Source organism: Glycine soja, chromosome 17, assembly GCF_004193775.1.
Source record: "Glycine soja cultivar W05 chromosome 17, ASM419377v2, whole genome shotgun sequence".
NCBI lineage: Eukaryota > Viridiplantae > Streptophyta > Magnoliopsida > Fabales > Fabaceae > Glycine > Glycine soja.
The window spans coordinates 13,915,756-14,035,973 of record NC_041018.1 but is presented as its reverse complement, the minus strand read 5'-3'; the positions used below and the strand labels follow the sequence as shown (position 1 = coordinate 14,035,973).

General features: G+C 33.5%; 10 protein-coding genes and 1 non-coding gene across 24 annotated transcripts in view; 6 read left to right on the top strand and 5 right to left on the bottom strand.

Annotated features, from left to right (window-relative positions):
* The first annotated feature begins 11,412 nt into the window (after nt 1–11,412).
* Nucleotides 11,413–11,484, top strand: TRNAM-CAU. The gene has a single exon. It is a non-coding gene; the product is annotated as a tRNA-Met (tRNA).
* A 22,279-nt stretch (nt 11,485–33,763) lies between these two features.
* On the top strand, nt 33,764–38,787 carry LOC114391809 (formin-like protein 6). Its single transcript, XM_028352785.1, has 4 exons — nt 33,764–35,584; nt 35,693–35,895; nt 37,191–37,432; nt 37,540–38,787. Exons 1-4 carry the CDS (start codon nt 34,170–34,172, stop codon nt 38,332–38,334), a joined length of 2,655 nt encoding a protein of 884 aa, XP_028208586.1. The 5' UTR covers nt 33,764–34,169; the 3' UTR covers nt 38,335–38,787.
* A 1,424-nt stretch (nt 38,788–40,211) lies between these two features.
* Nucleotides 40,212–45,486, bottom strand: LOC114393311 (calcium-transporting ATPase 2, plasma membrane-type-like). The gene is made up of 8 exons (XM_028354601.1): nt 45,071–45,486; nt 44,502–44,556; nt 43,437–44,242; nt 42,173–43,309; nt 41,907–42,065; nt 41,478–41,649; nt 41,035–41,333; nt 40,212–40,806 (listed from the first exon to the last, which is right to left on the bottom strand). The coding sequence occupies exons 1-8, from the start codon at nt 45,245–45,247 to the stop codon at nt 40,567–40,569; spliced, it is 3,045 nt and encodes a 1,014-aa protein (XP_028210402.1). The 5' UTR covers nt 45,248–45,486; the 3' UTR covers nt 40,212–40,566.
* Nucleotides 45,487–47,179: 1,693 nt separating this feature from the next.
* On the top strand, nt 47,180–50,374 carry LOC114392838 (BTB/POZ domain-containing protein At3g49900-like). The gene is made up of 4 exons (XM_028354069.1): nt 47,180–47,494; nt 47,630–47,699; nt 49,089–49,583; nt 49,664–50,374. Exons 1-4 carry the CDS (start codon nt 47,349–47,351, stop codon nt 50,210–50,212), a joined length of 1,260 nt encoding a protein of 419 aa, XP_028209870.1. The 5' UTR covers nt 47,180–47,348; the 3' UTR covers nt 50,213–50,374.
* Nucleotides 50,375–56,106: 5,732 nt separating this feature from the next.
* LOC114391392 (adenylyl-sulfate kinase, chloroplastic-like) lies at nt 56,107–60,845 on the top strand. 6 transcript variants are annotated; one of them, XM_028352388.1, is made up of 7 exons: nt 56,107–56,670; nt 57,513–57,653; nt 58,981–59,130; nt 59,242–59,360; nt 59,490–59,574; nt 59,776–59,822; nt 60,335–60,845. In XM_028352388.1, exons 1-7 carry the CDS (start codon nt 56,379–56,381, stop codon nt 60,431–60,433), a joined length of 933 nt encoding a protein of 310 aa, XP_028208189.1. In that variant the 5' UTR covers nt 56,107–56,378; the 3' UTR covers nt 60,434–60,845. The 6 variants fall into 6 exon arrangements, with proteins under 6 accessions (XP_028208189.1, XP_028208190.1, XP_028208191.1 ...); XM_028352389.1 differs by having other exon boundaries at nt 56,403–56,670; nt 57,530–57,653; XM_028352390.1 differs by lacking the exon at nt 56,107–56,670 and adding an exon at nt 56,686–57,172.
* A 2,656-nt stretch (nt 60,846–63,501) lies between these two features.
* Nucleotides 63,502–66,166, bottom strand: LOC114392528. 2 transcript variants are annotated; one of them, XM_028353696.1, is made up of 4 exons: nt 65,771–66,166; nt 65,123–65,270; nt 63,995–64,065; nt 63,502–63,887 (listed from the first exon to the last, which is right to left on the bottom strand). In XM_028353696.1, exons 1-4 carry the CDS (start codon nt 65,969–65,971, stop codon nt 63,663–63,665), a joined length of 645 nt encoding a protein of 214 aa, XP_028209497.1. In that variant the 5' UTR covers nt 65,972–66,166; the 3' UTR covers nt 63,502–63,662. The 2 variants fall into 2 exon arrangements, with proteins under 2 accessions (XP_028209497.1, XP_028209498.1); XM_028353697.1 differs by having other exon boundaries at nt 63,502–63,884; nt 65,771–66,161.
* Nucleotides 66,167–71,512: 5,346 nt separating this feature from the next.
* LOC114391465 (uncharacterized mitochondrial protein AtMg00810-like) lies at nt 71,513–71,908 on the bottom strand. The gene has a single exon (XM_028352476.1). The coding sequence runs from the start codon at nt 71,906–71,908 to the stop codon at nt 71,513–71,515; it is 396 nt and encodes a 131-aa protein (XP_028208277.1).
* Nucleotides 71,909–82,859: 10,951 nt separating this feature from the next.
* Nucleotides 82,860–84,782, top strand: LOC114391969 (protein SHORT-ROOT-like). The gene has a single exon (XM_028352992.1). The coding sequence runs from the start codon at nt 83,032–83,034 to the stop codon at nt 84,541–84,543; it is 1,512 nt and encodes a 503-aa protein (XP_028208793.1). The 5' UTR covers nt 82,860–83,031; the 3' UTR covers nt 84,544–84,782.
* A 4,376-nt stretch (nt 84,783–89,158) lies between these two features.
* On the bottom strand, nt 89,159–93,632 carry LOC114393967. Of its 6 annotated transcripts, XM_028355491.1 has the most exons (4): nt 93,272–93,632; nt 92,616–92,787; nt 91,929–92,431; nt 89,159–90,139 (listed from the first exon to the last, which is right to left on the bottom strand). In XM_028355491.1, the coding sequence occupies exons 2-4, from the start codon at nt 92,782–92,784 to the stop codon at nt 89,288–89,290; spliced, it is 1,524 nt and encodes a 507-aa protein (XP_028211292.1). In that variant the 5' UTR covers nt 92,785–92,787; nt 93,272–93,632; the 3' UTR covers nt 89,159–89,287. The 6 variants fall into 6 exon arrangements, with proteins under 6 accessions (XP_028211292.1, XP_028211294.1, XP_028211297.1 ...); XM_028355493.1 differs by lacking the exon at nt 92,616–92,787 and having other exon boundaries at nt 91,929–92,513; nt 93,254–93,631; XM_028355496.1 differs by lacking the exon at nt 92,616–92,787 and having other exon boundaries at nt 93,254–93,630.
* An 11,297-nt stretch (nt 93,633–104,929) lies between these two features.
* Nucleotides 104,930–111,109, top strand: LOC114393829 (pentatricopeptide repeat-containing protein At5g67570, chloroplastic-like). The gene is made up of 9 exons (XM_028355289.1): nt 104,930–105,564; nt 106,415–106,606; nt 107,063–107,144; nt 107,240–107,422; nt 107,515–107,628; nt 108,192–108,285; nt 108,369–108,526; nt 109,098–109,535; nt 110,025–111,109. Exons 1-9 carry the CDS (start codon nt 105,035–105,037, stop codon nt 110,829–110,831), a joined length of 2,598 nt encoding a protein of 865 aa, XP_028211090.1. The 5' UTR covers nt 104,930–105,034; the 3' UTR covers nt 110,832–111,109.
* Nucleotides 111,110–111,557: 448 nt separating this feature from the next.
* Nucleotides 111,558–120,218, bottom strand: part of LOC114394004 (telomere repeat-binding factor 2-like) — a 9,530-nt gene continuing 869 nt past the window's right edge. For 2 of the 3 annotated variants that reach the window (XM_028355539.1, XM_028355540.1), the window contains exons 2-7: nt 120,005–120,218; nt 119,576–119,802; nt 116,751–116,838; nt 115,941–116,024; nt 114,848–115,200; nt 111,558–111,956 (exon numbers count right to left, since the gene is read on the bottom strand). The exon at nt 120,005–120,218 is cut by the window's right edge and continues 58 nt beyond it. In XM_028355539.1, coding sequence (XP_028211340.1) covers nt 111,956; nt 114,848–115,200; nt 115,941–116,024; nt 116,751–116,838; nt 119,576–119,802; nt 120,005–120,154 — 903 coding nt within the window. In that variant the 5' untranslated portion in view covers nt 120,155–120,218 and the 3' untranslated portion in view covers nt 111,558–111,955. The remainder of the gene's footprint in view (nt 111,957–114,847; nt 115,201–115,940; nt 116,025–116,750; nt 116,839–119,575; nt 119,803–120,004) is intronic. The other variant, XM_028355542.1, reaches the window with a different exon arrangement.

Below are 120,218 nucleotides of genomic sequence, written 5' to 3'. Positions count from 1 at the left end.
TATTGTTATAATATGTGTGTAAATTACTTAGGAAAAATGTTGTACTCATCATCACTATCAAGAAAGAACTATAACATGTAATTCTAATGCTCAATGTATGGTTGGAAATTTCAAATGCTGCTACCTTGATATATGATGATGTTCTATTGCTTAAATTTTGGTTAACACTTAAATTGCTCCAAAATTTATGCAAAACAAGACAAAGAAACATTGACATAAAACTAAAAAACAATTTGTTTCTCTATTTAAAATAATTTAACTTTATAAAAAAATAAAGAAGATTAAAATTGACAATATAAAGCTAGTGGCCAGTGTTTCTTTGTTTCTCTTTAGATGCATGAAGATACATTTGATTTCTTATGAATTTAAAATAATCTAGTGGATATACCTTGCTATCTTAATTTTATATTCAGAAAACATTTTCCTTTACTCTATGATTGGACCTTTTTTTTTAATCCAAATATCTTCACATTACTTTTTAGAGTATTTTTTTTATACTATAGGTTATCTTATTTTCATATTTGTTCTAAGCGCCTCCGCAAATCAAATTTTGCCATATTGTTAGATTGACGATTGCAAATCAAATTTTTTTGTGTTGTTAGATTGATGATAACAACTCTGCAATGACTCAATATCTTTTATAAAAAGAGGTATAACATAAATGCACAATGAAAGAAGTGTGATATTATTCACTTCTTATTTAATTGTTTTTAATCGCACACACTTTTTAGTTTTATAAAAATGAAGTTGAGAAAAAGAGTTACATAAATGAACATGACAAAAAAAATGAATTTGGGAAAAATCTTTTACCTTTGAGACAAAGCTTGGGGATTACAAAGCTAAACGAAAGATCGAATTTTCCAGTTTCCAGCACCATAACTACCTTTCAAATACCAAAACCTTCACACTTAACAACGAAAACAAAATAAAAAAAGAAACACCTAGTGGGAAGAACAATTTAACTGAAGAAGAATCTCACATTAAAAGACGTTTCGAATGCTCAAGGAAAGAGACATGGACTTACAAGACTAACTGAGACCGAGAGAAAGGAGGATGACGAATGATGAATGAGCCTAAGACTCAATCTTAGATGAATTGAGACCAAGAGAGACTGAGAGAGAGAGATGAGAGTAGTGTAGTCGTAATGTGCTTTAGGTTAGGGTTTTCATTTTGAATGTTTAAGAAATGAAGCAAAGCGTAAGTGTTTTAGGTTACTCAGTCGCGTATCGTTGTTGGATTTGGATATGGGTTGTGTTATAGACTTGTAGTGACTAAGAGGAAGCATTGCAGTGGGCTTGGTTTTGGGCCTCTATTACTAACTATAACTAATAATTATAATTATATTTAAATACAAGCAGGCTATGTCAGGTGGGTTGGGTTTCAACAATTCCACATTTTGATATCCGAACCAACTTGAACTAACCCATCTCAATCCAAATTTTGGACCCGAATGAACCCACTTACCTGCCCAAAACCACCCAAAGACAACTTTTTTGTTTGGGTGCAATGGGTTTGGGTTGGGTCAGAAAATCTGCACTTCCTTACATATAATCTATCAACCACAACAATGTGATTATCAGTCAAATCTCACTCGCATCGTAAAACATTTAGGTTTCTATCTTAACATATATTTCTTATTGGTTAGCTGCCACTAGAAATCCCAGAACTCAATGGTCTTACATGTTTTGGTTTTCGATGACTGTTGGGAGTATACCTTTTACCATGGTACAATGGCAGACTCTCACGAACTAAAAATTGGTCGTAGTCAATCAGGGTTGAAAAAGATGATGGAACTCACAAACCAAGAAGGGGTGAATTGATTTCTAAATCAAAACAGACTTTTAAAAACCATAGTAAAAAAAACTTCTTTTCCAAGGATCGCATCACAAAGTTTTGATAAACCAATATTTAATCAATCACCCTTTACACAAAATCTTTTGATAAAGTTCTTTCCTCAAGAATACATTTTCTTTAACCTTCAGTAAATTGATCAAGACTAGAATAAGAAAGAAAGGTAAGGTTAAGAGAAGATGTACACCAATTTTATACTGGTTCACTCTCTATCTTAAGAGAAGCTAATCTAGTTATCTAATCCAACCCGAATTAGATTTTCATTATACATATAGAATTATCACAAGCAAACTCAGTTCCTACCCAAGAAAAAGAGACTAACGTACCTAACTCTAGGGTTCTTTGTGAATAAGAGCCTAAGAGAAACTTACCCTTAGCCCAAACTAGAAAAGCCTATTCTAGCATGCCTTCAGAAATTCATGCATATACTAACAATGTACACGAAAAATAGAGTCAAAGAAAGACACAACCTAATCAATCACACGCAAGATCCTTGTTTGAATGAATGAGTGCCATCTTGAACTCAAGAGAAATTCAAACTTGTTTTTCACAATTAGATCTTTATAAACACAATTTAGAAGTTGTGAGTCACACTGTATCTAAGCACTTTATCTTTTCTCTCTTTATCACTTACTTCAGTTCGCACTTTTTCATATTATTTTCGGACTTTAAAGTGAGAACACAAGGTGGTTATTTGTAGAGAAAATAGTTATGATCATCTGTAATCGATTAAATATATAATGTAATCGATTATTTTGAAGAAGTAATCGATTATATTACTATTTCAATCGATTAAAGTGTTCTTTCCAAAAAATAGAAAACTTTCAAAAACAATGTAATCAATTAAATTCTTGATATAATCGATTAAAGTGTTATTGATCACTTCTGAAACACTTTTAAGAGAAAAGTAATCGATTACAATCACCTGGTAATCGATTAAAGCAGAGACTCCTGAAAAACCATTCATCGTCTAAAAAAGAATTGTGTAATCAATTACGATTACCTTGTAATCGATTAAACCAATACGAGAAACTTCTCTGCAAACTACAAACACTTGTGTAATCGATTATGATCATGCTTGTAATCTATTAAAACAAAGATTTTTACAAATTGAAGAAATTAGAGACTTTCTTTTTACTCCTACATGATGATGCATGATGGACATATGAAAAAGTAGAGACTAAGATGCTACACACAATGCAACAATCAATTCAAATTCCACTCAAGAGAGTTGGACATGTAAAAGACAAAACTTCTTCAAGCTTCAAGGCTTAGTCTTCATGTTGCTCTCTTATCTCTAACAAAGGTTTCCAAGCTGGCTCGGTGACATCAGTCACAACTAGGCACCTCACCCCCAAGGACAATACATGTCCTACTATCATTTCCCAGATACCAACTATGGTCATCCAACAACAGTGAGGATGGTCTCCTCAATGAACCTCTGTACTCATAGCATTATTTTCTTGTCCCAGTGGGGTTCCTCTACTTTTGGTACCACACGACGATGAATTGGCACATGAGTTTGATCCTTAATCATATATTTTTAAGGACTCATATCCCCTTCATCACTTTAGGTGACATTGGCATTTGACCTCCACTTCATCAATCATTGACACGGTCAAAACGTCTTATGCGACTTTCTTTAACTTGCATGTTTTACATTCCACTGTGTATTCACATTCACTTGCACGTCTCTTAAGTGCATTACTCTCTCAAAAAGAATCCTATTCACACGAGTACTCATGTCCAAATCCTTGTGAACTATACACAACATTGCACATCGTTCGAGACATACAATGCACATGACAATAATAATTGCCCGAAATTCACACTTCCTGAGTTTTCATAGAATTCAACATAGAACACAAGACATATATGAACAAGCAAATTCAACGTGTTAATACTTAGTCAAAAATAGGAAATTTAACACAACAATTGTAATAAGCATTAGAAACCCTAACCCTAAAAAACCAGAGCAAATTTAAGGCTCAATGAAACTTAGCAAATAATTTTATTCAGAGAAACTTTTCATAGAGCCTTGAAGACAATTATCTAAGATTTCTAACATTGTAAGCCAATTTATTAGCAAAAATATACAAAAAAAATCCTACAAATTCGACAAGGCAACACGATAGAGTGTTTCCTAGTTTTTTCATAGTTCAAAGATTTGTAAATTTCTTCATCTTCCCAAAACCAATTTGAGTTATACTTTTTACAGTTTAAATTTAACAGAGACATCTGTCCAAAAAGGTAAATATTATTCAATAATTAATTTTGTGTCGTTCCTAATAAATTTTTTCATTCAAGCCTTCCTAGACTTCTCGAAAGGTCCTTCCAACCACCACTCTGTTTTTCATTGCCCTTTAAAATTTGAAGATAACCTCTATAATTTTTCTAATATACATGGTTAAAAATTATTTTCTCTCTAGTTTAATAAACTATAAACAAAATTTTAATTTGAAAACCACAAAGACTCAAAATTAAGGAAAATCACACAATGTTAGACCCAACTTGCAAAATAGTACAACCACCTTGCATGTCACAAATAGACCTTAATTTGACCTCATCTCTCAAGGGCTCTAACAAAGAAGTTGTTGCAAATTCATCTACTATAAAACAAGACCAATTTCATGAAAAAATGGGTTGATTTTAAGATAAACTCAAATTACTAAGATTGGTCCAGATAACTCAAATTTCCATCTAGTCTCACCATTTTGTTGGCTCAAATTTTCGAATTTCACACTTCTGCAAAAAATTTGGGAAAAATTGGGAAAAGTATCCTTTGTATTTAGAGCTCTCCTAAAAAACAAACAAAACAAAAATAAGAAGAAAAACATGCATGCATTTAGTTTTCAAAACAAATTTCTCAAAAACCTTTTCATTTCTCTTCACAAAACCAAAAGTTGTGCAATGCATGATTATGGAGGATAAATACACCAAGGTTGCCTCCTCCCAAAAGCAATCAGTTAAGGTTGAGTTGAAAAAGAAGAACTACCCACTTACCAAGGGCAAGCTGAACACAAAATTAGAAGAGAAAAGGGTGAAGGTTGCAAGCTTATTTTGAGCTCCTAGCAATGGCAACACAAGAAAGCAAGGTGCAAAATTTATGCTTCTTCTTCTCCTCCTTGTCTCTTGACCAGACCACCAAGGAAGAAGGAAATTGTTTTGTTTTCTCTCTTTAGGTGTGGGTGTAGCTGAATGTGTGTGAGAGAAGAGAGAATTGGAGTGTAAGTCACCAAATGGGATTCAAAATGTGAAGTTGTGTGGTGGTGGCTGTGGGACTCAAGGAAGAGGGAAGGTAGTGGATTCCACATGTCCACTTGTGGGCATGTGGAGTGACATTTGTATTGTGAGGTGTCACCGAGCGAGGGTTTAATTGTGCAATGTAATTTTACACTATGTAATTGTACCACAACATGGTTAAATTAAAAAAAACACTATATTAGTATTTTGTATTAAACTTCCATTGCACTTGTGAGAGATGTGTATGTGTTGTATTGTAGCAATTTGTAATATACATGTGTGTGTATGTGATTTGGTACAAAATTATTAGCAAAAAATGGTTTGGTCATGTTGTTGCAAGAGAAAAGCTCACAAGGTGCTACTTAAGTTGGCGTCTTCCTTGGTGGCAAAAATTGAACTTGTAGCAAACATTTAAGTGGCGTTTCCCAACCTGACAAGGACATTGCATGATTGACAAATTGCAGAAGTTGGTGACACCAAGTAGGGTGACGCTTCTTGTGTACAAACAAATGAAAAACACAAGGCGCCACTTACTGTGACACCTCCTAAATCCTAGTTGGAAAAATATCCCTACAGGTAAATAGTTTTCTAAAACTTCCATATTGGTAAATAGTTTTGCGAAATTACCTAGGTAAAAAAGTCTAACAATGGATGCCTCTCACTCCCCTCAATTTTTCTTAGTCATTATTGAATCTAACCTTACTTTAACTATTTTGTCCTTATTCATTGTTGTTTTCAATTTTGGGTTGAGCTAAAATATAAAATTACTTTCTACAATGATTTACTTACCTAAATGTTTTGACCAAAAATACAAGATTTGATGGGTTTCTTAGAAACATTCATTCACTTGAATTCGATGTGTAACTGAAAGATTGCTTTCACTTCATAACACTACGGTCTTATGGTACACATGTGACATGGTCAAACTTCAAAGTTTTCTTTCCCACTAGTGTTCAAACTTCTAAGTTAAACTCCCTAAATTGACCAATTCATTTTAATTTGATCATATATTTATCTTCATGTCAATCAAATGTTATAAATGAGAGTTGGTTTTATTTTGAGAAATTTTACATTTACAATGATTTATACAATAATATATTTTGTGTTTATTTTTTCTTTCATGTCATTTATTATATATCATAATGATAGAAAAGGATAGAAAAATGATATTATATAAATTACTGTATATGTATCAAATTTCTTATATTTTTTTTATAACTTTTCAATTTGAACCACATTAGAGCATATGGTTTGTGGAATGTTATTCTATTTTCAGGAGTATTTGCATGAAAATGTTTTTCAATATCGAATACAAAACTCAAGAAACCATTCTCATCCAAAAATTGATTTTTTATGTGAAATATTTGAGCATGTTATATCTAGCTTATTTTTTTAATTAAAAGTTATTTTTGACTTAAATGAAAATAAGATCTTAAAAAAGTATAAATTGTTTGTCAATTTTTATTTTTATTTTACTGAAAAGATCCCTGTAAACTTTTTTTTTGTTCCGAGAAGAAAATGAAAGAAGTGAAAGAGAAATGAAAGAAAGAAAAAAAGAGTATAAAAATAGATGAATTTTTGGGTTGTTTGGTTGGGATAGAACCTGTGATACTAACTTTAAACTAGGTCTCGTTGCCAGAAAAAACTTCAACCTAGGTCTAATAGCTATATATATTTCAAATGTCATTGCTACACGCATGTGCATTTTTTACAATATATATGATCTTTGTCTAGATACCTCCATCTTTGTTCATGGATTTCATATCAAGCCCATCTCTCTTTGAGAGTATATATTGTTGTAACTTTCGCAGGTCATTTGAGTTCATACCACTATCTTCCACATTTCGAAAAGAACAATTTGTCACATATAAAGTAATTTTTGAGTGGTCAATAGTTTTTTTTTACATGAATAAAGTGTTACAATTAAATTAAATTTATTATTTTATATTCTAACAAGGGAATTAGGCTAGGTCCTTGGGTAGCTTCTAGCTAGTTCCATAATGATTTCTTCTTCTTCTTCTTCTTCTTTTCCAGCAACCAATCGATTTCTTAGCATAAAAAATACTAAATTAAAAAAAGGCCTTGCAATAATTAAGAGACAACTGTTTGGGGCACCCAACATTTTTGTTGGGACACCCAACAGTTTCTGAAAATGCCGAAAATACTCTTATGGGTATTTTTGGTTACAAATAGGAGGTTTGATTTTTCATTTATGTAGCTTTTTTTTTCAGCAAAATGTCACACCCTTAGTGTAAGTTGTTTTCATTAGCTTTTGTTAGTCTCCTTTTCTGAGCATTTTTTGTCTCCGATGGTGTACATGCGTTGTTCAAAATGATACAGTGAAGTTGAGCGATTATTCGTCGTCAGAGAAGAAGAAGTACGTAAAAAAAATTTAGAAACATACGGATTGTCAATCCGAATGACTCATGTAGATCATCAATTCGTATGGCCATATGGATTGAATTCATATGGTTCATATGGATCAACAATCTGTATGGCCATACAAATTGATGATCCACATGAGTCGTATGTTTCTGAATTTTTTTAAAAATTTTAAATCCGCATGGATTAATAATTAAATTTTAAATCTTAAATTTTGGTTTCAATATTTTTTTATAACTAACAAAATTAATATATTTTAAAATTTTATTTCAATCATTATCTGAAACTAACAATCTTATCATATTTTAAATTTTGGTTTCAATATTTTTTATAACTACCAAATCAAATATATTTTTAAATTTGATTTCAATAATTATCTTAAACTAAAAATCTTATCATATTTTAAATTTTAAATTTTGGTTTCATAATTTTTATAACAAATTTATTGTACAATTAAAAATTATGTTTCAATATTTTTATAACAAATTTTAATTATTAAAAATTTTCGTTTAAATATTTTTTGTAACTAGCAAATTTAAATTATTTTTAATTATGATTTCAATATTTTTCATAAGTAACAAATTCAATATCTTTTAAATATTTGTTTCGATTTTTTTTAAAAGTTAGACAAATATAATATAACAATATTAAAAATTAATTGTTTTACCAATCTAATCTTAATTTTAGCAATCTAATCTTAATTTTAGCAATCTAATCTAGTCTTAGTAATAACTAATATATTTTTTTATAAATAAAATCAATACTTAACATTTAAATAAAAAAATTATAAAATTTTACTAACATTATAAAACAACATTACACTACGAAACAATTTAAATAATAATTGAAAAATAAAAAATTAAAAAAAATAAATTTAGAAGAAGAAAAATAAAAAAAAATATTCAACAAAAAAAATCATATGGATCAGTAATCCGTATGACACATACGGAATCCGTATGGTTGCTGATCCTTATGGTTCATACGAATTGACAATCCATATGAACCATATTGATTGATGATTTGTATGAGGTTTTTGCAGAAAAATGTCATTTTTTTTGTTAGAGAGGAAGAATAAGAACCACAACGGCACAAGAAGAGGAGGAAGAAGAAGAAAAGAAGAAAAACCACAGCCGCACGAAAAGTGGAGGAAGAATCGCAACGAGGAAGAACCACGAACCACCAAGAGAATGAAGGAGATCACGAGGGGAATGAAGAAGATCACAACGTGCGTGAAGGAGAACGAAGAAGCAGAAGGAGAATGAAGGAGACCACCATGAGAAGGAAGAAGCACTGCGGCGGAATCGTACGGACGCACACTGTAGTCATATTTATATTAATAGGATGAAGGGCATTTTAGCCCTTTCACCTAGGGTGCTGGGTGTCCGAACAAAACTGCTGGGTGCCCAAAGTAACACCCTAATTAAGAAGTAAGGAGTGAAAGGTATGAAAATGGTGGTGAGGTTCCCATTTTTTTCCTCTGTTTCAACCGTTAGCCCAGAATTATAGCTTGTGGATGATCTTAAATAATGAGCCAGGTTGAAGAAAGCTAGGCCCATCTAAACGCACATATTCAAACAGTAATATTTGTGGAGCCCAGTACCTGGAAGTGGAAGCCCATGCTATATTTCTTTCATTTGTCTTGTTACTTGGGCAGCATTTGGCAAATCATGTTAGAATACAACGAATAGCTTTTGTTTTATATTTTAAAAATAAAATAAAACATGAAAAAAAATCAAAGTAGAACAAAATAAAAGAATAAAATGGATTAGTTCATTTCATTCTATTTATATTATTATATACCGAATACTTTCTTAGTTTTTGCTTTAATAATATAGTTTATTGTAATAAAAAAAGAACAATAAAACTTAAACAAAAGCAATCTAAAAGGAAAAAAGAAATTGTTGTACATGAATTTTAACTTTTAATAGAAATGGACAAATGGTGATATAAATATTTTTGTTTCGTCTGTTTAGATTTTTTTAAAGGGTGAAGAGGAACATAAGTGGGGGGCCTAGGAATGGTAACAGGTGAGAAAAGAACTATTTGCCCACCTGATCCCCACATTCATCAAAGATCAGGATAAGTTTGGGATTAGGTTTGATGAAGTGAACAAATTAAACATAACTTTAATCTTCATCGGAGATGAATAGACTTGCGAAGAATTTGTCTTGCGTATTTTTGTCCTTAATTTAATACTACATTTATATATGTTATTAAATAAGTTGTACATATCGTAAAAAAAAAGTTGTACATGAAATGTGTTCTAATTCAAATTACATATGAAAAAAAATTAAAAATCTTAAAAAGTGAAAATATTAAGAATTAAAGTTAATTTTTTGATAAATTGAGTGATTTTAATCTTATTATTTAACTATTATTATTAGGTGAATTATATAAATATTGTAATATTGTTATAGTGGAGCCAATAGAGAGAAAGCGGATAGGAAACAAGTGATAATAAGTCCCGCCTTTAATCATATGTATACCCCCAAAATAGTCAACGTAATATTAAATAAATAGAAAAATAAAATTAAAAACAATTTAGATTAGATCTATAAAGAAATTAAAGTTGACACTTGCAAATGTGATTGGGAATTTGAAACAGAAAAAGCCATGCTTTACATTAGATCTCAACAAATATCTTTGCTACATTAAATCTAATAACAGCTACATATTATAAATATTTGGAAACCTCAACTTACAAGTCACAACCAATCATATTTATATTCCTTTTAAAAAAATCAATCATATTTATATCAACTCATGATATTTATGTAATTTGGTTCTATAATCAAAATGTGAGAAGACAAATTAACACTCGGACAAAAGTCACATATCATATTCACATCGCATGATTGAATAATCAATTTTGGAGCACCTTATTGGTAAAACCAGCCACGTGGAGTGGGGCGAAAACATTTGTCATCTGATTGAAATGTGGTGTGGCAAGATGCCTTTCACAAGGCATAATGTTCTTGTCCAGAACCAAAGAAGTGAAGGAGAAACCCCTTATGGTATATAGTCCAAAGCATCTCCACATGCTTCAGAACGTTCAAGGAGATAATGATGCCAAAAAATAACATAACAATTATGTGGAATCCAATCAGCCAATAATGTCATAACAATTATATTCTTTATGCGATAAACTGTAATTTATAAAAAATTATCTTGATGTTATTTTTTATTTAATGATTATCTCTTCTCATTTAAATATAAAATTCATCAAAACTAATTATTTTTAATAAATTTTAACCAACTACAAATAAAAATGTCTTCAACATTCCTCATAAAACATTATTGTAATTGTATCAAGATGAACCCTACAAGCTCAATGTCACCTTCACTGTCAGCTAGGTAGGGTGTGCAAATTTTATATAGGGAAAAGGAAAAAATAATGCGTGAGGAATATTTCCCCCAAAGTTCAGCACAGAAAATAATGAAATATATAGATTAAGCACCAATGAACAAGTAGCTAGCCGAAAAGTAAGTAAAAATAAAAAATAAAAAAATCCAGCAAAGTAATAAAAGAGAACAATCACAAGCTGGAATGCTATATTCAAGGGGAAGAGACGTTGTCCAGTTAAGTAAAGCATCAAACTTTTGATCACGGCTCATTAGGGTTATGATGAGTGCACAGTGTTAACACTGTTACTTCTTTTTTAAGTTTTTATCTTTTGTCTCTCATCCCCTCAACTATGAAGTGCTCACCCACAACCCTTTATCTCAACCGTTGGCATGTTCATCTTGTAAATTGTTGCACTTCTTTTTATTCTCTATCCTGATCAACACTCACCTTTTAGAGAAAAAAGAGATATTAGTATACTATGAAAGGAAGAAAAGACTTAGGTGGACCACTTTATCAAAGGTTAGAAGATGAATAAATCGTAGCATCGTGTTTTATACTATATATATCTTATTGCAACCATGTTTCAACAAATCAGAGTGGCGCAGCGGAAGCGTGGTGGGCCCATAACCCACAGGTCCCAGGATCGAAACCTGGCTCTGATATAATAGAGTGGCTTCCGATTGCTATGAAACTTTTTGGCCAGTGACAACGAATCAATTGAAATTTTAATGAACAAAAAATACCGGCATTAATTATAAATTTTGTTGTATTATTCATATTTTTTTTACTGCATCGTAAATTATTTTTATACGTAAAACATTTCAAAAAAATAAATAAATAGAAGCGTAAAACATATCTCTACGCAATGACATTTGAGTATAATAAAAAATAGTTCTGCAGGGCCTAGCATTTCAGTGTGTTATATTAGGTTCCTTACCACCTTACCAAAAATAATATTAGTTTACTTACCAGTTAAATGTTATTAATGTGAGTGGAATTTTTCAACGTATATTCATATTTTCTATTTGTTTATCATTTAATTTTAATTTTTTAAGTAATTTCTAAGTGAACCACATCTGAAAAATTATACTTGAACAAAAAGATATGTTTTACTATGTTCATATTTTAATATTAAATTTTCTAAAATCCATCTTTTTAAGGGATAAAATCCATCCTTCTTATGTGTAAAATTGTGCTTTTTCAGATACTTGTGATCGCACTTTAATTATTATTATTGCATGCGTCTTTATAATTACATATTCAAGCTAAAAAATTCTTTATATTTACATATTTGGCAATTGCACATCAAATATTTTTTTTAGATATGAATATATTAAAATATTACATTTAGTTGCACACATGACACATTTAATTTATACATATACTCCACTTCATATTTATAAATATATTTTTACAATATTTAATTATAATTATTCCATTTTTCTATTTAGATAAACTCAAGATTTTGTCCATACCTCATATATAAGGGTGGTATTCCATTTAACATTTCAAAATGATGGGTTAATTAACAGTTATTAGACTGATCAATATTACTATTTTTTAAAGGTAATATTACTAAATTTTGATAAATGTTAATATAGACTAATTTCTAATAACATTTACTATTTTTATGGCAATTGACCAATTAAAATAGTATTGACCAAGTTTTATGAATAATGAAAAATTATGTAATTAAATAATTAATAATAGAACAAATTGACTAATTTTTGTGAACCATTAAGTGTAATGAAAGTCTATGATTTGTTCCTCGGAAAAAAACCATGATTTGAATGGAGATAATGTTAGTTGTAAAGGATAAAAAATAGTGTGCATGTGTACACAGTAAAATTATAAAATAAGGGATAAGATAAAAGAGGCATGCAATAATGACTAATAAGAATTTGGGGAGGGAAAGTTAAAATACAAATAGCCACTTTTTTATGCAATGTGATTTGTGATAAAGGACCTTTGGACAACATTAACAATATCTTTCTTACATTGATCCAATCGTGCTTTTCAGCTTTCACTTAATTTCATATATTTATTTTTGAGAATTCACGATCTAGCTCCAACTTTCCAATCGCCGGTGGGATTTGGGCTGCTATACATATACTTTTAGATATTAAATATATTTGCTTTTTATTCAATACTTTTTCTATATAATATTAAGAACATCAATAGGTTATGCCATAAAAACTTATTCCATATAAAATAAATATAATTAAACTATAGTAAATTGTTCGATTAAAAATTGAAATAAAAACTTATGAAATTTGACTTCTTTTAAGAAAGTAGTTCAATTTATAAAAAAATAGACATCTCTGTTAGAATTGGTAGTCAGGATTGAAGAGAACGGAATAAGTGTTAATTTATTATTTAATCTGAAAACTGGTCCCCTCAAACGGACCTCTCACCTGTGTTTTTTTAACATGTTATGAAATCGGCTAACATCATTTTTTTTAAATCACCTTATGAAATTAGTTCCTGGTGTTTTTCTTTTTTTTTAAAAAAAAAAAATCTCAGTTCAGAAAGTTTTTTTTTTGTTAAATTGTTTTTGTATTTTTTTTATTAATCTTTTTAGAAGAATCTTAACTGTTTTAAAAAGAATTTAAACCTTTTTTTAAAAAATGTATATTTAAATACTCAATATAAATAAAATTTAGTTAAATATTTATAAAAAATACATATATTTAAGTGATTTAATTCTTTTACCTAAAAAAATTAAATAAATAAATTATGTTCAATTTTAATAGTATGCGTTGATATAAAACTATGAATACTTGAATATAATTTATTTAGAATAGTATTTTAAGAAAAAATAATTAATCTTTAAATGAAACCAAACAATTTTACTATTGTGTTATCCCTCTCAATTTTTAACTTGAATTAGTTTAGAAAGGCTTTAAAATCATGTCCAGAGTTTGTAAAAATTAGACTTTAGACTTAATAAACTCCTTTTATAATATAATTAGCTAATTATGAGTTAATATATTATATTAAATAATAAAACTTAATGTAAATTGGAAATACTACTATTATTAAAAAGACATTGTAATTGCACTTAAATGATAATCCATAAAATAAAAGAAGATTACACATAACATTCCTAAAACATACATAATCAAAACCATAAAAAACAAACATAAACGATAAAGTCATTGCTCAAACATACTTCATGACATGTTACACGCACAAAATTCTCTTTCGGAATACTTGTATCAAATATTAACAACATATGGGCATACAATGCAAAATTGTGAATACCAAAATTATTGGTAACCTAAAATGCAAAAACATTACCTTGACAATATTTTGCAGTGTAATATTCAAATAACATTTTGAGTGAAGAGGAAAGGGACAAAACACAACTGCCGGTAGAATATACCATTCAGTTCAATACAAAAACAAACTTTATACGACACATAAAGTAAGAAATTAGCAACAAGAGTAAGAAACTTACCTCTCATAGAACTAAGACAAAACCAATAGCTATATATTGGCCAAAACCTTTATCTTGTATGATTGTCTATCGCAAAGTGGAATCAATAGTCCTTGTAGGATCCTGAAATTAAAATTCTCACAAACCAATATTCCAAAAATAGAAATGTAATTGTTAGAGACCAAATTAAACTTGACTACCTTGAGTGTAACTCTCATGTTGTCAAAATCGTTGGGATATAAGTTTTGACAATAAAAAATGTTAAAGGTACATGATCAAAAGTATAATCAATGGATCCTAACAGTGTCTCGTGAGGTGTGTCATCAAAATTTACCAATCCTATAATTATATGAATTCAACAATCAATTGAAAGTTTATGTGTATCAAATACAATAAATGTTTTAAGGTAACTGATTTTGTGATCGAACGAAATCTAAAGCACATAACCATGGATTCCTATTAAATTCATGTTGAGTTTCCTGGTGGGCACACATTATGAATTCTTGAGTTAGGAGTTCCCTAGATATTTGATTCATTATAACAACTTGTATGAACCCCGTGGGACCAAAAATAAGTGTTGTTGAACTGGAGGATGACAAATTTGGGTTAGAAGGACGAACAAAGGATGGGAGGTCTAAGTCATCAATGTTGAGAAACTCCCATGGATTATTGTCCGTGATGAATGAGACTTTGTGAAAAATAAATGGTTTTAAGATGATGAGATATTAAAGTTTACATCTATACACTATCCATATTTATACAAATAAATGAGTTGAGCTTTGAACGGAAGAGATAACACAATAATGGTTTGTTGATTGTCATCGATGTTATCTTGACCACTCCTTTTCTGGCACAAAGGATGAAACTCTGCAGGATTCCTGATGGATGAACAGTAACCTCGTTTACATCAATGCATTATGAGTCATTGATTGTCGTCGATGCTATCTTGGTTACTCCTTTTTTGGCATAAAGGACAAAGCTATGCAGGATTCCTGACGGGTGAACAGTAACCTCATTTACATCAATGCATTATGGGTCGTTGATTATCGTCGGTGTTATCTTAACCACTTCTTTTTTGGCACAAAAGAAGAAGCTCTGTAGGATTCCTGGCGGGTGAATAATAATCTCGTTTATGTCAATGCGTTATAGATCATAAATTGTCATCGGTGCTATCTCGATCACCCTTTTCTAGCACAAAAGATGAAGTTATATGTGATTTCTGACAAGTGAACAATAACTTCATTTACGTTAATATGTTATGGGTCATGACTCGTACCAACGCCTAAGATTTCACCGACAATATAAATGGTTTAGATTGAATCTTAACTAATTACATTTGATTTGTCCTATTAAAAAAACAATGTTTAGTCAAATCATCTTGTAGAAAGCATTGGGTAGTCACATCGTCTCGAAACAAGCAATGTGAGGTCAAATCGTATGAGGAAAAGCAATGTGGGATCAAATTGTCTAGAAAAAATAAATGTTCAGTCAATTTGTATTAGAAAAATGCAGTGCTCAATCAATTAATACATTGTTCAATGTTGATTCAATTAATAAGGGAAAATTGACAATCAATCTAATAGGACATAATTAATAAGGGCAAGTAATTAATGTTGTCTGTGTCAACTAGTTCCTCATCTGGGAGGTTGCCTGTTTCTTGCCGGCTGTCGATGTATTCGTCTATGTTCTTGTGGTTGAAGTTGTTCATCAGGAACAAAAAATTGTTCTTCCTGGACGAAGTCATTAGTTGAAGAACTATCGACAATACTTTGGTGAAAGGATGCAAACAAAGGTATGAACATACTTTGCATGTACGCATAAGCAGACTCTGGTGTTCAAAGATTTGTACCCATGAGATTGCTCATAAAGTCTTCTCCGCTAACACTGAAGAACTACGGATTGTACCCATAATCTTTTTAATGATGATGAGGATGTGACATGAATTCATATGATTAAGCATGTGGTTGTAGTCCTTCATCATGTATGCTGGCAACGACTGGTGGACTTTATTATGGAGGACATTGTCCAATTTTTATGTATGGAGCTGAACAAGATGTGGCAGCAACGTTTAGATAAGTTGTAAACCTTGTTAGAAAATTTTTGAATTTGTTCGGTAACAATTCATGTAGTGACTTATGTTCAATCTTTCTTAGAATTGGTTGGTCGATCAACACATATTTGCGTCTTTCCTTCTAAATTGCAATCCACCATTGGTGTTCCTCTGCCTAATTTGTGTCACGATGTCCTCTCATGTCAGTATGATGGACTTTGTCAAGATTATGCGGTGGATTTGGTATGTCTTGAAAAAGTCCAAATTGGAGCATGACCTTGTCAGTTTGATGCCATACTACAATTGGAAAACAAATTAAAGCCACACAAGCACTCCATATTTAGGAATCCTTGTATGCATTTTCTAGTAGAAAAGACTTAAAACCTTCGTAAGGCATCCAATGGAATTGAAAAATAAGTTATGTTAGTAATTTTAAAAACAATGTAATTAATGTTTGAATAAATAAAACAAAAACCAAATGGTTCAACAACCTCTTTCCTATGCATGTTGTTGAATCTTGACTTGTAGCCTATCACATCACCGCGTGGGATTCCAGAAAACCATAGCCCTCTGTCGCTCCATCTTGTGAAATGTAATATGCTAGTGTAAAATACATTACTAAAAATGGATTTTGTTTGAGTGATAAATTTTTGTTTACCTAGTTACAAGTGGATATAACGGCTGGTGCTTGACCCTCGGTTGAATGAATGCCATACGATACGATGCCCAAGACTTTAACCATATTGTACATCCTCCCATTTTTTTGGATGTGAAATAAATAGCCTTACACATTTCTCTATACAAATGTGCTAAACATGTCAAACCCCAGCTGTACTAGCCAGCCCGATCAAGATATGCTAATAGGGGTAGATACATCAGGTGAACTCTGTCCCCTGACTTGTTTGACATCAACACCCCACCAATCAATTCTAAAATGTATGTCCTACAATGGACCGCTAGTTGTTGTGGTATGGGTTCTACTGGGAGAGTCAACATGTTTTCTTTTAACAATTTTAATTTAAGTGTTGATCCCACAGTGCATTCTCTAGGGGAACATCACCTATATATTATGTGCACATTTCTTCCCAATCATAATATGTTGGGCCAGTAATTGGTCTTCCATCAACGCGTAAGATGATTGTGCATTCACGAACAGGAAGATTAAACGTGTGACACATGTCTCCACCTTTCAAGCAAAGCAGTCACTAATGCATTGTCAATTTTAACTTGTTCGAGCTTTGAAATATATGAAAACCCAGCTTGAACCAACAAAAGTTCAATTTTAGGATCAGGAGAAGGCATAGCCTAAGCATATGACTGGATTACATCGTCTGCTACCTGCAGAAATCAAAATAATAACAACAACATTATTTGTTAATCATAACATAATTAACATTTAATTAAGCAGAATGTATTACATAATTCTCCAGATCTATGAATGTGTTGTTTCCAAAGAAGAGGAGCAGTTGTAAATGCCATTGTTTAGGCTTTGATACTAACGTCAAGAAGAAGTTAAAAAGGGATATATATGAATGAGAGAAAGTGAGTCTGTGAGTTAGTGTATATGATGACAGTACATGCATTGTTCTAACAGTAACATAATTCATTCGGTGGGATCTTGGTCATTCAACGTGCATTGCTCTAATCGGTTATATCTTAGCCGTTCATTTAGTTGGTGGGATCTTGGTCGTTCAACGTGTGTTGCTCCAATTAGTGATATCTAGGCCGTTCATTTTATTTGTGGGATCTTGACCATTCTTTTTGAAGTGTATATGATAAGCCATTAAATGTTATAAATATGGTCCGCACTAAGGCAATCTGATCCATCACCTTAATCAGAAACCTTTTTGCTACCCTAAACCCTAAACCATGACTTCATCATCAGTCAATGTGATTGTGTATTATGATAACACCATCATAAAAACTAAATATGGTTTGATGTTTGTAAGCAGTTCACCAAAGATCGTTCAACTTGACAAAAAATGTCATTTGATGCCTTGAAGCAAGCTATTGGAAACATGATTAGTCTACCAAATGGTAAGGTGACCAAGGATATACATTTTCGATTACTTGCATCATTTGTTGGTGATTGTGGCCAGTACAGGGGATGCATGTTGCATGATGATGAGGACATAATGATTATGTTTTTTATGTTCGCATGAATCTCCAAGCTCACATGCCTGGAGTTATGTATTGCCACCCCAGACACACCCACACAAACATGTGCACACCCACCATCAATTTATGTCAGCTCTTTGAACTTAGAAGATTTGGATGAATACCTCGATGAAACAATGAACCTTGAATCGAGTTTTAAAGAAATCCCTCCCCCAACCCCCAATTTATTTGATCGTTATTTTAGTATTTAATGATTTGTATTTGTCATATGTGTTTTTCATTGTTGTATTTCCGAGTTTTCGTCATGTGTGTTTTAATGCCAAAAGATTGAAGTATCGATTGAAATCTTCAAGTGTTAGTAATTTTTTCTTGTTTTGGCCACTTCGTTAATGCAATTGTGGGTCGAATTAAGACTCGAAATTTGTCTTAATGGCTAAATTAACATGAAAACTACAGGAATGAAACATTATTTTAATCAAAATAGTTGATACTAATAACAATCTAAGTGCCAAAAGTTGTCCTCATAGATTGATATCTTCAAGTCTTAGTAATTTTTTCTTGTTTTTGACCACTTCGTTAATCCATTTTAGGGTTGAATCGAGACTTGAAAGTTATTTTAATGGCTTCATCGACATGAGAGCTATGAGAACGAGACATTATTTTAACCAAAACAACTGATGCAAATAATAATCTAAGTGCCAAAAGTTGTCATCATGGACTGAAATCTTCAAGTCTTAGTAATTTTTTCTTATTTTTGCCCTAATTCTCAACCCCGATCCATATGTTTGTCGCAAAACCCCTAACCATAGTATATTAACTGATCCATGGACACTAAATCCTATAATCTAGCCCTAACCCTAGGTTGTAAGTCCTTAACTCTGACCTTAGACCCCACACTTAAGAGGAGAAAAAACTTCTTTTCTCTGATGTTTTTTTCTTTTCATCTTTTTCTCTCACTCACAGGTTCACAACTTCATCCTCATTTATTCACATAAGGAAATTCAATTCTTCAAACCCTAAATCTTAGCCCTAACCCTAGGTCGTAGACCCTTTACTTTGACCCTAGACCCTACACTTAAGAGGAGAAATAACTTTTTTCTCTAATGTTTCTTCTTTTCTTCTTTTTCTCTCACTCATGGGTTCATAACTTCATCCTCATTTATTCATGTTAGAAAATCCAATGCTTCAAACCCTAAATCTTAGCCCTAACCCTAGGTCGTAGACCCTTTACTTTGACCCTAGACCCTACACTTAAGAGGAGAAATAACTTTTTTCTCTAATGTTTCTTCTTTTCTTCTTTTTCTCTCACTCATGGGTTCATAACTTCATCCTCATTTATTCATGTTAGAAAATCCAATGCTTCAAACCCTAAACCTTAGCCCTAACCCTAGGTCGTACACCCTTTACTTTAACCCTGTACCCTACACTTAAGAGGAAAGTGAACTTCTTTTCTTTAATCTTTCTTCTTTTTTTCTTTTTCTCTCACTCATGGGTTCACACATTCATCATCATTTATTCACGTTAGGAAATCCAATGCTTCAAACCCTAACCATAGGTTGTATACCTTTAACCCTGACCCTTATATATAGAAGTCATATTCACCTTTGTTTAACACATCCGCACAACACCCTTTGCCACATTTCTTTCTCTATTACACAACATGTCTTCCTCATATGTCAAATGGTTAGTGCACTACAATGGTCAAATAATCAAAATAGATGAAGGAAATATGTTTCAATGTCCCCACCATTGTTTTTTCAAACAAAGTGAATCCTCACACTTCAAGCCTTGAAAAGAAAAATCCATGAAAGGCTCCATTTTCAACCATTGGACCAAGTATACGGTATTTCATGACCATACCCACACGTAGTGGGGTGTGGAATGCTCAAGTTTATCGCAATGCAACTTGTTAACGACGAAGAAGTCAAAGGTATGATTTCTAGTGTTCGCCAAAGTCAGATTCTTCAATGCTCTGAATTGTATGCAAACATTAAGCTACATACACTTCCCACCCCAAACCCTTAACCAGTACCTCATCAACCACAATATTATCCTTAATCCCATTATTCACACACATCCGATGCAACCCAAGACACTTTTGCTTTAACCCAACCACAATAAAATTTATTTGAACTAAACTCATATTCTTTTACCCAACTTCTTTCTGCACCATTTTCCACCAATTTTTTAGACTCAAGCATTTGATGCTACTGAGGATCAACCTCACCCATACTTGAGTACCCCTATAGTAGAGCCTACCTCACAGTAGATCCTACCTCATCAACCCAAACAAACGAGCCCGAGTTTACAATAGAGCTTGGCTTACCTAACGAAGAACTCTGTCCCTTTATTGAGGATGAAGACAAAGTTCTACAAAATCAACCACAAGAGGATGATGATGAGGAAGAAGTTGAACATGTTCTACCAATAATAACCATACCACCATACTACATACCACCACACATGCAAAATTTTGAAGAATCAAATTTTCAAGATTCTGAATACAACCATAGCTTGGATCACAAAGAAGTCCAACGTGCTTTGCAGTAGTATCATGTGAGCAAAAGAGCTAACTACAAGACACAACTATTGAACCCAACAAAACTAATTATCATTTGTAATGACGATAATTATGCTTGGAGGTGCAGGGCATCAACATCCTGGCAAGTAAGTGGTGGGGAATAAGAAAGCTCCGTGAACCCCATACATGTTCGAATCCATCAATCTCACAAGATCTTACAAAAATGTCATTTGTTCATCAGTAAAAGCATTCACAGCTTGATTGAAAATAATCCATCAACTTCAGTGCGAGTATTGATAGCACACATCAAAAGCATTGAAGGATACACCACCACGTACCACAAAGCATGGTTGGCAATGCAAAAGGCTATTGAAAACATCTACAACAACTAGTGCAACAATTTCTTCTTGGTATGGTTGTGGAAAAGGAAACACTGCCAATGCCACCAAAAAAAGGTCAAGCAGTAGAGGGTTTCGTGATGTTTCATTGTCTTTTTTGGAGTTTCATACTATGTATCAATGAGTTTCAATATTGCAAGCCCATGGTTTAGATTGATGGAACATGGTTGTACGGTAAGTACAAGGGGACCCTTCTTGTAGCAGTTGCACAAGATGGCAACAATAAAATCCTTCTAATAGCCTTGGTTGTTGTCGAGAGTGAATTAGCGAGAGCATGACTTTTCATCCTCCAAATTTTAAAAGGCTTGTCACCCCATAACATGGTATGTGGTTTGATTTCAGATAGACACGCGTCAATAAAAAATATCTACTCAAGACGTGATAGTGGATGAACAACACAAAATTCTACGCATGTGTTCTGCATTCGACAAATTGCACAGAATTACATGAGGAGTTATAAGAACAATGTCATCAAAAAACTAATTATCAATATGGGTGAGTGACAAACTTTTTTCTCTTCATATTAAATATCACTTCATTTTGTATTATTCACAATATTGAAATTGTATGTTTATCACTACTCAGCATATGCAAGGATAGAGCCTACGTTCAATCACTACTACAACATTATGAGGGAGGAAGCAGATGCTAATCGAGCAATTAATTGGCTCAGCAAGATTTCGCGAGAAAAATGGACTCTCGCAAGGATGGTGATCGGCGATGGAGGCACATGACCACCAATCTTGCTGAGTCGATTAATTCGATACTCAAGAAATCAAGAAATCTTCCAATAGGTGCGCTAGTAAAATTAACATATCTAAGGTGTAATGCATTGTTCAACAAAGGAGGAAGAGAAGTCGAAGTAATGCTTGCATGTGGCCAAGTTTATACTCAAGTACTAAAAAAAGCCATCGATGACACACAAAGAAAGACAAACACTCACATTGTTCTTGAGTTCAATCAATGCGACACACGGTTCTTGGTCTAAGAGACAATAAACCTGAGAGAGGTTCGGTCCGCTGGAGATTTCACAGTTAGGCTGAATAAAAGGTGGTGTGACCGTGACAAATTCCGGGAATTGCCACACAGTTCTTGGTCTAAGATTCCTTTGTTGTTTTGTTTCAAATTTAAATATTTTGTTTTGTTGTTGGTGATTTTAAAATATTTTGTATTTTAAATATTTTAGTCCAATTCAACCTGTTGGTTACATATGTTTTTTTTTTTAAATTTCAAATATGTATTTTAATCATCGAATAAAATGAAAACACAAAGGAATAAAAACACTCATGTGGTCAGTGTATGTGTTGTTGAGGGAGAAATTTGCACGTGATCCCTATTTGGCTTGTAGTTGCAATTGTAGGAGCTATTTTTACTTGCTTTATGGGCAAAACAAGTCAAGCTATTATTACCAACCTTTAATTCCAATGAAACTAGCTAATGCTTATGGACTCATGGGAATAACAAAATACAGAAACACTACACATGTCGAGTCCCATCTAGTGAACCTACTAGTGTCCTCTGCATTGATTGAACACACTTCCAACCTTTGCAAAGCGATGGATTCTCGGACAAACTAAGCCAAAAATCTTTTGAAAAAGTTCACTTCAACTTTTATTGAAAGACGTAACTTGTACTATAATTAGTTGAATAAGGTTAATTGTAAAAGGAAAAATGCTGCTAACATTGTCAATACATGAACTATATTATTTTATTCAATACTAATAATGAGCAGTTGAGCACACTAATTTAAACCATTTCTTATATTTTTTTTATCATCTTTTGCTCATTTGCTAGTTTCTCTTTTTCTTTTTGTTACCATTTCTATTTTTCTCCACTTATTTTTAATAAGCTAAATGTTTTTATTTAATTGAAAACAATAATAAATAAATATTTTTAATAATTCATAATAAACAAACATATATTTAAATAAATAAATTATATTTTAATTTTATAATGAATAACTAAAATTGTGATAAAAATTTATTTTTAACTATAAAAATATTAAAATTTAATTTAAAGATGAAAATAAAAATAAATAAGTGATTTAAAAGAGAGAGACATACAATAAAATTATGAATATGCAAGAAATTACTTTAAAAATTTCTATTATCTGTTATAGATTTTATTTTTAAGTTTCATTTAATCTATTTAAAAGTTTAGTTTGGTTTATTAATCTATTTATAGATCTATTTTATATTAATTTTATTATTTAAATCTGATTTTTTTTATATTGGATAATAAACTCATAAATCATTGGAAAAAAAATCTATGTAAAATAAACTATAATCTATAAAAATTAAAATTATTATTACTCAAAACATGATCAAGATGAAAATACATAAGAATAAAAAATAAATAATATAGTAGAAGTATTATCTTAAAATTGTTTTTAACAACATTTTCTTTTAAATTAACTTTATTTCATTTTAAACTACAAATAAAATTAAAAGAAATAACAAAAATAATATAAAATCTTCTCAAACTACAAATTATTTTCAGTTTAACCAATTTAAACAAAAATATAGATAATTAAAAAGGAAAAATTTTAAAAAACAAAAATATTAAAAATAAATAACAAAAAAATAAAAAGAAAAATCATGTTATGAAATCGGTTCCTAGAAAACTGATTTTCTAACATTGATTAAAAAATATTAAAAACACATTATAACGTGTGTTGTAAAAAAACCTTAGTTCAAAAATCGATTTCTAAGAACCGATTTTTAAACTAAGGCAGACAAAAAAATTATTCACGTTAAGAAATCGGTTTTTGAGAAATCGATTTCTCAACGTGAACAATAATTTGTATCATCCACGTAAATAATTTTTTAATCATATTACTTGTGTAAATAATTAATTTTTTTTGAATTATTTGTGTGAAAAACTTTTAGATCTAATCTTAACTATATTATTTCACTATTCACAGTGTTGATCACAATCTCAATTATAAATTCAAAAATATATTGTAGCAAATTTATAGCATATTAATGTTTTTTATTCGACAAATATTTATTCTTAGGTTATCTATTTTTATGTTGGGATCCCTCCTTAATTGGAGTGGTTATAGAAAATTCTAGAACTTTCTAGAAAAGTGTAGAATTTTCTAGAACGTCCTAGAAAACTCTAGAGTAGTGTAGAACTCGCTAGAAGCTTGTGGAAGAAGATGGAAACCTCTGAAATATTCTGGAGATGTGTGAAACCTTATGGAAGAGTATGGAAGGATATGGAAGGGAGTAGAAGAGTGTAGAGACTCCTAGAATGTGTGAAGCATTCTAGAGAATTAATCTCTACCTTAGGATACAAGTAATCTCCACCATTCATTGTGGAGGTGGAGTAGTATAAATAAAGGTAGGAGCCTTCATTCCTAACCATCCAAGACAAGAGTGAATCCAATTTTTAGAGTGAGAAAGCTAGAAAGTTAGAGAGCCTCTTTGAGAGAGAAGATAAATAGCTTGGAAAGTCTCTATCCTCAAGCTTGAGTGAGCCATCGTAGAGTGAGTCAATTTAGTAAACACATCCTTGTAACCCTACTATTTTTTTTGTATAGTGGAAGAATCTTCATATTGGAGAATTATAATCATGTGCTCCCATTACTACCTTTAATTACTAAGTGCCTATCTTAACTTCATGAAACGGGAAAGTTCGAGTTTTCCCAATAGTGGTATCAGAGCTAGGTTCATCCAAAGTCGTCATTAGCTCGTGCAGTTCAAGATGGAGGATAACGTCGCTCATGATGAAGACATGTTCAAGCTCATGACTAACAACTACTCATATTGGAAGCCGATGGTGGAGGATCATCTATACTGCAAGGATTTGCATGAGACCATCATCTACATAGACAAGGTAGAAGGTAAGAGTGATGCTCAGTGGGAGTTACTAAATCAGAAGGTCGTTGCTATGATTCGTAAGTACATTGACAAAACTCTCTTTGAGCATTTTTCTACTTACACAAATGCTTATGAATTATGGATAAAGCTTGAGTCCATGATTCAAAAGAAAACACCTCGTAATAAAGCCAATTTAGTTCGACGGTTGGTGAAGTTGGAGTATAAGGATGGTCATAGTATGATTGAGCACTTAAATAATTTTAAAGAGCTCGTAAATTAATTAACCAAAATTGAGATGAAGATTGATGATGAGTTGCAAGCCTTTCTACTCCTTAGTTCCTTGCTGGAAAATTGAGACACACTTGTGGTTACACTTATTAACTCAGCTCCGAAAGGAAAGCTCACCATGGATAAGTCAGTGACAACCTTCTTGGTGAAGAAGCAAAGAGGTGAGTCTATCCATCCCGAGGCTAATGTTATTGAGAATCGGGGTAGGAATGAGACTCGTGGATGTAATAAGAGTCGAGATCCACATCAATCTCGAGGTAGATCCAAATCACGCTAAAAAATTACATGCTACTACTGTGGAAGGATAGGCCACAGAAAAATAGAATGTTGATCCTTCAAGAGAGATCAAAAGGCCGGTAACGTTAAGTCAGACCAAGTCAGCCCAACAAAGAAGCAAGAAGAGAAGAATACTACTGTCGTAGTTTCAAAAGAAGATTTGTTATATCTCGTTGGTGAAGGTAATATCCTAAACATTGCTTGTGATGATAGTTCTTGGGTTGTTGATTCTGGTGCCTCTTTCCATGTTACTCTACATGGAAATTTATTCTCATCCTACCAAAGCAGTGACTTTGGCACGGTGAAAATGGGAAATCAAGATAGGAGCAAGATCGTCGGGATAGGAAACATCACCCTAACAACAAGCACCAGATGCAAGCTTGTCCTAAAAGATGTGAGGCATGTCCCGGCTATGCATCTCAATCTTATCTCCGCTGGGAAGCTAGACGATGCTGGTCTGATGAACTACTTTGGTGAAGGAAAGTGGAAGCTCACCAAAGGAAGTATAGTCATGGCTCGAGGAAAGAAGGAAGGATCATTATAGTGATGCAAGCTAAGCTCTGCAAAGGAGAGGTAAACATAACCACTAATGATATGGAAGTATGGCATAAATGACTTGGGCATATCAGTGAGAAGGGTCTTCGCATGCTAGCTCGAAAAAATCTCATCCCTAACGTGAAAGGTAAGCCACTTGATCCTTGTGCTCACTGTTTAGCTGGAAAACAACACAGAGTTGTTTTCAAAAGATCTTCTCCGCCCACAAGGAGAAAGAACATTCTTGACCTTGTACACACCGATGTGTGTTCAATGACCGAGAGATCCATTGGTGGTGCATTGTACTTTGTCACCTTCATTGATGACCATTCAAGGAAGGTGTGGTTGCACCTGTTAAAATCAAAGGATCAAGTGCTTGATGCCTTCAAAGAATTCCATGCTCTAGTGGAGCGTGAGATTGGAAGAAAGATCAAGAACATACGATCTGACAATGGAGGTGAGTATAGAGGTCCCTTTGAAGCCTATTGCAAGAAATATGGCATTAGGCTAGAGAAGATTCCACCCAAGACACGAAGTTGAATGGGCTAGCTGAGAGAATGAATTGAACAATTGAAGAAAGAATTTGATGCATGTTTTCTCATGCTAAATTACCTAAATCATTTCGGGGAGAAGCTATAATGGCCGTGGTTGACATTGTCAACCTTACACCATCAATTCCTTTGGAAGGGGCTATTCCAGAGGAAGTTTGGACGGACAAGAAAGCTTTATACAATCATCTCAAGCTGTTTGGGTGTAGGGAATTTGTTCACATCCCTCAAGATGAACGAGCTAAGCTTGATGCAAAGACGAAGGAATGTATCTACCTTCGCTCACCCATTGGCTATCGGCTTTGGGATCCAATCAATAAGAAGGTTGTCCTTAGCAGAGATGTTGTATTCTTCAAAGACCAAACGATCGAAGACATTAAAAATTCAGAGAAGCTAAGATTGAGAAGCAGCAAGAACACTGAACTAACTCCAGTTCGATGTGAGGATAATGACACGACAGAAAATAGTGATGCTGAAGATCATGAGCCTGTGTTAGAGTAAAACAATCAGGAGACTCATGATGAACCAGCTCAAGAAGATCCTCAATCTAGCTCTCTGTCAGTGCTAGAGTCAAGACAATCCTCTAGGGAAAGAAGGCCATCCACTCGATATAACACAGAGGAGTACGTGATGCTCACTGATGAGGGGGAGCCTCAAAGCTATAAAGAAGAAATCAATGATATTCATAAAGAAGAGTGGAGAAGAGCCATGCAAGAAGAGATGCAATCCTTGCATGAGAATAACACCTATGAATTGGTGGAGCTTCCAAAAGGGAGAAGAGCCTTGAATAATAAGTGAGTGTATCAAATCAAGACCGAAGGTAGTAAATCAAAGCCTCTCTATAAAGCTCGGTTGGCCATCAAAGGATTCGGTCAAGAAAAAGGCATTGACTTTGAAGAAATATTCTCTCTCGTGGTATGTTGAGAAGGTGTTGGAAAGATTCAACATGCACAAATCAAAGTCAGTTAACACACCACTTGCTGGACACTTCAACCTGAGTTCGAAGCAAAGTACCACAAGTGAGAAAGAAATGGAGGAAATGAAGAAGATTCTATATTCATATGTAGTAGGCAGTCTCATGTATGCAATGATATGCACAAGACCAGATATCGCCTATGCAGTTAAAGTCCTCAGTCGCTTCTTGGCCAACCCGGGGAATGAGCATTGGGTTGCTGTCAAATGGATCCTTCGATATCTACGTGGAACTTCCAAAAGATGTCTATGCTTTGGAAAAGGAAAACCTGTGTTAGAAGGATACACAGATGCAGACTTGGCCGGTGATATTGATTTAAGGAAATCAACATCGGGATACCTAACTACTTTTGCAAGGGGAGCTATTTCCTGGCAATCAAAGCTGCAAAAGTGTGTTGCATTATCCACCACTGAGGCGGAGTATATCGCATCCACTGAAGCTTGCAAGGAGATGTTGTGGATGAAGAACATGTTGCAGGAGCTGGGAATAGATCAAGATAGGTATGTTTTGAAGTGCAATAATCAAAGTGCAATTTACTTGGCAAAGAAATCAACATTTCATTCCCGCACAAAGCACATTGACATAAGGTATTATTGGATCCGAGATGTCCTCGAGGAAAAGAAAGTACATCTTGACAAGGTTCACACAGACGAGAACTGGTTAGACATGATGACCAAAGTACTACCGACAAAGAAGTTTGAAGATTGCTGTCAAGGTGTCAGTTTGCTACTACCCCCCCAATTAAGTCGGGAGGGGGAGATTTGTTGGGATCCTTCCTTAATTGGAGAGGTTCTAGAAAATTCTAGAGCTTTCTAGAAAAGTGTAGAATTTTCTAGAACGTCCTAGAGAACTCTAGAGTAGTGTAGAACTCGCTAGAAGCTTGTGGAAGAATGTGGAAACCTCTGGAATATTCTGGAGATGTGTGGAACTTTATGGAAGAGTATGGAAGGATATGGAAGGAAGTAGAAGAGTGTAGAGACTCCTAGAATGTGTGGAGCATTCTAGAGAATTAATCTTCACCCAAGGATACAAGTAATCTCCACCATTCATTGTGGAGGTGGAGTAGTATAAATAAGCTAGAGTAGGAGCCTTCATTCCTAATTATCCAAGACAAGAGTAAATCCATTTTTTAGAGTGAGAAAGCTAGAAAGTTAGAGAGTCTCTTTGAGAGAGAAAATAAATAGCTTGAAAAATCTCTATTCTCAAGCTTGAGTGAGCCACCGTAGAGTGAGTCAATTTAGTAAACACATTCTTGTAACCCTACTATTCTTTTGTATAATGGAAAAATCTTCATATTGGAGAACCGTGTGTTCCCATTATAATCTTTAATTACTAAGTGTTTATCTTAACTTCGCGAAGTAAAAAAATTCGAGTTTTTTCAACATTTTATTAATAAGGAATTAAACCCATATGATTTCTTTTTTCTTTTCTTCTTTAATTGGGTATCTAATGGTGAATCTTATATGTCCTAATTTATTGTGTATGTATACGTTATGTTAAGCGTTGATCTTTTTAATGGCCGTCTTTCTTTTGCTCTCTAGGAGAGCTGGAAATTCAGATCCAATGTTATGATTGTAAATTGTTTTTTATATTGTTACGTAGTGAAATTATGGAATATGCCTGCTTAATCTGTCCTAATGTGCCCTCAGTAAGCACATGTATGTGTAAGTTGAGCTGGAATTTACTAGACAAGTATCCAAATTGGCAGGAAAAATCTGCCACTAAAGTCTACCGCCAGCATATTCCTACTAAAATACTCATTTAATTAAGGGCTAGCCGTTTCTTTTGAACTAACAACTGCAGTTAAAATAATTAATCAACGTGTTTTAGAGTAAGTCTTCTTAATTATATTATATCTTTTAAATAGTTCGTGGCAATTTCAGATTCTGGTAATTTTAGTTATCGAAAAAAAAAAAAAGATTCTGGTCAATTTAATTAAGTATCATTCTTCTTAATATATGTACCAGTACGTTGTCTGATTCTACCGACGGTTTCAACGGGAATGAAGGGTTCGATCGGTTGTTAGCATCCTCAAGGTATTGTTGCACTGTCCAAATCCATATAGTAGTAAATAATAGTAATAGAGAAACTAAATTCTGATCTGAGTACAATCCTGAGTACTATGAGTTGTAGTAATATAATGGCTGCTTTGTTACATATATATATAAAAGTTGACGTTAAATAATTTAGTGATTATTTTAATTAAGAGATTTTAAGAAAAACATAAATTAATTTATGTTTATTTATATTATAAAGATCATTTCTTCTTTTTTAAAAGAATTGAAATAACTTAATATCAACCATCAACTTTTCTACTAATTATCTTCAAATCACTTTTTAGCATACTTACTCAAACAAAAACTAATTCTAATTATAATTGATTATTGAAATAATCTAATTTTTGTGGTTATAATCCCAAACACAACTTAAAACATATAGGGTTATAGGAATACCTATTCCTCTCTCTGTACAAGAATGATTTAAACACTTGTCTAGCTCTCCAAACAAAATCCAATGCTTTTTTTCACTTCCCTCTTCCAAAACTTAACCCGACCTTTCTTTTAAGAGAAATGTTATTGATACATTGTCTAACAAATTCTTTCTTATTTACTAAAATTTCTCAAAAATAACAAATTTATGTGGGTCCCACTATTTATTGATAAGTCTCTTCAAGCTCTAAACAAAACAAAAGAAAAATGTAATGTTGTATTCCCAAAAATATTATGCTCATGAATATTCTTTTCCATGAACTTTTTTGATGGACACTTATAATGTTAGAAAAAAATATTTAATAAAATAAAAAAACAAAAGTGGAAGAAAAAAATCCAAAAGAGTGGAGGGAAGATAAGTAGCTAGTTAAATAGGAAATAACTTAGATATTCCCATGAGAATATAATAAATCCACCTTTTACAATGAGAAAAAAAGGTAAGGAAAACACAATACTTTATATTCATTTGAAATGACAATTTCTAAGAATATTTACTTAAAACTTGTAAAAAAAAACATGAGAATGTATTTTTTTTTTCATTTTTCCTGGGATCTTCTTTGATACTTGAAACAAACACAACCAAATGGCTGAACTAAGTAATTTTTATTTAATTTTTGTTTTAAACAACAATCACTCATCATTTTCAATGCCTAACACTTTTAATTCCCATAATAAATTCTCATATATCCTACGAGACTATTGAGTGTTGATTATGCTATTAGGAAATGAAACTTTTTCATTCCCCTTGGATCCTTAGAAGATAAAAATTTTGTTTTTAAGACGTAAAGAAGATATATTACTTGAACATTTTTTTTTTCATACTCCAAAAATGTATATGCTTTGGGACATAAGGAAAGAAAAGAAGGAAAGAGAGGAAAAAAAATAACAATTTGATAAGTGATGTGATAAAAATGTATGAAGAGGTGCAAAGTAATGTAGAAATAAAAATATAGAAAAATCAGCTATATAATTTTCTAATTAAGAAGTGTTAAGGGTTTATTAGTAATTAATTATCTCCCCTTAATTTTCCTCCTCTCATTTCTGAAAAATTAGTGTATTGAGAAGACAGTTTAAGCAGCAATGCATTCTTTCTTTTATGTGATAAAAATGTATAAAAACATGTAAAATAATGTAGAAATGAAAATATAGAAAATTAGAGTTAAACAAATTTCTAATTAAGAAGTGGATTCTTTGATTAACTATGTTCTCACAAAGATTGATCACACATCCACTTAAGCATTTACGTCAATATATAGATAGATGATGGATTGTGAACCGTATGATCTTCTTTGTCCTCACAAGGACTGACTCACACTTAAGATAAAAAAGACTTAATAGCTAGTGATCCATAAACCACCCAATTCACCCTAATATCTAAAAATTAGTCCATGTTAAACCCATCTGGTTCATGAGTCATCTCATCGATTCAAGGACTAATAGACTCTATCAATCATTTACCATATTAGAAAATTGACTATATTGGACAAGTATTATATATAAGTATCATGAAACATTTTCTTGTACTATCAAGTACGTACTGTACCCAATATCGTATGGATGTAGTGACAAGGTTAGACAACACATCACGTCTTTGACATGTTAGGGACGGACAATAACACATCCATCCTATACAAAGTTGACAAGGCTACACACATTAAACACATGACTTAGAAGACCTAATGTAAGAGGAACACATGTACAAGGTTGTCAGAGGACACCGCATATAAGTAGGAGGAAGGATTACATGATTCTCCTTAGGTTCATGGTTGGACAAAGTTAGAAGGAGACATTAGTAGAGACTTTAGTTTGGTGTTCTCTAACATGAACAAAACATGTTTAGAATTAATTAGTAATTAATAATCTCCCTCTTTCTTTCCTTCTCCTTATGTAATGCTTTATTTTTTTCCAACTTTCTAGAGAATAAATAATAAATAAGTCTCACTTATTTAATGTCTATTAAAAAAAGATAAATATAAACATTAACGTGATTTTATCATATTTAAATTTGAAATGAAAACATTTATTTTGAAACATAAGAGTTAGCATATTCAAATCACCAATCTCATGAGTGTGTCTCACTTCATGCACCACCAATAAAAACATACCATGTCATTTAAAATATCGAACTAGACTTTTCCGTTTTTCCCACATTGCCCTTAACAATTCCCTACATTGTTATCCCTCTTTTTCCATCAATTATTATCGTTTCAACACCATTATCCCTTTTCTTTCTTCATCATCATCACATCACAAAATCTGATAAAAAAAATAAAATCATCTCATTACAAAGTTGTCTTCCATTCCCAATTACTAATAAAACAAAGCACTTAATTGTTTCAAAGCTCGAAAATTTCAACACAAAATTTCTTTTCTATTCCCGACTACACCAATTCAAAGCATTGAAACCCATTGAGATTTTCTCAATCAAGATCAAAATAGAAGAAGTAATTGTTTAAACGCAAACAGAGCAAGATTTTGGTTTCTGGAATTCAAAAAATTGCAACATTCTTTTATGCATCTGAAGTTGCTGAAGAAAGTGAACGGAAGAGGAGTGAGGTTGGAAAGCGTAATTGAACTTGAGGCCTCGATCGAAGAAGCAAATGAGGCCATCGTCAAAAATCGGATGACAACGAGGTGGATATTTATTTCATGTACATTGGATGGGTCTTCGATGGTTGTTGTAGGAGCCACAAGGTGCAAATTAATTTTGGAGAAAGGGAAAGATTGATTTGTGTTGAGGAAATAGATAACGATTCATTTTCTTCCTTCTTCACATCTTTGTTGCGACTCTCTTCCTTCCCTAGTTTCCGAATCTGAAACTTGTTGTGGTTGGATCCGAAATGGCTTCGGAGACTGAACAACAAGTAGGGCCCGCTTGGAATGGAAAAAGAAGGTATAATAGTGTAGGGAATTGTAAAGGTAGAGAAGTCTAGTGAATATTTTAAATGACATGACATGTGTTTTTATTGATAGGACATGAAGTGAGACACACTCTATCACTGATAATTTAAATCCAGAGTTAGCTGGTGCGGTATGTAATCATAGACCAACAACAAAGGATAAACAAAGCATTTTTTTTTTTTTTTGCTTTCTATAAGCATGCTTGTTTTTCCCACAAAATAGGGTTAAGGACAAGTCTCAACACAACAGCTTTTTAAAAGAGACTTGTTTCTAAATTATAGTTCTATTATTCAGGGATAAACGAGAGGGGTGCTTGAAAAATTATGTAATTCACTGTTGGAGGGTAATATTAACATATGGTAACATTTTATTTTTTGCCATACCCTACATCAAGTAGGTAACGTGTTATAGTCGCGATTAAGGATTCCCTTCCATTAACACGCCATCCGCTACCCTAACCTAATACCATGTCCTTTCCTTTCCTTGTAGCACATAGCAGGCAAGCTTATATAATGCCTCATTCCGACACGATCTTTGTATTTTTTTTTTCCCTCTAAAACAATTTATTATTTATATATTTAACTGAAAAGTGTAAAAGCAACTACTTAGCCGTAGAAAAGATAAAGTGGCGAGTGGCCACAGAATTTCACGGCATCTCCCATAGAGTTTATGCTTTGCCCTCGTTTACCAACGGAACACAACAACATGAAACAGACGATAAAGGTCGTCGTCGTTCGTTGTTATGCCATAATGTAGACACCCATGTTGTTTCATTGCCACGTCACATTAATTCCTCATTGATTACAGTGATTAGGATTTACTCTTACTTACGTAGTTAACGTTACAACCCAAAGAAGTTTCCTCTCTCTTTATTTTCTTTTTTGTTTGTCTTTCCGGCTAAGGAATTTGCGGAAACAAAAACCAGCGATGTATTATTGGGTGGATGATCATAAGGAGATAATAAGCAGAGAAGTCCACAAAATTCACCATGAAAGCTCATCATCATTTGAGCTTCTTTTTTATAATATCATCGTTCTCTCTATTCTTCTCCACTTCCAAAGCTACTATTACCAACACAACTCAATTATCCTCTTACAATGAAACAAGAACAAGAAGGATTCTCCACCAGCCATTGTTCCCGGCGGTGTCGGCTCCACCGCCGGTTACTCCACCGCCGCCACCACCACCGGACATTCCGTCCTCTCCCGACATTCCTTTCTTCAACGAGTATCCCGCCGGGCAGCCGCCTCCCGTGCAGAACCTGCCGCCGGCGAAGACCTCCGGCGGCGTGATTGCGAACCCGACGGCGACGCAGCCAACGAAACCGGGGAAGAAGGTGGCGATTGCGATCTCCGTGGGCATTGTTACACTTGGAATGTTCTCCGCATTGGGCTTCTTCTTATACAGACACAGAGTAAGACACCCGGCGGAGACACAGAAACTTGTTTCTCGCAGGGTTCTAGAAGATTCTCCGCGGGCCCCACCGCTGCCACCACCCTCGAGTTTTCTCTACATTGGCACGGTGGAGCCCGCCAGAACTTCGCTGAGCGAACCCAACAGAATGACCGTTAACACTTCCCCTTACCGGAAACTTGATTCCATTAAGCTTAGCTCCGATCACCGTTACCGCCCCAGCCCAGAGCTGCAGCCGCTTCCGCCGCCGCACAAGCCCCCGGACGAGAGCCACTCGCCGCCGGCGGAATTCTCTGACTCGTCATCGTCCTCCGAGGAGGAAAGCTGCGAGACGGCGTTCCACTCGCCGCGCGGCTCGTCGCTCGGCCGCGAAGAGAATTTCTTCACGCCGGTCTCGCGCCACAGCTGTCTCTCCGCCGCCGCGTCGGTGGTTCCTTACTCGAAGAGAACTTCGCCGAAATCCCGGTTTTCGGCCCCGTCGCCGGATATCAGAAACATGGTCGTCCCGTCCGTTAGGCCTTCTCCGGCAGAATTACCGGCGCCGGCAGATTCAACAACATTTCATCCCGTGAAAAAAGAAATGACTTTGGGTCCATCTAGAAGACCCAAATTCTCATCGCATCCCCCAGCACCGAATTTGACTCATCTTCATTCAAACGAGTCCACTACTTCACTTAAACCTCCTCCTCCTCCTCCGCCACCGCCGCCGCCACCACTTCCGTCGCGAAAGGGTTGGTCTCCGTCAATTAGTTCATCTTCTTCCTCTGTGTCGAGGAAGAACCGAGAGTCATGGTCCCCATATGAAGGAGAATCTTCTGGTAACAGTGTTAGTGTAAGGAAAGGTCCTTCTTCTGAGGAAGTTTACAAAAGGCGTGAAGGTGATGACGTGGATGGAGCAAAACCCAAGTTGAAGGCTCTGCATTGGGATAAAGTGTCTGCTACTTCGGACCGTGCCACTGTGTGGGACCAGTTAAAATCCAGCTCCTTTCAGTAAGTAAACCGATTTGTGATATGATTATAATGATAACTTGAGTTAGTTAGTTAATGTGAGTTTGTGGAATGTGAACTAATGTTGTTGGTTTTGTGGAATGCATATAGGTTAAATGAGGACATGATGGAGACACTGTTTGGCTGCAAATCCACAGGTTCTGCTTTTAAAGAGAGTGTTACTAGAAGATCAGTTCTTCCTCCTGTTGAACCGGAGAATAGGGTGTTGGATCCCAAGAAATCTCAAAACATAGCTATACTTCTCAGGGCACTCAACGTGACAAGAGATGAGGTGTGCGAAGCTCTTTTAGATGGTAAGTTTATTCATTTGTTCTTTTTTCTTTTCTTGCCTATTTCTGGACATAGATAGTAATCAGGCTTTAACTGCAACACAAACACACAATGTCCTTGGTCATCTATTTTTTTTTTTTTATCATTAATTTGTTAGTTTTGTTATAAATATCAGTTGGGAAGATTTAAACCCACTATCTCTCTCCCCTTCCTTCACTCTTTTTCAACGGCTGACTCAAGCTTATATCTCCTTGGTCTTTGTTGATAAATCAATTTTGTTAGATTATTTATTATGAGTTATTTTAGGGAGATTAAAAGAAAATGTCACATAAGATTCAGATCTAGCTCATTAAACATATAGCATGGTCTTGTCTTAACAGCCTTACAAGTATTGAGCAATGGCCAAACATCCACCAGTGTCATCATGCTGGTTCTTTCTATAAAGTTCCATCCGAGAAAGATCTTAAATTCATTATCAAACTTTTTTTTCCCTTCTTTTTTCTGAGGAATTAATGTTATTGAACTTCATATTGCCCTTTCCATCTTAATGGACCAGCCTATTATTGTAACAATCCTTATCAACCACCTAGCTTTGCCTTTTTTTAGCTGTAATGGTCAAACTTACCCTAAAAGCAGTGCCATCCTTGTTTCATGATGAGCCATGATTGTGTCATCATAAAGACAGATGATTTTACCGTTTTTACTCCATTCTTGTAACCCAAATATATTTCTGTCTTTTATTCCTTAAGTGTATCATTTTTTTATTTTTTTTAACCTTTCTCTTGCTTCTGTGGCAGTGTTCCTTTATCCTTTCTGTTTCCGCAAATTGGGTCATCTAAGTACTAATTTACATGATATCATTATCAACTGAAGATAAACCAGCAACTCTCCCTTATAGCTTCCTTACAGTCCACGTGCCATAATTCCAAGAAATACTTATAAACTTAAATATAAATATATTGATGATGAATTAATGGCATGGATATTTATGATCTACTCATTCATATTCTATTAGAGGAGGAACTACAACTTTTGTGGCTCCACCTCAAATGACATATATAAGTGTAACTCAGAAGCAAAATCAGAAGAGACAATAATATCTGAAAGGATCTGCCCATAATGTAGTTTTTCATAATATACTTTCACTGTTCCAGTTGATAATACTACTTCATATAAGTAATAAAGCTGTAAAATATATTTCTTTGGTTGTTTCCTTGGCATAGACATTGTTTTTACCTTTAACTAATTGCTTATCTAGAACCAGTATTTCCACCTGGCAAAACTCATCTTTGGTGGTAACGCTTTTTGAATAACACAGGGAATCCTGAAGGTTTGGGAACTGAGCTATTGGAGACTCTAGTGAAGATGGCTCTAACAAAGGAGGAAGAAATAAAACTTAAAAATTATGATGGTGACCTCTCAAGACTTGGATCTGCAGAAAGATTTCTTAAAGCAGTGCTTGATATCCCTTTAGCTTTTAAGAGAATTGAAGCCATGCTGTACAGAGCTAATTTTGAAACTGAAGTTAACTACCTTAGGAAGTCCTTTCAGACCCTGGAGGTATGGCTGGCTTATATTCATCCCTTGATATCTTCAATGTCTTGCTTTTGATTGCATTTTGTTCTGCCTCCTTATAAACTAATCAATCGGCTGTTGATATCTGTCAGGCAGCAAGTGAGGAATTAAAGAACAGTCGGTTATTCCTCAAACTTCTTGAAGCTGTTCTAAGGACAGGAAACAGAATGAATGTTGGCACAAATCGCGGTGGCGCTAAATCTTTCAAACTGGACACACTTCTAAAACTTGTAGACATAAAGGGCACAGATGGCAAGACAACACTGCTCCACTTTGTGGTTCAAGAGATCATTAGATCCGAAGGAACAGGCGGAGAATCTGCAGACGAGAATGTTCAAAACCAATCAAATTCCCAATTCAACGAGGATGAGTTCAGAAAGAAAGGATTGCAGGTTGTGGCTGGACTGAGTAGAGACCTTGGTAATGTCAAAAAGGCAGCAGGAATGGATTCGGATGTTTTAAGCAGCTATGTCTCAAAGCTTGAAATTGGACTTGACAAAGTGAGATTAGTTTTGCAATGTAGAAAGCCAGATATGCACGGGAATTTCTTTAACTCGACCGCACTGTTTCTGAAAGATGCTGAAGAGGAAATTGTTAGGATCAAGGCTGATGAGAGAAAGGCCTTGTTCCTTGTGAAAGAAGTTACAAAATACTTTCACGGGGATGCAGCAAAGGAAGAAGCGCACCCTTTCCGAATTTTTATGGTTGTAAGAGACTTTCTAAATAGTTTGGATCAAGTCTGCAAAGAAGTGGGGAGGATGCAGGATAGGACTGTGATTGGTTCAGCTAGATCCTTCAGGATAGCCGCAAGTGCATCCTTACCTGTTCTCAACAAGTACCATGCAAGACAAGATAGAAGTTCAGATGAGGAAGGCTTATCCCCCTAGTGTTGTGAATATGAAAGGAATAACAGTGTCTTAGGATAACAGTGAAAGTAAAATGAATGTTTTCCCAAATTTAGTGCCAAAGGTATAAACTTCAACAGGATTTCTACCATTACCAAGAGAATCTCATCCACAAGCAATAGTGAAGGAAGCTTTTCTTGAGATTGAACATCAAAAACTTGCAGGCATGGTGGGGGAGAGAATAAACTGTTGGCAGAATCTGTTGCTTGTTTACCACTTACACTCAATTTCATCATAACCAGAAATGATTTTTTAATGGGGAGTGCATTAGTGCAAGACATGCATATCTTTTGTTAATTCTAGTCTAATTCACATCCCATAGTTAAGATAGGTTTGATTAGATTAGAGTCCCACACATTTTCATATTATAGAATGTTTCTATTTTATGTATTTTTTGAATCATTTATTAATAATAAATAACAGTTTTTTCAGCAATTCATTTATGTATATGTTGGTTTGGGCGAAGAGAGATAACTTGAATTCTGTTGATTGATTGGTATTTGGAGTAACAGAGTAACGCAGGAAGTTTTATTACACGAAAATTGATGAACACTTTGGTGACATACAAGGCTATGATTTTTGCTTACATCATATGAGAGGTTACAATGCACATTACAAGTTCACCTTCAACTCTTCAAGTAAAATGTTAAAAAAAAATGTTGCAGTGAACCGAAAGAAACGGCCAGGAAGTGAAATCAGAAATGCTACTTGGAAAGTTCCACATTACATCCTATACAGCTATGACAATTAACACATGCAGCATTGAGCAATGAAGCGTACATATATCATATTATCCTGAACCTTTTAGTTAAAAAAAGAAAAAAAAAAAGGTCATTAAACTAATTACCTGCACCGGTTTCCTGTAGAAAAATGAACCAGTTAGCAGAATGCTAGAGGATAAATGAAGCTTACCAAATCCTTGATGAGATAGTTGTAAATCTCCACCATCTAATTGGTTAGTCGTCCTCTTCATTCTCATTGTTTGTTGGTAAGTGCAGAAATAAATATGGATAATAGTTTTCAATTTTATTAAAATTATGCCAACAGTTTTAACCATTAAAGCATTTAGAAGTTCACAAGGTTAAATTACTCATTTGGTCCCTATAGTTTCATGATTCTTATTTTTTTAGTCCTTATAGTTTGAAAGTGGTCTTTTTAGTCCCTATAGTTTACATTTTAATTATCTTTTAGTTCCTGCAATTTTGAAAGTGGTCTTTTTAGTCCATATAATTTCATGATTCTTATTTTTTTAGTCCCTATAATTTTCAAATTACTAGAACTAAAAGAGAATTAAAATATAAACTATAGGGACTAAAAAGAACATTTTTAAACTACATGGACTAAAAGAGAATTAAAATATAAATTATAAGGACTAAAAAGACCATTTTCAAACTATAAGGACTAAAAAGGTAAGAACCATGAAACTATAGGAATCAAATAAGTAATTTAACCCGTTTATAATAATATAACAAAAACAGTTAAAAAGATACAATCAAATACATATATTTTCAAAAAAAGAAATCTTATTTGTTTTACAACAATAATATTGAGGTTACCTCATATGAATTATCTAAGTCTAGACATATGTATTGGTTAGACCAAACTTATAAGTTTATTGATTTTTACTATGATTTTACAATACTTGCAAGACAAGTTATTGATTCTCACATTCAGCAAACGAAAATATCATAGAAAATAACAATTTTATCACTAGTAACTGATAGTGTGTATTTGTTGCTTTAGAAAACCATAGTGAGTTCAATTCATTGTGTTATCGAACATGCATTGAAGTTGCTACATGTCAGCTACAACAAGAAATAAGGTGTAATATTTGAAAGCAACTTGTACAATTATTTTCAGTCTAATCATCAAAAGAGTCAACATTATCCACTCAGCAAAAGCGTCCAGGTTTACATTTTGTTCTCTAGCCTACCTTTCTACTAGCCATGAAAAATAAACAATTTGAACTAAATAAAATGGTTAAGCAGTGATTTGATAGTCACTTATACAAGACTAACTATATATAATGGCTGTGAGACTCCAGATTTCTACTTTATTTTTCATGCTTAACTTGTGATTCTAACCCGAGAAAACCTCAACCAATACACGGCCTATTAGTGAATGTACAAAAGAATATAGGGAACCTCGAAGCAAGGTAACATAACAAATCTGAAACTGTGTTTTAAAAACTCAATATCCCTTCACATGCATGCTTCAGACTGGGATCTGCTTTAAGCGAACTGCAAGTGGCAGACCCACATACCCAGCTCCTAAGCAAAAGATCCATTGTACCAGACTTAGAGGGGTTGTGTTGGCAAAGGTTCCCAAGTACTCAACTATTAGGATTTGAAAGAAAACCGTTGCACCAAGGACACCGATGAACACATGATTATCCCATATGCCTTTAAAAACATCTGTATCCTCCATCTCGCGAGAGTTGACCTCATTGAAAACCTGCATAACCAAACCAATTAATCCGCATACCTAGTAAGGCAAATGTACCCTGTTCCAATTCATTATCTTTTTCAAGCATCTGCCTAAGCAAATTGGTTATATGAACCTTAGGCTACTACAAATCCTGTTAGAAAGTCCCACGTTGCCTGGCTCAATTCTCAGGGTGCACAAAATGTGGGACGTCTTAACTAATCCCTGCTCTCAAGAGGGGTGTTTAAGAAGACTTACCTGACAGAATACAAATGTGTTGAAAATAAGTGTGTTTAAGACCACTTCAGCATTCGGGCCTCGGAGAAAAAAGACCCATTTTCCTACTGACTGAAGGAACCATATCACCACAAACTGATACAATGCTTGTCCTAAGATATTCCTCCACATGACATTGTTGATGAATTCACCCTTCCTCCCCACTGGCATGCGCTTCATTAAATCATCGGTTGGAGGTTCAGTTGCAAGTGCAAGTGCTCCCAGCGTGTCCATTATCATGTTCACCCACAAAAGTTGAACAGCTGTGAGGGGTGCACTGCCTGAAGATCAAAATCAAATACATGTAAAATCGTGAGATAAAAAAGTTTTATTTTTCTTATAAACACATTTTACCACTGCACTTTGAACGGAATGAAAAATGAATGAGAGGATGCATGTAAGCTAATTAGGCAAAATTTTTTAACCTGTCATGCATGCTGATGAGAAGTTTACTAGTAATGCAACCACATTTACAGTAAGCTGGAACTGTACGAATTTTTGAATATTTATGTAAACTGAACGTCCCCATTTGGCCACTGTCACTATTGTGGAGAAATTATCATCCAGAATTATGACATCTGCACTTTCTTTAGCAACCTGCACACAAATTATGAAATTAGCCATTCTCCTTGCTTTAGAACAATAAGATCATTTGATCAAAATTTCCCTTTCTCTTCTTCTGGTTTCAAATAATTGGCCAGGAATGAATCATTTATAGATTTTCACATGATATATTCATATGAAAAGAGAATGAAACAAATATCTTAAATAGGATTCTCTCTTCACATGTGAATATCTCAAATGAGATAGATCCATTCCCTATTTAACCATGCTTATCATTGCATTTCACTCACCTCAGTTCCAGCAATTCCCATTGCAAGTCCAATATCAGCTTCATGAAGGGCCGGAGCATCATTTGTTCCATCACCAGTTACAGCTACGACTTCCCCGAACGTGGTACGTAGGTGTTTCACCAGTGTATGTTTGTCTAGAGGTGAGGATCGAGCCATAACCTTAAAAGAAAATCAAACACATTATATTATTTAAAGCACCAATTATCTCCCTGTTTAAGAATTGAATCAATCAAAGATGTTTTTCATATAGCAGGTATATGAAGTACCTGAATTTTGGGAATCAGTTCAAACAATTCTTCCTGAGTCTTCTCTCTAAAGTCTGGACCCTCAATGGCTATTCCATCATCTGTTAAAATCCCACATTCCCTGGCTATGGCCTTTGCAGTATTAATATTGTCTCCTGTAACCATTCTCACCACGATTCCAGCCGAACGACACACTTCAACCGATTCCTTAACGCCAGGACGAACAGGATCTTTGATGCCAACAATTCCTACACACGTGTAGCCAGAAACAGGAATAGGGTCTTCCGTGGAAAACCCGTTTTCCAATTCCAAATATGCAAGGCAAAGAGTTCTAAGTGCCTCACCAGCAAACTGGTCGATTGTACTATTCAGATAATTACTTGATTCTTCATCGATGGAGACAACATCGCCGTTCGAGTTGATCACCTTGTCACAAGCAGCCAAAATGATTTCCGAAGCACCTTTACTATGAGCCCTTAAACCTCCTCCAGGGATCTCCAAAACCACACCCATTCTTTTCCTCTCAGAGTTGAATGGCTCAACTTTAACAACTTTACATGTTTGTCTCTCTGCATGAAAATCCCCTCCCAGTGATAAGCCAAACTCCAATAGTGCTGACTCTGTTGGAGTCCCCAAGATTTCGCGCTTACCCTTTTTGTTAACCACAACCTCTCCTCCAGTGTTACTAAAGATTGACTGAAGCAACATTTTCAAAGTAGAATCTGGGAGTTCACTGGACAAAGTGGAATCATTACTAGTCACTTCCTTGATATTCATACAGATGCATGTTTTCACCACAGTCATGCGGTTGGTTGTTAGTGTCCCAGTCTTGTCACTGCATATAGTTGTGGCTGATCCCATGGTTTCACATGCTGCCAAATGCCTCACCAAGGCCTTGTCATTCATCATCTTCTTCATTGCGAATGCAAGACTCAATGTCACAGCTAAGGGTAACCCCTCCGGAACAGCAACAACAACAATGGTAACTGCAATGGCGAAGAATTCTAACATCTCCAGTGCATCGTCCGCGGACCACCACCAGAATCTTCCTTCTTGGAGTTTGCGGCCCATTAGTCCTTTCACCAAAACTGCAAAGGTAATTACGGCAAAGACAAGTCCTATCTTCCCAATGATGGTTGCTACTCCATTCAGTTTCACCTGCAATGGGAGATATAAGGTTGGTCTGGTGGTGAAGGAAGAGGTTGCGTGTTCGAATCCTCCTACCAACAAAAACTAATAATACTAATAACTAACATTTGCTGATAAATATTAAAAAAAGATTCACCTGCAATGGGGTTTCATCATCTCCACCTTCACTCAGAGTTGCCATCAACTTGCCCCATTGAGTCCTCATCCCAACAGTGGTAATCAACATGGTGCAAGATCCATCTTGGACCTTGGTTCCAGAGAGAAGAAAAGGATTTTGGGAAGTCACCATCACCGGCTCACTCTCACCGGTTAAACTCGACTCATCAATCAACACAGAAAACCCTGAAACAAATAAACCATCTGCAGGGACTTGGTCTCCAATAGAAAGATGCACAAGGTCACCAGGGAGTAAACTATATATTGACATTTTCTGCCTGTAACCGTTTCTTGTGACCTGAATGGAAATCTTTTTCTTCTCCTTGTCTAAGTCCTTGAATTGCAACGATTGGCGATAATCGCTCATTGCTGTCACGAAGACAACTAGTAAGATACTTGCAACGATTCCAAGTCCATCATGAGCACCTTTAGGCCATCCTTCCGTTGCTATGCCAACTATCAGAGACACAAAAGCACACACTCCTAGGATCATGAGAGTCATGTCTTGAAGGGCTTCATAAACAAAAATCCAGAAACTCCGAACTTCGCTTTCGGTGAATTTATTGACTCCAAAAAGCTCTTGTCTCCTGTGCCGTGATTCAGAATCACCGCTAAGCCCCGTGGTGGTTGATGTTGAAAGCTTTCCTGCAATGCCATCTACTCCACCATGAAACTTAAGCTTCTTTACGTCATGGCCTTCAACAATAGACCCCAGTTCTTCAGCACAGATTTGGAAACCCGCAGCTTTTACTTCGTCAGGTAACACATAATCGCTCGGTTGAACACCTGCGGGTATGATCACAATTCACAGGTAAACAAATTGATTTTTAAATGTAGGAGTTTAATTTCTATACATTGTTAGGATAAAAAGTTTTACATTGTCAACCAATCAGAAACCATGATAATTATGACTTAAATAATTATTGTGGAAATCAACAAACTTTTTCACAAAACAAATTGTGATTAGATGATGACATACAAACTCAAGTACATGGACTATTTACTCTAAATTTTTAGATTTTCCAATGATTCTGAATAAACTTACCTTGGATAAATTGAAATGCAGCTTTGGAAACCAAAACAGCAACCCTTAGCTTCTCCTGCATTAAGGACAGAACAAGCCTTTGAGAATCCGTATCAACCTCACATTCTACGTGGTATTACTTTGAGGAGGGAATAGAGGAATCATATTGTTTGCGACTTACAAATATTATCAAAAGAAAAATAGTTTATTACAGAGTTGCAGAATCATCAGACAAGAATGAATTTGCATTATCAACAAACAGATCAGAAATCCACCCATTTGAAATCTATATTGAAAGATACGTAACCTATATTGAAAGCTATCAGTTTGAGGTTCCAAAATCCAAATATATTGGAAAAAAACATATAGAAATTAATCCAAAGGATTGGCACAGTAGTCTAAGACTCTGCTGCATTCACATATGTGAGAATGATCTATTAAGCGGGACAACCTACGTTCAATTCTCACCATGTATAAAATTTCCTTTGGGGGCCAGCGACAGTCACGCTCCACGAGCGGGATTAATCTCTGACCCAGTGATTTTTCAGTGGTCTCTAACCCTAAACAAAAAAAAAATAGAGATTGATTACCTGATTGGTACGACGCATAGCAGCTGCTTCGGAGCGCTTGGAGATGTTGGCAGTGAAACGAAAGCGTCGTTTCGGGTTCTTTACAACCCCACATACCTTCCTCCATTTCTGAAGAGCCTCTTCAGTAGTGTTTTTGGATTTCACTCCTCCAAAATTCTCATGCAAATAACTCTCCATCACCCTTTTAGTTTTCTTTGATCTCTTCCTTCTTTGATGCCTTCTCTGTTATCAATTCGATTTTTTCGAATCCCGGGCTTACGTTAAGAAAGGCATGCTAATATGAAGTAACGCTGAAACAGCGACCAATGGTAACAATGTAACATTCTTAGGAAAATGAAAGGGAACAGAATGAGTGAGGAGGGAACCTCCCTAAACGCAAAGTTGCTATTTCTTAGTAGTTAGTTAGAGTCGAAAGGAAAATGAATGGAGAGGGGAGAGATGAAGAAGCAGAGGAGGGAAACAAAACGAGTGAGGATCCGAAATTTTGTAGTGTTTGAGAATGAATAACGGTCGGTTTCTTCTGTTGTCTGTTATTTCGGGAAAGTGGGGATGAACGAATTGGGCGGGGTCAACTGAATTTATTTTTTTCATTAAAACAATAAAAAATTGCGAAATATAGAATGCATTATTCATTTATTCGGCTCTTGTACCTCCTGTAAATAGGTAGGTTATTCATGATTGTATAAAGTAATCTTAAGCTTATTAATTAATCCACTAGGGTTGCTTGCTTCCAGTGGTGGGGATTTAGATCATTTGTATAAGGTTTAAGTTTAAATTTTGGAGAATCATTAGAATTGATCTGGTGGTTGTGAAGAATTTGAGTAATAACTAATAATAAACATATAATCACATAGGTTTTAATTTCAATACGATCACTAAAAAAATGATGTCAAAAAATGTGCTTATTTAATTGTAATTGTATGAGAACAAAAAAGATAAAATGACTTGAGTTATTTTATAAATTTAAAGTCAGTTTATATACTTATTTTTTATAAAAAAATTAATGTGTATAAATTAATTTTAACTTATAAAAAACGTTTAATTTATTTTAGTTTTTTATTTTATTTTTTTCACCTATAAAATAGTTGTAGATAAATTTTTCCAAGTCTAATAAAATATTATTTCTGTCAAAGTTTAAATTCGAACAATATTTAAACAATTCAACTTTAAGTTTAATACATTAATTACTTATGCTTAATTTATTGATTTATTAAAGTTGAGTTTTATTCAATATATTTAGTTTTAATGATAAAACTGAAAATCAAACTAGATTACAATTAAAAAAAAGTTTCTATATACAATATCAATTTAATTGATTTTCAGTTTTTTTTAAAATTTAAAATTTTGAAATAATTTGATTCAATTAAAAATACCTTACTTATTACTACTGCATGACTCGATCGAGAGTAAACAAAGAAACAAGAAATTGGTTATGACTCGTAGTATTTATTTTATCAATCGGTTATCTTCATGCTATACTAAAAAAGCAAAACATCAACAAATTTTCTTACATAGAGTTTTCTGTATAAAGTGAGAAACATAATAATATTGAAGAATTATTTGGTTGCAAATGTTATCCTGCTATAGAATTTGGGTATCCGAGGAAGTTGATGGTACAGTATTTTTCACGTAAACATAAAAGAGAGAGAAGGGCGAAATTAAGGTGAGCATTTATGAGTCTCACATGTGCCATTAAGTTTCCTTCCCACCCCCAAACAATATTTATGACCTCCCCGAAACCTTAGTAGGTAGATGTTAAGCGGTGCGTATTGATTAAAGAGTTAAAAATAAAAATATGATAAAAAAAAATTCGATTGTATGATTAATGCTCTTATTATAGTATTTTTTTTATATTTTCAGATTGGTACAAAATAATTCTGAAAAAAATAAGATATAAAATAAATATTTTTCTTTCTTTTAATATAATTTTTTTCATTCTGAAGATCGAAATTTCAATATTGGACCGGGAATACGTGATGTTATTATAATTTTTGTCAACCGTTATTTTTTTAAAGAATCTCATAAAAAATAAAATACAAGGTAAGTGTTTTTCTTTTAATATATATTTTTTCATTCCCAAGGTCAAATTTCTGACTGTTAGACTCGAGGGACACCTGCTATTTCCAGTTTTCTCACCCGTTATTGATCTTATTACAGTGAATAACAATACCTATGAATATGATTATAATAAAAGCATTGAAAAATCTTTTCAGAAGTGTGTCCTGTGCATAGTGCATAAGAGCGATTCAATTCAAAGAAAGAGAAGCGAGAGAAACAGATGAGGGGTTTGAATCAATTAGGGGCAGTAGTTGAGACCATCTACGAGGAAGAATGCGAGTTTTCTTCCTCTAACTCCTCTCCTTCTTCCCCTTCACCATCATTTTCCTCTTCTTCTGCATCTCTCCACTCCAGAGTAAAGGCCTGGTAATAATTCCTTCTTTCCATTATTAGCATTCCATTTTTCTCATACTATATAGTTTTCTTCATATATTAGTTTCCAGCACTGATTTCAGTTATATTTTTTCTCATATATATTAAAAAAAATATTCGATTAATTAGGTCTCTGAAAATCGGCCGCGAAACAGATGTCTTGATACGAGTTCAAGGAATATGTTTTCGTCTACACAAGGTCTCTGTTGATTCACCATTGTGATTTGTTGTTTGATATGCTCTTGAATCCCTGTGTTTCTCTAAATTCTTAATAAGTTTGTGTTTTTTTCATTTTTCACGAGTTGTTGCCTTGCTTGATGTTATAGTGTTTGTTTTGGAGCAAAACAATTTCTGTAACAACTTCATTGTATGGGTGATCATGAGCCTTCTATGCTTAGTTAGACACAATCATACCCGCATCCAGAATTGTATACTTGTAATAACAAATTAATTAACATAATTACAATATTATCTAAGAAAATTGCAAGTAATGTAATCTAGAAAAATTGTTGGCTGAATTTGCAATTTTCTTACTTGGAATTACTGGCGGTTGTTTGAAAGTTAAAACACAACCTAGATTATCGGCAGTGACATTAGAGGAAATTCATGTTTTGTTTCGATTATATAGGATAGGATTTGCATGATTAAGGACCCATTAAAAGGAGAATAACCTATGAACAGGGTATATGAATCTACTCTAGCTAGGCAAAATAACCTACCATTATTTTTCATCATTTCAGCTCTTAATGCTGTTAAAATGCATACATTAATAGTCAATTCAACACACATGCATGTATCAGCCACTTATATATGGTTGAACAGTTCTCATCTCATTAAAAACACAGAGCATTGTCATTTTCCTATACCTAACAACTAGAGGAACCCCAGCAAGTCATTTTCTTTTTGCTTACCACCAAGTTAAAATCTATCCCATCTCCTTTCCTTTTATAAACCCTACTCAAATGAGAATACCGAACAGCTAGTGTTCGCAAGATATTTACACAATCCTCAACCAAACTTCATATGAAAATTGGAGTTATGTCTCAAACCCCATCAACATTGTAAAAAGAATAATTAATAGATTGTAGAAACAAAATATGATTATACATTTATACCAAATAGTACGAGAAAAATATTGTATTGGCACAATATTCTATATATATATATATATATATATATATATATATATATATATATATATATATATATATATATATATATATATATAATATGAAGAGAAGAGAAAAAACAATTGACTTAATAAAGATTAAAGAATAATATAATAAAAAAACTTATAAAAATTTATTGTATGATTAAACAATCATGATATAATTAGTTTAGTGGATAATAATCCATTTCGTGTATGCTGTGCGAAACTTCATTGCTCTCTGTTTTGTCTTTCATGATCCTTTTAGTTATGTATGCTTTTCATGGTGCTGCTTTTAAATCCTAACACGTAGGGACATTCCTTTAATTGAATTAATTAATTAGCAATGATTAACAATTACTTACGAATAAGTGAAGCACTTTTTGCGCTGTTAATGAAACTATATACATGTTCTCGATTTTTACTTTTTCTTATATTCAGGACCGCGTGGTATCACAAAGCTCATACCTAAAACGCCATCTAACGGAAACCTCAGACCTCACTCTCTCTCCGCCGTTAAACATAACGGCCGAGACCTTCGCCGCCGTAGCGGAATTCTGTTACAACGGCGGCAAAGTCCAAATGACGCCAGCAAACGTCGCCGTAATCAGAACGGCGTCGGAGCTACTGGGAATGACGGCAGGAGACGGCCTAAGCCACGTGGCGGAAACGCGCTTCCGCGAAGTCGTTGGCACTAACCAAGAGCACGCGTTAACGGTTCTCCGTTCTTGCATGCTGTTACTTCCGGAGGCCGAAACGACGGCGTGTCTCGTTAGCAGATGCATTGAAGCGCTCGTTTCAGTTCACGGCGTTAGTCGTTTAAACGACGTGAATGAAATGCAGCCAGGAGATTTTCAAATCGTGGCTGAATCCATGGGTAGAAGATTGGAGGAGAGCCACGACGTCCTCTATAAGATGGTTGATCTGTATCTTAAGGTACGACACGTTAAAATGGTTGTTAGATATAGGGTTATTGACTTTATATATGTTTGGTGATTTTATATATATTTGTGAAGGAAAACAAGTTTGAGAAAGTAACCGAGGAAGAGAGGAGTGGAATATGCAACTCCATAGACTGCACCAAGCTTTCAAGTGAGACCTTGGTAGAGTGTGTTCAAAACCCGAGAATGCCGTTGAGATTGGTGGTGCGAGCGGTGATGCTAGAACATCTCAACACTCGCCACTCCATCGCCTTAGCTGGTGCACAACGTCATCAACTCCGATTCGAGAACAACACGCGACGACAACGACAACGACAACGACGTCGTTCCATGACGCTAGGGGACTTCCTCTACCGCGACGCAACTTTGCGCGAAACGGCGAAACTAAAGACAATGATGGATTCCACAGATGCTCGCATTCGAAGCCTTGAAGAAGAGGTTAGGTGCATGAACAGAGTGTTGTTACGAGAGTGCCAAGTGAGTGTGTTGGGGTCAGAGCGTTCGGCGAGTTTCCATTTTGTGACGGATGAGAATGTTGGGAGTGTGAAGAATGGGACTTTTCGGCAGAGGTTGATGATTGGACTCAAGAATGCGTTTCGGGTGCCAAATTCAGTGTCAACTTGATTGAATGCATGCATGAGGGGAGATTATTTTTAATTTCTTATCTTTTATCTTTTTGTTAATTAACTTTCATAAATAATTAAGTAATTCATATATAAACATTTTATTATTATTGTAGTTTTAAGCAACTCACACACTCTTAAATGACAATACAATTTTTTTCAAGCATAAGTTACCGGCCGTTACTTATAGAATTAATAAAACTTAATTTTAAGCAGGTTAATATGATGCTTAATTAAATTTTCTTTTGATGGTAAAGAAAAGCTAAATAATAATATCTCAAAATAAACATCTCATTAAGCATGTCTAAAGATGCTCTAACACAGTTAAAAAGAAATACATTCTTTAAATAAAATGTAGGACTAACGTACTTTGAGAAGCTATCAATATTTTAGACCATATAATTTATATATAAATTTTAAGGGTACTAAGATAAATTTTAAAAGTGTAATTATGCTTGATATAACTAATTTTTTCCCCTAAAAAAATTATTTTTTCAATAAAATAAACACATTTTTAAGAAAATTAAAATAATCATGCACTAAGTTAAAAATAATTTATTAAAATAATTATTGTCACTTTTTTTCATAAATATTATTATGACACTATATATTTTGACAAGAAGCATGTTCATTACTTTTGACAATTAATTTTGTTGTGTTTTTTTATTATTGCTTTATGTTTTTTCTATCTTTCAGCTTAAAAAATAATTAAAATTAAGTTGAAAAGTAGCTTATATTTAACTTAAAGCTAAAAAAACTAGCTAACTGAATCATAGATGTTTATTGAAGTTATACGTTGTGGCAGCTGAAAAAAAAATTGTTTCCAGAGTTAAAGAATTAAACTTCTGATTAATTTGTTAAACTTTTAATGAAAACAAAATTATTTTTTGGAATTAAACCTCTAATTTTTTTCTAGTTTGTTAAATGATGCCATAATAACAAATTATAAAGTGTAATGTAATATTTATGAACAAAATTATCCACTAATTTAAATAAATGTTTTATTATTTTTCTTTTATTGAAAATGATATTTATATATAAATGATAATTGGAAATATATTTATTATTTTCTTTTTCAATGACTTTTGCTGGAATTTTTTTCAGTATATATTACTTTAAGTAATAAAAAAATTATTCATTATACATAATTATTATTATAAATATATTTTATTTCCCTTTTTAATTTGACTTAAAAATTTATGACTGTTTAAATAGATTCGAAGTTACAAATGAACTAAGATAGGTGAATGAATTATAAATCAAAGAAATATTTGAAGATCATAAAAAATAACAATGAACAAAGTCAAAATTTGGAATTTAATTTATAATTATTTTCGTGATATTTTTTTTAAAAAATAAAACAAGAGTACAGATTAAAAAAAAAACTACTTTGATGAAAACAAATCATTTTGAATAGAAAAATAAATTTTGACGCAAATGAAAAAACAGAATAATAGATTATAGTAACAAAATATGATTATACATTTATGCCAAATAGTACGAGAAAAATATTGTATTGGTATAAAATTTTATATGTATAATAAAGAGAAAAATTAGTAAGAGAAGAGAAAAATAATTGACATAATAAAGAATAATATAAGAAAAAACTTTTATAAATTTATTGTACGATTAAACAATCTTATGATATAATTAATTTAGTGGATAATAACTATATAATAATCCATTTCGTGTATGTTGTGCGAAACTTCATTGACTCTCTGTTTTGTCTTTCATGATCCTTTTAGCTATGTAGAATTGCTTTTCATGGCGCTGCTTTTAAATCCTAACAAGTAGGTACATTCCTTTAATTTAATTAATTAACAATTTCGTGAAAGTAGTACTTAGAGAATATTGAGTGTAACCGCATGGGGAGGCTTTAGTAAAGAAAGAGTATCATATTTAGTGTTTGTGTTAGTGAAAATCATATAAGTATAGGAATGGGATGTAATCTAAGATTGTGGGTGAATTAAGTATAAATCATGTGTGTTTTATCTTTTTACTGTTTTTGTATTTTTATTTTGAGAACTTTGGCTTTAAAAAGTTATATATTTATCAAAAAATTATGAGAAGTTTTCTCAAACTACTTTCAAAGTCTAGAAGCAACTCCTACTCACAAAAATTAAAGATAAAAACATATTCTACCTGGCCTGAGTCTAACCGTTCTTGAGTAGCTTTTGAACCAGTATATGAGAATATGTTTGTATGATTTTTACTAGAAAATTATTTTACACAAAATACTATCAAAGAATATTACTACTAACAAAGCTTCTAAAAGTTAATCACTCTGGTATATTTTTAGAACTTAAGAACTTGTGTATTCTTTAGCAAAAAAAGTCATAATCGATTAAGAATTATTATCCAACTCTTCTTAATGACTTACTGATCTACTTCAATCGAAAGTTTGTACCAATTCATATATCATACTCAACTAACTGAACTAATCCTTTGTTAAAAAAAAGAAAATGTTTTAATAAATAGGTGGAGAGAAGATGAAATGAGAAATAGATAAGTAGAGAAAAGTGATTAAAAAAATCAAATAAATGTCAATCTAATGATATTTTCTTCTCAAACACATAAAGTGGTAAGGAGAGAAGATGAAAATTCAAATTCTTCATTATTAAAACTCATTAATTAGACGACAAACACATTGATAAATTAAAATATTTTCTAAAATCTGTATGGATTGAGGTATAGAAGAAGTTATTTCTTGAGACCTTGGCACTTGTCAAAAATAGATTTTTAATTTTTTAAAGAAATATACCCATTAAATTTATTACTTTAATTCTTCCGTAAAAAAAGAAAATTATTATTTTAATTCATTTAAATGCAAAAATCAGAAATATACTACTAATTAAATTATCATTAGTCTTTTATCTTCTTTCAGTTATTTGCATTGATAGACAACTCGACACAAAGTAATTGGTGTGCCATCGCAAATGAGATCCACACTGCGCACACTGATTAGCACACTGATTTGCTGATTGTTTTGGTGGAGGACGCATTGTATCCAACTTCCAAGAGCTCGCTTATTGCATTCTCCAATAGAATTATTTTTTTTAAAATATTAATAAAATTTATTATTTTTTGTTAAAAAAAACTGAATTAAACACTCAAGTTCGTTATCATTCAATCCAGACATTCTTTTATGAATTTTGTTATACGGAAAATTTGTATTCTGTAATTTGTGTGATTTTTGTTTATTCTGGAAAGTATTTGAAAATTCTATTTGACACCTAAATACTATTCTTTTCACAGGATCAATCCATTTTTGTGGTACATTGGTATCTTCAATCATGACTTTATGCGAGGTTTGAAATTGAATCTCGGACTTTGATTAAGATATTCAAGTATAATCGAATCACTTGTGTTAATATTTTTTAATAATAGACAAAATGTACTGAAGTTGTTTTTTTATTTTTATTTCAATTCTTAATAAATAATGAACTAATTTTTAAAATTATGTCCCACTTTTCTGTAAAAAAGTTACGTCCCATTCTATTTTATATTTAAAATAAATTTAATTTGAATGTATTCATGTATTAGATATGTTTTGTCTTTTTTTTTATATCTTATTTATCAAAGTTACATATTAATTATCATGGATATATTAATTTGAGAGAATTCCTTCTGCATAGTTAAACAAAATAATAAATAACAAAAGTATTGTTATTATCATTATTATTTTATATCAAATACAATTCTAATTGCATATATCATTTTAAAAAAATAATATTATGTTAATTAATTATGTGGTTAACAAATAATATAATATATTGGTTGTAATATGTATGATATATTGATGTAATTTACTTTTAAAAAAACTTAAATTATATAATATGAAGCATACTTTAATGAGTTCTTTTTTTTAGTTGTAGTAGTTGCACTACTCTAGCATAGGCTATTCTTTTAGTTGTATATAGTGGGTGGGTAAATAGGTTGACATTATAACCTAACTACTCTTGTATTGGGGTGATGATATTCATGATGTATCGATTTCCTTCATTTAAATATAAAGAATAAATGAATAATTAAATTAAATATTTAATATTTCTTTTATTTAAGAAGGAAAAAAATGTGAAGGTTAGTTAAGTGTAAGAACTAAATAAGTAATTAAATTAAATATTTAATATTTTCTTCACTTAAAAAGATGAAAAAAATGTTGAAATTGAATTTAACACTCAACATGATATATACAAACTTTTTTGTTTTCATACATGTGGTGTATTTAATTTTTAACATCATAAAAATATTTAATATTTTCTTCACTTAAAAAGATGAAAAAATGTTGAAATAGAATTAAGTATCAAAATACTATTAATGTTTATACAATTTTTATGTTTCCTTACGTGTGCATGATAGTTTAATGTATTTAACATCTTAAAAATATTAAATATTTTCTTCATTTAAGTCTGTAGAAGAAAAGTAATGTTGAAGTAGAATTTAATTTGCAAAATACTATTAATGTTTATACAGGCTTTTATTTTTTCAAACATGATGTTCAGTGTATAATGTATTTAACATGTTAATAATATTAAAATTATTTAATATTTTCTTCATTTAAGAAGAAAAAAAACGTTAGAATATAATTTAACTCTCAAAATACTATTAATGTTTATACAAGCTTTTTTTTAAGAAGAAATCTTTTTTTCATACATGTGGTTTAGTGTATTTAACATCTTAAAAATGCTGTAAAAAAGCATCTTAAAAATATGAAAATTATAAAATACTTTTTAAGAAGAAAAAAAATCTAAAATACATTTTAACTCTCACTCTCACAATACTGTTAATGTTTATACAAGCTTTATTTTTTCATCCAGGCGGTTCAGTGTATTTAACATCTTAAAAATATTAAATATTTTCTTCATTTTAAAGGAAAAAAAATGTTGGAATTGAATTTAACTCTCAAAATGCTACTATTTTAACTTAAAGGATTAACTAGTGAGATAAGATTCTGTTTGCATTTACATATATTTAGTAAGAGAATTTGTGTTTAATTCTTACCTTGTGCAAAATTATTTTATGACAGAGACAACTGAGAGTAAAAATAGGTTAAGTTGAACTAGGATTTGTCGGACATACGAGTTAAAAGTATATGGTTATAATCTAACTTGATTATCCTTCAAAATGTTTTTAAATAACATGTGTCTTACCTATATAAAAGTCTGATATGATTTATAAGTTTATTCTAAGGATCTATTTTGTGATAATTTAACAATAAAATAAAGATAAAAATATGTATATAATAATTTATAAAAATCAAATCTAACTTATTTATATGATATACACATAATTTTAAGGTTTGTATATAACATTAATTATCTTATTTTAAAATATATTTTGTAATAAGGTATTTAAATATGACATTCTTTTTTTTATGTAAATGGACATGATTAACATTTAAAAAGATAAATAAATATAAGATTTAATACTAATAATGAATAATTGTTCTTTATAACAAATAATGAATAATTATTTATAACTTTTTTAAATAGGTTAATTTGTTATGAGGCCTAAAAAGTTTTTTGAACATAGACTCTGTTTAAGTAAATAAACTTTAGTAAAAACCTTAAACAAACTTCCTAAAAATACATGACATGATGTGGACTTGATGTAGACTAGATCATAAGTCTTTGTCGAACAGTTTGATCTTTTTCTACCCGTAGTATTAGTCATGCACCACATGCGGCTTAATAAATTAAAATATACTCATAGTGTATGATATTGGACAAAAAGAAAATCCTACCTATTTTAATATTTATACAAGCTATATTTATGCACACACGGTGGCTCACTGTATTTAACATCTTAAAATTATTTAATATTTTCTTCATTAAAGAAGAGAAAAAGAAAATGCTGGAATAGAATTTAACCCTGAATATACTACTATTAACGTTTATACAAGCTTTATTTTTCCATATCGAACCAAACACAAACAAGGGTGGCGAATACCGTCAAGTGTATATTTGTTATTTATCCGACACTGCTTTCAATTTTCATTGCCTTCGCTATTGCTAACGAGTAATGCCAAATCGAATCCGCACTAAGCTTTATACTATAAAGTATAAATATAAATATTACCCATAACAGAAAACGGTTACGGAGAGAGAGACTCACTTTCTCTCATTTTTTGCTTTTTCCGCCGCCTGATTCTTCTTCCTCCGCCGCAGATGACCACCGCGAAGGCTCTGCGACAGCCCTGCTACGCCGGAATCTTTCGCAACATCGAATGCGGCCCGTCGCCGGCGGCGGAGTCGCTAGGGTTTCCGAAGCTCCGCGGAATCAACGTCACTGGATTGCACTGCGGCCGCCGAGGCCTCGTCCTCGTCCTCCGTGCAAAATCAAAGCCGATTAGGGCGAAGGAGAACGCAAGCGTAAGTGCTTCTCTGATCGATGACTGGTTCAAGCCAATTACGGCGAAGGAGGATTCTAACGCAGAGGACCGTACATCTTCGTTTTCTGGTACTGCGATTTTAGTTTTCAATTCACAAACAAGATCTGGAATCTGGAATCTGGAATTGATGTGTTTTCTGAAATGCAAATGTTTAAGTGTCGTTATTATGGGTAATTTTCAACGAGCTTCTTTATACCATAGAAGACCGTGCAGGGAGGAATTTTGATACATTCGGAATCTTTAATCTTAAATCTTTTTTTTATTATATATAAAAATGCGTCTGTTTCATTTGGTCACGCGCAAACAAATTCAACGATATAATAATTATTGGAAAAGACAGCGAAGTAAGAGATTCGTGTTGAACCATTTAAAATTTGTACACCTCAGCTACGTGAGTCATAATCATAATTCAGTGCCGTGTAGATATAGCAAGCAACTTTTTTTTCATTTCTGTTGTGCCGAATCTTCAATTTGAAATCTGATGCATCTGTTTGCCCAAAAGAAAAAACGAACAGATTCTTGTTGAGTGGTTCTTGATAGCTGATAAAGCCTACTAAGGTGACTTTTCTGGTAAGCATCTTCATCGTGCTCTTAAAAAATAGGAAGAAAAATGGTGATTTTTACTTTTTTTATCCTATTCGTCTTTAAAGGCTTGGAATGTTAATTTGAGTCTTCTTGAGGTTAACTGAAACAGAAGATTTCTTTGTGGAATTTTGTGTGAGTGGAACTGGAAGTCTCGTTGATTTTGTTGAATTATTGTGTGAGGATTGAATCTTGATGCATATGTACGAATAGTTGACATTTTTTTGCCTCTTCATTTAATGTCTACCTTTGAAGCGAATGAATATATGATTCTTGAGGGAATTAGGGCTCAAATTGTTCAAAGTTAACCAATCTATTATCTAACTAGGTAAAAATCTCACCCAGATGTCAAATGTTGGGAACTCGACAAACATTATGTGGCATGACTGTCCAATTCAGAAACAAGATAGACAGCAGCTGCTTCAGCAACAAGGCTGTGTTATATGGCTAACTGGCCTCAGCGGATCAGGTTTGTGGCATTTTGGATAGTTATTGTATCTGAATGTCTGATTAGTTCATTTAATCAAGAGCATGGTTGTGAGCAAGAATAGAGTCCACACTTCCTATTCCTCTAGGTTTGTGGCATTTTGGATAGTTATTGTATCTGAATGTCTGATTAGTTCAATTAATCAAGAGCATGGTTGTGAGGAAGAATAGAGTCCACACTTCCTATTCCTCTAGGATTCTAAATTCTATTGGTGATTTGGTTTGTTCCTCTGGTAGGCTTCATGTAATTTTGTTATATGTTGTCTGATATCTTACATTCAATGATTGGCAGAAACAGTGACCATTCTTTTCAGTTTATGCTCCTTTTTTTGTCACTGTTTATGTTGTACAAATTACAGTTCAAATGTTGCAGTGTCTTGTTTCTCCACCTCATTTCTTCAATCTATTTGTAGCTACAATTGATAATTTTTCCCTGACAATTGACATGATGAAAGTCATCAAAGAAACACACTAATTACTCTTCAATTTTTCCAGAATATATATATGATAATGCAGAGGCCGACTTGCAGACCTATTGCTTGTAACTAATCTTGGCATATGCTAATATAGACCCATAATAGGCACTTACAATCACCCACAATCACCCAACACATAGTTCTACTATTTTTCCATCAAATAAATTAGTATATCTCCTATATGGAGTATGTATTGGCATTGAAAAATTACCATAGAAAGTTATGCTGTTGAATCTTCATAGTGCAAATTTTCACCTGCCTACCTTACAACCAAGGTCTACTACTTTTGTGGTTTAAGCTCACTCAGCTTTAGTTTAACACTTGTTCATGTGAAATAAAAGTTGCAGTTGTTTTTGCCCTAGATCAGATACCCAGTCAGAATTAATTTTCTTTGCTTATCTAATACAAGGTATGGAGTGTAATACATGGCAGATCCTTGTCGAATTATGCTTACTATGATTTTCCCTGATTTCTTAACATAATGTATTAGTATCAGCAGCTAGATTGCCTGCAAACATCTGCTTTTATTTTTAATTTATTCTCTTGGTGATTTTATATTTATATATAGATTAAAATCCATACAAGTTAAAATTTTGTAATGATATCTTGAAAATGTGTAACTTGTAGCATGGCATTGGCTGAAGCAATTCATGTTTGTTATCAAATATAATTCTACAGATGAATGAGATGAAAGCTTGTGTGATGAGTTTCTACTTTCTACATATATCAGGATACACCATTACTTTGAATTCTTCTAGAATAGAATCCAGATACCATTACTCCATCCCTCCTGCCCTCCATTCCAGACTCATTAATCATTTATATTGATTGCAGGAAAAAGCACTATTGCATGTGCTCTGAGTCAAAGCTTGCACTCCAAAGGAAAACTGTCTTACATCCTTGATGGTGACAATATTCGGCATGGTCTAAACCAGGATCTTAGTTTTAGAGCAGAAGATCGTTCTGAAAACATTAGAAGGATTGGTGAGTTTATCTATATTTTTCTTATTTTGCTTTAGTAAATTTTTCCCCCAATATCTTCCAATCATATATTGTTTTATTAATAGTCAGGCATCACGATTTAAAAAATTTCAGGTGAGGTGGCAAAACTCTTTGCAGATGCTGGTGTTATTTGCATCACTAGTTTAATATCACCATACCAAAAGGATAGAGATGCATGCAGAGCACTACTTTCAAAAGGAGATTTTATTGAGGTAATATTCTTATTTTGGTGATCCAAATAATACACGTAGTTTGGCATATGCTAATAGGATGTTGTACAATTATAGAACTAGAAGTGGTTCTTCATAAATCATAGCTAACACAATGCTTATACATTGCAGGTTTTCATAGATGTTCCACTACATGTGTGTGAAGCTAGGGACCCAAAGGGACTCTACAAGCTTGCTCGAGCTGGAAAGATCAAAGGTTTTGTGATATAAATTTTCATATTACTGCTTGTAATCTAATTTGGTATCATGTACTGTTGGATTCATTATCCAACTACATTAACATCAATAGTTCAGCTACAGCTACATATATCGTGTTTATTTTTCTCTTTTTCTAATCAACGTCATGGGGGTATCATTTCTCCTGATGGGACTGAATTATTTATTTGGTATTGTGCAGGTTTCACTGGTATAGATGATCCATATGAACCACCGTGTAGTTGTGAGGTGTGTATTTGTTGCTTTGTGCCTGTTGGCATTATTTTCTTACCATTTTTACACATGTTAAATAATGCCTCAATTATTGGTTTATACTTTATATAATTTGGTTAAGGAACAGAAAATCTGTTACTGATATGTAGTAACCCTGTGTGAACCAATAATTGAATCATTATCGACATTAACCATACAATTTGTTAATGAATAACTGAGTCACCATTAACCAGTGTAAAAATGGTGTAAAAGTTGAGGGAAAATTTGTTGTCTTCTGGATGGGGTAGTTTACTCTGTTTCATTTTCTAATTTCTTTTCCTTTTCTTTGGGTTCTCTAATGTTTGATAGATAGATCATAAGCTTACCATATAAACCAGATGTCGTAGTAAACGAGACTCCCAGTTTTCCTTTGAAACTTCTGCTGAATTTTCATTTCTGGGATTCTCAATCATTGTTTTCCTGTTTTCATTGTATTGATTCCACTTTTCATTTTCATTTCATAAGACTGAGCCTTCTTAATCTTGCAGATAGTATTACAACAGAAAGGAAGTGACTGTAAGTCTCCCAGTGATATGGCTGAAGAAGTGATATCCTACTTGGAGGAGAACGGATACCTGCGGGCTTGACTTCATTTTTAAAGCCTTTCTTTGTTAATTGCTTTAAAGGGCCCTTTCTTGTAACCTGTAGTTATGTTGTGTGAAATGTAATTTTTGGCACATAAAAACTTGCTCCCTCCATATTTATCATTCTTTACGTGACACAGTCGAGTTTTTCAATTAAAAAAAAAAAGATAGCACTCGATAATATGTCATGTAGAGATTAGCTGGGACCATGGTAGTCCCAAATCATGTAATAATTTCTCCCTTCCAGCAGTAAGGAAATCATCGTTTCCTGTGCATCTGCTTTAGTCCAAAATAAGAAAAAGGTAGAGCCTTGAAGAAGGACTAAGAAGTTAGCGCAGCTTGGTACAGCACCTAGGAAGAAAGTATTACTATTAGTGAATCAAGATGTTGGGCAAAGCCCTGTGTTCATGGATCATTGAATGTGCGGCATAATTTAACGAATTTAGTCGGCATTTGACTATTTAATTTGGAAAATTGGCAGGGAGTTGCAAGTTGAATGCTTAGTTCACTTCATCCAGAAGAAAGAGAAAATTGTGGGCGCACCGCCCTAGCAAATGCGCAGATGGATTAACAAGAAACCGTACTCTACCACCTTTCCTTATCCGATTGTAGTTACGAATATGCCTTTCATGCATTGTTCATGCCGTGGATGTGTCATGTGTGTGAATCATTAATGATACTACATGACTATAGAACAACGACGTGATATCGATATGGAATTGCAGATCTACATTTGCGCAAAAATAGACTTAATTTAGCTAGGATTCAGGGATTAGCCAAACTAATAATACAATACAATGATGAATAAAACACGGCTAATCCATCTTTATTGATATCATAATTCAGAATTTTTGATGAAAATTGCTGAGCGAATAAGAAGAGAAACATCAGAAAGAGGCAAATAACATATCGCCTCGTCTATGTCTATAACTAGCACGAATAGCCAACAAGCAGAGCACCAATGCCATGGTTACGGACACCGCAGCAGAGGCCACAGCGTCGAAAGTGTAAGACCATCGCCGCTCTTGCAGAGCCCAAAGCGTTTTGACGAAGCCTCCAACACCGTCCACCACCATTGCCAGCACATGCGCCATCTTTGAACAGCGATAATATTGCAATGCTGAGGGTTCTTGTTGTTTGCTTTGGGAACTTGCAGGCAGCAGATAAAAGAGACGTTGGTTGCTTCCGCGATGTTTCCTAAGTTTTATCTTATTCAACGAAACCAGACTTTGGATTTTGGAAATCAGTGACAGGGCGAAGTGGGGACAGGACAAGGGATGGGGCAATGCAAAACGGGAATTTACCAAAGCAGAAGAGTAAAGTTTAGAAAATCTTCAAACCCTCTAATAAACAAATATGTGCTGGTTATGGGCTTCCCTTGATTGGATTTAACGGATTGCATGTTGGGGTGATGATTTGGTTACATTTATTACAATTACAAATAGACTTCATAAACTATAAAAGTTGGGTCATTCAAAATTCAATCCATTCATTTACTTAGGAAACTAGTGGAGTAAAGAGAGGGTATGTGCAATGAACTCTATCTGTTGTCTTGTCTGAACATGTTGTGATAAAATGCTAACAGTTCACGTAACAGGCTAGTATCCCATTAGCTTGACTCAGGATTTATGATGTTCGCAACCCTCATATTCTCCTCTACGAAATTGCTTTCATGTGGTGGAATTTTGCACCCAGGTAAGTTGAGCATTATATCACGTCCATTGTCAACTCTCCAGTATGTGCCTTCGTCAATTATCCATTTGGCATTGAAAATGCTAGACCACATAAAGCTTGGTATGTACCCCTGTGAGGCTTCCAACACTGATTTATTTGGAAAATAACAGGTTGGACAATCAGTCTCCACCACTTCTTAGCAAGCAAGGCTAAATTAAAAGAATGCACAAAAGGAAAGCCCAATCCTTCTTGTTTTTTATTCCTAGACAATTTTTTTCCAATTCATCCAATGGAGTTTCCTTCCATCTGCATCTCCTCCTCAATAAAAGCAGGCTGTCAGACTTGCAATTTCATGGCAAATGGATTGTGGTAGCAAGAAACAATCCATCACATATGTGAGAATAAATTGCACAACTGATTTGATCAATACTATCTCGAAAAAACTTGAAAATTTGGGTTTTTGATCTTCCAATAAGGTGGAAAGACCCAAATATTTATCATGACTCTCCAATATCTTTACTCCAAGAAGCCTAATCAACTCATCAACTTTATAGTAAACACATTTGGACTACCTAAGAGAAGAATTATACATTTGTAAAAAAAATTTATACAGTCGTTCAATTACAATCCATCATATATGATAAGTTCGTTGACTTTTAAAATAATTATCTTAAAATAATTCAAATAGTAATTTATGATTGGATAAAACTGTTTTACATTGTTAATACATAAGTATTAAACTCTTCAGAAATAATTTTCTGAAACACTTTTGTTTTTGTTAATATTTCAAAAAGTATTGCTGAAACGGTGATTATATTGCATTTTGGAAATTACTTTCCAAAACACATTTTTATTTTTAAATGAAATAGTGTTTCAAAAAATAGTTTCCAAAATGATTATATTTGTATAATGAAATTGAATACAGGTCGTACACATTATCAAGATTGAAATAGTGAAGTTGAACATAGGAGTGCAATGCAATGTAAATAAGGTTAAAATTTAAAACCTTGGATAGATGAAAAAGGGAAAGGGGGAAATTATTTAGAGAACAACGGAGATGGGATATAGAGAATAGGGTTTATAACTTTCTATATATAAAGGGTAATTTTGGTATAAAGGTATTTATAATAAGAAAATGCAGTATTTAGTAAATAGGAAGTGTCAATAGAAAAGCCCAAGCATATATACTCTCACTCTGCTTTCAAGAGACTAATTAATGGACCCAAAAACACTCCCGCGGAACAAAAGAAATAAACGTTTCAGGTGTCTTGATCTGAAGACTAGAGAGAGAGAAAAAAGTGCCTCTGTCCTTATAGTACACAGCAACTGATAAACATTTTCTGATATTTCAATATGTGAACTTGTGAACGGTAATGTAACAGAATAGTTAAGTTAAAGAAAAAAGAAGAAAAAAAAATTCATAACCAAGTTATAATTCTATAAAATTATTGTGTACAACAAGCTCAAGTGCTCAACTAACAAATAAAAAAAGCTAATCAGTTATAGAGTTACACATAAAACTAGCATCGAAGTTAAGAGCATGGAAAGACATAACATGTCAGTGTCGAATTTTAACCTGCATCTCCTTGGCCATGGAAGGTAGCCACCTTTCTCCCCTAATCTTTTTCAAATTTTCAATTCTTTCCTCTTCTCTCTTGGCTTTAGCTTTTGCTGCGGCATCTTTAGCTTCTAGTCTAGCTAATGACTTCTTGTATGCATCATTTGCTGCAGCTATTATATCTATCCCGTTAACAGCAACAGATCTAATCTGTTTTCTAAACTGCTGAGGTAGCACATAATCATTAAGAAAATAACCAAATATATATATACAAAAAAGAAACAATATGCACAAAGACATTTTTAGGTTAATTAAGTAATTAACTATTAGACCTTCTTTGATTTCTCATCAATATCTCCTCCAGGAAGTAGTCTAGGCCGTTTCCTTGGTGGTTGGAGTTCATCTGCAGCCATATAATGTAAAAGCCTAAGTCACACATACAAATGCAATTTGGTAACATCACAAAGTTAATAATTTTTTAACCCTTTTGCACAATGTTTTATTTATAATAGACTATTTAGAATTTCAATCATTAAACTCATTTTAATAGATCCTAATGTCAAAAATAAATATAAGTCTTGCTCCAGTCCAGGCCAGACGCCACATCATGGCAAGATGTGTGGGATCAAATTCAACCTTCAAGGGTGTGTTTACAGTTCAGTTCCTCGAACCAATAACTTGCGAGAAGATGTCACAATTCACAACCAGTAAACCATTTTTTTACTACTTTACTCAACTACAATGGTTTATTTATAAATATGTGCTAGTATAACTCTGAATTTCTTCATACTTCATAATTACATGGTCCACTTGATAACCTGGACCAGTAATTCTGGTTAAGTTGGCCAACCAGCTGAGAAAGACCATTACCACAAGTCATGGCAGAGGCCCCAAGCATGCTGCTCTATGGCTAGTGACTAGCGCACAATGGCTGACAAATTCCTCAGTGGTTAACGACCTAGCGAATGGATTATTGCAATTGCAGTATCACACAGCAATATATATCACAAAGCGGTGCTAAAAAAATTCAAATCTTCTGAATTTCTCTGATGTCAACAAAAGATTGCAGAGTGAAAAAAAGAGATGCATGGCATGCTGATCTGGGCTCCACTTTCTTAACAACTGGCGCTGATGGGTGCGTGTGCACTATTCTGAAAAAGTAGTACTTTTTTTGCTTAACACCAAACTACCAGCACCAGAAGCTGCTTTTACCACAATGCAGCTTTTTCATATTTCAGAGTAGTTCTCAAATTTTTCATGTTCAAGTCAAGAACAATGGTGACTAGTGACCTACTGCCACCACCAACAAAATTACCACATAAAGCCAAGTTACCATAGCAAAGTAAAAGCAAACAAAACTACCCCCAAATCTAAAATCAACCCTTTATAGGCATAACAATCAATTGCAACAACAGATATATCTTAACTTAAGCCAAAGATGGTAAGACACACTTACTTACCTACGTGATCAAACACTATTCCTGGCTGAGCATGTTTAAACAAGCGAATGCCGCATTCATTGCTCTCGGGATCCTCATCCACGACAGGGACAGGTTTTCTCACTATCTCTATTGAATTTTCCAATATTTCATTCAGAAGCTTTTGTGCCTGTCAAGAACATCCACAGTATATATATACATATACATACCATCGAAACGAAAGACCAGAAAAAAAAATGGGGACAAAGGTACACCACATAATCAGAGCTTCATAGCAAAAGTCCAAGCTGAGAGTTGTAAAGTTGTAACGAAATGATGAGAAATAATTTGAACCAGAAAAAAAAAAAAAAGTTCTGCAACTGCAACAAAGCAGGCCACATGTTCAGAAATTGAACCACCCCATGAAACTAATTTTAGCCCCATTTGCAAAAAGATGCAAACTTTGTAAACAAATCTACATTTTGTGTTGAGGGCATGGCTAATCAGAGAAAAGGGCAAATTCCCAACTTTTTTATTTTTAAAAATACTAATTGGCAACTTTAACATACCCTCTCTCTCTCTCTCTCTCTCTCTCTCTCTCTCTCTCTCTCTCTCTCTCTCACACACACACACACACACACACACACACACAAACCTATAAACAGAAAAATAAGAAATTGAAAGTGAGACCTTGAGTTGGTAGTGCTTAAGCTGTTGTGTGTTGGGTTTGTGGTCATCATCATCAATATGATGATTTGGGTGATTGTGTTTGGTGGTGGAAGCGACATAGGTGGTGGTTTGAGCAATGGAATCGATTGCTGCTCTCCAAGCGGCGTCACCGTCTTCTTCGCCACTGCTGCAGTAACCATTGGTGGATTCTCGTTCTGGCATGGTTCGCTTTCAGGTTTCGACGTTTCCTTCAACACAGGACAGAACACCATCATCGCTTCAGTTCAGTAAGCAGGGTGTGCACAGCATAATTGGGCTTTCTTCTGGCTATGGATTGTTAGGCCCAGTTTAGAATGAATTTTTGGAAACTCCTTTTTCTGACCCAATTAAAAGCTGAACAGTAAACAATTGTATCATGCACTCTGAATCTCTGATTATTATTTGTTCCTCTTATTATATTTGAGAAAGTTTATTCTGGAATATAAATTTAATGGATTTTCCAAAATGTAATGAGAGGTGTCCGATGCAATAGTGAGAGCACAGGATATAAATGCCTGATATGTTGTTAGTCCAATAATTTTCGATAAAATTTTCTTTTGATAAATTATACAATTTTTTTTTTAGATTTAAAAAAATTACACATAATTCTTCTTAATTTTTAAAACCTATACAAACTCTCCTAATTCTAAATGTGATATAAACATTTGATAGTAAAAAGTCAATGCACATGACATTAAATGAGTATTTTTTGCCAAAAATATCTTTGTCTTTCTCCTTTCAAGCATGAGACAATTGAATAAAAAAAATCAAGTTGCAAAAAACTTAATCAAGTTTCCATACCAATAAACCTATAAGTCAAATGAAAACTACTGAGTAACAAAACCATTGAACCAACCTCATTTCAACAAAACAACAAGCCAAATCAACAATTATAGATTTCAGAAAGCAAATGAAATTACCACAATCAAGTCATCAATGATTCATTACACAAAATCACTTGAACCAACTCCATACCAACAATAATTACATTAAATCTATATACATTTTAAAAATGAGGGGAGTTGTTTGTGATTTTCTTAAATCTCATGAAAAGTTTGTGTAAATTTTTTAAAAATAAAAGATGGGCATGTAATTTCTTTAAACCTAACTTAGGAGAGGTTTGTGTAATTTACTTTCTTTTTTTTAAAAAAAAATATTTCATCTCTCACTAAACAATTTTGGATTAATTGTTGATGTGACTAATGAATTATCACATTATTATCTATCTCATAGCATTTTCATTCCATTTAACTTAGTGGTGTCATATGTGGGAATTAAAATCACATTTTTATATTTTAGAGGGAGTAAAAGTGAAAAAAAATTTACACAAAAATTCAAGACATATTTAGAGAGACTAAAATTTAACTTTTAGATATTTAAAAGGAGCAAAAATATTCTATCAGTAGTAAACATCAACTTAGCTATTAAGTTGCATAGAGTTTTAACTTTTGAAATCAGTAGTCATCTATTGGAGGATTCCCTTTCAACTTTCTGTTGACCCATGGTATACTCCGTACAAAAAAAATGTTATATCTTATCATAGAAGTGGCAATATAAAGATAAACGGTTAAAAAAAAAAAAAAGATAAACTGTTCAAGCTCTTTATCATTTTATTACACAACGCACACCTTATCGGCTAAATAATGCCATAATTGCATACGTGATCTTGAGTAGAATTTTTTTTTTCTTCCAAATAAGCAATCAAAGAATAAACGAATGATGGATGATATACTTATTGTGTCACACTAGATGATATTAATTCACAAGAAGGTTGGAAGACCAAATAATATCATCCCAAGGAACATTATATTAGTTGTCTACAAGATTTAGGAAATATTCATCATCATAAGCCTTTATTCCCTAGCTATCTTAGTTAATGCATATCATCTTTCCTAGCAATAATTCATTGTCTTAACCAAAGACTACAAACTACTACAATTATCTTCCCTTCCTGACAAAAAGAATCTTAAGCCCCTTTATAATCTCAGAACAAATATTCCTTTACCTTTCTTATAGATATTCTTAATCCAAAAGGAAAGTTTTATGCATCTATCTCATCTCTTCTTTGAGATAAATAACAAAAGTAAATAGCAATACACTTTGGTGGAAAAATAATTTTTAAAAAAAATCAAGATCAAGAAGTGGACTAGCAAAGCCCTCTCCTATGTTGGTAGGTTCTAGTTAGTAATTTCTTTCATAGATGAGAATTCTATTTGTTACTACATCATATTAATGAAAAGGATGATGATATAAAATTATGAAATTTCACTGAATGTTTGTGTAAAAAGAATTACATTGAAAGGGTATATAAATTAAGTTCTTAATTTAGTTTTGTTATTTTTTTGTTACCAACAGACTTGTTTTATTTAAAGATCTATTTTGATGTATTGTATTAAGTGATTAAATTGACATTAATTTTTGAAGGCTAGACATTTCTATACATTTATGTACCAAAAAAAAAATTCTATACTCTCTTTAGACTTAAGGCCTTTGGCTCTGTGGCAAGATTTTAAGGTATCTCTACCAAATTTAATTTTTTGGGATCACTATAGAACTATTCTATCGTGTGGACTTTAATTGCATTACTAACTTCACGTGTGTTTTGTAAAAATTGATCTAGATCTTTTCCTCAAACTCAATACATGTTGTCAATTAATCACATCCTTCACACAAATAATCTTAGCTCATACCCAGCAGCACATTATATTTTTAAAGATCAACATAATCTTAGCTCAAATTTGTTGAAGAAATAAATTAAATTAATAGTTTATTATAATAAATGAAAAATAAACATTAGTTCTTACATGAGATATGTGCAAGAGAATTTGAGAGATTTATAGCTTTAAATATATTGTCCATAATGAAAATCAATGGAAGTCCCCAACAGCAAGAAGACCCAAAAAGAAAGGGCTAATGTTGCACATAATGTCATCTTAGCTGTAAAGTGGCGTGATAAATTAAAGGGATACCGAATTCAAATGGTTAGGCCAAAGCCCTCTAAGAATTAAGCATTAATATTTAATAAAGAAGATGCTGCGTCTACTTCGATCAGCACACATGGAAAGGGTGCAGCTGTAGCGTCTCACTGTCTTTTGGACCATGTAATATATATATTGAGAAATCTTTAAACATCGATTATTTTTGACTTTTTTTAATCAAAACTCTCCAACCAATCTATTAAATTTCACTAAAAGTAAAATTAAAAAAATCAAATGTTTTTCTTAAACCCTAATATCACATTCTACAAAATTATTCAAAATTTCACTAAATTTCTGTTTTTTAATCATTTAAAATTATGTTATGTCTTAAATCAACCATAAATATCAAATATTTGAATATAAAATGATAGTTAGAAGATTATAAATAGAAGAAAATTGATAGAGGGACCAACTTTGCTTGGTATTATAAATAAGACTTAAAAATGGCTAAAAAATATTAAGGAAACCAAATATCACGCACACATAATTCAAACTATAAAATTAATGTGTAAATAATTAAAGTCCTATCAAATTCTATTAGAAATCCTCTAATTCAGGAAATTAAAAATGGGCATTTTCAAATTCTATCAAATTTTGTTTTAATTAGTCCTACCAAATAATTAAACATTGTTTGATAATATTAAAAGTTGAATTCGAATGTGAGTGTTGTTGCATTAAACACATGGTGATGTGAACATTCATCTGTAATGTGATGCAGGGACACGTCACAGGATAGAACTTTATCACATTTTGTGACACAATAATGGAGTTTCTTTTCGTGGAACATCAGTATGATGGCAACCTTGGCTACAGGGTGTGGATCATAACCTTGCTCCTTCATTATATTCTCCCTAGAATAATTCTAGACTCATTTATAGATACCTGATCATCAATTTTATGCAGGAACTTTATAATACAAGGTGGTGATATTGTTGGTACAAGTAAAGGGAAGTGATCAAAATGAGGAAAGCCCTTTCAAGGCCAACTATATATAAATTAATTCACTTTGGAAAGGGATGTTGCTACTTGCTAGCTAGCCTGGGCCACACATTAATGATTTCCATTTTTTCACTTTATACAAGTCTGCAGGTCATTTAAACTTCAAAGATATATGCATGCAGTGATTCACTAGTGGAAAGGATTCCCATCTTGCAGTGCAATTGATGATCGAGAATGATCAACATATTTATTCAGTACAAGAAAATGTCATTTACTAATTAATAGATAAAAAAATGTTAAGCATTAGGTTTGTTTGTGTCGGTATAGTCTATCTAATAGAAATTAAATTATTATTACAAATATTATGAGTTTACATTAATAATATAATATATCATACACTAATATTTACCGTAAAAAATTATGCAATATTTAAAATATTTATAATATATATAAAAAAATCATTAATTAATATGATGTACTATACTAAGAATTAATACCTGCAATATTAATGCCTACAATAGTTAATTTTTTTCTTAGACAAATTATATACTCTAATAACAAACTATAAGTATATGTCCTTTTTATGATAATTAGTTAAGTCTTTTTTTTCATTATTGATAGTGAGATTTGTCGTTGGCTCATTGCTTTATTTAATTTTGTTATCCTCAAAATTTGTTAATTTGCAGCCTGAGTGACAATTTTTTTTTTTTTTTTGTTATTGGAATGACAAATATATATTAGATAACAAAATTTAGATTTGTTTAGACAAGTATTTTTTTAATACTGACTTTTTTTTACATAAATATCTACAACACTTTTTTCACACCCATTAGAGTATTATAAGACAATTAATCATCCTCTTAAATATGTAGTAAAAAATTGGATCTCTAAATCTATATATATGAAGGAATATATGTAAAAAAATGTTAAAGTATTTCGAAAAATTATTCTCTATGATTAGAAGATACTCCAAGTTCACCAAAGACTTGAACTATTTTTAAATAAGTTAATTATAAGCTATAATCAATTTTTAAAAATTTATTGAACTAAGTTAAAAATAATTTATAAACATATCGTTAGTTATTTTTATAAATTTTCTCGAACACTTGCTATTTATATGATAAGATAAATTTAAATATATTGTAAGTAAATTTTCCCAATCAAACTTAATCAAAGTAACAATGCTTGCTGGAACAATTAATGGCTTAATGGCTTTCGAGTCATCCATTACCAATTGTGTCATGCTTGATGCTCCCACTTCATAAACCTCATGTCTGTCATTGTTGAAGGCAGAGCTAAACAAGAAAGCTTGCAAGAAAAGTTAGGAAGAAAAAAAAAATAGGAAATGATGAATGGAATTCTGTATGTTGAATCAATGCTGAAAGTTGTACAGATGGTTATATATATAATCATTTACAATAACAACTAACTTTCAACAAACTAAACTAACTACTACTAGTTCCAACCAACTAAACTAACTTCTAATTAACTAGCTAACTAACACTAAGAGCCCCTCCAACTAGGAATGGATATCAAATATTCCTAATTTGGAATGCAGAAATTTAAAAGCAATAGGCATTGGGGCTTTAGTGTAAACATCAGCTAATTGATTTGCAGAAGGAATAGGAAGCAACTTCACAAGATCACTTAACACTTTTTCTCGAACTATGTGGTAGTCAATCTCGATATGTTTTGTTCTTTCATGAAACATTGGATTCACAGCTATGTGAAAGGCAGATTTGTTGTCACAATACAAAGTAGCAGGTTGCTCAAAGTCTACTTTAAATTCTTCCAGCAGATAGGTAAGTCATTGTAGCTCACAAATGGTACAGGCTAGTGCTCTGTATTCGACTTCTGATGAGCTTCTGGATACAGTGGCTTGCTTCTTGGATTTCCATGAAATCAATGAGTCACCAATGTACATAGCATAACCAGTGATAGTTCTTTTGGTGTCAATGCAACTAGCCCAGTCAAAATCACTAATCCCCTTTAAATGAATTTTACTTACAGCAGAAAGGAAAATCCCTACTCCTGGGGATCCCTTAATATATTTGAGAATTTGAACAACAACCTGTTGATGAGCTGAGGTGAGAGCAACAACAAATTGGCTTAGATGTTGCACAACATAAGTGATATTTGGTCTTGTATTAGTCAAGTAGATCAGCCTTCCAATTAACCTTCTAAAAGAGGAAGCATCTTCCATTGAAAGAGGAGTTCCTAATTGTTGATGCAACTTAGTAGAGCATAATCTGATGGAGTAGATGCTGGCTTAGATCCAAGCATACCAGCATCACTGAGAATGTCTAAGGCATACTTCCTTTGACACAAATTGATACCAACATGTTTTCTGGCTACTTCAAAACCTAAGAAGCATCTCAACTCACCTAAATCCTTTATCTTAAAAGCATTGTCCAGCAACTCTGTAATACCTTGTATTTCAATCAAATCATTGCCTAACAAAACATTATCATCCACATAAACAAACAGAGTAGTGATAGTGTTGAATCTATGTTTGAGAAACAAAGAATGATTTGAAGCACACTGCTTGTGCCTATGTGAAATCAGAAAGGAAGATGGCCTAGTATACCACTGCTTGCTAGCTTGTTTTAGTCCATATAAGGACCTTTGCAGCTTGTAAACTTGCCCAGGCTTGGCTACCTACATACCTTGAGGAAGCATCATGTACACCTCTTCATTCAAATCACCATGTAAGAAAGCATTATTTACATCTAATTGCTTAAGGTACCATTAATTGATAGCAACTAAGGCCAATAGAAGTCTCACTGTGGTTAGCTTGGTCACTAGAGAAAAGGTGTCTAGGTAATCTTGCCCTTCCACTTGAGTGTATGCCTTGGCCACTAACTTGGCTTTATGTATTGGTAATTTTGATGAGAAACCAATCAAATTGATCAATGGAATGAGAAGAAGAAATAGAAAGGACATGAACAGGATCATGTTTGTATTGGCCAATGAATGGAAAACAATCCTCATAGAAGATCACATTCCTAGAGACAAATATGGCCTTGGTTTTAAGATAAAAAATAATGAATCCTTTGGGGTGTTTGGCTTAAAACCCAAAAATATAGAAGTGACAACCCTAGGATCTAGTTTCATTATGTTAGCTACTAGAGTACTAGAAAAACATAAACACCCAAACACTCTTAAAGACTTAATATCATAGATGCTTCCATGTAATTTTTCATAGGGAGTATGATAATTAAGAAAGGGAGAATGCATGCAATTGATAAGAACAATAGAGTGAACCAATGCATAGGTGATAACTGCTAATTATAAGTATATTTTGGGGTTAAATTATAGAGGAATTTGTAATTTTTCTTCTAATTTTTCCTTTTTGAGAAAATAATTGTTAGATTAACATGATTTAAGTTTTTGTGCAGAGAATATTAAAAGTGATGATTTATGAAGCTTAGTGAGTAAAATAAAGCCCAGAAATGCAAGAATAATTAAGGAAAACAAACTAATTAAGGAAAGAATGGTTAATTAAGGAAAAAAGACTAATTAAGGAAATTAGGAAAGCATAATAATTAAGGAAAGAAAGACTAATAAAGAAAATCAAGCTAATTCAGAAGTCCGCTAATCTGCATCTATAAAAGAAGAAGAGAGAAGAAGGAGAAGACACATAGAAATTCCAACAGAATATAATTCCTCATAGAAGGCAAAGGCTAGAAGAAGGAGAAGCAAGCAATAAGAGTCATTCTTCCCCTTCATTCCCTTTCTTATCTTTTCCCCCTTTACTAAATATTCCACTTTTGCAATTGTAAAGTCTCCATGAAAATGAGAGGCTAAACCCCATTTGTTAGGAACTTGACAGTCAACTACTTTTGATGTAATTTCTCTTCCTATCTATTTATAATATTACATTTGCATTATCCTTTTTTGTGCTTAATATTATTGTTTGTGACTTGATCACCCATTTGCATGATAAGTTTTAGGGATAGTGTTGGAAAACGTTATTTTCTAATAGAGTTAGGAAAGAGTATCTAAATAAAGTCATCACTAGGGATAGGTTGATATTTGTTTAGTCTGTTATACATCTTTGTTCTTAATGCAATTTACTATTTTAGCTCTGCAAAGGAATTTGGGAGAGAAAATAGATAAACTAGGTTCTTTTGTGCGGGAGACCAAAGTTAGAGTATACTAGTAGATGCAAGTGTAAATTAGAATTATAAATAGAAAAAAATCATTAACATTATATCAAAGAGTAACTCTGGTAGGCTAAATTCTCAATATTCTTATCTTCTGAATTCATCTTTTTATCATCATTTTTATCTTTTATTTTTTCTTATCTTTTACATTAAAATTTCTTATCTATTTTATCTTCTACTTTTTTATCTTTATCATCTTTTAATTTAAATCTTTATCTTATCTTTTATCTTTCTTTGTCATCTTTTAATTTAAATCTTTATCTTATCTTTAATCTTTATTTATCTTCTTTTTTAAATTCCTTATATATTACTTGTAAATTAAATATTCATCTACCTAAATACAAACAAAGTCCCTATGAATATAGTACTCGGACTTCCATTTTAACTTTACTACTTGAGAGAAATTGGTACACTTGCCAATTCATCAACAATAGGACCAGAAGACAGTTGGAAGATTTGGTTGAAATAACAAAGATCGAGTCACATTGAGCAAATGTTGATGTTTTCTTTCAGCAATGCCCTTCTGTTGGGGTGTTTCGATACAAGTAGTTTGATGCACAATGTTAGTATCATCATAAAATTGTTTCATGATAAACTTTTATCCATTATTTGATCTTAATCACTTTCACTTTTGACTCAAACTACCTTTCAACATTGGCAACAAAATTCTTTAAATAAGACTATGTCTCAGCCTTTGAATGCATGAGAAAAACCTAAACAAACCTTGGGTAATGATATATTATAGTAAGGAAATACTTGTAACCATTTAATGAAGTTACATTGCAAGGACCCCAGATATCAACATGTATAAGAGCAAAAACACAAGAAGAATGTGATTCACTACTAGGAAATAATAATCTTTTCTGTTTTGAATGATGACAGGTTTCACACACAAATTGTTTATCTGATGTAAGTATAGGATAATTTTTTTTAACAACAACAATCTTTCTAAAGATGGATGACCAAGTCTATAGTGTCATAGATCTATAGGTATTCTATTACATGAAAAGGCAAAAACATTGGAAATGCTAGAATTAACAAAATCAAACTTGTACTTAGACTTGAATGGAATCTTCTTGAGTCTATAAAGTCTTTCTGCCATCTCAACTATACCAATCTTTTGTTGGTTCATATCCTAGATAAAACATTTATCATTAATAAATGTTAGTTTGCAAGGCAAGGAGGAAACCGGTTTAGATACTAAAATCAAGTTATATTGAAAGCTAGGAGTGTATAAAACTTCTTCCAGATGCAAAAATTAAGTAATTTGGATTCTGCCTACAAGGGTTACAATAACCGTATGGCCATTTGGAAGCTTAACTATTATAAGTTTTATTTTCTTACACAAAGAAAATAAATATGGGAAGCCTGTGACATGATCTGTGGCTCCAGAATCAAGAATCCACTAATCTTGCTAACACTACAAGTAACAAATAGTATACTATCTCTGTTAGTAACTGTACAAATCTAATTTATTTGTGAATTGTTTTGGACTGGAGCTTGTTGTTGCAGTAATGACATCAATACTTTATATTGCTGAGTAGTTAATATCACATCTTCATTTTGTGTCTCTTGATTTCGATCTAAGGGTGAACCATCACCTTCTTCTCTTACAACACTGTCATTATTGATGTTTGGATTTTGAACCTTATAAAGTTTGTGTCCAGGTGAGTACTCATGCTTCTTGTAACAATCATCAACAGTATGGTTAGAAAAACCACAATATTTGCACACCTTGTTTCCTTTTGCTCCTGAATTTCCTCTGCCAGGATTGCTTTGAGTTCCCTTTCCTTCTTTGGAAGCATAATTTTGAGGAAAACCATTCTTCCTATAGCATCTATCAATAGTGTGATTATGTTTCCCATAATAAGTGCATGAATGCCCAGAATTCAATGGATTGTTGCCTACTACATTGATCAGACTCATGCTTCCTATTAATTTATTGCCATTGATCTATTTTTCCTACTGAACAACATATGAGAAAACCTTGACTATGTTTGACAATGGATCTATCATCAATACATTGGATCTCATAGTACTAAATTGATCATTTAAACCTCTAAGGAACTGTATTACATGATCTCGTTGCTTTCTTTCCATGACACTAGTAAGAGCATCACATACACACTTTGGATCACATGAACATGTGGGATCAGGCCTGTAACTTTCCAATTCATCCCAAATAACTCTCAATTTTGTGAAGTAATCGGTAATGCTTTGATTACCTTATCTGATAGAAGTCATTTCTTGATGCAACTCTGAAATTCTCAACAGATCTCCTTGTGAGTATCTTGACTTTAAGTCCTTCCAAATGTTTCTAGCATTATCCATCCATAAGATACTCGCCCTTATCGAGGGCGAAACCGAGTGGTCAAGCCAAGAAATGTTGCATCTCCTCCAAGCTGCATGAAGATGATTCGATGTACATTTCTGGATTGATCCATCTACGAATTTGACTTTATTTTTCGTGCTTAATGCAGTAAGCATTAAACGACTCCATCAGTTGTAGTTTGTCAGATTAAGAACTAGAGAAACAATTGCAATTGAAGGATTTTCTCCTGGATGAAGGTAGTATGGGCTATGAACATTCAGGGATTGGTCTTTTGAAGAAATCTCGTTTGTCATGATGAAGGAATCGAAAGAAAAAAGAACTTGGGTTCAATATCAGGGAGTTGCGCAGCAAAGCATGCCTGCCATTGTTGAATGCAGAGCTTGTCGAGAAAGCTTGCAAGAAAAGCTAGAGAGAAAAGAATATAGGAAACAATGAATGAAATTATGTATGTCGAATCAATGCTGAAAGTTGTATAGATGGTTATATATATAATCAGTTACAACAATAATTAACTTCCAACCAACTAAACTAACTTTCAACTAACTAACTAACTACCACTAGTTCTAACCAACTAAACTAACTAGTTAACTAACACCAAGACCACTTGAAACAATGCCTTGTGCTCTCTACATATATATCCCTCTATCATGCACGAGGAGGAGGCTAGATAACTTTATCACGAGGGTAGAGAAGAAAGAACAATGCAAGACAGAGGAATGCTGATGAGGAACTTTGAGATATGTCTCAGCTGTTCTTTTATAATATTTTTTTTATTGGTACCATGAACTTCTATTAATTGGTTTATATACCATTGATTGATGATAGGGTTGGTTCACAGTATTGAAACGTTTGAATCTGTGTGCATGGGTGGTGGGGTGGTGGCAAGTACTTGAAAACTAGGAATGCCCAAAGCGGAATATGCTAATGTTGACTCGAGTACACTGCTGGTAGGGATGAAATAATTAAAAGGGAGAATCATCAATTTTAAGATTATCTTCAATGGTAGGAACCCAATCAATCTTGTACCATTTCTAAAGAAAAGGGTTCTAGGTTTCTTCTATAATATTATTATCTTTACATTGGAAAATATGACAAACAGTAAACAAAATTTGTGCCTCTTCTTTTTATGTCAAGAACTGTACAATATTTAATATAGAAAGAACTAAGTGTATTTAATTAAGGCAAGTATTATAGTGTCTTTAAAAGTTTCTAGTGAATTTTTTTATGAAAAACACTTCCCATATTAAAAATTAAAGTCTAATACATATGTATTATCAATATAAAAGTTTTTAAAGATCATTCTTGGTATTATTTTTAAAAAAATTATTATAAAAATATATATTAATCTAATTTGTGATTTAGACATGGTATAAAACACAACGTATTTATTTTTTAAAAAAAAATAAACGAGAATGTTTTGGTTTTACGTGAATCATGTTGTCCAAGGTGTGTTCTCCATCCCTCTGACCCTCCCCACAGGAAATCGCAGGTTGCAATCATGTTATGTTGCTGGCTTGTCAGAAATTCATAATTTGCTTCTGAAGTTATAATTGATGGAATGGCTTCTCACAAATAGTATTAGAAACCCTTTCAACTTTATTGGTTTGAATAGCAGAGATTAAAGTTTACCAGTATGCAAATATATCTATCTTTTAACCGCAGTGTGCTGCTCCTCGCTTTCTGGGGCGTTACCAATCCAATCGATTTATGCCTTCAAGAGAATTTTCTTCCCCCTTCCATTCCTGCTCACTTGTCTGGCGTGGATACTAGATTCCGGCAAGCTTGTCTTAAACTCAGCTACCCTAGTTAGCTTTATTTTTTTAGTGGTAATAATTACACCCCAAAATGGAATTATATAATGGTTTTCTACATAGATTTATCATGCCCATATTTGGCATGCTCTTAATTTGAGAGTTTTAGAACTTCTAGTGCTTTTAATATGATGACCAAGGGGTGTTCAATTTGAATTCAATTGGATTGAAATGTGGTCAATTGAATTCATCGGTTTGAATTAAATTATTCTTTGAATTGTACTGAATTGTTTAGAATTATTTTAAAATATTTAGTCTCTTTTTTTAAGTGTCTTTTTTCCTCTCCTTAAATTTTTTAATATTCGTTATTTCTTATTTCTATAAATAATTACATAAATATTATCTATTTTTATTTTTATATTTTCTGTTTTAAAAAATAATTCAAGTTAAGGATTTTCTTTTTGACATATGTCAACTATAAATTTTTTTATCAACATCAAATGATATTTTTGGATCATCATTATTTTTTGATCGACATTGGTCAGTAACTATTTCTTAGTTAAAGTCAGTTGAAGTAGATTATTTTCTTTTTTACAACATTAGTTACATTTTTTTTCAATATCAATGGATGATGATGTTTTACTGATGATTTCGATAAATGATGTTTTATTTTATTGCCAACATCAGTCAAGACTATTCTTTTGTCATCAAGATTATTTTTGGCATTGTCGACAAAAACAACATCAATTTGAATGTGGTCCATTTTTTTTTAAATTGAACTGAATAATAGTTTAGTTTAATTCTTAATAAAAGAGTTCAATTTTTTTTAAGCAATTTACTCCAATTCAACGTTAGTTTCATTCAATTCAATTTATTTGTCCACTCTTATGATGAGTTTTAGCATAATATAGAGAAAAATAAGAAATAAATCAAACCATAATAAAATGAGTTTAATGGTGGAACATTGTGAATATAAAATAATTTTATATTATTAATCAGACTTTGTCATTGATATGATTTTAAAAATAATTATTATAAAAATCAATAAAATTAATATATCTAGGTTATGTTCGGAAAATCATTGACAAATTTCCCATCATATGTTGAATCCAAATTCCTTCAAAGTTCCTTCAGGATGAATGCAAACGGAGAAGCAAACATATACATAATACTTTGTGATTAATAATTAAAAAAAATGTATAATAATCTGTGATTAGAAAATAATATCCGTTTATAAGTTATCTTTTTAATAGATTGTGAATCAGTTGTTTATGATAATTAGGTTCCATGTTAGTGTCATCCGAGGACTTTTTAAGATGACACATCACATTGATGGGTATTATTATTAGTGAGATGAACGTGTTTGTATATATGGGGCAACGTACGGTCCATATGAAAATACCCAATATTATTGTAAGGAGCTGAGGCATTGACACTTCAACTGTATATCCTTTCTATATGTTGAATAAAATAAAATAAAATGGGGCACACAGTCACAACTCACCTCAACAAAGAAAGAAAAAAGTGAAGTTACCAAAGTTGTGAACCTCAGTCAATGTCTTTTTTTATTAATTTATTAATTGAAACAAGATAAATAATATATACAGTGTAAAATATGTCCAATCACAAATTATTATCTATAATTAATTTATTGAGTTTTATAAGAATTATTTTAAAAAATATTTATCATGATTTCTTATTATCGATTGCTAGTATAAATATTTTTACAATTATAGAACATAGATACTAAACAAGGAACCTTGATACTAGTAGTTAAACCCATGAGGTGAATTAAAATATAGTTCAGCTGATGGATGCTAATTGGGAACTCTTCACTACTTGTTAGTTGAACATCAAAGAAAATTGTGGATCCCTTTCACTCTCACCCACCATCCCCACAAAACAGGGGAAGTAAGAAAATAGAAGATGGAAAAAGCAGAACAGGAAAAGCAAGATGAAAGAAAGAAAGGCCATGAGTTTCAGTATGGCCGTAATAACCTGTCTCATCCTGTCTGGGATCAATGATGCTTAGAAGCAAATTAAAAATATGGATTCAACTTCTGGGCCCACTTCAAGACATGGGGACCAAGAGTTTCAAACATGGATTTTGCCCAATGATTGATGAAGTGAAATAAAGAAACACTACTTAACATTTCCAACCAATATCTCCTAATCTCAATAATCAATTAGCATGAATTAATACATCATTAAGAAAATCTTTGGTTTAATGTACACATTTTACTGCTGAACTTTGATTATTTGTAAATTTTATTATCCAACTATTTAATTTTTACAAATTTTATGATTTCACTCATCTTCTATTTAATGTCTAATGGAATAATGATATCATGTGAATGAGTCGGCGCCCAAGTATTTGCCAATGAATTATTCCAATTTTTTTTACCGTAAACGTTCTTGTTCTAAATTCAGACACACATTTCCAGGTTTATAAAACAAAATGATTTATAGTTTTCAGTTTTTTGAATTATATTTTTCATTTTTTTATATAAACCAAAAATAATTAAAATTTATAATTTTCAGTTTTCTAAATTTTATTTTTTATAAAAAAATAATTACAATTTATAATTTTCAGTATTTCAACGTGGCAGTCAAGCTCCAACTCATGCATGGTCCATCATTTTTCTTTAGACATTAAACATAAGATTAATGGAATGGTAAAATTTGAAAAAATTAAATTAATAAAAATAAAAATTAGATGATAAAATTTATAAAATAACAAAGTTTAGTAGTGAAATGTGTCATTAAGTAAAAAAAATTATATAGGAAAATATATGTCAGTTATTTTTTTTAGAAATGTTTTCAAACTCATAATATTTTCCTTTTTCTTCCAATCATTGAATCAACTTTATATCTGATTCAGAAAATCTAATTAAACTCTAAAAGAATTGGGATGTTAATTTGTGGTTGTGATGATATAGACTAAGTTACATAATTAGAAGGGGAAAAAAGGGAAGCATATATAGATTTTGGTAGAAGCTATATGCTATGATTATGAGAAATGGGGTTTAGATTTTAGGGGATATAGGTATACGTAAAACAGCTGAAGGTCAGGTTGAATACAAAGATTTCGAGATTATGGGATGGGATGAGAGCACTGTTGTGTTGCCTTGGTACTCAAAATTCAAAGACATCATAGAGTTTTGGTGCTAGCCGAGGATTGAGGTTGTGAACTGCGCGTACTTATAAAACCATTGGCATGAAATAGGAGTGGTGAAAAAAGTGAGAAGGCATGCCACCCTAGAATTTGGAGAAGGGAACACTTTGTATTAGTATAATAAAACATTATCATTATGTATATGGGTTTTTTCAAGGACTAAATCTTTAATTTATCATTAAGATATCAATGTGTCAGTAGTAACACAACATTGTCATTTCACGTAATTATCTTTGTAAAACGTTTATTAATTGAAATAAAAAATGTTTGTAAAAAAGTTTTTTTAAAAAATAGAAAATAATTCCTAATTTTTCATGTTACTATTTTAATTCTTTGCAAAAAAAAAAAAAGCATGTGTAGTAGTAACATTTTATGTTTTCTTGGCCTTTCGGCCCTATTTAAGAAAATCAAGTTTTATAAACTAAAATAATTTTTAAACTCAACATCTATTTGACACCTATGAGAGAAAGAGAGCGGGAGAAATATAAATATAACATGTAATATATATGATTTGATTAAAAAAAATAAAGAATAATAATAAATGTCAGTGTATGAGATATAAAAAATCTCAGATTATTTCTTTTTAATAAAAATTAATAAATTAATAATTAACTTGTTTGCAAAAAAATAAATTATTGTTTTGTTTGATTTAGAAGATAAAAATAAAAGTAAAAATAAATCTTTAAATTGTAGAGTATAGAACACGGTGAATTTAAAAAAAAAATACAAAATTTTTCTTATATATTATTTTTATCTTTCCTTCTGAGCACACTTTATAAGTGTTCAAATATTAGTATCTTAAAAATTTTGATTTGATTTATTAGATATTAATATAATAATGCTATAATTGGCAGAGGACGAATTTACCATTCTGGATTTGACAACATGAAATTCTTGATTTGCTTAATTTTGATAGAAGTGTAAGAAAAAAAGTGGGATTGGAAATTTGGCAGAGTTTGGAGAGTGATTAGGAGGCAAGGAACGTGAGTGGGTTGTGCTACTGCTACCAGATGATAGTGGGTTTGATGATGATGACTCACGCCGGCAGCTTTTTACCTCTCTCTCTCTCTCTCTCTCTCTCTCTCTCAAACCTCAATCGGCAGTTGGGCACGCCTGCTCCCACTCATCCAATTACTCGTAATTCCCCTCTCTCTCTCACACACTATATTTTTCTTTTTTATGTGTTTGATTTATTTTTCTTTCTCTCTCTCTAAAAAAGAATGAAAAGCTACTACCACTATCTCTTCCTCTCCTTTGCTTTTTCTCACACTTTCTTATTTTTCATCTTTTGTCAGAGAGAATTCTATTCTAAGGCATCACCTAGCTAGCCCAAGACCCCACTAGATTTTTGAAGCTATTGACCAACATGCTCACCTCAGTCAATCCTCCATCCTCTCCCAATGAAAAGAATCACAACCCAACCCCACTTCCATTCCCACCACGTCGACTACACAAACTAAAGGCAAACCAATCCAAATTACACCGCACCATAAAATTGAAATACATATAAAATAAACATTAAAATTGTTTTTTTTATAGTAAAATTAAACATTTAGTAACATCATAAAAACTCCTTATAGAAGAAAAAAAAGTGATCGATCTCGTAAATTAACCAAGTTGGTTTAGTATAATTTTGTTTCTATGTAAGGTTGGGCGACACATAAACCCCTTCACCCCCACTATCTATATTATATATATATATATATAGAAAAAATTAACCTAGTTTGATAAGGTAAGTAGAATCTATCCAAATTGACCAAGTTCTTCCCCCAATCATTCCCCAACAGTGCCCCAATTCCCACTTCCCACTGTTAAAAACACGTTTGGTCGTGAGTTGGTGTTAAGAAGCAGCTACCTAAAGAGAGACTCACACACTCACATTGTTTATTTGATGTGGGTTAAATGGATACCTTGTTTAGACTAGTAAGTTTTCATCAACAGCAACAACCACAACAACAACCTGATCCATCCCTCAACTCCACCACCAGCAGAACCTCCAGCAGCTCCAGATCCTCCAGACAAAACTACTACCCTTATTCCCATCAAGAAGAAGAAGAATGCTTCAACTTTTACATGGATGAAGAAGACTTATCCTCGTCTTCTTCCAAACACTACTACCACCCTTATCAACCCCATCATCATCAACAACACAACGTATCCAACATTTCTACAAACACCTTCAGCACCACCCCTAACACTGATTACTCCTACTCCTACTCCTTCTCTCCCACGCAACCTGTTCAAGACTTCAACTTCGAATTCTCCTCCCCCAACTGGTCCCACAACCTCCTCCTCGAATCCGCACGCGCCGTCGCCGACAACAACTCCACGCGCCTCCACCACCTCCTCTGGATGCTCAACGAGCTCAGCTCCCCCTACGGCGACACCGAACAAAAACTTGCTGCGTATTTCCTCCGAGCCTTGTTCAGCCGCGTCACCGAAGCTGGCGACCGAACCTACCGAAGCTTAGCTTCGGCGTCTGAGAAAACATGCTCATTTGAATCCACAAGAAAAACGGTCCTGAAATTCCAAGAAGTTAGCCCTTGGACTACCTTCGGACACGTGGCATCCAATGGCGCCATCTTGGAAGCCTTGGAGGGAAACTCCAAATTGCATATACTTGACATCAGCAACACTTATTGCACCCAGTGGCCAATGCTTCTGGAAGCATTGGCCACTCGGAGCGAAGAAACTCCACACCTATGTTTAACAACAATTGTTACTGGTTCTAGAATCGGTAACAACGTCCAGCGCGTGATGAAGGAAATCGGAACGCGAATGGAGAAATTCGCCAGACTCATGGGCGTTCCTTTTAAGTTCAACGTCGTTCATCACTACGGCGATCTATCCGAGTTCAATTTCTCAGAGCTTGATATCAAAGACGATGAGGCTTTGGCTGTGAATTGTGTGAACTCGCTGCATTCGGTTTCCGCGCTAGGAAACAACCGCGACGCGTTGATATCGGCGTTGCAAGCGTTGCAGCCGCGGATTGTGACGGTGGTGGAGGAGGAGGCTGATTTGGACGTTGGAATCGACGGTTACGAGTTCGTAAAAGGCTTTGAAGAAAGTTTGAGGTGGTTTAGGGTTTACTTTGAGGCTTTGGATGAGAGTTTTGTGAAGACGAGCAACGAGAGGCTGATGCTGGAGCGCGCGGCGGGGAGGGCGGTGGTGGACCTGGTGGCGTGCTCGCCGGCGGATTCCGTGGAGCGCCGCGAGACGGCGGCGCGGTGGGCGGCGAGGCTTCACAACGGAGGGCTAAACGCGGCGCCGTTTAGCGACGAAGTTTGCGACGACGTGAGGGCGCTGTTGAGGAGGTACAAGGAAGGGTGGTCGATGGCGGCGTGCTCCGACGCCGGAATATTCCTCTCGTGGAAGGACACGCCGGTGGTGTGGGCCAGTGCATGGAGGCCATAACGTAAAGATCGTATCATAATAGTATCATTTGGCTTTGACATGGGTGAATCCCTCGCACGTGTTCTCGGTTTTTTTGGCACGTGCGGAAGGATATATATTGATGGAGTTTTTTTTCTTCTTTTCAGTATTATTAATTATTATTATTATTGGGCTTTATTTCCTATTTTTGTTCTTTTGGTTAAATATATATAAGTTTGGTAAGACACCGGGATTCATGGGCGTTTGCTTGTGTTGAAAAAGGAACTAAGTAAATTATTATTTTCTTAACTTTTTATGATTGATTTTTTTGTTTACCAAAGAATAGCTTGTGTCTTTGGATCGATATTTGTATGACATGTTTTTCAATCGCTTCAATATGTATGTATCATCCATCAAGTGTCATGAAAATTATTTTAACACTAAATAATTAATAATGTATGTAAAATTGTGTTTGATTTTATCTTTTATTTGTACTTATTTTTTATTTACGTATTTTAAAAATATTCTCTCAGAATAAAAAAGATGCCACACAAAAATTATAGTAAAGAAAACATTTCAGAAAATTATTAGCGTGGACGAGACGACACTTTTAGTATGATTATATTTAACTTGCTTTATGAAACATGTATGTTCATATTTCACATTCGTTCATATATAGTTTCGTCCCAAGTTGTACAATTTTCGTGGTTTACTCTTATGGCTTTAAAATATTAGTAAGTTTAAAGAAAAAATTACTTTGCTTATTTTTAAAATTACAAACCACTAGTATATTCTATAATAATGGACGTAAGATATTGAAGCTTATTGACTTAGTTCAAGTAGCGTTTTCCTTACAGGTGTTTCTGGTCCCAATTTGACCAGAGATAAGGTGCATAATTGTTTGTGTCCTTATCTAACTGCAAAACCTACTTTTGCTGGCCAATTGCTCTTATTATCTTGTATTTTGACAACATTCAATATCATTTTTTAGTGGTTTGTCTTAGCCCAACACAACGATGTTAATTTTCTTTCCACAGATGCCTCCAAAATAAAACTGAGTTTGGTTTGTGTTGTGTCCATAACGAAAAACGTAAATGATTAATACTAGTATAATCTTTAAGAATATTAAGAGTTTAATAAATAATCAAAGTTTGGGATTTGGGGACCACCAAATCTTAGGAAGTAGCACGGCCACCTCGACTTAGGTTAATAGTTTGGGGAATCCATTAAAAGGCGTACAGTGATTAGTGGCTTTAAGGGTTTTAGTGGGCAGCACGTTATGTCTGAGATGCATGGCCTTCTTTTTCTTTTTTTCCATTCTTTCCCATTCTCTATACTCAAAGTCTAAAGTATATCATCTTTATATTTGACAAACATTTCAGCTTTTTACCCTCTTATGCCCCCCACATAAACCTGACCCCTTTTTCATGAAAGCAAGGGTTCATATATAGGAGGTGTCTTGTGCATGCCCATGAAAACCAATCTATTCTAAGTACATAAACAATGAAAAAAAAATATGTATATATTAATATTATTATTGGGTTCATCTTTTTAGCTTTGTGTATCTTATTAAACTTCTATGATGGTACTTGCCCCCTCCAACTTATAACATAACAACTATCCTCCCTTTTGCACCTTTTTCCCTCCTTGAGTTATAAAGAATTGTAGATGCTTTTGTGCAGTGTTTATTTAAAGAGAGTTTGATGCTGGCCCATACCTTCTACATGTTTAAGCTTTAGTCTCCTTTTCTAAAGAATTGACAACGACCAGCTTACGCCTTTTTTGTTTCTATGGGACCAGGTTCAAGCAGAAAGGTAACTTAAGCTTAATTTCCAACTCATAGTACTTCAGGATTTTGTCCCTCTGTCTTTGTTTTCCATTTTGAAACAAAACCCCTATAGTTTTTGTTTGTTAAATAAATTTAGAGAGACAAGAGATTATGCCCTTATCCCGGAAAAACCTTCAAGCTCAAAAAATAATTATAAAAGTATTTAAATTTATCTCACTTTAAAAAAATGAGTAAAAATTTAAATCAATGATATATCAGATGTAAAATCTTGTCTTGTTTTACTCATCCAATTCCTTAAAATTACATATGTTTTCTTTCCGACAATAATAGAATACTTTTATATTGCTAATTCAATAATAGAACTGCTGGGCAATAATGAACAAGAAAGAAATTTGGGATAAAACTCAATCTTAAAAATAAAATAAGGGGGAGGGTTGGGATTTGGGACTTGCAATTGAAATTATATTGATGTGACATATCCTCTGATTTTTGGATCACAGTTGAATCTTTGCGTAGTTATGGCTTTATGCAGTTGAAGAGCCCACAACAAATCTAGGGTCAGTTACTTGGAAAACAGCCTACTTGCTACCCCATAACTAGGCCCACTATAAGGCCTGCCTAAAATCAGGTCAGCATATCTTAGTTTAACAAAACTTGGCCCAAATTTCTTTTGGACAAGAGAAATAAATCAATAATTTGTTTGCTGAACTGGTCGCCAATAATAGAACATAATAATTAATACGGCACCAAAATAAAAACATAAATATACTTTTGCAGTAATATTTAAATTTGTTTGTAGAAAAATCATCTGTACTCAAATTGTTTAAATAAATAAATAAAAGCTCCACCCAAACCTTGGATTGCTGATGACGACACTCTTCTATGTTTCCATATTCTTTATGGGAAATTCTTTCTTTATTACTGTGCAATTTCAGAGGCTAATCAATAAAAATTAATAGCTTCTTTGAGGTTTTTAGGTCAAATTACACCTTTCACCCCCTATGTTTACTTAAAATCTCGGTTTATTTTTTATCCCCCCACCCCACCCTCAATTTGATCCACAATATCAATTTTTAGTTGCCACATTTTCCTTTCACTCAAGTTAAAAAATTTAATTTTAATCACTAGAATTAATAGAATGAAACACGTTATCAAAGAAGTTTAACTTAATTGGTTAAGAAGAAAGAAAGACATTATAACTAAAAAAAGTGAAAAAAGAGAGAGAAAAAAGATAGAGTTAAACTCAATTTTTAAATAAAAGATAAATAGTCAAATTTGTCTTCGAAAGTATCATACTACAACAAATTGATTTCTAAAAGATAAAAAATAAAAATTTAATCTTTGAATGTCTAAAAAGTGCGACGATAAGTCTTGTTGTCAAATTTGTGAAATTATTTTGTTATTAAGTTGTAATGTTCAAGGATCAATTTAATTATAAGTTATATTTTTCGATAACTAATTTGACATTAAGTTGTAAAACTTAGACACTAATTTGTCATTAAATTGTCTACATGATTAATTTGTCACACTTTTCACACATCTAGAAACTAAAATTTAATTTTCATCAACATCTCACACTTAAATACACAAAAAAACTATAAATCCCCATCCCACCTCCAAATAATAAACATAAAAGATTAATGTTATATTTTACCTAATTTGTATGGCCTTAAAAGAATTTTAAAGTTAAAACTTGAAATAAGAACTTCAAAATTATAGTAAAAATTATTTGATAAATTTAGTTTAAAAGTTCTTTTAAAATTAAAAGTTTTATTTTCTTTTTTCCACATTGATTACTTCAAGATGAAAAAGATAGATGTTGAAATGCACAATTTATTTTTAAAAGATATTTCAGATAATTAAAAAAAACTACTTTTTCCTTCTTTTCTTTATATATTTAGAAAATAAGCTCTTTTAATTTTTTAAAAGAAATTTTCAGAATGTGATCGATTCAACTTTATTTAAGGCAATGAGAAGTTAAACAAACTAAGCTAAACACTAGCTGAAGGTGTAATTCGACCTTCTTTAAATTTGAGTTTCGTCAACCAGATTTTGTCAAATCAAATCGTGTTCTTATTATAATCTTATGAATCTCGAGTAAACTACCATACATTGAACATCCCTACTGCAATTTAAGCAACTGCAGAAAGAATAGCTGGTCCCCCTCCTCCCAAATAATAAAAAGTCAACATACAGTAACAGTGTAACACAACAAACTACACATAAGGTCATGATGTAGCTGATCAACAATGCTTGATTATTATAGTTAAAAATTTCTTAGCAAAATCCATATCAGTGGATACTCTTTCTCAATTTTCAGTATACATAGGCTCCCTCGAACTAAGTTCCTTTAATTGAAAGATGTCAAGTGCACTGCATGTTCTTGAGACTGAATTTCTATGTCCAAGACCTCAAAGAGTGAGTGAACTTTCTATCAAGTACATGCAACTTGGTAAGATGTATAGTGGGTCTTTCAAGCTAAAAGTTATACACGACATGGGACATAGATACAATACAACCTGAATATGAGAATATAACAAATGCAAAATATTTGAGCACAGAAATGACTGCAGAATATTGTAAACATAATAAAACACTAGTATCATTTATCTAATCTAGTATTTTCATTTGTACTGATCAAAATTCAGAAAAAAAAAAAAAGAAAATTATAAAATGTAGCCTAAGAGTATCTGAAATATATGTAAGAGAAGTTGTAGTATCCCACTCTCTAAAACCCTCTTTTTAAGACCCTCTATTATTTGTTAAAATTTATTGAAAACTATAAAATCATGAGTATGACTCATTAAATAAGTATGACTACAAAATTTTGTGATTTTCAATAAATTTTAGTCATTAGTAGAGAATATATTAAGAAGGGTGTGTTAGAGCGTGGGTTACTATCATTTATCATATCTGTAAAGTCGGAAGAATCAGTACTTCTTTGATGGCCACAAATGTACAACAAAGTTTATCAAAAAAACAAATGTACAACAAGAATTACTTGAATGTGCTCCACCCCTGAGGCAGCCTCCATTTTCTATGCCAATAGATAGAAACTCTTGACCACAGTGGTAATCCAGAACTGTACTCCAATGCATGATCAGCAGGTCCTTCCACTATCAAAGGCAACCAAACATATCTTGAGTCTCTTAAGTTGGCTGGATTCCATCTATCAGCCATGAAAATAAATGAACCGGGGAACCCAGGTAGAGGAAGCACAAAAGTGCTTTGAGCGAGAAAGGTAGCAATTCGAAACATTTTGTTCCCTCCAACACATGGATTTCCCATTGTTTCCCAAGGCCCCAGGATTGACTCAGCTGCATGAACCAGTGCTTCATTCGGGGCCCATCCCGTGCAGCCGGATGTGATCATGTAATATGTGCCCTGGTGCTTGAACACAGCTGGTGCTTCTCTGCGCTGTCCCACAAAAAGTCTTCTCATGACAGGAATCACATTCAGATAATCTTCGGTCAGGGGTCCAATGTGCAGTACGTTGTTTTCTTCAGAAGAGTAGATAAGGTATGCCACACCATCCTCATCTTTGAAAACTGTCATATCCCTGCTTTCATATCCGTGGGGCCTTTGGCTACCAAGATATTCAAATGGACCATCAGGTGTGTCACTAATTGCTGTGCCAACAGAAGCTTTTGTATAATTGGCATCGTCGATGTGCATCCACATCACATACTTTCTGATTTTCTCGTTGTAAATTACTTTTGGCCTCTCAAGCACATTAGTCTTGTACAGGTCATGGGTTACATTCGATTCCTCTGCTGCCAATACAATACCTTCATTTTTCCAGGACCACAAGTCCTTAGAAGAATAGCAACCAACTCCTATAATGTCCACCTGATGGAGAGAAAGAAGATAAAGTCTAAGTTCCATCACAAGGGTATGCAGATAAGTAAAGATAGATGCTTCGTTGATAAAAAATAAATCCCTTTGAAGCTACTAGAAAATGAGATTATAACAGCAGGGCATAGGCTCATAAAATAGTAATAACAACATTACTATCACAAAACTGCCTTCAAAACAGGTATCTATAAATCTTCCAGTAATCAAGAATATTTTAATGTTAGAGAAACAAGTTTACTTCATGTCCATAAAGTAAATTGATAGAAAGCAAAAGCACAGATTAAAAGGCAAAAGTATAATTGACAGTTGACATGGGATCAAAACATTTTGCAATAAGCTCACTGGTGTTACGTTACCATATAGGTTTTTTTTTTAAAAAGTACCCAAGTTATTTTGATGCAGAAACAAAATTTTTCCTATGCCACTCCATATATGAACTTGCTATTGACAAATGGAAGATCAAAAGAGCTAAAAAAATTTCCGTTTTTATTTTTTTAATATAATGTCATGTAAATTCTTCTCAGGCTTGTGCAAGTATTCAAAGGGATTGGAGAATTTAGGAGAAACAAGTTTTTGACAGACCATCAGCATTTCAGAAAACTTATATGTCTTGGCAGTATAAACTTATTGTTCAGTAATAAGAAAAGAACCTATATTCAGTGGACTTCAGAGATTTGATGGAACATATAGGCTGTAAAGTATAATGAAGGGAATTGTGAGCCCAAGATTGGTGAAGAAAAGCCATGCAGATTCCTGTCATGACAGATGGTCTCATCTTGGGAAAGTACTTACCATCATGCCTTAGCCCAAAATTGTCAATTAGAGTTAAAGTGTATCATCTATCATTGACTTGATTGGCAAGACTGGTTTACTGGAAGCTAAGCCATGTTAGATTCCAACAAATCCTACTGTGAAACTTTCAGAAAATGATGGTAATACTCCTACAGATGCAGAACTGTGAAGAAAACTAGTTGGGAAACATAAATTAACTTGCAGTCACACGGGCCTTGACAGATATTTCTGTCTTGGTTTGGTGACTGTGTTCATTGTGAGGTGGAGGATTTTGTCTGACACCATTTGGGCTGGTTCTATTGCCATGGAAGAGTAAGATACAGACAGTGGTGCATTCCATTGCAGTATTTCTATGTCCATCTCTATCATCAGTGTTTTCTTACAAAGATATTAAGGCCTAAATCTCTTGGTAATTTTTTTTTTCGTTTGGTAAAAGCTATCAGCATGTTATTATGTTAGTATTTGCGTTTGATCCAAACTGAAAAGACTATATTAGCTTTATTCCAACATTAACATCTCGACAACTAAGTTGACATAAGAAACATACAATTTCTCTGCCAAAGACTTCAATTAATAATGATATAATAAGAATGTTAGAACTCAAGGTATAAATAGGAATTATATAAAATGGGCTGGGAGCATAAAGCCTCTTAAACAAAATCAACAACAATAACCATTAAATGCATGTCTAAAGAGGTAGGCTAGCTAGGGAAAAAGAAGGATCAATGCATGTATGAAAGTCAAATGTGCATCTTTAATCTAGTGAACTTTTTCTCACTAAGAAATTATCTTCTTATTGGTTTATTTTCTTTTTAATAAGCAAAGGATGCAACCACAAGAAATTTGCACCAACATAAAAAGAAGCTAGACATTGACAACCATTAGATTTATTTAAAGAAATAAAAAAAAAAACTAAAGTAAAAACTCACATAACCATAAGGCAAATATGGACTAATGGTTAAAACAATTAGTTTCGATTGAAATGACTTACCCTAGCAGATGCTCTCTTGTGAGCATGGTACGTGGGCCCATCTTTATATTCACCATACCAATAGTATGTGTGTGATCTTTCATCATATAGAATGCCCCCTCCATGAGCTTGAATAGGATTTCCATCAGTATCCAACCAAATTCTCCCAGGGTAGTAGTAATAACTATCATTCCCCGTGACCCTCATTGGATGAATAGCACTCTTGTTACCAGGGAAGAAAACATGTCTCAGTCGCGAATCTTCATCCAAGAATTCATCAACCAGTGGGGTTACCCGCTTATGCCTGCGTTTTGCTGCCCGAGGGGACCTCTTCCCCTTTGGTGGGAGTTGGATGATCTCCCCTTCCACTTGTTGGAGTTCATGCAATTGAGGATGATTAGTCACACGCAATTGCACTTCTCTACCTTCCCCATGTTTATGGTGAACATTGGAATATAGATGAAACAAAAGCAAGCACCCTAACAAGCTCCATATCACAGCCGACGTAGAATAGCACCTGCTTCCTGCATTGCAACGTAAAGCAGTTGGTTTCCTGTATAGGTTCCTCATCCTCATTTTCTCTTCCTTTATATCTTCAAAATCATGCTGGAAATTGCAATTAACAAAATGCAACCTATTGAGACTCAATAACCCAATTAAAAGAAGTCACAAACATCTACCTCTACATGCAAAGAATTATGCGCAAACCTGAAAATAGTAATGTATGTGTGAGTAAAAGGAAATAGAAACAGTTCCTATCTCTGCCTACAGACGTATAACTCGATATTTCCATCATTAAGAGAGCCATAAGAAAGAAATGAAAAAGATAGAGAAGAGTTTCAATTGTTCCTAGCAAGTTCTTCAAGATTGAAGGCATCAACTGTAAGCACGGATAAAAGGTTAGTATTTCAATCCAATATATTTATGTGAAAGCTACGAATTCTCAAAATCTTATTTGATGGTTCATAAATAAAAACTTTAACCATAAATCTATTTTTGCCAGTGATAATAACATGTATCTTCATTGCAAGATGAAATTGTAAGCAGCGCTAAAAGCCAATTTTATACAAGTCACCTTTCTCTTACTGGTTTCACTATCTTAGTAGTAAATTAACTTCAACATTCAAATCTACAAATCAATCACAGTAAATTCATAATGTTAAACTTTATTAGGCGAAAAGGGTTTTACACGCAAAGCAAGAATCAGAGTTCAACACCGTGTATCAGAATTAAGAGGTATTCTCGAAAGACTCAATTTAAAGAGAGAAAAAAAAAACAATAAAAGAAAGGAATGATTAGAAGGTGGAAAGCGAAGTTAAGTATGAGTGAAGTAGAAGAACACTCACTCATCAATAATCACTGACCTGGTACAAGGCGAAGAATGAAACTAGCAAAACGACCCGACATAAGGTGGTTCTCTTCTTCGTCGATACAGACACATTAGGGTGAATCGAATAATGTAATGTATTTGGCAGTCCAAAAAAGAGGAAAATTGATAAGACGACGTTGTCGTTGGGAAGTTAACTTCGGGCGCAGTTTGGATCTGAGTTGGTGACGTTGACTTTACAACCACACAAACAGAAAAGATGCCCTTGTGTTAGTGCCTTTTGTCTTTAAGTATTAGAACAGCTATGTATGTATGGTTGGTTGGTTGGTTCTGTTCTGCTGTTCTTGCTAAGACCATGTTCGCTTTCTTTCTCAATCATCGATGGAACTATGAGTCTTATGACTATTAGTACTAGCCTACTAGGTCCATATTGTGTCCTACAAGTTCAAGGAGGATTCAATTCATAGTTTGCCACATCTCAGCATTTAATTTAAATTCAGTACCATCTCTAGTTTAAATTAATGTGCAGGAAGGACTCTATAGTCTATACTTTCACCAATTTTTAGATAAAGTTTTTTATAATTTCTTTTCTTTTTTGTTACAAAAGTTTTTATAGTTTCAAAGTTACAATGAAGTTATGATAGTAATTTTAAAGGGTAAATAAAGTGTCTGAGAAATAAATTAATTTTTGAAAGATGTAAAAAGTTTTAATTTAATTTTGAATACGTAAAAAATGATAAATTAGTCTGAGAAATAAATTAGTTTCTAAATTTTATAATTTAATATTAAATCAATCCTTAAAAAATATAATTAAGTATCAAATTAGTTATTTAACATTACACTTTAATAATAAAATGATCTTATGAATTTAATCATATAATTAATTTTTCATATTTTTTTATATTTAATGGTTAAATTTGTATTTTTCATGTTTAATAAATCAATTTGTCAAGACATTACACTTTCAAAGATAAATTTAATTATTTATTCTTTAAAATATTTATAATTAAAACGGTTCAACTTCTGTATAGATATTTTTCACAGCCAATAAACTTTTACTAACTTTTTTTCCCACTCAATTTCCTTTTTTTTATTTCTCTTTACAAAATTTTATCTTTATCAAAAATAATTATTTCCGATTTTATAAATCCCTAAGTCACCTTGCACCGTCTAGGGTAAAAATACTGCATCACAGAATAGACATTGTGTGGATAAGGCTCATTCAGCCTATATAAACTAAGGTCAGAATTTTCTTAATACTCTTTTAGTTGTATCCATCATATTAGGATTTGATCTTGAGTGTTTTTATAAATAGAAGACTTTCTTTTTCAGTAAATTTCTAGTTAAAAAGTTCGTCTGTCATGTTATTACACCTAAAAACACTATACTTTTAATTAATGATAAACTGATTGTTACTAATATGGTGTATCGATTAGTTTAAGTACTAATAATAACTTTTTCAACTGACTCATCATTAATACATTACTCAATTTTTGTTATCATCACTTTTGAGAGTGAATCAAAATTGAGTTTTCCTTTTGTATTTAAGGATGGTTGTTCCTTAGAAGCTTATATGAGAAATATAAGTAAAAGTGTATCGGATAAAGTTGTCAAGGTGAGTTTTCTCAAGCGTAAAATGTTTACTATGGAAAAATCAAAATTCACTAACATGTGCGATCTCTAGGGTATAGTCAAGAGTGTTCAGAGAGAAGCGTCTCGGGTTAGGTTGTAAAGATTGTCTTGAATGTAAAAGATTTGTTGCTCCATAACTCATGAACATAGTGGAAAATGGGTTTCTCATAAAAAAAATTATTCTTTTTTTTAAAACAACTAACCGGAACCTAAAGGGCATTATGAACAAGGAGTTAAAAGTAATACTATAAAATGGAGGGATAAGGGGTGTAATAACTCGAAACCTCACAGGAATGCCTGTAATTTACTTAATAAAATATAATTACTTATTGGAGACAACTTTCAATTTTAAAGTCAGCTTGCTTAGTAATGTTGACCAGAGTACAACTTGAGCATTTTATTTTGGAACCTTGGAATGTAAAGCAATAGTAGGATGCATGAAAGGTTTATGAAAGCAAATCCAAGGCTCCTCAAATGTTACAATTGTAGGCAACGCGAATAATTAATCTTATAGATGAAAATTATTTGGTTTTGGTTTAGTTTTGTAACCTGACTATGGATTTGATGTGTGTAAAGAGAGTGTTTATTTATTAGCATGTTAGAGGATTCAAATCTTGGACGTAGGTTCTGTATTCTTGGTGGCTAGGTTCAGGGCACATCTTGTGCTTTTCTACTTGCTACTTTTATTTAATAAAATTTTGTTTTGCCTCTAAAAAAAACTATAATTGCTTTATTTTCAGGCATATTCATGGAGAACATGATGCATTTTGAAGTTTTTCATGAGGGTGATGTTAATTATCTTCCAAAATTTGGGGATTATTATGTGCATGTCTCATATGGAGTCCCTAAACAGTCTAAAGGGAGTTTGGATTGTGGCTTATCAGTTTGTTAATGGATGAGAGAGTATGGAAGAGGAGATACGTACAAGATTGAGGTAATTGATTTGATTAACTTATCAAAAATCCATTTTATAAGCAATTAAATTAGCATGTAACTTTTAATGTATCTATTTTTTTTACATTTGCAAAATAGGTGAGTTAGTTAACTAGGGTGAAGCTGGCTTTGGACTTGGTTATGAAAGGATACAACTCTGAGAGATATACAGTTAGAGCCAATGCTATGGAGAAAGAAAAAGCTAGTTTAACCATATAATCTAGATGATTTTGATTACCATGTTGGATGTTTTGGTTGAATGTGTTTTGAAATACTTATGGTGACTTCTTATTAGTGTTTTGATGTTTGATTTTCAACAATTTTATGGTTTGCTTTTGAATTATGTTTTGGATTGTAGCCTTTGGCTTAAACATCATGAAACTACTCTATTGAACAATATAGTAGGTTTAGGATTGTTTCTGAATTCTTTAGTTACCATTTTCTACTCATTTGAGCCCACTACACCCTAGTAATATTGCACTGCCACAAATCACTTTACACTCCATCCTAATTAGGCTTTATTGTTTGCTATCAGTTCATTATTCCTTTGCATGTGAAGCCAACCTTTGTACATAAGTCGAAGTCAATCCTCAATTTTGACATAAAAGTTCATAACACATCTCATATAGTTCCATTTCACCTGCACATATAATCACATGATTCCCCACTACGATTTTCAGGCACAACCTATTGGAAATGCACGTTACGTTCACGTTGCACGTTCTTTCTACATTTTATTATTTTGGAAAATTTAGTTATTTCTGAATCTGGTCCATTTTCCATCCACATTCAACCCATATCTTTGTAAATATATTTGCAACCACCTTCAGTAACAAATCACGTACCCATCCTTTATTCCACTTACTGATAACTTCTTATCTCACGTATTCATAACTTCCTATCTCACGTTCTGATAACAAGTTGTGAGCTCTGTGATGAACAGACTCTATAAATAGGATGGGGTGCTCTCAGTTTTGTATCACCAAACCCACCTCTCTATTCAGAAAAATACATCATCTATTCAGGGTGAGTAAGGGTCTGGAAGAATAAAACTGTGTTTGTGCGCCGCTTCCCGTTCAATTTGCAATGGCGGAAGGTACGCTCGTAATATTTAATTTCCGCTGTTTGATCTGAATATGTCATTTAATTGATTTGCATGTTTAGATCATTATATGTATATTTTTACATTTGGTATTAGAGCCTATTTGTACCTCTGTCTTGCTTATTGGGTTGTTCCTATTATGCGGAGTTTATTTTCTGAGTACATAGGTGTTATGTTTTAAGCCTCCTTAATTCAAAATAACATCAAAATTAGGAATGATATGGGTTTTCTAATTTTTCTATGATTTAAAACGTATTTTTGGGTGTCTAAAATGCATATAATGATGTGGGTTTTTCAAAATTGAGGTAATAATTTTTTGTTTTTTTTACCCACTGCTGGAGGTTGAAGACGAATTTTTGCAGGTTTTGTTTAGTGTCTTGGAATTGTTAATCTACATTTTAAACTAACAATTTTTAAACAAAGTGTGACTTGATCCAATGGTAGATGTGGTTTTTATTACCTCTTTGTTGTGGGTTCGAATCTCAGTGGAAGTTTTTTCTTCCTTGTTTTTGTTTTAATTAATTAAAAGGAATGTATAAATGAAACGAAAATGCCTTAGGCTTGCCTTGAACCCTTGCCTTGCAACATGAAAGAACTCCCTTTGCCACTAAGCTACTACAATTTAATTGTTTATTAGGTGTAGTTCATGTGCATTTATAACTTCTGAAGGATAAATCATTTATGCACAAATAGTTTAAAATTGTGTGTCTCTAAGTTATTATGAACATGCAATATTATGTTAAATACTGGTATGCATTGAATTTCATCCTTTAAAGTTTATTACATGTTGAATGGATATACGTACAATGTTATTTTGAATTGGTATACATGTAATTTTTATGATTCAATATTGAGCATATTTGCATTATTAAGTATGTTTATGCAAAAATTATTTTTGAATGTTAAGTGATTAATATAATTTTATTAAATTAGAGAATAGCCACGGCATCTTTAATTGAGTAAAATTATATGCTAAATTTATAATCACATTAGAAATATTAATTGTGATTAATCATATGTAATATGATGAAATCTACCCACAGGAATTTTGTTATATTTGTATGATTAATTAGGATAAAATATTAAATTATATTTCTTAATTTACCCACATGAATTAAGGAAAAAAACATGATTTAATAGTTTTATCATAAAGTTGCATGATGAATCTAATTGAGTAGGACTTTAGTCCACAAGCAAGTTTTGTGTCACTAGATTCATATATTGAGACATGATTTGCATTGGCAAAACATGGCATTTGTTTAGTCTCAAATTTTCTTAATGAGCATGTGTATTTGTTTGCAGTTTCACAATCTATGAATATTTCTTGTGACCTTCCCATTTTGAAAGGTGATAATTATAAGGTTTGGAAGGAAAGAGTTCTCCTTCATTTGGGCTGGATGGATATTGACTATGCTATAAGGAAGGATGAGCCACCAGCTATTACTGAAACTAGTGAACCTGATGTTGTTGATCTTTATGAAAAGTGAGAGAGATATAATCGTCTCTCCGTTATGTTCATAAAAACCAACATATCCGCTAGTATCCGGGGTTCAATTGACCAGCATGATAAGGTCAGAGATCTGTTGAAAGCCATTGATGAACAGTTTACGACCTCTGAGAAGTCGCTTGCTAGCACACTCATTATGCAATTCTCTTCCATTAAGCTTACTGGAACGAGGGGTGTGCGTGAACATATCATGCGCTTAAGAGACATAGTGACTCAGTTGAAAACCCTGGAAGTTACCATGTCTGAATCCTTCCTGGTACATTTCATTTTGTGCACCCTACCTCAACAGTATACACCCTTCAAAATCTCCTACAACACACATAAAGATAAATGGTCTATTAATGAATTGATGACCATATGTGTTCAAGAAGAGGAGAGATTGATAATGGAAGAGGGTGAAAAGGTAAATTTGACTACTTCTACTTCTGGAAAGGATAAGAAAAAGTCTGTAGGCACTAATAAAGGAAAGATTCTGACTCAACCAACAATTAAAAAGGAGTCAAAGTGTTTCTTCTGTAAAAAGAAAGGACACATGAAGAAGGACTGCCCCAAATTTAAAAGTTGATTTGAGAAGAAAGGTACACCATTTGCCTTCGTTTGTTATGAATCTAATATGATTAATGTGAATCATAATACATGGTGGATTGACTCTGGTTCTACAATCCATGTTTCTAATACCTTGCAGGGTATGGAAAGCCTAAGGAAACCAGTGGGAAGTGAGCAGTGCATCTACTCAGGGAGTAGGATGAGCTCGCATGTAGAGGCCATTGGAACGTGCGTCTTAGTTTTAAGTAGTGGCTTTAAATTACATTTGGAGAAAGTTTTTTATGTTCCTAGTTTCTGTAAAAACTTAATTTCTGTTTCTAAACTTGCACCTTTGGGATTTTATTTTAATTTTATAGACTTTGGTTTTAATTTACTAAATAAATATGAAATTATTGGTTGTGGTCAATTGGTTGATGGTCTTTATTTGATTGAATTGAAAAATGACGCTACTTCTATGCACGTTTCTGTTGGGTTAAAACGATGTATTGTGAATGAAGAATCCTCTATGTTGTGGCACCGAAGATTAGGACATATCTCTATTGATAGAATCAAGCGATTAGTAAATGAAGGAGTACTTAGTACTTTGGATTTCGCTGATTTTGAGACTTGTGTAGATTGCATTAAGGGTAAGCAAACTAACAAGTCTAAAAAGGGTGCAAAGAGGAGTTCTAATTTATTAGAAATCATACATACAGACATATGTTGTCCAGACATGGATGCAAATAGTCCGAAATACTTCATATTCTTTATAGATGATTATTCACGATATATGTATCTCTACTTACTTCATTCTAAGAATGGAGCTTTAGATGCCTTTAAAGTTTTTAAGGCTGAAGTTGAAAAACAATGTGGAAAACAAATTAAGATCGTGAGATCAGATAGAGGTAAGGAGTACTATGGTAGATTCACAGAGGATGGACAAGCACCAGGTTCATTTGCGAAATTTCTTCAAGAACATGGGATTGTTGCCCAATACACTATGCCTGGTTCTCCGGATCAGAATGGTGTGGCAGAACGAAGAAATCGAACCTTATTAGACATGGTGAGAAGCATGAGGAGTAATGTAAAACTTCCTCAATTTTTGTGGATTGAAGCTCTTAAGATGACTGCGTATATATTAAACCGAGTTCCAACCAAGGCTGTCTCAAAGACACCTTTTGAGTTATTCAAGGGTTGGAAACCAAGTTTGCGACATATACGCGTTTGGGGATGTCCGTCTGAAGTAAGAATTTATAATCCACAAGAGAAGAAACTAGACCCTAAGACTATTACTGGGTATTTCATTGGATATGCTGAAAGGTCTAAAGGGTATAGGTTCTATTGTCCATCCCACAACACTAGGATTGTGGAATCAAGGAATGCAAAGTTTCTTGAAAATGACTTGATCAGTGGGAGTGATCAATTTCAGAACATTTCTTCTGAAAGGGATCACTATGAAGCTGAACCTTCTAGGACAAGTAATAGGTTGGTAGTCATTCCCACCCCTCAAGTTAAAATGGGTGTTAGACAACCAGTGATTGAAGTTCCACAAGCTGTTGAAAGTGATCATGTAGATCAAGTTGTTTGTGAGGAACAACATGATGATATTGAACAAACTGGTCAAGAACCAGTTGAACAAGTTCCTCAGCAAGATGACCAAACAACATTAAGAAGATCTACTAGAGTAAAAAAGACAGCAATTCCTAGTGATTATGTAGAGTACCTACAAGAATCAGACTACAACATTGGAACCGAAAATGATCCTAAGACGTTTTCACAAGCCATGAGTTCTAAGGAATCAAATTTGTGGTATAATGCTATGAGGGATGAGATGGATTCTATGGCATCTAACCAAGTTTGGGATCTCGTTGAGTTGCCTGTTGGTGTAAAAGCCATCGGATGTAGATGGGTCTTCAAAACAAAGAAAGACTCAGAAGGCAACATTGAGAGACATAAGGCAAGACTTGTTGCTAAAGGATTCACTCAAAGAGAAGGAATCGATTATAGAGAAACCTTTTCCCCTGTATCTAAGAAAGACTCTCTTCGAGTAATTTTGGCATTAGTAGCTCATTTTGATCTTGAGCTGCATCAAATGGATGTGAAAACGGCGTTCCTAAATGGTAATCTAGAAGAAGAGGCTTACATGAAACAACCTGAGGGATTCTTATCTAGTGTTGGTGAGCACTTAGTCTGCAAGCTTAATAAGTCCATCTATGGATTGAAACAAGCTTCCCGCCAATGGTATTTAAAATTTCATGAGGTCATTTCTTCATTTAGCTTTGAAGAGAATGTCATGGATCACTATATATACCAGAAGGTCAGTGGGAGTAAGATTTGTTTCCTTGTATTATACGTAGATGATATTCTGCTTGCGACTAATGATAAGGGTATGTTATAAGAGGTGAAACAATTTCTCTCAAAGAACTTTGATATGAAGGATATGGGAGAGGCATCTTATGTCATAGGCATAAAGATCCATAGAGAAAGATCTCGAGGCATTTTAGGCTTGTCTCAAGAAACCTATATCAACAAAGTTTTAGAGAGATTTAATATGAAAGATTGTTCACCAAGTGTAGCTCCCATTGTGAAGGGTGACAAACTTGTTTTGAGTCAATGCCCCAAAAATGATTTTGAGCGGGAACACATGAAAAATATTCCATATGCTTCAGCAGTTGGAAGCCTTATGTATGCTCAAGTTTGCACTAGACCTAATATTGCATTCGCTGTTGGAGTCTTGGGAAGATATCAAAGTAATCCATGTATTGACCATTGGAAAGCTGCAAAGAAAGTGATAAGATATCTTCAAGGAACAAAGGATTACATGCTCTTGTACAAACAAACTGATTATCTGGAAGTGATTGGCTACTCCGACTCAGACTTTGCTGGTTGCGTTGATTCACGAAGATCAACATCTGGTTATATTTTTATGTTAGCCAGTGGAACTGTATCTTGGAGAAGTGCCAAACAAACCTTGACTGCTACTTCCACTATGGAGGCTGAGTTCGTTTCTTGTTTTGAGACTACCTCGCATGGTGTATGGTTGAAGAGTTTCATATCTGGCCTTAGAGTTGTGGACTCTATTTCTAGGCCATTAAAGTTGTATTGTGACAACTTTGATGCGGTGTTTATGGCTAAAAATAACAAAAGTGAAAGTCGAAGTAAGCACATCGACATCAAGTACTTAGCCATAAGAGAACGTGTTAAAGAAAAGAAAGTGATCATTGAACACGTCAACACTGAGTTGATGATTGCTGATCCTTTAACTAAAGGCATGCCACCAAAGAATTTTAAGGATCATGTAGTACGAATGAGACTTGGTTCCATGATGTAATTTCATTGTACGTACATTTGTTATTTTCAATGAAACTCTTATTCAGTTAGATATTTTCTCATATGGTTTTGTGCACATATTTATTTATTTCGAGAAAAATCATTCGGTTTAGATATAGAATAAACATATGGTTTATTTATTAAGTTGAGAGCTAGTGTTGAGAGACTTGATATATTGTGGTACATGGAAGATACTACTCATCATCAAAGGACCTATCGCCATGACTCATATATTATGTTTCTTGTTATGGTTGATGTTGGGTTAAATGGACCAAGTGGGAGAATGTTGGAAGTGCACGTTACGTTCACGTTGTACGTTCTTTCTATATTTTATTATTTTGGAAAATTTAGTTATTTCTGAATCTGGTCCATTTTCCATCACATTCAACCCATATCTTTACAAATATATTTGCAACCACCTTCAATAACAAATCACGTACCCATCCTTTATCCCACGTACTGATAACCTCTTATCTCACGTACTGATAACTTCCTATCTCACGTTCTGATAACAAGTTGAGAGCTCTGTGATGGACAGATTCTATAAATAGGATGGGGTGCTCTCAGTTTTGTATCACCAAACTCACTTCTCTATTCAGAAAAATACACCATCTATTCAGAGTGAGTAAGGGTCTGGAAGAACAAAACTGTCTTTCAGGTTCGTGTGTGCGCCGCTTCCCGTTCAATTTGCAATGGCTGGAGGTACGCTCGTAATATTTAATTTCCGCTGTTTGATCTGAATATGTCATTTAATTGATTTGCATGTTTAGATCAGTATATGTATATTTTTACACAACCTACTCAAGGTTTTGTTTGTGTGAATTGAAGGGGTATATCAATGCACTTGTCTCCCTTCTCAAAAAGTTACTATCAGAAGCAAATAGACCCTGAGTTCATTAATGCAAAATTCTTACAGATTGATCACAATACAAGGGAGATTGAAACCAATTGATTGGAATATTCAAAAAATTCAATCATGTATAAAATAAATATGTTTTATATTAATCTATAATAAAGGTTCTCTTAAAATAAATTATTTTCATTTAGTGATAAAGAAAGATTATATTATTGGAATTTAAAAAACAAAAAAAGGAGAAAAAATTAGTCATACACCCAAGGGAGGTTAGGATCAAGAAGAGAAGAATCCTCCTAATTAAAGGCTAAACAAGAAAATAAGTATGCACAAATCAATCCAATCTCTTGCAACAAACATGTGCAGGCCTCCAAAGAGAAGCCATAAAACAATCTTAGGAAGAAAAAAAACCGTAAGAGAATAGGACACTTACAAAAATAAGGAATTAGAGCTAAAAAAAGTTTGTCGGGACTAAAAGAAAATAAACTTATGAAATAGACTCTACCAAAATTGTACTCCTCTGATTCACCTTATCTCTCCCATATTCCAAGCAAATCAAATAAATATGCCTACAACTTAACTCATGCCAAAACTAACATCTCAAATAAATCTTAGCATGTCAGCAATTCCAAACCACATTTGCGAACTCCATAAAGACGTAATAATAACAAAATTTGCCCAAAACATAAAACACAACATTAAAAACCAAAGAAGTATCCTCTAGTAATAACAAGAAAGTCACACACACTCAGCAAAAAGATGTAATGGAATTGCATAAAAAACAAGAAACAATTGAGTTCAAGAACAATGTAATTAATGAAAACACGAGCATTAGAAAAACGAACGACTCTATTGTTGTAGAACATGCTAAGCTGGCTTGTAAGACTCCTAGAATTGGGGAAAACAATTTTTCTTGTAAATATAATGTGTAAACAATTGTAGAAGCAAAAACCAAAAACCTGAAAAGTAGACAAAATTTTATTGAAGTAATAAACACAAAAATAATGGAGAATTGAAGCTCTAATTTGATTTAAACTAAACTTAAGATAGATGAGGGAGTAGGATTGTCTTCGAATAGGCCTCAAAGCAAACAATAGAAAGAATCACTAACATGTGCAAGAGATCAGAGGATGAAACACAGAGAGCATAAAGAAGCCAATATATATATATATATATATAATGGGAGAATATGTAATTAGTAAAAATAAATAATGAGAGGAATATATAATTAGTAAAAGTTTTATGTATAAATAAACAGAAAAAATGAATCCAACTTGTAATAAAATCATTTCTACGACATTGATAAATCATAATGTATGCTACTGTAAAGTCTTTATGGAAATTAAAATATATATATATATATATATATATATATATATATATATATATATATAATTTGATTCTAATTTATTTTTTAAAATATTTTTAGTATAGTATTTATTATTTTTTACATATTATTTGAATGACTTAACTATTAATTTAGTTCCTAAATTATTTTTAAAAAATTTATTTAAATTTTAAATTTTGAAATGCTTTTATTAAGTCTTACAATTCTTAAAACTACATCAATTTAATCATTTTCATTCAACTGAGAGACTGACGACATTAGAATACATATTTTAACAGTTTAAAATTATAAATAATGACACTCCAATATCTGAATATTTTTAACGGGATTAACCTTACCCCATTTTGAATCAGTTTATTAAAAAAATAAAGAATTAAAATAATTTTTGTAGGAAATAAAAGATGAAAATGAAAAAAAAAAAAGAAAAAGAGAGAAGCAACAACTATTAATCTATTATTCATGAACTAAAAAATCTGGCAATTCCCGCTAGTCTCTCACATAACACATTATCTTGTAACCTTGTCATACTACTGAAGCCTCAACTTGTCCCATTCTACTCCCCTCGCGGCAATGGAACCTCTCCACCTGCATCTTCAGGGCCACCCCGCGGCTCAATTCCGACCAAACACCGACAAAATCCGCCGCAGACTCATCGAAAAGGGCGTCCAACCAACCCCAAAGATCGTCCACACTCTCCGCAAGAAGGAAATCCAAAAACACAACCGGAAGCTGAAGGCCCAACCCGCTCCTCCCCTCACCCAGGCCCAGGCCCAGGCCGCGGCGGAGGAGCAGCACCTCGAAACAATCAAGCGCGAGTTCCGAAGAGTCATGGCGGGGAAACCCTGGGAGGGGATTCAGAAGGTCGAGTTCTTGGAGAAGGCGAGGAGGCCAGAAAGGGACTGCGGAGGAGGAGAAAAGCTTAGGAGAGAGAGCTTGACGGAGCTTAAGGAGATGTTCGAGGCGCGGAAGATGGATGAATTGAAGTGGGTTTTTGATGCTGATCTTGAGATTGACGAGGTTTGGTTTGATGAAGGGTATGGGGCAAGGGGCAAGACTCAGAAACGCAGCGAGGTTGAGGTTATAAGGTTTCTCGTTCATAGGTGAGTTTCCTGATCAATCTCCTTAATTAATTGAATAAACCGTCAATTTAATTCCTGAATTATCACTGTTCGAGTGTATTTGGATGGAGAAATTTAAAATTCTACCAATTTTAAATTCTAACAATTTTAAATAATTCAATTGAAATTCTTTTATTTTCAAAATGTGTTTGGATAAAAAAAAGTTAAAATTATGAGGGTATAAAAAATGAATGAAAAAAAAAACAATATGATTGGCCCGATATTTTTTTTGAATTTGTATAAATTTAGACAAAAAAAAGTAAAACTGTCAAAATGGGCCAGGCCATTGGGCCACTGGGCCTGACTGAACTTTAATAAATGAGGCCCATATAGAATATAAACTGGCCCAGTCCAGCCCATTTTTCTCGCTTGGCCCAATGGACTGATTGGGCCGCTTATTTTGCGACCCCTAATACCCCACTAACATTGAGCGACTAGTTTGAATAATTTTTAAACAGTTGAGGGACTAGGTAGCATGATGTATAATACTCTAGAGGTTACTTGTATAATTTCATTAGTTTAAGGATTATTTAGGAAAGAGAGTGATACTATAGAGACCGAATTGATGGTTTATTCTTAATTAATATGTTTTTTTTCTTGGAATTCCATCAACTTAATATCGTTGTTATTGTTAACCAATGGGGATTGGGTCCAGCGAAAGGAGCTTGTCTCTCTCAACATGGCGAATCAACATTTGAATCCTCATTGAGACTTTAGAGATACTGACATTTAGTATCTGACTGTGCTTCAAACAAATATTGCACTAGATTTCTGTGGGAAACCAAAAAATAATGTCTTTGTTAAGTTATGCTTTTTTTTCTTTTGGATGTAGGCTAAGTGACAAGGAGATTACTATGAAGGATTGGAAGTTTTCAAGGATGATGAAGATGTCAGGATTGCCATTTACCGAGGGACAATTATTGAGGATTGTGGAGCTGCTTGGTTTTAAACGTTGTTGGAAGCAAGCTCTTTCTGTGGTTCAGTGGGTGTACAATTATAAGGATCACAGGAAGTTTCAAAGCAGGTGAGTTTAGATATTTGACTTGGCTTACTGGCATTGTTTTTTAAGGCTCCTTGAGAAATCTGTGTTGTGTGTGGTTTTAAATTTTGGAGGGAGCGAGATTGATGCCATGGAATGGCTTTTGTTAACCCATTGTGTTAATGAATGGAATGGGAAAGAAATTAAAAAGAATGAGATAGGTTTTAAGCACTCTGCTGGTGCAACATTCTTGTGCTGTATTGTTTCAACCTAAATTTGATGTGGTGCTACATAAGATGAATGTTTTTTTTATCAGTAATTGGTGTAAACTATGTGGATAGTACAGGGTGCTGATTGAGGATATCTTGAGCCTGCTATATCAAATTATAAAATAATATGCATGATTAATTCTTGACTGTATAACTTTGTTGTTTTGTTTACATGCTCATTGCTTGGCATTCTCAGTCCTCTCTTATGAAGAAGTTAATAATAATTTTGTAGGTTTGTTTATACAAAACTTCTTTCAGTTCTTGGGAAGGCAGGCAGGCCGAATGAGGCCCTTCAAATTTTCAATATGATGCGTGTAAGAATCAAGTGCTTATTTTATTTTCCACACGAAGGCTTGTCTATAATTGTTGTTGGAATGTTTCTCTATTGATTTGCTTTCAACTTATTCAGGAAAGCATCCATATATATCCTGATATCGCTGCATATCACAGTGTTGCTGTTACGCTTGGTCAAGCTGGTCTTCTAAAAGAGTTGCTGAATATTGTGGAATGCATGAGACAGAAACCCAAAGCATTTATGCATCGCAAGAACTGGGATCCAGTTCTTGAACCTGATGTGGTTATATACAATGCTGTAAGACAGCAACTATAATTTATCATATAACTTTCTAATGAATGCCGTTTTTCAGATTGATTGAATCATCAAATTTCTTCAATTGCTATTAGGTGCTTAATGCTTGTGTTCCATCAAAGCAGTGGAAAGGTGTGTCATGGGTTTTTAAGCAACTGAGGAAAAGTGGTCTAAAACCTAACGGAGCAACTTATGGACTTGCAATGGAGGTAATTACAGGATTACAGTATCTGACTCCTAGTAATTTATCAAGTGTGTATATACCGTAATATTGAAACAGGAAGATACAATGTTACTCAACTATTTTTATTTTTCTTTACAAGCTGAATCTAATTGAGAATTGCTATTCTGAATCTGTCGTTCTTGTGCTATCATCTTTAGACTGTTTTGTCACTAACAAGTAGCAATTTAGCTCAGTATAGTTAACTCAGTTTCATGCTATGTTTAAAAAATAAAAAAAATTAAGCAAGATCTGCTGTTCTTGGGAAAACTGGTCTCGCAAGATCTATTTCTCTGATTTGTTAAGATAATTATTTTGTTATAATGTGATTAATGCTATCTTCCCAATGTAGATGCATATTATATCCTTGTACAGTAGCTCAGATTTCCACTATATTCACAAATTAACAAGCTACTTTTAAGTTATATTTTGTCCCAGAGTCTTTATGGCTGAATGGGAAATTATTTGATGAAGAAAATGTTATTATCTTCAGATGTTATTACCCTCAAAGCATGTTTATATTCAAGTCTTATAGGTGGTGCTTGTTATAAGGTAATGCTGGAATCGGGCAATTATGACCTTGTCCATGAGTTTTTTGGAAAGATGAAGAGAAGTGGGGAAGTTCCAAAAGCCCTTACGTATAAAGGTAGTTCTTTACTTCCTTGGTATTATTTGCTACTGATATTTGGCAGCTGATAGCCTGATATATATTTTATCTCACTTCTGTAGTGTTGGTAAAAACCTTCTGGAAGGAAGGTAAAGTGAATGAAGCTGTGAAAGCTGTCAGGGACATGGAAAGAAGAGGAGTTATTGGAACAGCCAGTGTATATTATGAACTAGCTTGTTGCCTTTGCAACAATGGGAGGTGGCAAGATGCTATTCTGGAGGTACTGTGTTTAATCTCTTCGAGTAAACTGCCAAATCTGGCTTTGAGAATTTTGGTGGTGGACATATTAGGTGCTGAGAACTTAAAATCTACCCTGTGGTCGCCAACAAACCATGAAAGATGGCTACATTAGCCTTAGGTTCTGGACACATTAGTCCCTAGAAATGACTAATGTGGCCATTGGCCAATATTTGTTGTTCCTTAGGGTAAGTTTGGATAAGGGTTTAGGTGGGAAAAAGAGGGAGGGAATGACTTATGGTTAGGCTTTCTATTGTTTGGGAGTCTTCTAGAAAGAGGGAAAAGGAATTAGGATTTACAATAAAGTCTCCAAAACCCTCCCTTACATACTTTTGAGTTCCCCAAAGTGAAGGGTTCAGGGAAAAAAGTATACTAGTTTAGTTATGTCAGTTTTTGTTTCTTTTTAGAAAATGTGAAATTGTAAATTTATATTGTTATTAATCGTTGTAATTTACTAATCCTTCATTTCCTTCTTTTTGCATGTATGTGGTTAGATGAGCATGTAGCTAATATAAATCCTTATTAAGATGCATTGTCCTTGAATATGGCTGCAGGTTGACAATATTAGAAGTCTTCCTCATGCCAAGCCTTTGGAGGTTACTTTCACTGGCATGATTAAGTCTTCCATGGATGGTGGACATATTAATGATTGTATATGTATATTTGAATACATGAAAGAGCACTGTGTTCCTAATATAGGGGCCATAAACACAATGCTGAAAGTTTATGGCCAAAATGATATGTTTTCTAAAGCCAAAGTTTTATTTGAGGAAGTCAAAGTAGCCAAATCAGAATTTTATGCCACCCCTGAGGGTGGTTATAGCTCTGTTGTCCCAGATGTGTACTCATATAACTCAATGTTGGAAGCTTCAGCTACTGCACAGCAATGGGAATACTTTGAGCATGTGTACAGAGAGATGATTGTTTCTGGCTATCAACTGGATCAAGATAAACACTTGTCATTACTTGTTAAAGCTTCAAGAGCTGGCAAGGTAGAGAATGTACTTCCTTATATTAGATCTATGCTTATTTTATATTTCTGCTCATAGTGTCATATCCTATGAAGTGTGTTACATTCAAATTATATATGTACCTAACAGTGCAGGTATTTCATCCATCAATTCACTATCATGGTGAAAAAGACTATTTTATTTTTTTTATTAGTGTGAGCGCAATTTTCATAAATTATTTTGTACTGTGTACAAGCATATGTATAAAGCTTGAATGAATAGTTCAGCTTATACGTAAATATATTTAGGCTCCTGCCCATGATCTCAATAGAAACCTTTCTTTAATCCTTTAGAATCAGAGTAACATTTGTTGGATGATTTCCAGAATTAATTAAATTCAACTGCATTTCTTACTTACTACTAGTGGCCAGTCAGTCAATGGAACCACAAAAAATACGTCTCAGTGGTTTATTTACTTTTATGTGTTCTGCCAAACGTTGAATTTGATGACATATTTTGGTTTCAATGCAGTTGCATTTACTGGAGCATGCATTTGACATGATTCTGGAAGCTGGAGAAATTCCTCACCATCTTTTCTTTTTTGAATTGGTGATTCAAGCTATAGCCCAGCATAATTATGAGCGAGCTGTTATTTTAATCAACACCATGGCTTATGCACCATTCCGGGTGACTGAAAAACAGTGGACAAACCTGTTTAAAGAGAGTGAAGACAGAATTAGTCTTGAAAATCTAGAGCGGTTGCTGGATGCTCTTGGTAATTGTGATATTGTTTCAGAACTAACAGTCTCTAATTTAACAAGATCATTGCATGTTCTTTGTGGATTAGGTACATCCAGGAACTTCTCTAGTATAATCCCTTTTGGAAGTGAAAATTCTGTCAATGGTCTGAATGAAGGAATTGATGATGATGGAAATGTGCCAAAAATTTCCAGAAGAATGATGATTGAAGGTGTTGAATCTAAGAATGACATTCTTGTTGCTAGTTACCACACTGAACCGGAAACTATTGCCTTTAGTCGTGATCAGGTCAATGGAGGTGATAATAGTGATGTGATGGTTTTCAGGCCTCAAAACTCTTATATTGAAGATGGAAAAAGTTTATATGCTGATAGTCTGGAATGCACTGATAATCTGGCCCTTGACAAGTCTTCAGATGAATTGGATGAGGAGCTCTGGGATGATGGAAGCTCTGAAGATGATGATGGCGAGGGAGTAATTGACAAGCCCTCAGCATATGAAATATTAGAAGTATGGAAGGAAATGAGAGAGGAGGATGGGAATTTGTTACACTCTGAATCTGAACTTGGATGTGGCTAGTGATTGCAAGTTGTTTTAGTGTTTACATATGCTAGGTGAACTGTAAACAGGGAGAGGAAGATGCAACAATTTTCATCGTAAATTAGCTTGTTCTGATCTAGTCCAGTGACATTTGGTACGATGTTATAATTGGAACAAGGGAACAGTTAGAACTTGTAAATGTTAGCAAATTTTCCCTTGTCACAATTTTTTTGCATGAGATTGTAATAATGGTATCGTACAGTGATTCAAATATATTTTTAGTCTCTTGATTAAATATATAATAAATTTTAGATTTATTTCTTAATTTTTTTAGCTTTTGGTTCTTCATTATATTAAAATTGGTCAGATTCAGTTCCTCCCGTTAAATGATTGCTGATAAGTGTTGTGATTAACAGAAAGCCATGTAGACTAGTACGCACTACGCATAGCCAAGTAACATGTTACAATACACAATAGTCACAATTGTTTCCCTAAGCAGCATAGATGAACTACGATTGTTAATAAAGAGCAAAATACTATTCGCTCCCAAGGTTTTTCAAAATGGCATTTATCTACAACTTAAGCCAAAAAGTATTGACCATTTTCTAAATTTGGAACAGATGCTTCCATACACTTCACACATACATTGTCGCATTGGCCTTTGTATGGGCAAAAAATCAAGCCAATAGATCAAGGATGTTCACAAATATAATTTTGACAAACTTCAAAAGGAAGTCAATATATTACCGTAATATAAGAGTAATATGGCGATGTCTTAGAACAAGCATTGAATATATGATCTGCATGTCAATGACAATCCATATTGCTATTTGAACACCACTAAAAATTGTTTTCCTTCATTTACTCTACGCGGATGTCAATCATTCCATTACAGCAAAACATGGCTATTTCCACTCTTCCGTTACTGCTTTGTAGCTTTCCCCTCATTGTCTTTATAAGAAAAAGGTAAAATAAAAATAAAAAATAAAAAAGGCTGTTATTGATTCCTGACAAAATGTTTCATGAATCATCCTGCATATTCCAGATTTACAAGCCGAAAATTATGTACAGTTACGAAAAAACTGGCCGGAAGCATAGCCAGCAGCAGAACTATCATCTCAAAGCTAAGTCTGCTGATGATGAACATGAGTAAGTCCACACTATCTGAGAAGAATTCACAAATATTAAACAGGGTTAACTAAAAGAACTAATGGAAATTACCATGCAGCATTAGCAGATTATTGCTTAGAAAGAACTAAGAACTAACAGAAATTCCATCTATATAGGCATCAGAACCATGGGGCAATGATTATAGGTTTAAAACTAAACCGACAGATAACAGAAACTACTTTACAAATTACAGACATCAGAATAATGCTCATCACTAATTAAAGCTTAAAAAAATGCAGTAACTAACAAACCTAGGACACTTTCACAAGAGATGGACAGAGTTACTCCTGGGGTGTTTTTGTGACTGTTACGTTACTTTCAATTCCTAATCCATTCAATGAACAGAGTTTTGTTCCACCTTGATAAACCTATTTGGAAAGTCCAAACTCCCTCTGAAGGTTAAATCCTCCAAGTCATTCCATGTTGAAATGCAAAATCGAATTGGTAAGTAAATTATGATCTTGAGAAGTAATAATGCAACGGAATAATTTCCAACGAATTTTCATCATTTATGTTATCTCAGGGTATCTTACATGAATCAAAATACCCTTACATACCTCAATGAAATAAAGTGGCTAAGAAGAAAAATTGTCATCTTAACGAAATTTCTCATACTTCGTTGTTGCAGGCTAGCATGCCTTTGCATTTCTAGGGGGGATGCTGCTGTATATAGGCACACTAATTTAGGATAGAATATCTTCATAATACTCAGATTCAGATTATATCAGGATAGACTTTTCATATTTTCCATCTTTCACTTAATAGGTTTAACCTATTCATAGTTTCCATCTTTCACTTAATAGGTTTAGCCTATTCATAGTTTCCATCTTTCCCTTAATATGGATTAGAGCCTGTATTAAATCATCATCAAATAATTTTCATGTTTTCCTTGTCTCCACTGCCACCACTTAGGTTGGCAACCACATCAAAGAAGCACCGTCTCTAGATCAGACCGTTCTTGAAACCGCACAGCCAGCATCCTCCTTGTAGCACCACTCTCATATCGCTGCCAATGAGCACCCCTTTCAGGCCCAGTGGTCAACTTTCCCTAACCTTGTCCCTCTTGGGGGCTATTTGAAAGCTCTAATTTCTCCTCTTTGAAAAGGAAACCAACAATGCCCTTTTTTCGTCATCTATGAAGATAAAAGTTCCTCCTTCTAGTCCTTGGGTCCCAATAACCTCCTAACCTTGCTAGATTCATATCAGGTTGTGTTTTTCATTGCTAAGGATTAGGGTCTATTATATTACTTACAACATACGGAGACTAAAGGTGGTGCCAGCAAATAGGTGTTGCCTTCCTTCCTGTCATCGGGAAAACTAAGAAACTTGGGCAATTTCCCAGGTTTGGCTTCAACATAGGCGTCTTGGACATTTGTGTTTTAGTGTCTGTAAGTCTTTATTTCCTTACTTGTTTACAAAAGAGTCAGTCAAGTCTTTTTTTACTCTTTTCATTGTGATATTTGTCAATTTGCATAACACCATCGTGCAACATTTTTCCTTAGTAATAATAGAAGTCTTAAACCTTTAGATCTTGTTCATTCTGATGTGTGGGGACCAATTACTACCTCTACTATATATGGGGCTAAGTGATTTGTGTTGTTTATTAATGATTGTACTCGTGTCACGTGGATATTTCTCATAAAAAAAATAAATCTGAGATTTCTCAAAATCAATTTGGAAAGTATCAAAAAGATTGCAGTCTGATAATATAATGGCACTAAGTATGTGAATAAAAAAATTTCCAAATTTCTCAAATGGGGCTGCAAAAACGAAAAACCTTCATCTTGAAATTGCCAGAGCTCTACTTTTCCAGATGATTGTTCCCAAAACTTATTGAGGAGTAGCTGTCTTGACTGCTACGTATCTGATAAACAAGTTACCTTCTTGTGTCCTGAATGGTTAAGCCCAGTACAGCACATGTTATCATTCTTTCCCTCCTCTCCTAACATGTCTAGTCTCCCAACTCATGTCTTTGGACGTGTTTCCTTTGTTCACTCTCAGTCACACCGTGGAAAGTTAGGTCCACAAGCTATCAAATGTATTCTCATTGGTTATCCATCAAACAAAACAGGATATAAGTGTTATCACCTTCAAAATCTTTGTGTCTATGTCTCTATGGATGTCACCTTTCATGAAATTGAGCTTTTTATAAAAGTCCTCAATTTCACAGGGAGAGTAGTCTAAAAGTTGAGTTTTTTGTGGAATCATTACCAATATTTTGAATCCTAGATAGCGGCACATAGTGGCCAGCCTCAAAAAATGCTATAGTGGATAGTGAGATAGCAACTATTGTGAAATTTTCTACATAATTTATATAATCTATACTATACACAAAAATTCTCAAAAATGATAAAAATTACTCAAAATTCATGATATTCACAATCAACAATAAAAAGGCATATGTCTTGAACAAAACAAACAAGTAAATACCAATAAAAGTCAAATGCAAGTTTCCTAGATAGGAATCATCAATCACCACTGTCATCTTCTAAATCCAAGTTTTCTTTATAATGTTCACTACTATTGTAGTTGTAGATTTCATTTGTGGAAATTGAAATTCCATAGTAGAGACTGTTAGAAATTCATGATCAGTTTGGTAAAAAACTGTGCTATAAGATGTTCTGAGCAAATTATCCACTTGGAGAAAAGTCTAACCACAGACAGATCAGCCTCTAATCCAGTAACCAAGAACAAAAGGCAAAATAAATAAGGATGAGAAGATTCTAAAGGAGTGACTACTGAAGAGTGCAGAGAACCAGCATACTATCGGAATAATTATGATGTGATAAGCATTCTAAACAGGAAAATAAAATTTAGATAAAGTTATGACCATCTCATATTTTCATCCACAGGAATCAAAATAGATTTCTTGGTGAGGAAACTACCAAATATGAAGCATTTTGCATTTTAGCGCCTTCATTGCTGCTTTTGCAAACACTTGAGCAGCCTCAGCCTCAGCTTCTGCAGCCTCTGCCTCCCTAGCTGCTGCCTCAGCCTGTGCAATTGCAGTCTCTGCCTCCGCAACTGCTTTTGCAGCCGCAGCAGCTGCCTCTTGAGCTGTCAAGCCCTTCACTTTTGATATCTCTGCATCAATTTGGGATTTTAAAAGGATGTTGACATCATCATTCTTATGTGCTTCTGAAGGATCTTTGGGCCTGTCTTCCAAAAGTACCAATGAAGAGCATCTTCTTTTCTCAGAGACTGTTGAACTTGGCGCAATCCTGTACTTATGCTTTTCCTATCAATAGATATGCCATACACAGGATCAACTTATCATATATTGAATTTTATTACTTGCCAAATGAAATGTCACAAAGAAAATATGTTTACTGTATGGGGCAATTTATCAACTCAAATACAATTCTATCTCACAAAAGAAAATGCCAATATATGCACATTGGAATTGCCACAAGAGAATATATATCTAGTTATCTATTTATATCTATAATGATATGCTAGGCCCATTCTGCAAGTATATAGGAGAATGCTGAGGAGAGAGTTGGAGGAAAATGGGCCCCAAAGGCAGAGGAATCAATATTAGGAGGGAATAACAGAAGGAGGTTGTGCAAGAATTCCCTTGAGTGGTTGATGCAAGGGTGAGCTGAGGGGTATCCCAGTCTCAAGGTTATTGGGGGGCTTTTCTATCTTCTTTTATTTGTTTTCACCATTGTAAGGAGCTTAGCTCCATTCCATCACTGTTTTCAGATTTCACTCTTGTTTACTCTGTTTTAAGAGAATCTATCAATACACTATTCAGTTTCCTATTCCAATTGTTCAGTCATAACATGATATAACCAATCATTTTCATTGCCAATCATTTTCTTTTAATGACTTTCAGTAACATCAAATATTTGTCACTGTGATACATGAAAAAAAACTTCAATATCGCCTTCAAACCAGATTGACTATGTCTATTACACAGGTTTGCAGGAAGAGCTTTATGTGCTTTGCTACAACAGTAACAGATAGTGAAACTACCTTGATTATTTTGCCACTTGCCACCATATGCTTCAGTTTGGCTGGCAGTAGTTTACTGAGATTTGGTGGAAACCGATATTTTTCCTAAACACATGAAAAGTTTCAGAATTACTTGCAGTTATGCAGACAAGTATGTAAACAATCATTATATTGCTAGTATTACTTGTATTGACTATTCACCAATGTTCCAAAGCTAAATCGCCGGTCATTTTCAAAGAAAGATATCCAGCATATAGCATAGTATTAGTATGATTGGTTGAATTTATGATATTTTCTTTTAACCAATTGTCAATAGAAAAAAAATTAGCAGGTTGTTACTGGCCAGGTTAAAGCACATACAATTGGTTCATTAAAAATCAAATAAATAAAATGAAAAGATGTTACTTCAGTATTCAGTAATTAGTTTTACCATGTGATGTGAGTAACATGATCATAGCTAGTTGAAATTACTAGCAATTAACAAAAAATTATAGCACTTTATGGACCTAGGAGATAAATATTTCCAATTAGTTTCAAAGATTTATGATGCAGTGAGATCAATCACAAAGGAGGCTGGTACAGAATTATGTCTAATTTAAAACAGATAGATAATCCATCAATCAATATAAAAGTTAAATTGTTAGTTACTTTAGGGGAAAATAACATTTATTTATTGAGTCAAAATGCAAAGCAATTCATTCAGGAGGGGAAAGGAAGAGGCACACAAAGGCAAGAATTGAAGTAATCTATAATAGCACCAAAATTTTGATGATCATATGCTTATTGGGATGTTTAGATCTTATAATCATTTGTGAAGTGAAATAGAAATACCTCTATGAAAGAAGCAATGGCAGCCTTGTCAGAACCCTTTTGCTCCTTCATGTAGACAATTGCCTCTAATATATGATTATCCACCAACCTGCCAACATTACAACTTTCATAAGTCAAAAGTATATATTGCTGCATAATTTCAACATTCAGAACAAGACCTGTTTATCAACTATTTACAATTGCAACTTGCAGGTAGAGCCTATGTATAAATCAATGAATTTGTAATCTAGAATTAATGCACACTGGAATATGACAACATTAAGATAAATGTACCTAGCATGAATTCCTTTAGAAAGGAGTCAAAGTACAAAAAACATTGCTTTAGTATTTTCCTACAGCATGCATACAAGAATGGAAAATGTTTAGTGAACATCAAAATGGACAACAAAAACTTATTTCCTTTGATTTTGAGGTGTGTGTATAAACAAAAAATAAATAAAAAAGCAAGAGATAGAGATATTTGTATATGGGGTCACATACGGTGTCAATTTTCTGATATTCAAATAATAGAAGTGTCAAAGAATTGCAAATAAGCAAATAATTTATCTAACGATATAATATTTCCCCCAAAGTAGAAAAAGCAGTGGCCCATTGTGTAACATGGTCTATGATCTTTCTATTCCTATTTTTCTTTCTTTAATCCAGATAGGTAAGGAAATCATCTATTTCATCTGTGTTTTCCATGCTTAGAGCAGAAACAAACATCAGAAATGACAATATTTGTTAGGAACCAAGAATTGAAATGAGGAAGAAAATAAAAGATTTTATTGACTAGTAAGAAAATAACAAAAAATAAGACAGAAAACTCTCCTCCAAGGATTTCCCCTTCACCAAGGATTTCTCCTTTCACAAAGAGCTAATGCTTAATCTACAAATGAATAAGATCCCCCTCTCTCCTATCCTTCTTTCTCTATTTATATCTAATAAACCCCTCTAACTAACTAACTAACTAACTCATTAGTATTCTAACTATATTAACTAACTCTTCCTTCTCCTTATATCCTTACAATACACCCCTCCTAAAAATCAACCTTGTCCTCAAGGTTGGAATCTGAAAACTGGAATTGCACACGGAAACTTCCTAAAGTTTTGTCTGATTGCTGGAAGACAACTGCACCCCATGTAGCTTAACTAGGAACGACCCACTGCCGCTGCATGCAAACTGAGGTCCGATGGCTTCGGTGGTGGGAGGGACAAGGGTGGACTCCATATAACTTTAATCAGCTTGACTGGCTCAGTACATTCCTTCTGCCTTAGCTCCATGGCTAAGTTGTCAGCCATAGATACAACAAAATTTAATGCTAAAGGCTCACCCAACAAGTTGACATTCCAAGATTCCAGCACCATTGTTGTTCCAACCACCTTCATGAATGATTTTTGTTTCACCATAACAATCTTTTTATGGAAATCTAAATCTTGAAAACAATGTGGCTTGGTTGAATCACCAGCTTCGACTTCCTTCTTGTGTAATTGGGTTATCAAGAAAATCATCTTCGTAGCCCACATTTGTCACTCCATTTTCCTTGTGTTTCTCTCTCTTTATCGATGGATCAACTTCTTCCTCCATAACCTTTTCAATCTTTTTTTCTCTTGCTAACTTTGCTTCATCATTTTTGGTTTCTTCTCCACCACAAAGGGTGTGGTTCTTGATTACTGAACCTTCTTTACTTCTGTTTTCTGATTTCAAGAACTGCAATGGGTCACTGTCACACTCAAAACTGCTACCCTTTAAATTAGTTCCCCCTTCTATGCTTCTATCAAAGCTAGGTAGTTCCACCTTTCTTGCCCAAGAACTAGCCTTTGCTTCACTAAATTCTGACCCACTTCCCTCCATGCTATTTTTGTCTTGTTGAGAGGCATGGGAATCAACTTCTTCATTCAATATCTTGCGCAACATGTGTTTCCGCTCTGAAATGTTGGTCCTCCCTTTCAAGAACTCTGTAGAAGTCTCCCATTTTTTGATGTGGGTTTCTGTCTCAGTTGGCTTTTCTTGCTTCAAGATACTCAATCTTTCAAAGATGTGGTTACCATGGCGATCTCCAAATCTTTTGATCAAAGCTGGGGAAAATGATTCCCAATCTGAATCTGGGTTGTTTTGGCTCCAAATGTAGAACCAATGTGTCGCAACACCCTCCATGCTCATGAATGCATATTGCAACTTATGGAACGAAGGAATTTCTTGTACCTCAAAGAATTTTCAGCCCTAGCAATCCAACCAATTGGGTTTGTCCCCATGAATGCTGGCAGCTCCACCTTCTTAGCCCAAATTTGCGCTTACTCTATCTCTAACATTGGCTTCCCCTCGAAGATCCGGCAGGTCAGACCAATTTGTTAGGAACCAAGAATTGAAATGAGGAAGAAAATAAAAGATTTTATTGACTAGTAAGAAAATAACAGAAAATAGGAGAGAAAACTCTCCTCCAAGGGTTTCCCCTTCACAAAGGATTTCTCCTTTCACAAAGAGCTAATGCTCAATCTACAAATGATAAGATCCCCTTCTCTCCTATCTTTCTTCCTCTATTTATATCTAATAAACCCCTCTAACTAACTAACTAACTCATTAGTATTCTAACTATATTAACTAACCCTTCCTTCTCCTTATATCCTAACAATATTTGAATGCAAATTAGTCTAGAGATTATTCATTTATAAAAATTGGATGACAGCACACAGCTATATGCAATCTTAGAACCAAATACTTTTAAGGGATGCAGCATCTACAAGTTTAGAATCTCCGGATGCTATTCAAGAACAAAATTAAACAAGCACTATAATCATGAAGCTAATTTCTTTTCATTAGATAATAAATGGCAGATATATTTAACTTGATCTTTTGTAACCTAGATATTTGTTCTTTCAAATTGGTAGATTGCAATGGTCCACCAGAAACTGCCAAGGGTTTAGTATCAAGAACTTCATCATGTCGAACTACGGTACTCAAGGCCATATGGTTATTGTCAATTTTGGGGGCTGGCAGGTTCCTTTTAAGAGCAAGCTTTGCCTTCTGCCGGGATCCCCATATCGCTGTCACGTTTATATTCCTCCATTTATCCTGTTCACAGTTCAAAGCACATATACTAGTCAAACAATGGTATGCCACAACTTTGGAAATTTTATTGAAGCAAAGGACGGTAACATTATACTGATTTTATGATGCAATAGACATATGATCATTTGGCTAGTGCAATTGTAACCTACCCAACCTGAAAGAATAGAAATTTCCCACATCATGCTAGGCTGTTGAGAAGACATACCTTAAGATCTACATTCGAACGCATATGCAAAATGGCACTGAACTCAGGATCTGTAAGTATGGTGCGCCATTTTCCTGCCCCATGCTTGAGTACACCAGCTTTCAGTGCCGCTTCTTCTTCCGCAGTCCATTTCTGCTTAGGAGCACCCATTGAAGGAAGCCTACAGCTTTTTATGACACTTTACCTCTTTGCTTCTACTCTAAAGGAAAGCTTG

Bases quoted from the DNA above. Each gene is read 5' to 3' on its own strand.
- LOC114391969 (XM_028352992.1), top strand. From the start codon at position 83,032: ATGGATACCTTGTTTAGACTAGTAAGTTTTCATCAACAGCAACAACCA.
- LOC114393311 (XM_028354601.1), bottom strand. From the start codon at position 45,247: ATGGAGAGTTATTTGCATGAGAATTTTGGAGGAGTGAAATCCAAAAAC. The intron at 44,557-45,070 runs GTAATCAATCTC...TCCTTAATGCAG, and splicing joins CTATGCGTCGTACCAATCAG to GAGAAGCTAAGGGTTGCTGT. The intron at 42,066-42,172 runs GTACTTCATATA...TTTTCTTTTAAG, and splicing joins AACTGATTCCCAAAATTCAG to GTTATGGCTCGATCCTCACC.
- LOC114392838 (XM_028354069.1), top strand. From the start codon at position 47,349: ATGAGGGGTTTGAATCAATTAGGGGCAGTAGTTGAGACCATCTACGAG. The intron at 47,700-49,088 runs GTCTCTGTTGAT...TCTTATATTCAG, and splicing joins TATGTTTTCGTCTACACAAG to GACCGCGTGGTATCACAAAG. The intron at 49,584-49,663 runs GTACGACACGTT...ATATTTGTGAAG, and splicing joins TGGTTGATCTGTATCTTAAG to GAAAACAAGTTTGAGAAAGT.
- LOC114393829 (XM_028355289.1), top strand. From the start codon at position 105,035: ATGGAACCTCTCCACCTGCATCTTCAGGGCCACCCCGCGGCTCAATTC. The intron at 106,607-107,062 runs GTGAGTTTAGAT...ATAATTTTGTAG, and splicing joins CACAGGAAGTTTCAAAGCAG to GTTTGTTTATACAAAACTTC. The intron at 108,527-109,097 runs GTACTGTGTTTA...ATATGGCTGCAG, and splicing joins GGCAAGATGCTATTCTGGAG to GTTGACAATATTAGAAGTCT.
- LOC114391809 (XM_028352785.1), top strand. From the start codon at position 34,170: ATGAAAGCTCATCATCATTTGAGCTTCTTTTTTATAATATCATCGTTC. The intron at 35,896-37,190 runs GTAAGTTTATTC...TGAATAACACAG, and splicing joins GTGCGAAGCTCTTTTAGATG to GGAATCCTGAAGGTTTGGGA. The intron at 37,433-37,539 runs GTATGGCTGGCT...GATATCTGTCAG, and splicing joins AGTCCTTTCAGACCCTGGAG to GCAGCAAGTGAGGAATTAAA.
- LOC114392528 (XM_028353696.1), bottom strand. From the start codon at position 65,971: ATGCCAGAACGAGAATCCACCAATGGTTACTGCAGCAGTGGCGAAGAA. The intron at 65,271-65,770 runs GTCTCACTTTCA...TGTTCTTGACAG, and splicing joins TTAAGCACTACCAACTCAAG to GCACAAAAGCTTCTGAATGA. The intron at 64,066-65,122 runs GTAAGTAAGTGT...ATATGGCTGCAG, and splicing joins AATAGTGTTTGATCACGTAG to ATGAACTCCAACCACCAAGG.
- LOC114391465 (XM_028352476.1), bottom strand. From the start codon at position 71,908: ATGGAAGATGCTTCCTCTTTTAGAAGGTTAATTGGAAGGCTGATCTAC.
- LOC114393967 (XM_028355491.1), bottom strand. From the start codon at position 92,784: ATGCCTTCAATCTTGAAGAACTTGCTAGGAACAATTGAAACTCTTCTC. The intron at 92,432-92,615 runs GTTTGCGCATAA...GTTGCAATGCAG, and splicing joins ACATACATTACTATTTTCAG to GAAGCAGGTGCTATTCTACG. The intron at 90,140-91,928 runs GTAAGTCATTTC...TCTCTCCATCAG, and splicing joins ACAAGAGAGCATCTGCTAGG to GTGGACATTATAGGAGTTGG.
- LOC114391392 (XM_028352388.1), top strand. From the start codon at position 56,379: ATGACCACCGCGAAGGCTCTGCGACAGCCCTGCTACGCCGGAATCTTT. The intron at 56,671-57,512 runs GTACTGCGATTT...TTATCTAACTAG, and splicing joins CCGTACATCTTCGTTTTCTG to GTAAAAATCTCACCCAGATG. The intron at 59,131-59,241 runs GTGAGTTTATCT...AAAAAATTTCAG, and splicing joins TGAAAACATTAGAAGGATTG to GTGAGGTGGCAAAACTCTTT.